General features: G+C 42.9%; 1 protein-coding gene across 1 annotated transcript; it reads right to left on the bottom strand.

Annotated features, from left to right (window-relative positions):
• Positions 1-36,051: 36,051 nt before the first annotated feature.
• On the bottom strand, positions 36,052-114,946 carry MINDY2 (MINDY lysine 48 deubiquitinase 2). Its single transcript, XM_056572428.1, has 9 exons — positions 114,172-114,946; positions 99,669-99,726; positions 80,449-80,513; positions 73,527-73,685; positions 62,829-62,931; positions 58,211-58,353; positions 51,384-51,557; positions 39,708-39,887; positions 36,052-37,807 (listed from the first exon to the last, which is right to left on the bottom strand). Exons 1-9 carry the CDS (start codon positions 114,766-114,768, stop codon positions 37,685-37,687), a joined length of 1,602 nt encoding a protein of 533 aa, XP_056428403.1. The 5' UTR covers positions 114,769-114,946; the 3' UTR covers positions 36,052-37,684.
• Positions 114,947-144,179: the final 29,233 nt, after the last annotated feature.

Here is a 144,179-nt window from a genome sequence, read left to right as displayed (position 1 = left end):
ACCACACACTGCACCCTCTGAATATAATACTACCACACACTGTGCCCTCTAAATTTAATACTACCAAACACTGCACCCTCTGAATATAATACTATCACACACTGCACCCACTGAATATAATACTAACACACACTGTGCCCTCTAAATCTAATATTACCACACAGTGCATTCTCTGAATATAACTTGCTGTGCAGTGCACCCTCTGAGTAAAATACCGTAATGTATTGTGGCCCCTAAAAAACGTACCACCCCAGAAATTCCTCATAATATACACTATACTTCTGAAAGGCAAAACACTCTGTGCCTTCACATATAGTAATAATGCCCCATCTTGTGCCCCTACATATAATAATTATGACCCGTCCTGTTCCCCCACATAATAATGCCCTCTGTGCTGTGCCCCTCACATATAATGCTCCTGTCATGTGCCCCACACATTTAATGCCCCCTGTGCTGTGCCCTTCACATATAATGCCCCCATTCTTTGCCCCTCACATATAATGCCTCCCTCATGCGCCCCTCATATATAAAGTCTCCATCATGTGTCCCGCACATATAATGCCCCCATCATGCGACCTGCACATATAATGCCCACTGTGCTGTGCCCCTCACATATAATGTCCCCATCATGCGCCCCTCACATATAATGCCCCCTGTGCTGTGCCCTTCACATATAAAGCCCCATGTCCTGTCCCCTCAGGGGGCATTATATGTGAGGGGCACAGCACAGGGGGCATTATATGTTTGGAGCACATGACAGGAACATTATATGTGAGGGGCACAGCACAGGGGGCATTATATGTGAGGGGCGCATGATGGGGGCATTATATGTGAGGGGCACAGCACAGGGGGCATTATATGTGAGGGGCGCATGATGGGGGCATTATATGTGAGGGGCACAGCACAGGGGGCATTATATGTGAGGGGGCGCATGATGGGGGCATTATATGTGAAGGGCACAGCACAGGGGGCATTATATATGAGGGGCGCATGATGGGGGCATTGTATATGAGGGGCGCATGATGGGGAATTATATGTGAGGGGCACAGCACAGGGGGCATTATAAGTGTGGGGCACAGAACAGGGGGCATTATATCATATAATACCCCCTGTGCTGTGCCCCACACATATAATTTATATGTGTGGCACAACACAGGGGGGCATTATATGTGAGGGGCACAGCACAGGGGGCATTATATGTGAGGGGCACAGGACAGGGGTGCATTATATCATATAATGCCCCCCTGTGCTGTGCCCCACACATATAATGCCCCCTGTGCTGTGCCCCACACATATAATTTATATGTGTGGCACAGCACAGGGGGCATCATGTGAGGGGCACAGCACAGGGGACATTATATGTGAAGGGCACAGGACAGGGGCCCCCCCTCTCATGTGCTCTTCACATATAATGCCCCCTGTGCTTTGCCCTGCAGACCCTCATTAAATATTCCCTTTTCTCTGACCCCCCCTCCTCCTAACAGTGGCGCATATCCCGTTTCCCTAATCCCCTGGACCCTGAGCATACTCTTCAGTACTTACAGTATGCAGGCCGCGGGGACGGGTCCTCCAGGCACCGGCGCGATGATGTGACGTCCCCGCAGCTCACACGCTGTGTACTCACAGCGTGTGTGTAAGGTTAGTGAATGGTGGAGCCAGAGCTTACAGCTTCGGCTCCACCACGCTAGGGAGCGGGGGGGGCAGGGCAATTGCCCCGTTGCCCCCCCCCCCCCCCCCCTGGATCCGCCACTGCCTGTATGTATGTGTCAAAGTGTCTCTTTGTATGTGTGTATATTACCTATTATTATTAGGGAATTATTGGAGGAATGTAAGCACGTAAATGAAAGCACAGTATATAGGGAATTTATGGAAGCACAGTGTATATTTCATTATATTGGAATATTATATTTTTTTATGTATGCTGGCACTGTGTATAGATCCTTAGGGTGAGTTCACATGGGCCTATTTTGCTGCAGATCTGCTGCAGATTTTGCTTCCCATTGACAATGGGAAGAGAAATCTGCTAAAGCAAATCTGCAGCAGATCTGCAGCAGATCTGCAGCAGAAAATACGCACGTGTGAACGCACCCTTAGTGGTGGCACAGTATAGTTAAATAATAGTGGCACAGTATATAGTTCATTAATGGTGGCACTGTATATAGTTCATTAATGGTGGCACAGTATATAGGGAATTAATGGTGACATAGTATATAGGGAATTAATAGATGAATGGTGGCACAGTATATAGTTCATTAATGGTGGCACAGTATATAGAGAATTAATAGATGAATGGTGGCAAAGTATATAGGGAATTAAGGGGGGGGGTAACGTATATAATTAAAGGGAAACTGACAAAAACTGTTCTTGACTCGATTTAAAAAAAAAAACACACCAACTTTTATGGGGGATAGGAATGTCGAGGAGGCCTGGCGGGAGGTCCACTGTGTCCCTGGGCCGCAGCACATCTGCCCATTAAGTCTGGCAGACGTTTTTTAAATTATGAAAATTGCCCTCTTTTTTTACTTGAACCCCTTCCCTTCAAAATGTTTGTGAACGTCCCTGCTGGTAAGTTGGGAGCAGCTGGCTGTCGGTTCCATTGGGGATGGTGAAGAATGCACGAGTACAGATGTGGGCAGGTGGAAATCCCGGCAGCAGTTACCTTTCCTTCCAGTTTAGATCCGACCGCGGCAAGGTAGCGCTACACTGGCGTGAGGACACAGGAGTCGGTGTGGAGTAGTAGTACTTTTTATTAATAGTCATAAAAAGTGACATATAAAAAAGTGTATATATACACATACATGAATACATTACACATTTGAATTTTCGCAGGGTTGGAGGCTGAGTGTGATGTCAGCCTCCAGGGTCTGTTGTACAGGTTCTGTTGGTGAATAGGAGTGTATAGGCTGGATCTATAACATTGTGATTTTTTGCCCATTGAAACCAGTAGTCCCATTGTTGTCTATGGAGACGCAAGTGGGGTAGAAAGCTAAACAGCAAGGTCCTGGTGGTAGTGTGGATGGGAGACCTCGGTATGGGTTTGAGTCCTGGACTGAAATTTATTGTTGTGGTTACAATTTATTTAAGATAGACATATGTGGGTCAATTGATACTTAAGAAAGTGTTTGAATCCTGGGAACAAGGTCAATTGGATTCTATATATGGATAACTAGGTGAATTGGAACAGGAAGGATTGTATACAGTGTAAGCAGCTTTTATAGTATGAATGAAAGGGTTGTAAATTACACTGGTCGCCAGTAGATGGCAGCAAAACATTACACAATAGCAGGAGATGGTAACCTGCATAGAGAAATCAAAGTTGTGAATAGTTCAGAGTTAATAAGAAATATAGTTTTTTGCGATGACTGTGTGTTTGTGTTTATACTGGTGTTACTATTATTATTTTTAATGCTACTTATAACATTAATATCAGAAAATAACAACAATATAATAATAATAGTGTTATTAATAATACCATGGTAGGCTACCAGAAGAAATTATATGGTAGCTTACAAGTAGTTCCTTATTCTTTATTATTTTTTGTTGAAGCTGAAGGTGGTTGGGGGGGGGGGGGGGGGGTGTTGGGACCATTTAATGTTGAAGGGGTGGAGGACATGGGTGTGATTGCGGGGGGGGGGGGGGTATGGGGAGGAGGATGGTTGAGGCCTGAGAGGAGGGTTCATCAGATTAGCTCTGTGGCTTCTTTTGGTCAGGGTTTCGAACCTGTTGGGGATGTGATTGGGAATGTGATCAATAGGGCAGATCGTAGCATATTCACAAATCCCCCCTCAGCCTTTGCCCTACCTCCCATCAACTCAATTCCTCTGCCTACATTACCATTACCATCCCCTGGTTCCCTTTGCACCCAAAGGATCACTCTATCCCAACTATCTGTGCTTACTACCCATGAATCCACCACACCTCCATCAAGCTCTGACCCTCTAATCCTGCTGTCACCTATGGAGGGGGCCTCACAACTAAGAACCAAGGAGGACATCACTATAGACAACTCCAAAGACTTAGGACAAAACTTTGTCCCCTTTCTGAGAGCATGCATCGACAAGAACCAGCAACCACTTGAGAATATGGTGGAGGCCAGCCTGAAACCACATCGGAAAAAGATGGAGCATTTCTTTCTCCCGATAACCCCAAGAAAGAGAAAAACCACAGAAGGGGGAAACAAGGAGGAAGAAAAAAGGGGAAAAAGGAAAGAAAGGAGACTCTAGAAAAACCTGAAAAAGTCAAGGCCACATCATCAAAACCTTCCACGATCTGATGGCCAAGGAATTAAAACAGCTACCGGCTATTGCCAGCAAAACCCAAAAAGAAGGGAAGCTCACAAGATCCTAACAATGTGCCCTTAAAGACCTAAAAGAAAATGAAAATATAGTAATCAGACCCGCGAATAAAGGTGGGGGACTCGTCATCCAGGACTATCAAGACTACCACAAAGAAGCACTGAACATTTTCAACGATCCTGAATACTACTGTAAATTGGACTACAACCCTCTTCCACGACTACAAGAAATATTACAATACATTTTGGACCAGGCACTAAGTCAGAACACCATCAGCAAAAACGAAAAGCGTTTTTTATTCATCAATAACATTCTACTACCACTTACCAAAAGTTCATAAAAATACTACAAACCCACCCGCTCAACCAATCATTTCTGGCATAAACAGCCACACATCTCAAATATCACACTATCTGGACCTCATTCTCCAGGAATATGTCAAACTACTCACCAGCTATTTGAAGAGCCCCGATGACCTGATCATCATTTTTTTTTTCAACTGTAGATTTTTATTAAAGTTTTACAAGTACAAGTACAAGCAACATAGAAATAGAGGCTCAGAACATCACAATATCAAATCAAACATAAGATAACTCAAGCAATAAGTTTAGTTCTAGAAAAAGAGTAAATTAACTCCTGGGACGCTCTATGAGGTCCACTATAAAATCTATCCAAGTTACCAAGAACAACACAACTATATAAAGAAGGACATACAAACACCTACGAAAGATGAGAACACAAGACAGACGGGGGGGGGGGGGGGGGGGGGGAGAGAGGAAGGAGAGAGAAAGGGAAGATGAAAGAAGAAGAAAAGAAAGCAAAGGAGGCTGATGGTCTACAAACCTATCCCAGGGTTCCCATACAGAGAGGAAGAGAGTATTGTTGAGGGAAGCGGTGAGGGACTCGAGAGAACGATCAGATCTACCATAGGGTCCAGAGGAACCTTGGTCCCCACCACAACCTCCACCAGGCGTCTCACCATTACCCAATAGGGAGCAATCAGGGGGCAGGACCAAAATATATAGAATAGCGTTCCCAACCCCACACCACAATGCCAACATTGGGGCGGGATACTGGGATTTAACATATTGAGCAGTGCAGGGGTGTGATACCATCCCATTAACATCTTATATTGTGTTTCCTTGTAAGCAGCCAGGAAGCCCTCTCCCAAATAATTTGCCACTGAGGGAGGGTGATAACGGTATTCAGAGCCTCCTCCCAACGGCTCATGTAACGATGGGCTGGGGCACCACCATCCGGAGGGGCTATGATAATCGAGTAGATATCAGAGAGAAGACCTTTCATCTGTGGCCCCGAACGGCATAGCCACTCAAAAGCCGATGGCAGAGAAACCTCATAGGTCCCCAATTCCGACATCATAAAATGCCTGAGCTGGAGATAATGAAGCCGTTTGGAGGAGGGAAGACCAAAGTGGGAGACTAAATCCTCAAAAGGCAGCAATGTACGAGTGAGGGGGTCGACCAAGTCTGCCCAACAGAAAAGCCCTCTCCCCCCCATTCTCTAACCATAGACCTGATCATAATTTTACGTTCCCTGAAATGGGAAGAAGACTACATATTCATCACATTAGATGTCACTGCACTGTATTCAAACATCAAATACAACATCGGCCTAGACTGCATCAGAAACACCCTCAAAAATGACACCTCAATACCCTCCAATCAAAAAGAGTTCCTTCTCGATTGCCTCTGTACCATTCTCACCAACAACTACTTCAGATATGACGGTGCCTTCTTACGCTAATTTGGTAATGGGAGCCTTTGAAGAAAAATTCATAACAATCAGGACACTGTATAAAGATCATGTGGTTGTCTATCGACGCTACATAGACGACCTCTTCCTGATATGGAAAGGACCCCCACATCTCATCCAACTTTTTGTGGAGAACATCAACCACAATGACTGGAGGATCAAACTTACATCAAATCATTCCAGTGAGAGAATAGAATTCCTCGACCTCGAGATCAACAATGAAAGTGGAGAAATCATTACAGCAACCCATTTCAAGAAAGTAGATTCTAATAGCTACTTGGCATTTGACAGTGGACACTTCAAAAAGTGGCGTATAAATGTCCCATTCAGTCAGTACAAGTGAATTCGGAAAAAAACTGTACCAGGAATGAAACTTTTGAACAACAAGCAAAACCCCTACAGAATAGATTCAAAGCAAAAGGATACCCTGAACCCCTCCTAAAAGAGGCCTATGATAAAACCAAGAGACTCACTTAAGACGATTGCCTCAAACTAAAAGAACCCTAAACCATGCCCACTGATGCAGCAGAAAACATCCTCTTGAACTTCATCACTACATACAACTGTGCACAAAAAGCCATTCGTATAGCACTCAGTAAACACTGGCACATACTACAAGCTGACCCAGTACTGAAACCCATCCTTCGGGACAAACCCAACATAGCCTACAGAAGAGCGCCAACTCTACGAAACATGTTGGCCCCAAGTAAACTGAAGCAACAGAAAAAAAAAAAAAAGAAAAATACCAGTACCCTACCCATAAAAGGAACATAAAAATGCGGAGCACTAAATGTCTATGTTGTAAGAGCATAGTACACAACCAAAAAACCTTCAAAAGCACCACCAATGGTGAATAATTCCCAATCAAAAGCTTCTTCAACTGCATATCCAGCTTCATCTTTTATCTGAACACCTGCAAATGCAAGAAGCAATATGTGGGGAGAATGACACAGGAACTCCATCGTCGCCTTAATAAACATAGGAACAACATCAAAAAGACATTGCTACAAACAGCACCATCCCCAACAGGGTCGAAACCCTGATCAAAAGGGAAATGTTCTGGATCTTTCGTCTCGATACACTACAACCGCAAGGGCTTAATGAAGCCACAGAGCTAATCCGATGTGCCCTCCTCTCAGGCCTCAACCCCCCCCCCCCCCCCGCAATCACACCCATGTCCTCCACCCCTCCCACATTAAATGGTCCCAACACCCTCCAGCCACCTTCAGCTTCAACAAAAAAGAATAAAGAATAAGGAAAATTCCTCCATATATACTACTCAAATTACCCCAATCAACTACTACTTGTAAGCTACCATATCATTTCTTCTGGTAGTCTACCATGGTATTATTACTAACACTATTATTATATTATTGTTATTTTCTGTTACTATTATTTTTAATGCTACTAATAACAACAACAGTATCCACACAAACACAAAGCCATTGCAAAAATAAAAACTATCTTTCTTATTTACTCTCCACCCCGCTTGCTGCAAGATTTCCATAGACCACAATGGGCAAAAAATCACAATGTTAAAGATCTAGCCTATACACTCCTATACACCAAAAGGACCTGTACAACAGACCCTGGACACGTAACACACCAGTCCTGCCAAATTTCAAATGTGTAATGTATTCATGTATGTGTATATATAAGGCTCCTTTCACACCATGAGCATTCATCTGTTATTAAACATCCGTTCTCTGTGTAAAAAAGGATGTATAATAATAGCTGAAATAATGGGCATATTCGTCCGTTAAGACCCGTAATAACATCCCTCATGTACCTGTAGAAAAGAGAAAAAAAGGGAAGAGGCTCAAAAAGGTGCCTAGTGCATTACCCTGTGAGATGAAGGGTTCCCCACAAAAAAGTGAGGTGGGTAAGGGGTCTATTGGATGGCTGCTCACCTGGAATGTATATTATATACGCATGTAACCTCTGTCTGAGGTAGGAAGAGGATTCTGTACAAGCCCGCAGGTCTCAGGATGGATCCAGAGGAAGATCCTGGAGGTAGACTGGGTGTAGTGAGGAAAAAGTGACCTTAGTGCAGGCGCTCGGAAGTCCAGAGAGATTTCAGAGGCAAGTCATGGAAGTGAATTGAGTTCAGGCTTTATTAGTTCATAGCATCAATGACGCATTTCGGGGTGTAACATACCCCTTCTTCAGATTGACAGATAAGATAAAATAATCTGTGAATCTGAAGAAGGGGTATGAACTCAAATCACTTGGCTGTGAAATCTCTCTGGACTTCCGAGCACCTGCGCTAAGGTCACTTTTTCCTCACTACACCCAGCCATCCCTCATGTACGGCGGTTTTAACACCTCTGGCTACAGACTCCCACAGCCAGGACTACTACTACTCCCACCATGGAACAGATTTATTTCCATGATGGGAGTAGTAGTTCCCTGGCTGTGGGAGTCTGCCGGTGGCTGGGGAGGCTACATTAGTGTTTGTACTACAATCTCCATCATGGAACAGAATATGTTCCATGATGGGGGTTGTAGTACAGGGGCTAAGGGATTGATCGTACCAGGTCTCACTTCTGAGACCTGATATAATCAGAAGTTATTAAACAGGGGAGCGGACGGCATGCTGCGCTCCCCTGCAATGTACGATGTGTTTACTGTCATTTTTAAATTCCCCGCTGGGAGCCCTGAATGGCCGGTACTGAGGAGCCAATCAGGGCTCCCGGCAGGGTTCTCAAATAGAAGTGCTGCGGTGAGGAAAGATATATAGAATCGCTTGTGGGTAATATATCTGGCCCCCACAGCGTTTCTACATATCTTCCCCCCCCCCCCCCCCCCGCAGGGCATTTATATAAGTCCCCCCCAGACGTTATTATGTGACAGGTGAATGAACGGAAGAAATAGTGCATGCACTATTTCTCCCGTTACTATCTTCCGTCATAAAATATCGTCCGTTATCAATAACGGGCTATAACGGGTTAAAACGGATAATGTAAAAATCCCATAGACTATAATGGGATTTTCTAACGGCCGTATGGGATTTTATAATGGCAATTTAACGGCTTTTTATTACTGAACAATGAACGGATCTTTCAAACTGATAAATTTTATAGTGTGAAAGCAGCCTAAGATGAAAAAAAAAGGAAAAACGCAGATCAGCTCACCACTTCAATGTGAATACACATCAAGTCCATGGCATACATAGGAGATGGCCGTGTCCCATGTGAACATAAACCATATGGAGAGAAGTGCAGATCCGGCTCCCAGGAAAGATGAATAAAAACTTTAATAAATGTCCATATTAAAAACAAAAAGGCAGCAACATGTCACTGTAAAAAAAAAAAAAGTGAAAAAAAAAAAATGCTGACGTGTTTCGCCCTGGAATATTGGCCCTTAATCATGGCAACAAAATTCATAAAGCAAAACAGTGTTTAAATACCTTGAATGCAGGAGAAGGAATGTACTACACGTGTGTCAAACATTGGGAGGGGAGAACCAAACCACTGGATAGAGTATGACGTGTGTTCCTGTCAATCAAGGTGAAAAACTGTGAACAAAACAGTCTGTCAAGACAAAGCATCATGTAGTCAAGGCAACCCCGTATAATGGAACAAGACCAGCGAGTCCCCTTATCTGACGATATGTATACAGGTACTGCAGAGCGGACAAGCTGAAAGATGAATGTAGCTACACCATAAATGTTATATAGTATATTATGTATGTATAAAATATGTGTAGCAATACATATATATGAAACAAAACAGCATGGAAAAATAGAACCATGATGTATGATGTTACAATAATGCTGTTGTGGAATAAGAAGGAATATATGTTCGTACTGTACATGAAAGTAAACCTTATGGATGCGAGAAAAATGTAAATAAAATTGAGAGTGTATACCTATAAACTGGACAACGATAAAACATCAGAAAGAAAAAAAATGTAAAAAATAGAAAAAATGTATGTGTATATAACAGAGCAGAAACAAGGTTTTAATAGAAATACATAAAGTCATTACGATACTTAAAGGGGTATTCCGGACAAAAACATCTTATCCCCTATCGAAAGGAGAGGGGATAAGATGTCTGATCGCAGGGGGCCCGCCGCTGCAAACCCCCGCAATCTCCCTGCAGCAGCCCACATTCTATGCGCAGCTGCGTCTGCAGTTTCGGAAACCGCTGGGCTTCCAAGACATGGACGTGACGTCATGCCACGCCACGCCCCCTCCATTCATTGTGGGAGGGGGCGTAACGGAAGCAACACCCCCTCCCATAGACATGAATGCAGGGGGTGTGGAATGACATCACGTCCACGTCTTGGAAGCCCGGAGATTTCCGAAACTGCAGACGCAGCTACGCATAAAATGCGGGCTGCTGCAGGGAAATCGCGGGGGGTCCCAGGATCAGACATCTTATTCCCTATCCTTTCGATAGAGGATAAGATGTTTTTTGCGAGCCTGTGCTTTAAGAGCCTGTGTGGCTCTAGTGTCTAAATTCAAAATCCAAAAAGTTACCTGGTGTATAGTACATGGGACCAGTCGCCACCTTTTCTCGGGGGATGCACTTTTTCTATCCCCTGTATAACAATATTGTCACATATAACTGAGTATACCTCTTCAATATGTTTGGACAAAACCTGATGTAGATCAGGAAAGGGTACCTCTGCTATCCCTTAGGTGCTCCGCTATTCTACGTTTCGGCTTTCTTGCGGTGCAGCCTATATACTGAACGTTACATGCGGTGCATGTGGCACATTATAAAACATGAGAGGATTCACAATTAATAAGGGATTTAATTGGATAAGTGTGTCCAGTAACTGTCGAAGTGAAACTATTTGAAACCTTAATGAATCGGCATAGGTTGCATCGTGTTCCCCCGCATCTCTAAATAACTCTTTGGACCTAGCCATGTGTTTGAAGTGTCCACTGAGGAAAAGTCACTGGGAGATAGAAAATTAGCCAGAGAACTAGCCCTTTTGGCTACACATCTGAAACCTGTTTGTAGAATTTTTTGGAAGGGTAGGATCATGATGTAAAACAGGAGAGTGTTCGATGAGGATGTCACGTATTTGATTAAAGTTGACACTATAGGGGAGTGGAAAACATAAGATGTTGTTGGCTGTTGTTACTCTTAGTTGTGTGATTTCTTGGGCTGTGGATAAGATAATCTGCCCAATCTTTGAAGTCAACTATGGATTTGTCTCTTTTCAAAACTCCTCGGGCTCTGTAATAGCCGTGTATGTATGTTATGACTCACTTTCGTATATGACACTGTATTCAAAACAGGCCCTTTTGGCCCTAATAAACTCCCCGATGGGGAGGTTTTTAGTAGTATGAATGAGATGACAGCTATGTGCGTGTAAAATATAATTTCCAGCCGTCAGTTTGCAAAAAAATTTTGTTTCAATTGTACCTGTTGTGACATTACCCATAAGTGTCAAATTCAGAAAATCAATACAATTGGATGTAATTTAGCATTTGACATTGGATAAATCTGTTCTGTGGAAATAATAGTGTCCTCATAGAGCTTGAAAGTTAACATGTTCCTGAAAGCTGAAATATAACAGTAATTTGTCAGAGCCAACTTAATTTAGGAGATGAGGAGAATCATTGTCAATTGTATCCTGTCCGGACTGTGTATTGTCCTCTGTTCTAGAAAAAAAAAGTACTTATTTACAGTCAGTGTTCTGCCAAACACTTGTTCACGTCTCTAATAGTCTGGTATAGATCAAACTTAGAGTTTGGTACAAAACTAAGGCCTCTAGCTAATACAGATAACTGATCAGATGTGAGAATAGTAGCAGATAGATTAAGAACTGACGTGTGTGCACTGTTCACACTTGACTCTTTTTCGGATGCAGTGACGTGTTGCAAAGTGATAGCTATCTCCTTTGATTTCCGGTACGTACTCCTTCGATGTGTACGACCGGTGTATTGAAGAAAACTGATCCCTGTCGAGAAATGTGTCCTAGCAGCTGATGATAAATGATGAGTCAGCAAAGCCACTGATTGGATGAGACGTGCACACCAGCCCCATATTATTGATATTTGGGGGGGCGGGGGTAGGGTGTGCAGCCATGTTCTGCTCAGTATATGGCGCCAGCTCCCTGGACACATTTCACTACACCCAGATCTTGCTCTTACAGCGGAATATAGCAAACTGTATCATTGCTATGAGAGTGGAGAGATCGGGGCAGAGAAGCGGAGAACAGGGATGTAGAAAACTATGTCCCCGCTGCTGCAGCTCGCTCTCGCCATTGCTGTAAAACTGTGAACCCAATTCCCACGGCTCTAATCAGCCTGGGGGATGTAGAAATGTGTGTCCACACTGCTGGCTCTCTCCATCCCCGATCCCTGCAGCGGTGGTTGTAGGAATATGTCTCCCCTAGTGCAGATGCAGGGGAGACTGCTATTCATCACCGCTCTCCCCTGCCTCTGATTACTGCTTCTTCAAATCAGTGTACCTGTGCCTCACTGTTTCCCCAGATTTTCTACATCCTTGAGGCAGGGGAGAGCGGTGATCGCTCTCCCCTGCCTCTGCGTGGGGGGACACAATCATGGGGAAGCAGTGAGGCATCGGTACAGAAGAAGCAGAAGCATTGAAGAAGCAGTAATCAGAGGCAGGGGAGAGCGGTGATGGATAGCGGTCTCCCCTGCCTCTGCACTAGGACACACATTCCTACATCTTCGCCGCAGGGATCGGGATGGAGAGATCCAGCAGCGGCGACACACATTTTTACATCCCCAGGCTGATAAAAGTTGTGGGGATTGGGTTCACATCTTTGTAGCAGCAGCAGCAGCAGCAGGGACAGTTTTCAACATCCCTGTTCTCCACTTCTGTCCCGATCTCTCTGCTCTCATAGAGAGGATACAGTTTGCTTTATCCTGTTGTGAGAGCACGGAGATCGGGGTGTAGTGAAATGTATCCAGGGAGCTGGTGCCAAATACTGAGCTGAGCGAGGCTGCACTACACCGGCTTTGTGCTTCCTCGGTTTCCTTTTGGATAATTTTTTTCTTTTTTACATTTTTGTAGGTCTGAAAAGGGACTGATTAATTTTTTAAATTGAGCTGATGCAGTATTGCTGTAATCATCATCCAAAATATCGGTGCAATTGTCAGTGGTTTCTGCCTCGGACAAGCTGAAAGTTACATTTTTACTTGTAAGCTGGTCAGAGCTATTTCCATAATTGTTTTTTAGTATTGATTTAGGTTTGTAAATTTTTCGTTGTCAAGCATACATTTGGTTTGTTGTATAGTCCCTTAGGTCCCTATCGAATTTAGATTATTTTGTTGCTGTTATGATTTCCTCTAACTGATTAAGTTGTTCTTCCATTTTAGTTTGTAGTGCAGTAAGTTCTGAGGTGTCCGTATATTTTTGTATCGACTCCGTTAGGGAATTAATGCTTGTTTCAAGTTCCTCCATCTATTCCTGTTCCATTTCAATAATTGTCATAAGCTCAAATGAGAATTTATTTAAGGCAGGTTTGTGAAGATTTCATTATAAACAGTGGTGGCTTTTTTTTCGTATTCTAAGGCCTTTTATGATCATTAATTTATACACTGCTCAAAAAAACTAAAGGGAACACTAAGATAACATCCTAGATCTGAATGAATGAACTAATCGTATAAAAAAAAGAATTATTTTGTCTTTACATAGTTGAATGTGTTGACAACAAAAGCACACAAAAATGATCAATGGAAATCAAATGTATCAACCCATGGAGGTCTAGATATGGAGTCACATTAAAAATCAAAGTGAAAAACCCCACTACAGGCTGATCCAACTTTGATTTAATGTCCTTAAAACAAGTAAAAATGAGGCTCAGTAGTGTGTGTGGCCTCCACGTGCCCGTATGACCTCCCTACAATGCCTGGGCATGTTCCTGATGAGGTGGCGGATGGTCTCCTGAGGATTGTCCTACCAGACCTGGACAAAAGCATCCGCCAACTCCTGGGCAGTCTGTGGAGCAATGTGGCAATGTTGGTGGAGCGAGACATGATGTCCCAGATGTGCTCAATCGGATTCAGGTTTGGGGAACGGGCGGGCCACCCCATAGCATCAATGCCTTCCTCTTACAGGAACTGCTGACACACTCCAGCCACATGCATTGTCTTGTATTAGGAGGAACCCAGTGCAAACCGCAACAGCATATGGTCTCACAAAGGGTCTGAGGATCTTATCTCGGTACCTAATGGCAGTGAGGTTACCTCTGGCAAGCACATGGAGGGCTGTGCGGCCCCCCCAAAGAAATGCTACCCCACACCATTACTGACCCACCACCAAACCGGTCATGAGGGAGGATGTTGCAGGCAGCAGAAAGTTCTCCATGTTATATCCAGACTCTGTCATGTCTTTCACATGTGCCCAGTATGAACCTGCTTTAATCTGTGAATAGCACAGGGCGCCAGTGGCGAATTTGCCATTCTTGATGCTCTCTGGCAAATGCCAAATGTCCTGCACGGTGTTGGGCTGTAAGCACAACCCCCACCTGTGGACGTGCGGTCCTCATGCCACCCTCATGGAGTCTGTTTCTGACCGTTTGAGTGGACACATTTGTGGCCTGTTGGAGGTCAATTTGCAGGGCTCTGGCAGTGCTCCTACTTGCACAAAGGTGGAGGTAGCGGTCCTACAGCCTCCTCCACGTCTCCTGATGTACTGGCCTGTCTCCTGGTAGCGCCTCCATACTCTGGACACTATGCTGACAGACACAGCAAACCTTCTTGCCACAGCTTGCAGTGATGTGCCATCCTGGATGAGCTGCACTACCTGAGCCACTTGTGTGGTTTGTAGACTCCGTCTCATGCTACTACTAGAGTTAAAGCACCACCAGCATTCAAAAGTGACCAACACATCAGCCAGGAAGCAGAGGAACTGAGAAGTGGTCTGTTGTCTCCACCAGCAGTGTCTTGCTAATTGCCTATAATTTCCACCTGTTGTCTGTTCCATTTCCACAACAGCATGTGAAATTGATTGTCAATCAGTGTTGCTTCCTGAGTGGACTGTGTGATTTCACAGAAGTGTGATTGACTTGGAGTTACATTGTGTTGTTTAAGTATTCCCTTTATTTTTTTTGAGCAGTGTATATTCTGACAGGGTGGTAGCGTCCCACCATACTTTCAGTTGCTGTATTTTGAGTTTTTCCATTTCTTTCATGATATGCTCGCTGATCTTGTTCCATTATACAGGGTTGCCTTGACTACATGATGCTTTGTCTTGACAGCACGCTTTGTTCAGTTTTTCACCTTGATTGACAGGAACACACCATACAGTATCCGGTGGTTTGGTTCTCCCCTCCCAATGTTTGACACATGTAGTAGATTACTTCTCCTGCATTCAAGGTATTTAAACACTGTTTTGCTTTATGTATCATTGCCATGATTACGGGCCAATATTTCAGCCTGAAACACGTCAGTTTTTTCCCCACTTTTTTTACAGTGACATGTTGCTGCCTTTTTGTTTTTAATATGGACATTTATTAAAGTTTTTATACATCTTTACTGGGACCCGGACTTGCACTTCTCTCCATTTGGATTATATATAAGATGCTTTACCTATACACTGTAACCTGGACCTGAGGAAGGAGGGAGCACCTCCGAAACACAAAGTCCACCCCTATATGTCACATTTTATGACTATTAATAAAAAGTACTACTACTCTACACCCAACTCCTGTGTCCTCACGCCGGAGTAGCGCTACCTTGCCGCTGTCAGATCTTCACTGGAAGGAAAGGAAATCCCTGCCGGGATTTTCACCTGCCCATATCTGTACTCCTGCTTAACCCCTTAAGGCCAATTTTCACTGTAGGACTCGGCCATTTTTTGCACATCTGACCACTGTCACTTTAAACATTAATAACTGGGATGCTTTTACCTTTCATTCTGATTCTGAGATTGTTTTTTCGTGACATATTCTACTTTATGTTAGTGGTAAACTTTTGTCAATACTTGCATCATTTCTTGGTGAAAAATTCCAAAATTTTATGAAAAAATTTTAAATTTTGCTGTTTTACTTTGAAGCTCTCTGCTTATAAGGAAAATGAATATTCCAAATCAATTATATATTGATTCACATATACAATATGTCTACTTTATGTTTCCATCATAAAGTTGACATGTTTTTACTTTTGGAAGACATCAGAGGGCTTCAAAGTATAGTAGCAATTTTTCAATTTTTCACAAAATTTTCAAAATCAAACTTTTTCAGGGAGCAGTTCTGTTTTGAAGTGGGTTAGAACGGTCTTCATATTAGAAATACCCCACAAATGACCCCATTATAAAAACTGCACCCCTCAAAGTATTCAAAATTACATTCAAAAGGTTTGTTAACCTTTTAGGTGTTTCACAGGAATAGCAGAAAATTGAAGGAGAAAATTCAAAATCTTCATTTTTTACACTGGCATGTTCTTGTAGATCCAGTTATTGAATTTTTACAAGGGGTAAAAGGAGAGAAATGTGTAAACCAATTTCTCTCGAGTAAGAAAATACCTCATATGTGTATGTCAAGTGTTCGGCAGGTGCAATAGAGGGCTCAGAAGGGAAGGAGCGACAGTGGGATTTTGGAGAGTGAGTTTTTCTGAAATGGTTTTTGGGGGGCATGTCATATTTAGGAAGCCAGAACAGCAAAAAAACAAACAAAAAAAAAAAAAACACATGGCATACTATTTTGGAAACTACACCCCTCAAGGCACATAACAAGGGGTCCAGTGAGCCTTAACACCCCACAGGTGCTTGACGACTTTTCATTAAAGTTAGATGTGTAAATTATTATTTTTTTCCACTAAAATGCTAGTTTTCCCTCAAATTTTAATTTTTTACAAGGGGTAATAGGACAAAATGCCCCCCAAAATGTGTAACCCCATCTCTTCTGAGTATGGAAATACCCCATGTTAGGACGTAAAATGCTTTGCGGGCAAACTACAATGCTCCGAAGAGAAGGAGTCACATTTGGCTTTTGAAAAGCAAATTTTGCTGAAATGGTTTTTGGTGGGCATGTCCCATTTAGGAAGCCACTATGGTGCCAGGACAGCAAAAAAAAAAAACCCACATGGCATACTATTTTGGAAACTAAACCCCTCAAGGCACGTAACAAGGGTTCCAGTGAGTCTAAACACCCCACAGGTGTTTGACGACTTTTCGTTAAAGTTGGATGTGTAAATGATTTTTTTTTCACTAAAATGCTAGTTTTTCCTCAAATTTTTTTTTTACAAGGGGTAAAAGGACAAAATGCCCCCCAAAATGTGTAACCCCATCTCTTCTGAGTATGGAAATACCCCATGTGTGGACGTCAAGTTCTCTGCTGGCGCACTACAATGCTCAGAAGAGGGAGTGCCATTGAGCTTTTGGGGAAAAAAATTGTTTGGAATGGAATTCAGGGGCCATGTGCGTTTACAAAGCCCCCCGTGGTGCCAGAAGAGTGGACCCCCCCCCCATATGTGACCCCATTTTGGAAACTACACCCCTCACAGAATTTAATAAGGGGTGCAGTGAGTATTTACACCGATTTATACAGATCTTTGGAACAGTGGGCTGTGCAAATGAAAAATTCAATTTTTAATTTTCATGGACCACTGTTCTAAAAATCTGTCAGACCCCTGTGGGGCGTAAATGCTCACTGTACCTCTTATTACATTACATGAGGGGTGTAGTTTCCAAAATGGGGTCACATGTGGGTAGTTCTTTTTTTGCGTTTATGTCAGAACCGCTGTAAAATCAGCCACCCCTGTGCAAATCACCAATTTAGGCCTCAAATGTATATAGTGCCCTCTCACTCCTGAGCCTTGTGCACCCGCAGAGCATTTTACGCCCACATCTAGGGTATTTCAGTACTCAGGAGAAATTGCGTTACAAATTTTGGGGGTCTTTTTTTCCAACACCAGCATGTTACCAGCAACACCAGCATGTTAGTGTAAAAAAATAAAAAAAAAAATTACACTAACAAGTTGGTGTAGCCCCCAACTTTTCCTTTTCATAAGGGGTAAAAGGAGATAAAGCCCCCCAAAATTTGTAGTGCAATTTCTCCTGAGTACGGAAATACCCCATATGTGGCACTAAACTGTTTCCTTGAAATACGACAGGGCTCCGAAGTGAGAGAGCTCCATGCACGGATGGTGCGGCCCGCACCGGGTGACACCATCCTGATGGGGTGACACCAGGTACGCCCCCGGTCCTCAGTTGCGCTGACTCCGTACTAGCAGCAGCCCCCCCCCCCGTCCTCACTTGCGCTGTCTCTGTACTAGCACCCCCACCCCCTGTCATCACTTGCGCTGTCTCCGTACTAGTAGGACCATCCCCCCCCGTCACCTGCACAGTGAACCGGCCTGCGCCCCTAAGTCTTCTGTTGCGCCGGCCCAACGTGCCTCCGCAGGGCCGCGCAGGAGGACGTGACGTCACTCGCAGAGCGCCCAGAGAGAAGGAGTGCTGCGCTGGATGGGTGAGTGTGTGTCTGTCTCACTCTCTGTTTGTGTGTGTCTGTCTGTGTGTGTGACTGTCTGTGTGTGTGTCTCTCTGTCTGTGAGTGTGTGTCTGTGTGTGACTGTCTGTGTGTGACTGCGTGTGTGTGTCTCTCTGTGAGTGTGTCTCTCTGACTGTGTGTCTCTCTCTGACTGTGTGTGTGTCTCTCTCTCTATCTATCTGTGTGTCTCTGTGTTGTGTGTGTATGTGTTTTTTTCTGTGTGGGGGGAGGGGTTGTTTGAACCAGCGAACTAATGTGGGGAGACTTTGACCTATTGTGGGGAACATGCAAGGGAACCTGCGGCCTAATGGGGGAAACTACTACCAAATGTGGGGAATCTATGCTACCTAATGTGGGGAAACTGCTACCTAATGTTGGAAAACTGCCACCTAATGTGCGAAAGCTGCTACATAATGTGGGAAAACTGCTACCTAATGTGGAGAATCTGTGCTACCTAATGTGGGGAAACTGCTACCTAATGTGTGGAATCTGTGCTACCTAATGTGGGGAATCTGTGCTACCTAATGTGGGGAAATTACTACCTAATGTGGAGGAACTGGTACCAAATGTGGGGAATCTATGCTACCTAATGTGGGGAAACTGCTACCTACCTAATGTGGGGGAACTGCTGCCTACCTAATGCTCCCCCCCCTGGAGCTGTATATTTTAATGGTGAAAACTTCTTTAACACTTTCCTATTCTGTGGCAACTAGTATATCTGATTATTATACTGGAATTTCTCACAATGTGCTACACCAGTGGTGTCTGTCACAACAGGCTAAAAACTTACTTGGGGGGGGGGGGGGGTATGGGGGTGACACCATTTTCTACCGCACCGGGTGACACCAACCCTAGCAACGCCACTGCATTTGAGGACTAAATTAGGGATCGCATAGGGGTGGACATAGGGGTATTCTACGCCAGTGATTCCCAAACTGGGTGCCTCCAGCTGTTGCTAAATTTCCAGCATGCCTGGACAGTCAGTGGCTGTCCGGAAATGCTGGGAGTTGTTGTTTTGGAACAGCTGAAGGCTCCGTTTTGGAAACACTGCCGTACAATAAGTTTTTCATTTTTATTGGGGGGGGGGGGGGGGCAGTGTAAGGGGTGTATATGTAGTGTTATACCCTTTATTATGTGTTAGTGTAGTGTTTTTAGGGTACATTCGCACTGGCGTGTTACGGTGAGTTTCCCGCTGGGAGTTTGCGCTGCGGCGAAAAACTTGCTGCAGCCCAAATTTGAAGCAGGAAACTTACTGTAAACCTGCCTGTGTGAACGTACCCTGGGGCAAACCTCCAGCTGTTTCAAAACTACAACTCCCAGCATGTACTGACAGACCGTGCAAGCTGGAGGCACACTGGTTGGAAAACCTTCAGTTAAGTTCTCTTACCTAACTCAGTATTTTCCAACCAGTGTGTCTCCAGCTGTTGCAAAATTACAACTCCCAGCATGTACTGATCGCCGAAGGGAATGCTGGGAAATTAAGTTATGCAATAGCTGGAGATACGCAACTACAACTCCCAGCATGCCTAGACAGCCGTTTGGGCATGCTGAGATTTGCAGTTTTGCAACATCTGGAGGACTACAGTTTTAGAGAACACTGCAAAGTGATCTCCAATCTGTGGTCCTCCACCTGTGGCAAAACTACGAATCCCAGCATGCCCAGACAGCAAACAGCTGTCTGGGCATGCTGGGAGTTGTAGAGTGGCAACATCTGGAGGGCTACAGTTAGATACCACTGTATAGTGGTCTCAAACTGTACCCACCAGATGTTGCTAGGCAACTCACCAGCTTCCGTACGAACCAGCCGCACGACATCGCCGCCTGCAACCTCCGTCGCCTGCCTGGATGGGTAAGTGGATCTTTGGAGCCGGTCCCCATCGTTTCCCCGTCCTGCCCCGCTTATTGTGGGTGTGCAGGACGGGGAAAACAAAAGTTAACCCTCCCACCCCCGATCTGCTATTGGCCGTTGCTTCTGGCGACCAATAGCAGGGATAGGAGGGGTGGCACACCTGCCACTTCACTCCTATCCCTTCAGGGGGATCGTAGGTGTCTTAGACAACCGCGATCAGCCTTATATTTCGGGTAACCATAGTCCCGTAATGACCCGTAATCGCGCAAATCGCAAGTGTGAATTCACTTGCGATGTGCCGCGATCGTCTACATGGAGGGGGGGGGGGGTCTGATGACCCCTGGGCGTTTGCACGGGATGCCTGCTGAATGATTTCAGCAGGCATCCCAGTCCGATCCCCGCCCAATGAGCGGCAGGGGGCCGGAATTCTCCATGACGTACGTGTACCTCAGGGGTCCTTAAGTATCAGGGTGTCATGACATATGCGTACGTCAAGGGTCCTTAAGAGGTTAAGGGATCAAAGACGTTTTCGTTTTATAACCGATGAAAAGTGACTTGTAAATTTTTATCAAATTTTATGGAATTTAAATAATTTCAAAACATAAAAGCCAGATAAGAAGTACTGAATGGAAGGTAACTCTTGTCACTACATTCTCATGGCATAAAGGACATTGCCAAAAGTATTATGTCACTAACACAGCACACTCCTTATGCGTGTTACAGCAAGGCAAAGTGTTCTACACCCCTATTGAGGCTCTCTGTAGGCCAGAAATAACAGATTTCCAAAAATTCGCTCATCTCTAGTGTGCACACCTGGTTGTGGGGGATTTTCTGCCATTCTTCTCTGCAGATCCTCTCAAGCCCTTTAAGGCTATGTTCACATGGCAGAATTTTTGCATGGAATTCCGCATGAATTTATAGCCAATATACTTCGATGGGATTCTGCTGTCCCATTTACACAACAGAATTTCCACTGAAGTTAACCCCTTAAGGACATAGCCCATTTTGACCTTAAGGACACAGCCATTTTTTTGCAAATTTGACCACCTTCACTTTATACATTAATAACTCTGGGATGGTTTTACTTATGAATTTGATTGAGAGATTATTTTTTGTGACATTCTACTTTAAGATAGTGGTACATTTTTGTGGATACTTGCATAATTCTTGAAAAATTCTAAATAAAATAAATGCAAAATATTCACATTTTTCATGAATTTTTTGCAACTCTCTGCTTGTAAGGAAAATAGACATACCAAATAAATTATATATTGATTAACATAAACAATATGTCTACTTTATGTCTGCATCATAAAGTTGACGTGTTTTTACTTTTTGAACACATTAGAGGGCTTCAAAGTAATCTCATGACATAGCCATTTAGCCCCAAGACAAGCGCAGATCCTTCCTAAGCATGTCCATTACTGCCTGCCAGTTACATACTAAAATCACCTTATGGTGGATAACCCCTTTAATTTCATCTCAGTACTTTAGAAGAGACGTTTAGGTTCTATTTTGCAAAAACAAGGCGGCTTCCATGTGTCTTTTATTGTAGAGAGGCTTCTTTCTGGCCACTCAGCCAAAATGTTTTAGCTATATCCATGAAGAAGAAAAAACATTTGAAACTTTCAGCTTATCATTCAAACACATGCCTTAGCCATTGAGTAGCAGTGTGCCGTAATTGGGCTCCTGCATTAGAAAGAAAACTCGGGCTGGAGCTCAATGCATCACATTGATGCTCAGACCATTACCGGCAGAGGTGGCACAATGTTGTAGGTGGGGATTAGCTGAGCTGCAGTGTGATGCGTCAACCACTGCCAACGAGGAAGAAGACTACATCGGAGGACAGGAACAGCGATACCAGGGCACCAAGGGAGTGGTGATAGGTAAGTCAAGGTTTTTGTTTTATATGCCGGCAGCTTGTGGGTATTTTTTTTTTTGCATATACTTTGTTGCTATTGTAACATGCTGTGGGAAATCCACAGTATATTGACTAAGGGTACAGTATATACTCTAGGGGTACAGTCACACGTACACAGATTTGATGCACAGATTGGATGCGCAGGATTTTCTGCTGCAGATTTCAATGTAAACTAAATGACTGAGCACAGCTTCTAATCTGCAGTTACAAATCCTGCGCATCAAATCTGTGCAGGATCCTGTATGTGTGAACATACCCTAAGGGAAAATTTCAATCTACGGATCATTCTGTAGATATGTCATAAATGTCTGATAGCTGTGGGTCCCAGAGGTAAGACCTCTAACCAACCAATTTGTGGATGTGCCGTATTTGTCCAAGAAGTGAATGTCTGAAGTTTAGCGTTCGTTTAAAGGGGTTATCCAGGAAAAAACATATCTATCTATCTATCTATCAACTGGCTCCAGAAAGTTAAAACAGATTTGTAAATTACTTCTATTAAAAAATCTTAATCCTTTCAGTACTTATGAGCTTCTGAAGTTAAGGTTGTTCTTTTCTGTCTAAGTGCTCTCTGATGACGCGTGTCTGGGAACCGCCCAGTTTAGAAGAGGCTTGCTATGGGGATTTGCTTCTAAACTGGGCGGTTCCCGAGACATGTGTCATCAGGGAGCACTTAGAAAGAGAAGAACAACCTTAACTTCAGAAGCTCATAAGTACTGAAGGGATTAAGATTTTTTAACAGAAGTAATTTACAAATCTGTTTATCTTTCTGGAGCCAGTTGATATATATAAATAAAAATAAAAAAAGTTTTTTCCTGGATAACTCCTTTAATTTCAATAGTTCCATATTTTGCCTAACATAAGCACTATGGGTAGTATTCATCAAGAGTGGTGTAGGTGAATGTCTTTTTATCCCATTAATTCATGTGGTGGAAATTGTGCACCTGCACCAGAATTATTAAATGGTGTAGGGCATGTGATAAATATGGTGCTGATCACATTTCTGACTTCAGAAATTCACTTTGTATGGTGAATCCTCTGCGACTTTTCGTGCAACAATATGTTCGTCTTTTTAATAATGCTGTTTGTAAGCCAAGTGAGGGCTGGTGTAGATTTGCGCATAAGTTAGCGCAGTTGCTACAAAAGATGTCCGACTTTTCAGTTTGTCGCACCAAATTCCTTACCACTGCATGATATCAACTGAAACAATGGCTTCTTTCATGTTCTTTTTGAAAAACCTTCCAAAGCAAATGAAAAGTCTCGTAAACAGCGACAAATTTACACCACAAAACCAGGGTAAAACCAATGATAACTTCCCCCCCAATGGTTTTAAACTATAGTCTGTCATAATGCTAATTTAGGGTTCTTTATTGTTTAAATTTAGTGTACCACAACACAATCAATGGTTTTTGTAGTGCTTTATTTTAAATTATTTAGGATATATCAATTCTTAAGTGTTTAGAGTTGACATGTTTACTTGTAACTTTATGTTTTGCACTATTATCTCACATTACTCTTCAAAGCTGTAGAACTGATCCCATCAACACACATACACAAATAACTGATCACAGATAAACATGTATATACACATACACACTATAAAAAAAACTAAATCAGAACACATTAGAGGTACAGTAATAGGAAGGATGTGGAAAAGAAAATAAGACAAAAGAATATCTATAGACAAAAAATGTTCTACACTGAGTCAGGAAGATTTGTACCTTTGTTGTAAATTTAAATGGGCACTGTCAGATTCAAAAACTTTTTATATATTGTACATCTTAGCAAAACATTAACCTTTCTAATTTACTTCATAAGAAAATGTTATTTACTTTTTATAGAAACCATGGCTTTGTCCAAGCTGAAGCACAGGCATGGACAAAGTCCAGTCAGTGAGGGTGGGCTAGCACTCCTCTGTGCTCTCTCCTGTCTGATAGTACTCCTCTGTGCTCTCTCCTGTCTGATAGTACTCCTCTGTGCTCTCTCCTGTCTGATAGCACTCCTCTGTGCTCTCTCCTGTCTGATAGCACTCCTCTGTGCTCTCTCCTGTCTGATAGCACTCCTCTGTGCTCTCTCCTGTCTGATAGGACTCCTCTGTGCTCTCTCCTGTCTGATAGGACTCCTCTGTGCTCTCTCCTGTCCTATCAGACACAGAGGAGTGCTAGCCCACCCTCACTTACTGGACTTTTTCCATACTTGTGCTTCAGCTTGGACAAAGCCATGATTTTATAAGCCATGATTTCTATAAAAAGTAAAAAAAATGTTTTTATGAAGTACGGTATATTAAAATTGGGTGTTACTAGTGGGGTACCACAGGGGTCAGTCTTGGGTCCTGTCCTATTTAATATATTAATTAATGACCTTGCAGAGGGGTTGAATAGTAAAGTAGCAATCTTTGCAGATGACACTAAACTCTGTAAAGCGGTAAACACATTAGAGGACAGTGCACTGTTACAAATGGATCTGGATAGGTTGAAGGTTTGGACTGGGAAGTGGCAGATGAGGTTCAACACTGATAAATGTAAGGTAATGCACATGGGGAAGAAAAATCCGGGCTGGGATTATGTATTAAATGGGAGAACACTTGGGACCACTGACATGGAAAAGGACTTAGGAGTCTTAATTAACAGTAAGTTTAGCTGTAGTGACCAGTGTCAGGCAGCTGCTGCCAAGGCTAATAAAATAATGGGGAGCATCAATAGGGGCATAGATGCCCACGACAAGGAAATAATTCTACCGCTGTACAAATCACTAGTCAGACCACACATGGAATACTGTGTACAGTACTGGGCACCAATGTACAAGAAAGATATAGTGGAGCTGGAGAGGGTTCAAAGACGGGCAACCAGAGTAATACGGGGAATGGGAGGACTACAGTACCCAGAAAGATTATCAGAATTAGGGTTATTTAGTTTAGAAAAAAGAAGGCTTAGGGGAGACCTAATAACTATGTATAAATATATCAGGGGACAATACAGAGATCTCTCCCATGATCTATTTATACCCAGGACTGTATCAATAAGAAGGGAGCATCCTCTACGTCTAGAGCAAAGAAGATTTCTACTCCAGCACAGACAGGGGTTCTTTACTGTAAGAGCAGTGAGACTGGAATTCTCTCCCGGAAGAGGTGGTCATGGTCAACTCTGTAATAGAGTTCAAAAAGGGGTCTGGATGCATTTTTGGAGAGTAATAACATTACTGGTTATGTATACTAGATTTATAGGGACAGAAGGCTGATCCAGGGATTTATTCTGACTGCCATATTTGAAGTCGGGAAGGAATTTTTACCTCTAGTATGAGGTTTTTTTTTGCCTTCCTCTGGATCAACTCAACTCAATAGGGACTTATTAGGGTTATAGGTTGAACTTGATGGACTCTGGTCTTTTTTCAACCTTATGAACTATGTTACTAGAAAAGTCAATGTTTTGCCAAGATGTACAATATATAAAAAAAAGTTTTTGTATGACAGTGCCCATTTAACTTTAAGATACTAATCCTTCAATAAAAATGGTGATCAGATTCAGAATGTTCTATCAGTTCCCCATCTTGAACTGCCATTAGATCATCAAATGAGAAACTTCTTCCAATAAAATATCATGCCCAGTTTTGACTTTTGTTTTGTCAGCATATGTCTCCATGGTATACACAAAAAAATGATTCCAAGTACTGGAAATTAAAGTTCTTGCACAAATTTTAGCATTCCGGCCTAAGTATCAATAAGACTCATCGTATTATGTAAGGAATAACGTTCTCTCACACACAATTCAGATACTTTCAGTAATGACCTTAAAAAAAAAAACTCTCCAGAACTTGTGCCACCAAGAGGAGGAAAAATAACAGTATCAATACCAGAATACCAAGGAATACATTTTTGTTGCCTAAATAAATAAATAGGTTAGTGGCACGCTTGTTTCTAGATAAGGTCCAAAGTTACTGGTAAGACACCACTTTATCAGCAAGAACATTAATTATTTCTGATATTTTAACCCCTTAAGGAGCACGTGTTTTTCCGTTTTTGCCCTTTCGTTTTTTCCTCCTCACTTTTTTTATTTTTTATTTAACTGTAATTTTTATTAAAGATTTTCACAAAAGAAAACAGGAGTCCACTAAGACTTAGGCAAATCAGAGTCCGGGGTGCAGCCCAGCACAATTACAATAGGGGTAAGTAACAATCCAAAATAGAGAGCAGGACAAATAAAACTTCCTCCTCACCTTTTAAAAATCATTACCCTGGGGGGGGGGGGGCGTGGCCTGCAGCCGATGGAGTAGGACGCACAAGCCCGGAGCTCCGCTTCACTGCTGGACTTAAGAGTGGTTAAAGACCCTGCTAACGGCCCACACCGCAAAGCACTATGAATAAATAAATAAATAAATAAATAAAGCACTGGACAGTGAGCCTGAGCTCACCCTGAGCACTCCGGTACCAGATACAACCCACCTGACCCTCGTGCTTGGTGACACCAGACCTCACTGCCTGCTGCCGCAGGACCCTGGGAGGTGCTGAGGCCCAAGTGCACGCTGGTCTCCTACACGTAGGGAACAGTGAGTAACACAGCCGAGACATCGGTGGCGGGGTAGTGTTCGGGAGCCCCGACCACGACTATACAACAGAAAGTACCCTCTGAAAGCTATAGTGGGTCCCTGGCCTGGGTCTCTACAGGAGGCCGCCATATTAATCAGTAACCAGGGAGCGCGGGAAGACGAGCGTGCGCACATACTGCACGGCCGGGGGAATGGGAGATTCCCCTGCTGCTTCTGAGCAGCCATATAACACCAGCAATACCTACTTGTAACCTGCCGACCCCAGGGTGGAACGCAGCGGGAGGGCTCCCGGACCCCTGCAGGGAGAAGGAAAGCCTTGAAGACTGTGTGTGAGGTGGGCCATAGCAATCTCCTCTATTCCCCTGTGGATCCTTACAGAAGGGATTATAACATAATATAGAGCTGTGGAGCTTTCATCTAGAGAATACATACCACCCCATTCTTGAGGAGAATATTAGAGAGGCAGCTGTCATTGCAAGAGTCACTTGTGGTATCCCCATTAACAGATAATCATCTGCCTCACAACAAGTTCACAGTACCTGGTGCTGCTCATAACTGCTGCCTGCCTCAGACATCACTGTAATCACTATACTGCATCATCACTTTCATATTGGACTGAATATAAAAGCACTTGCCTCCAGGGACTGTATTGCTTGTCCTCAGGTTGAACTAGCTGTGGCTCTCATTGGGGACTATTGAACTTCTATATCCTCCTGGCTGATAGATCCCATTTAGGAGTTAACATTCTATTCTGAAGACTTATCCTTGCTTGAGCTACCATACAGTGTTCCAAGACTGCCATCTGCTGCCTTATAGAGACATTGCATCCTTGCTTGAGCTACCATACAGTGTTCCAAGACTGCCATCTGCTGCCTTATAGAGACATTGCATCCTTGCTTGAGCTACCATACAGTGTCCCAAGATTGCCGCCTGCTGCCCTATAGAGACATTGCGTCCTTGCTTAAGCTACCATACAGTGTCCCAAGACTGCCACTTGCTGCCTTATAGAGACATTACATCATAAATAACTGTCTTGTTTCACACTTGGTTAACTACTAAAATAAACCTCCTGTTCTACTTGCTATTACATGGGGGGACAGGATAAAAAAAAAACAAAAGTCAAATTACCACACGAGAGGTTCAAGATCAAGATCAACTTCCATTTCCTCCTTTACTCAGAAAAACTCTCCTACTATAAACAACTCGCAGGACATTTCACACAGTGTTCCATCATCACCAACTAGAAATTCTAAACCAACAGCGTCCTATCCTAGATTCTCACACAATAAACTGTCAGCTCATAACCGTGTCATGGCTCCCACTCAGAAGACGGCTGATACTAACAGTGATATGGAGGAACTGTCTCCTTTTGAACTTCCACAATCTTCCAGTGACGACCACCCTAAAGACAAAAGAAATCCAAAGACATCTTCCTACTATAGAGGACTTTAAAAGCTTGCTATCTGATATGAAAAATTAGATGAAAAATACATTAAAATCTGAAATTGCCACAGTTTGTCAAGACATAAGAGAAGTGAACCAGAGAGTTGACTCACTGGAATCCGACCATGATCACACACGTCAGTGTATATCGTCTCTTCAAACAACAGTATCGGCTCAACATAACACTCTATGCGATTACCAGAGACATTTAGAGGACTTAGACAACCGTGGCAGACGGCATAATATAAGAATTAGAGGCCTGCCAGAGGCGACCCAAGAAGAAGACCTGAAAGTAACGCTGGAGGCAATATTCAATATGGTCCTAAGAGCCCCATCAATGAATAAAATTAAAATGGATCGTGCTCATAGGGCGCTTAAACCAAAGGGATCAACTTCATACCCCAGAGACGTAATATGCTGCATCACTGATTATGAAACTAAAGAGCTGATAATGTACAAAGCTAGAAACATGAGATCCATTGACTTTGACGGTGCCATAATCCAGCTGATGCCTGATTTGTCTTGGCTAACCCTCCAGAAGAGACACCAGTTGAAACCTCTACTACAAACTTTGAAGGATCACAACATAATTTATCGCTGGGGCTTCCCATTTAGCCTCTCCGCTAGGCTCAACAGGAAAACTGCAATGCTCAGATCTTCGCAGGACTTGCAGTCGTTCTGCGACATATTGGGAATTCCTGTTCCGAAAATGTCTAACTGGGAGCTGTTACCTCCCCCTCCCTCTCCCTCTCCTCCACCGGTCTGGTCAAGGGTCTCGCCTAGAAGAAGGAGAAACCAACAACCTCACACATCAGATCGCAGTGATCCTAACTCACACAACATGCCAGGATGAATGATTACTGTGTTGTATATGTTGTGCTATCATATTATTACAATGCTTAGTAGGGCATAGCAGGGCCTGATCTACTGATATTTGTTTAATAGTTTATTTTAGACCGATAGTATAATATAGAAGTGTCTATTAACGTTTCCAGATTTTTTGACTATTTTTGGGGTACAATGTTCCCTCTTCTACATGTTTAAATTCCAGCGGGGAGTGTGACTGAACGGTTAATATCTGTTGGCTTGTAACCTCTCCCCCCTATACTAGAGAGTCCTTTTTCCTCCTTTATCTGGGGAGCGGATTTTTACCTTGGACTCTTGTTACGTCCTACAAGGGTTATCATCCCTGATTGGATCAAATTTAGTGACTAATTGATGTTTATTTGTTACTTCATGTTCTGTCTCTTAACTATTCTTTTTGTTTTCTCTCGCCCACATGGTTCTCAATACCCACGGAGCTTCGATACTGTGTCCCGACTTTGGAACACCTACTTATCTCATCTCCACCTTCGCAAAAACAACATCAGAAGTAAGGGGCAGCATTATGTACTTCCCTGTTATACTCTGGATACTGGTAGGACCTGTCTTTATTGCACACACACACTACTTATGATCTGTCATGGCGCGTCTGATCTCATTTAATGTTAAAGGGCTGGACACTGATGTCAAACGCAGATTGTTGCTCAAGGAGCTGCGTATGCGGAAAATAGACATCGCGTTCATCCAAGAGACCCACCATGACAGCTCTGGGTCCTTTAAATTTGCACAGCGATTCTTCCCCGAGGTTTATATGGCGAATCAGGATCGGAGGAGGGGAGGAGTAGCGATCCTTATTTCCCGTACATGCCCCTTCCAGGTAACTTCTACATGCATTGATTCGGGGGGTAGATATATTATACTAACTGGTAAACTGGCCAATGTCCCTGTAACTTTATGTAACATATATGCCCCTAATAACTCTCAAATTACTTTCCTCAAGAGGATATTCACTAAACTAGCGAAATTACTTCCTACCACTCTACTGATAGGGGGGGATTTCAACTTGCCATTTTCTACATCAGTAGATAGAACCTCGGTTACCCATCCTAGTCCCTCCCCATCGGCTCAACGCCTTTCGTCCCAATTTAGACAGCTGATCAGAAAGTACCATTTGTTTGATTTGTGGAGAATCTCAAACCAAAACAGTAGGGAATATACATTTTATTCAAATCCTCACACAACCCATTCAAGAATGGATATGTTCTTTGGCAATCTCCCTGGTCTTAGGTGGACCAAAACATCCACGATACACCCTATTACGTGGTCAGATCACGCATCTGTGACGGAGACACTGTCACTGGAGACTGAATGAATCACTCTTGACGCACCTGTGACGGAGACACTGTCACTGGAGACTGAATGAATCACTCTTGAAAAAAGATATATATAGGGAGGACCTGGGAGCATGCCTTAAATAATTTTTTGATTATAATTTGGGTTCGGTGTCATCATTCTCCACTCTTTGGGAAGCCCATAAAACAGTCTTCAGGGGTCATTGCATAAAGCTAGCGTCTCAAATAAAAAAGAACAATCTTCGACGTTTCGATGAGCTTAGGCTTAGACTTAAAAATTTAGAATCTAAAATGATATCTCGTCCTAACCTTGCAACTTTAAAACGCATCACTTCTATACGCACTCAACTAAGGGATCTGGCTATAGGTCACGCGGAAAAGTTGATTTCCTACTCAAGACATAGGTACTATGCAGATGCGAACAAACCCATCTCTTTACTGGCCTCTTAACTCACAAGCATCTAAAACAAACCCTTTTGCGATTAAAATGAGTAATGGATCCTTAACGTACGACCCGACCAAAATAGCAGAAACATTTCAAGACTATTACTCTAAATTATATAATTTGCCTTCCTCACATTTCCTGAGCGACACAGAAAAATTAAACCAAATAAATACTTACCTTACTTCTTGCAACCTACCTAAAGTAGATGGACATGAGCTTGAGTCATTGAATGCTCAAATAACATTGGAAGAACTCCAAGACACTTTAAAATCCCTCCCCAACGGGAAATCCCCAGGTCCTGATGGCCTGTCATATATATACTATAAAACGTTCGCCGACCTGCTTAATCCCCACCTCCTTTCTTTGTTCAACCCATTCTTATCCGGTTCTCCCATTCCACCCAATGTTAAATTTGTATATAACGGTATTACCCAAGCCTAAAAAGGACCCTACAGAGTGCGCCAGTTATAGGCCTCTCTCTTTATTGAACGCAGATTTAAAAATATTTACGAAGATCTTGGCAAATAGGCTGAGTGAGGTCCTTCCTGGTCTCATACATAAGGACCAAGTAGGGTTTGTTAGATTTAGACAGGCCGGGGACAGCACACGGAGAAATATCAGCCTAATAGATGCACTTAATAAAACAAACTTCTGGTCTGATATTGGGCCTTGACGCTGAAAAAGCTTTCGACAGATCGGATTGGACATTCCTTCTGTCTGTCTTGAGAATAAGTGGTATTGGTGGACCTTACTTCACAGCTGTCTCCACTCTATATACATCGCCGTCAGCTCAAATAAGACTGCCTCACTCTACATCCCCTAAATTGATGATCTCTAACGGGACCAGACAGGGATGCCCTCTATCACCCCTCTTATTTATCCTTAGTATCGAACCATTATCTAGGTATATTCGCTCCAATCCTGACATTCAAGGCATAAAAATTGAGGACAGGGAATTAAAAGTTTCATTATTTGCAGACGATGTCCTTCTAACCATTACAAACCCACATACACCCCTACCAAATCTGCACTCCACTCTAGCCTTATATAATAAACTATCCAGTTATAAAATAAATGCTGGTAAGACAGAGGCCTTGCCTATAAACATTCCTGATTCTCTTCTACAAAACCTGAAATCTAACTACCCGTATAAATGGCAGGAAGTGGCTTTAAAATATTTAGGGGTTAGGATAACCCCCACATATGGACTACTATGTAAACATAATATCCCCTATATTACACAAGAGACTAAGTCCCTACTGGATAAATGGTCTTCACTCCCGCTTTCCTTTATGGGTCGGATCAATGCGTTAAAAATGACTCTTACCGAAGCTAGTCTATATTTTCGAAACCCTCCCTATTCCCATCTCTAAGGGGTCAGTAAAAAAATCCAAATGTATATGTTGAAATTCATTTGGGGCGGCAAGGGCCATAGAATCCCAGTGTCAGATTTCACTTCCCGTAAAAATTTCGGAGGCCTGGCTTTTCCAGACATATACAATTATTACTTGGCAGCTAACCTTCGTAGACTCCCCTCGTGGACGTCCTTCCTAGCTTTCAGCAAATGGGTAGAAATCGAGAAAATATGGCTTAAACCAATACACTCTTCCTCTTTAATTTGGAATAATACGCCACCTATAATTCCTAACAATCTATTGGGTCCTATAAAACTTACTCTCTCTATTTGGAGTAGAGTCGCCACTCAATTTCCATTGAAATCACAGACTTCGTTACTCACCCCTTTGCTATTTAACCCCCAAATTCAGTATAGTCATGACATAGACACCATCACTCCTTGGATTAATGCAAAAATATTCCATCTGGCTGACGTAATGGACCCATTGAGGAGAGTTCCTGCACAATTTTCGGACTTGCAAAATAGATACAATATACCCAATTCATCCCGCTCCTTTTAGCAAAACATATTAAATAGCCTATCGCTACACTCAGATATGGGAACCCTTCCCCCTCCGACTACGTTCGAACACATATGTAAGAATAATACCTCAGTATCAGATATTTACAACCTACTGATGACACCTAGAGATGTAAATTCTAAATTTCATCTAAACATGTCGAAATGGGAGGCTTACTTGGGCAAATCGCTTGATTATAATCAATGGCGTTCTGTGTGGTGGAATGCTTCTAAGTCTTTGTCCTGTATCGCACACAGAGAATGCCAATATAAACTGTTGATGCATTGGTATCAGACTCCGGATAAATTAAATCGTTTTTTTCCCAATTTATCTCCTTTATGCTGGAGATGTAACAATGACACGGGTACACTCACTCATATATTCTGGGAATGCAGGAAACTTCGCCATTTTTGGCTGGAAGTTAAATCTCTTCTAAAGCAATTAACTGGAGTAGAGATACCTTTATCTCCTGAAACGTACTTGCTTAATCTTCCTCCTGATAAATTCCCTAAAAGCAAACTTAGGATAATGTTATTAACTCTGACAGCCTCTAAATGCTTAATTGCACATAATTGGAAAACTACAATGGCACCATCTCTCAACTTGCTACTAGAAAAGTTGCGTATGATCCGGGGAATGGAATATCTTACTGCTACTGTGGAAAATAAATTACCTGCTTTCTATAAAATTTCGTCTCCGTGGGATACATTTGAAGTTGACCGACTCCAACAATAGCCCTCATGCCAGGGGGAAGCCATGTGGGTGAGAGTTGTGAACCATCTGCCTCTAAGTGTCTGCTCTAAATCTCTTTTCCTTTCTTTTCTGCTTACCTCTTCTTTCTTTTCCTTTTTTGTTCTTTCTCTTATCCAATTTATGATTTTATGTTATGTATTTAATTTTCAATGTTCTCCTAAACATATTATCGTATTTACTTACCTTCATTGTAGCCTTAGGGTAACTAATTTGTAATCGGACAGAGCTATTACCTCATAGAAAATGTTCTTTACTTGCTAGTAGATGTCTTCACGCACTGACCTAGCATCTGATACCGAGTTAAAGAAAATGATATGAAGCTATTTTCACTGGAGATTTCTATTATTCGCAACCTTGTTTGCTTACTATATATGTTCCTATTTTTTCCATTCCTGTAAAAATCTTGAAAAACTGAAAATAAACAGTTATTTAAAAAAAAAAAAAAATAATCATTACCCTTTCAATTTTGCACCTAAAAATCCATATGATGGCTTATTTTTTTCGCCACCAATTCTACTTTGCAGTGACATCAGTCATTTTTCCCAAAAATCTACGGTGAAACTAAAAAAAAAAATAATAATAATTATACGATGAAATTGAAGAAAAAAAAGCAATTTTGTAACTTTTGGGGCTTCCGTTTCTACGCAGTACATTTTTCGGTAAAAATGACACCTCATCTTTATTCTGTAGGTCCATACGAATAAAATGATACTCTACTTATATAGGTTTGATTTTGTCGTAACTACATGCAGAAAAATGTATACGTTTAAAATTGTCAACTTCTGACCCCTATATCTTTTTTATTTTACTGCATTGTGATCTGAAGTTTATAGCGGTACCATTTTTGTATTGATCAGACATTTTGATCGCTTTTTATTCATTTTTTCATGTTATAAAAAGTGACCAAAAATACGTTATTGACCGTGCGGTTCAATTAATGATATATTTTTACAGTTCGGACATTTATGCACGCGGCGATACCACATATGTTTATATTTATTTTTATTTACATTTTTTTCTTCTATGGGAAAAGGGTGGTGATTTGGACTTTTATTAGGGAAAGGGTTAAATGATCTTTATTAACTTATTACACTTTTTTTTTGCAGTGTTATAGCTCTCATAGGGGTCTATAACACTGCACACACTGATCTTATACACTGTTCACTGCAAAGCCATAGCTTTGCATTGATCAGTGTTATCGGCGGTCAATTGCTTAAGCCTGCATCTCAGGCTTGGAGCAATCAATCGCCGAAGGGACACGCCGGAGGAAAGTAAGAGTACCTCCACTTGTGTGCCAGCTGATCGGGACACCGCATTTTCACTGCGGTGGTCCCGATCAGCCCCATTGAGCACTTTCGTTTTTAGACTTTCACTTTCGTTTCAACTTTGAATGCCGTGTCTAAAGTGTTTATAGCGTGCGGCACCGCGAGTCCCGGCTTCAGTTACATGCCGGGACCTACCCGATATGACACGGGGTCACCGCGTGACCCCGCGTTATATCGCGGGAGCCGGCCAAAGACGTAAATATACGTCCTTGGTCGTTAAGGGGTTTAAAGGGTCTATGCACCTTTGCTATACAACAAATAATTAAAATGTAAGATCATCTCTGTATAATCTGTATAAACTATTTTCAAGAGCTGCTTTATCTGAGCATGGTGGGTGTTTACTGAAGCAGCATACTCCAAACCATTTTTCTCTAGCCGTATGCGCCTGTTTCACTCCATCCTTCCACACACCTGGTGGCGCAAGCTGTGAATGAACCTTTAAGGATCTGTGTCTGTGTGTGTCAACATCTCTAACCTATTTTGCCTACTAATGCATCCCAAGTACTCAGAAAAATTATACAAAGAAGAGGACAGATGGAAGGGAATAGTACAACACTGTAGGATTGACCTACAGATTTGTCTGTAGACCGTACAGTGATCCCTCAAGTAACAACAACTTAAGGCTACAATATTTTCAACACACAATGGTCTTTCCTAGACCACATGGCATCATACAATGTCACAGACAATCAGGACTTACGGCACACGTGAATGGCTGGAAGATCTGACCAATGACTATGGGCATTTCACTGGTAAATACCTCTACTCAAGTTCACGCACTGCCTGGCTATTTTATAGCACCTCTTTACAGTATAGTACTGAACAGCTTTTTCTGTGCCAGGGTGAGAAGCTCCTTTGGACAGCAGGTGTGGGCAGCTCCATTTTATTTTTCTGGTTAATTTCATTTACATTGAAAGATTTCCAGCAGTTCTTTCTGACTTTTATATGTATGGACTTGCATTATCAGTAATATGTCAGTTATCTACTTATTATTATGTTGTTCCAAAGTCTCAAGATACAGTATTTCCAACTTACAATGGTTGTCTTGGAACCAATTATTATTGTCACTAAGGGGACCACTGTAAACCCGGCGCTGCAGCTGCATTAACCTTTTGACCATAAGTCTACATAGAATCTACATACACAAAGCAGTAGGAAGTTCCTTTAAACAAGACTATTTGCTTCATTTTTTATTTTGGACACATTAGAACAAAGAATAAATTATTTCAGAGCTGGACATCGCCTTCACAGCATTCACAACATTTAGTATGCAACCAGTAAACTTTTAGCTCTGTACATACAGAGAGTCAGTATATAACAGATTACACCAGTTGTCTGATATGAATCGGAAAAGTCAAATTATTATTATTTTTTTTTTAAGTAAGACATACGTCAGGTTTAGGCTGCCTCATTTACATCTCTTATTATAGGTCTATACTTTAACAATTCGGACAAGTTGCTCATATAATAGGAAAATGCAATACACGCTTTTTACTGTGTATTTTGTCAAATACAGAAGTATACACTGATAAAAGAAAAAACTAAAGTGCTCCTCCACCTCAACTTGCTGGTTGTCTGCAGTTTTCTTTTAGGCTAGGTTCAAGTGATGCAACTTCATTGTGGCCAACACACTGCTGCCACAACATGTGAACCCAGCTTTCAGATGAAAATGAAAATAACCCAAAATAACAAATTGAAGAACATGTAAAGTTTCTTGGGTCATAACTTTATGTTATGTTAAATTTAGAGATTAGTATTGGGAAGCAAACGATATTTACAACAAGATACAAGCTTTAACATTATATGCATATCTTGCGAGTAACAAAAAGAAAAAAAAATAGTTCATGGGTTATTATAAAAAGACGCAAATGGACATGAATAAATCACAGACTGATTGTCAATCCTAGGGCCATAAAACATTGAGAGATCGACAAACAGAATGGTCAGAAATATCGCTCTCTGGTCACTCATACACACAACCAGTTTTAAGATTAAGAAACCCAATAAAGTACCTACCTTTTATTTTTTGAGATGGGCAAAAGGCCAGTCAGCCTGCCCACAGACAGTGCTTGTAACAGTCTAATTTTATTGGTTTAGAAGGTATTTTCCTAAGTTCTTAGACTGGACAAAACACAAACTAATTCATCTGTACAACCGTGTCACCACATACAGAATATATACATGAAAAAAGTCATACTGGTCCTAAATATTAAAAAAAGTGTATTTTGTCACAAAATCTTCAAACCTGATATTTTTAGGCTCAAATCCCAGGTTATGACACAGTGAAGGAGTAAATAGACCCCTTTACATACACTGGATAGAGTCTATGTAGCAAGGAGTATAAATAGGATTTGGACCGACCAGATACTGCAACGTGACAGCACAGGTGGTGAAAATAAGGGCTGAACTGAAAAGAGCAAAGCATGCTGGGACATTATACTTCATCTAGCTTTCCCTTACTCCCATGCCCTTTATAATACAGTATATCTCTCCAAGTCTAAGACTTACCTGACAGAAGGTAACCACTTATTTGCTTCTTGTGGTCAGAATGGTCTGCAATATTTTATGGCTAAATATCATGAAAGAAGCAATGACTTATTTAAGAAGATGTAATGATGCACTTGTTCAAAAATATTGGACAAGGGTACATGATATTATCACACAACTCCAAATGACAAGAGAATCTAAAACATGTCTGTAACAAATCCCCTTTTCCAAACTGAAACACAGCTCGGGGGGTTTTCAGGCACAGATGGCTTAAAACCGGTGTCTCCTTTTCTCTTCACTATAACATGCCTCCTCATGGATTCAGAAAAGGACATTTATTTCCGTTATAAAAGTATGCAAGAATTCTTGTCCTTTTCCTTATCTTTGGGTTCTTTCCTCTTCTTCTCACTGCTCCCTGGTGGTCGTCCACTGGAAGGACTGGCTACTGCCTGAGGGGGTTGTCCTGGCTGTAAGTAAATCAGAAAATGTATGAAATTATTAGAAATACCACAGAGTAAATGTAGATACATGGAGTAGATTAATGTATAAAAAGTTATCTATATATTTATACAGAACAAATGCCACAGGCAGTTTGAAGAGCAAACAGAACTTCAAATGAAGACATGAAAATGCTCCAAGCCCCTGCTGCACAGTGATGTCTGGCCGGCATCTCTTCCCCTGCACAAGAGAGCTCCACTCTGCAGAGGCTCAGCACAGAGATGAAGGCGCTGCCATGAAGATGCCGGGTGGCTTGGGAATAGCCCTATGCACAAAGCTCCACATTTGCATATACAGAAGACGGTAGACACAAATCGAGGAGTGATAAGTATAATCTTCATGTGTGTCAACCGCACTACAAACCTGTACCAACAGGGTAGGTAGTGCAAATGATACTGATACATATTCCCTTTAAACGGTCATCAAACTTACTTTTTGTTATTTAATAAAATGAATACAATCTCCAATGTATTTCATGTGTAAAAAATAATTTCTATATTTTTTCGGACGTGAAATTCCGGCCACTAGGGGTCTCCTTTGCAGTCCTTTCCACATTCAGTGTCTCCTCACGTTCATGATTTGGTCTCCTGCTTGCCTGGCAGGAGACCAAAATCTGGAAATGCAGCGGGATATCGGCTCTGTACAGCTCTCGCTTTTTGTCAATCAAGCAGGCGAGTGACAGGTCTGCTCTGATCTCCCTCATCTTTGTGTTACGTGCAGAGGAGGGGATTAAGAAGCTGCCTGCCTCCTCTATACTGCGCTTCCGAGTGCAAGCACGGCATAGAAGAGGGAGGGTGAAAGTTGTCCCTAGCAGGGCTTCAGATGACGTCGTGCCTGCTGTGGAATGCCCCCTCAGAACACTGGAGCTCACTAAGTGTAAGCTGGAGACTGAGGAGGAAAAAAAGGGTAAAAAAAAGGGGGCAAAATATAAATTAATGAGGCAGGTGAGGGTGGGTGGTAGAACAGGAAGGGGGGGTGGGGAGAAAAAGTTAAACAGGTTTGTATAAAAAAAAATATAATAATAATAATAGCAGGAACTCTTTAACCCCTTAAAGACATATGCAAGTTTGCGCTGACCTTTAAATTTCCCATTTGAGGGCATATTTTTCTAGGACTAACTGTCCTTTGTAATAACCCTTTCATTTAATTTGTGATGTTTTTTTATATTCGGTACAATCGACCTGTTTTCTGTATTCCTCAGATAGGTACCATTACTAAAATACCCAATTTGTATATTTTCTTTACCGTTGAACTTTTTAAAAAATGTAAAACTTTAAAATAAAAATGTATTGGTAATTTGCCATTTTGCTATAATGTTTTTACTCTTCTGTCAATTAAGCTGTAGGGAGGCTCATTTTTGTGCCATCATTTGCTTTATTGGTACCATTTTGCCATGAAAATAACTTTTTTAGATCTTTTTAACTTTTTTAGATCTTCTTAGCCAGAGAATTGCTCGAGACTACTGAGATCAGGATATGTATCTGTCTCAAGCAAGCCTTTGGGACTTCCGGCAAATCTGTATCCTGATCTCTGTCTGGGACTATGAAGTTGCTGGAAGATTTAAAGTGTACCCGTTTGCAAAAAGTAGTTTTTGCCAGAGAATTTAAAGAAGCTTAACACCCCCTCCCAAAGAAAAGGCTTAAAAAAAAATAAAAAAAATAAAAAAAAGCAGCATGTGTGATTCCGACCTAATTTTTTTCCCCCAAGGAATTCGGCACTCAGATCTAACCAAAGATGCAACAGTAGACAGTCACAAACCCCATTACTACTTGTTTTTTACTGTATTATTGCACTTCTTTATTATCTCTGCACCTTCCTCATCATCAGATAATATATCATCTATGGATGAAAATGGGACTGCTATATTACCAGCTGAGGGGCAGAGGCTGCTGCCTGCTCTTGTTCCTGGTAATACTGCGAGGCTCTCCTGTCCTCTTCTTCCTGAAGTTTTTTAGCCAATTCTAGATCACTGATGCCTTCTGGTATCTGTTCCCAGTCAATGTCTTGGTTCTGCTGCTCTTGCTGTAGTGATAAAGCCATCAGATAGTCCTAGAAAAGAAAGCCGCTCATCAACACAAAAATGACACTGTAAACATTTAGGGGGAGATACATCAAAACTTGCACAGAGGAAAAGTTGACCAGTTGCCCATAGCAACCAATCCACTCACTTCTTTCATTTTTTTAAAGGCCTTTGAAAAATTAAAGAAGTAATCTGATTGGTTGCTATGGGCAACTGGTCAACTTTTCATCTGCACAGGTTTTGATGAATTTCCCTCTTAGTGTCCAAAATGCATAGTGACGTTGGCACCTTCTATCACAGTATTTACCCTGTCCCTCCATCATCCTACTGGTGCAGTAAAGATGACAGTGTCCAATGTAAAACTGGAGATATTTATTGGTGATATAGGTTCTAACGTATGTTAGGGGTGCACCAGGTATATACTGTTTAAAGCAGCATAACACTATAACTCCAGCTATCATTATCCCATTTGCTTTAATCCTTGCGCAAATTACCCATTATAGTTGTGCAGGTGTACTATACCAACACACAATAATCTTATATCCAAGAAAATTATTGCTCTGCTACTTTTCCCTGTTGTCCCAGACACAATACATAGGAAGCATCCCCTGCTTCAGCAAAATTCTGATATCAAATAGAAGTTACCAAGGGCGTTTAATCTGCAATATGCTCTTAAGCTTTACTGCTTTATTTATTCTGTAAAAAACGCTGATGCACCCGGTACCAGCAGCCGCCTCTTACCTGCCTGCATTGTCTCTGCATTAAGATGGAACATTTATTGCTTGTTGCACTTACTGACCTGACTATGCCACATTATAACAAAAAGATATGGTTTCTGGTTTCCTGAGGATCAATGACATTTTAAGCAATTGCAGCACAAAAACAAAGACAAATCTGAATGAAATTCAATGAGTTCAAAGATCACTATTTTGTCTACATTTTAGCTTAAAACAAGACTCGAAGATAGTTTTGGGAGAAGCTAGCAAAAGTTAAATGAATCTCTCATACCCTTCATGTTGTTTTCTTTAAAACTTCAATTTTACTTTAACCCCATAACAGCCCATTTGCCCCAATTTTAACTTGAGCATTTTCGTTCTTTCCTCCTCGCCTTTTAAGAGGCATAAGTCTTATTTTTCCATCCACAGAGCCATATGAGGACTTTTTGCTTTATCAATTGGACTTTGTAATGACACCTTTCATTTTACCATAAAATGTACAGCGCAACAAAAACATTTTTTTGAGGAACAAAATTTTTTAAAAAAATGCAATTACACAACTTCGGGTTTTGTTTTCACGCTGTGCACTTTAAAATGGTAAGTTCTCTGTGACGTGTTCTCTGTATTCTGTGGGGGATTACAAAAAACAATACTCCTGTTAACACACTTTTCCATTATTGTGCTGCTTTTAATCCCTTAAAGGAAATCTGTCACCAGTGTCACATGCACTAACCTGACGGTACCAACAGGTAGTGCAGGTGACACTGATGACAATGGTACTCACCTTGTCCCGATCCGTGGCGGGGATCTCCTGTAATCTCCTCTGGTACCCGCTTAATGACGTAACCGCCGCTGCCAGGGACCCTGCAGAAAGCAGCACCAGATTGGGAGGAGCTTAGTGACGTCACCGCTGCTGCTCTCTGCTGGGTACCGGATCCTGGGAACAGCAGAGGTTACGTCATTAAGCTCCGCCCGTGCCCCAAGCCGGTGCCCGGAGAGAAAATACCGGAGAAGATTACAGGAGATCCCCCCCCACGGACCAGGACATGGTAGGTACCATTGCCATCAGTGTCATCTGCACTACCTAATGGTACAGAAAGGTTAGTGCAGGTGACACTGGTGACAGATTTCCTTTAAGGATATAGCCCCCTTTGGCCTTGAGGACACAGGTAATTTTCATTTTTTTTCCTCCTCACCTTCTAAGAGCCATAACTCTTTTTTCCCCATCTACAGACCAGGGGTGTGGAAATTTTATAAAAAATTACTTGTCCATGGGACTAAAATGGAGCAAAATCTACTTGTCCCTCATGACGATCCACTTGTCCGGGCCAATTTTCGCTTTTACGCTCTAATGTTTTCCTCCTCGCCCTATAATAGCCATAACTACCTACTATAAGGATACCTTTTAATTTTTCAATAACATATTCTGTGAACCAAAATATATATATATATATATATATATATATATATATATATATATATATATATATATATATATATATATATACTATTGAAATAGTAAAAGATAATTTTGCAGATTTGGTGGTTTTCTTTTCTACGCCATTTACCTTGTGGTTGAGATAACATGTTAGGTTTATACTTTAGGCTGCCTGATTACAGCAATACCAGATTTGTATCATTTACGTCATGTTTTACTAATTCTAGACTTTTTCTAATTTTTTTAATTGCCATTTTTTAACCCCTGTAGCTTTATTTTTTTTCCACATACCAGGCTGTATGAGGGCTCATTTTTTTTTAGCCATAATCTGTTTTTTGTATCGGTACCATTTTGGTATTGATCTGACTTTTTAATCGCTTTTTAACTTTTTTTTCTGGGATATTATAAAAATTGCAATTCTGTGGTTTGGTATTTTTTTTACATTTACCGTACAGGATACATAATGTTATATTTTAATAGGTTGTACAATTACGCACAAAGCGATACCAAATATGTTTATTTTTTTTATGTTTACGTGTTTTTATATAGGAAAAGGGGGTGATTTGAACTTTTAACATGCAAGGGGTTAAAGGAGAACTACGGGATTGAACATTTTATCCCCTATCCTAAGGATAGGGGATAAGTTTCAGATCGCGGGGGTCCGACCGCTGGGGCCCCCCACGATCTCCCGTACGGGGCCCCGGCTCTCTGCATACAGAGCGCGTGTCAACCACCACACGAGGCGGCGGCTGACACGCACCCTCCATTTACTGCTATGGGAGAGCCGAAGTGCTGCCTTCGGCAATTTCCGGCTCTCCCTTAGCAGTGTATGGAGGGGGCGTGTCATCCGCTGCTTAGTACGGTGGTCAACACGCCCTCTCTAACCAGAGAGCCGTGGCCCCGTACGGGAGATCGCGGGGGGGGGGCCCAGAGGTCGGACCCCCCGCGATCTGAAACTTATCCCCTATCCTTAAGATGGGGGATACATTTTTCAATCCCATAGTTCTCCTTTAATGCAGCGGTCTTCAAACTGTGGCCCTTCAGATGTTGCAAAACTACAACTCCCAGCATGCTCGGACAGCCAACGGCTGTCCTGGCATGCTGGGAATTGTAGTTTTGTAATATCTGGAGGGCCACAGTTTGAAGACCACTGGGTTAATGTGTGTCCTTCAAACTTTTATTAAAACTTTTTTTTACACTTTATTACACTTATATGAGGAATCATTAGATTACTCATACAGATTAATAGAGTTCTATTGAACTCTATTAATTTGTGTGCTCTGTGATCCATTGATAGAGCCTGGTCCAGCCAGGCTCTATCAATGACAGAGCGGGACAGCAGGGAAGCAGAGGTAAGCCCTCCGGCTACCTCTATAGTGGATCTCCCCCCGCGATCGTGCTGCAGGGGGGCGATCCACCCCACTAGCCCATCAGGGAGCATTCACATCTCCCTTTAGACGCCGCTGTCAACTTTGACAGCGGCAATCTAAAGGGTTAATAGCCAGCCGCGGCGATCGCCGCATGCTGGCTATTAGCGGGGCCCCCCGGCTACTGAGAACAGCCGGGGGCTGCAGAGTATGGAGCGGGCAGGAATCCCGAGCCCGCTCCATACAGACTGCAGAGCGCCGCAAGCATCTCCCCGTGCAGACGCGCCTCCTCCCCTCAGCTCTCCGAAGCTACAGCTGGGGGGAGTGAAGGCAGGGGACGCAGGTCTGCACGGGGAGCAAGAAGCCACGCCCCCTCACCCCCCCCCCGCAGATCTGCAGAGCAGGGGAGAGAAGACAAATACACAGCTTCTCATCTCCCCTGCTCTGCTTTGGAGGACACAGCCGGGGGGCTGCAGAGTATGGAGCGGGCTGGAGTAGGGTGCCCGCTCCATACAGTCTGCAGAGTGCCGCCGCGCTTGTCAGGTCCGGCCCTGCTTGCCCGAAGCCGGGCTAAGGGCCGGACAAATTCACCTGCCCGGCGCCCAAAACTGCTTGTCCCGGGTGTCGGACGATAGGAATTCCACATCCCTGACAGACCCATGAGGGATTGTTTTTTTTGTGCGACCAATTGTTCTTTGTAATGACACCTTTTATTTTACCATAAAATCTATGACGCAACCTAAACATTATTATTAATGAATTCATAAGAAACCCACAATTTTGCAACTTGTGGGGTTTTTGTTTTTACGCAGTGCACTTTATGGTAAAATTGACATGTTCTGTGGGTCAATTACGACTAAAATAATACCTGCCTTACCATGCTTTTCTATTCTTGTACTACAAAAAAATAAAAATAAATTTTACAAAATTTGCATGTTTAAAATTGCCCTATCCTTATTTCCGGGATGTGATTTGACCGAAAATCTGTAATTTTGAACTAGGGTATCTTTTTTACGTTTATGCCATTCACCGCACAGAATTCTAAACATATTTTATGCAGCGATACAGAGTATGTTGTTTTTTTTAAACTTTTTTTGGGGAAAATAGGCTTTTCCACTTTAATACTTTTTAACACATCTGATGGGTTAATGGCAGACATCAGCTAATAGCAGCCACGCCTCCCGGTCTAGGATGCAAGTGCAGCTCCTGCACTCACTTCAAAGCCTCATGGGGACTCACGGTATCCTTAGGGTTAATTGCAAGCATCCACCATTAGAAGTAATGTCACAGCCATGATCACACTGCGCGTGGTCCGATGAGTGTCACCAAAGCTCTGCAACTGTTTAAGAGGTCATGACCAGTATTGATCATGGTATTCAAAAGGTTAATCGCAGGCTTCAGCTTAAATCGCTGACGTCCACCATTTGCAGTAAGGACCCACCGTCTATGAAGTGAGTGCGGATCCAGATTTTGCCAAAAGAATAAATAAAATAAATACGTTCCAGTGCTTATTTCTGCAGAAATTCAGTCTGAAATAAGTGCTAATTCCAGGCAACGCTGATTTTGCAAGAAAATTCCTCACTGGATTTTTTGTAGTGTGCATACTAACGAAACTCAATAAGGTGATCACGACTGAAGAGGATAATATAATATTACAGAGGGACCTGGGAAAGCTGGAGGCTAAGGCTAGGTTCCCACAGCCGTTTGCACATCCAACCGGTAAATGTCAGATTGATTATTTTTTTGAGCCGATCGGATCTTGAAGCAGATTAGATGCAAGCGGCTACTACTGGGACCCGACAGATCCCATTCCCTTGCATTGGGTCCGTTGGTGACCTGGTAATTTTACAGGAATTTTTTTCTCAGCTGAACTCCTGTCCTTCTTGCTGGATTGCCGACGGAACTCCGACGGCAATGTGAACAAGGTCTTAGGCAGAAAAATAGTAAATTAAGTATAATGTGGATAAATGTAAGCCTATGCACTTAGGCTGTAAAAACACTTAACATTGGCAACAATTGCTTTTTTTTGCCTGTGTCCACATCCCATGCCATTTCATAAATGCAGCGTACTGTTAACGCGCGACTTTAACAAGTGCGCTCCACATTAGCTCTGTAAGCCCGTCGCGGCTGTCTGCGCCTTGTCCCGGCTGATGTGGCTGTTGCAAAAAACCAAGCAACATTCGCAAAAGTTGCAGGTCATGAATTAATGCGTGAACTGTGCACCTAGGAAATCATGTCCACATAACGTCCACAAAATTTGTCAGGTGAAGAAAACCATATACGCCAGCAAACATTGCAAATATTGAGGCCAATTTGGGCATTGAAAAATGACCCCCAAAATGTACAATATCGTGCCAAATAAAATACTAGGTTAAACTGCTACCAAAAAGGACTTGGGGGAATTGGTGGACAGTAGACACAACTTTAGTGACCAGTGAAGGCAGCGGCTGCCAAGGCTAATAAAAAGGATGTATCAAGAGAGGCATAGAGATTTGTGACCAGAGCATAGTTTTAATTATATATAAATCACTGGTCAGACCACATATTAAGTAATTTGTCCAATTTGGGGTAACCATATATAAGGACATGGCTGACCTCAAGAGGGTGCATAGGCGAGCATTCAAGGTAAGAGAATAGGTGGTTTACAGCACCAAGAAAGGTTATCGAGCTATGGGTTATTTAGTTAAGAGAAAAGACGTCTTAGGGGCGATCTGATCGCAATGTACAAATATATGAATGGACAGTACAGAGATCTTTCTAGAAATCTTTTTATACCTAGGCTGGAAACTATGACAAGGGGGCATCCTCTATGTCAGGGGTCTCAAACTTAAATTATCTGGAGGCCATTGAAGGTAGCAGCTGGGTGAGGATGGGCCGCATGCGCCCCTTACATATAATGCCCCCATCATCCACCAGCAAACCCCCCCCCCATTCCCCCGTGTGGTAATAGCATGAGCTGACGGATGATGGGGGGTGCTACTTCTGGGGGTTTCCCACATTAGGTAGAGAGCAGGTTTCCCACATTAGATAGGCAGCAGGTTCCCCACATTAGGTAGTAGCAGGCTCCCCACATTAGGTAGAAGCAGGCTCCCCACATTAGGTAGAAGCAGGCTCCCCACATTAGGTAGAAGCAGGTTCCCCACATTAGGTAGAAGCAGGTTCCCCACATTAGGTAGAAGCAGGTTCCCCACATTAGGTAGAAGCAGGTTCCCCACATTAGGTAGAAGCAGGTTCCCCACATTAGGTAGAAGCAGGTTCCCCACATTAGGTAGAAGCAGGTTCCCCACATTAGGTAGAAGCAGGTTCCCCACATTAGGCAGAAGCAGGTTCCCCACATTAGGCAGAAGCAGGTTCCCCACATTAGGCAGAAGCAGGTTCCCCACATTAGGTAGTAGCAGGTTCCCCACATTAGGTGGTAGCAGGTTCCCCACATTAGATAGTAGAAGGTTCCCTACATTAGGTAGAAGCAGGTTCCCCACATTAGGTAGCATTGTCGTCGCACCCCCCCCCCCCCCCAACAAACTTCCGTTCCAGGAGTTTGAGACCCCTGCTCTATGTCTAGAGGAAAGAAGGTTTCCCCATCATCACAGGCAGAGATTCTTTACTGTAAGAGCAGTGAGACTATGGAACTCTCTGCCACATGATGTTTTGATAGATGACAAACAAATTCAAGGGGGGCCTGGATGGCTTATTGAATATTACAAGTTACTGATACCAGGGATTAATTCTGGTCGCCACATTTGGAGTCAGGAAAGAATTTCTCCCCCTTGTTTTGTGTCAACTGGCATTTGCCTCATAAAGGTTTTTTCCTTGTATTCCTTTAGATCAACAAAGTAGGATAATAGGTTGAACTTAATTGCCTCGTGTTTTTGTCTTGTGTCAATTTATAGGGTTGAAGAAAAAAACACACAAGTATAATAAACACCATTTACCATTCTTCACATCACAGTTTTTTTTTTTTGTCTGTTCCCATGTTTAGGACTGAGGTGGAGATTTTTTTTAAACCTGTGTAGAAGAAGAGTGGTGCAGTTGCCCACGGGAACCAGATAGCTTCTTTTATTCTTAAAATGCCTCTGAAAAAATAAAATCAGCAATCTGATTGGTTGCTTTGGGCAACTAAATGCACCACTATTCCTCAACACAGGTTTTGGAAATGGACCAGCTGCATGACAGATATCAATGGTGCCAGAATGACTGCACAAAAAAATGCATAGCATTTCGAGCATTTTGCAGGACAAATATTGTGGCATTTTGTGCTACCTTATCCTTGATTTTTGATGGAAACTCATATGCAGATGTGGAAAAATCCTAACAAACTGGTGAGAGGGACAGAGGGCCCTGCCGATGATGCCTTACAATCTATTTCATGTTCTAAGTGGGAACCAACAACAGAATACATGGTAGTTGAAGGTCTGTTAAGAATAATTTTAGATGGGACCCGCTCCCATGCCTCTTCAAGTTTTCCAATTGTCTTTAGAAATGTAGGAAAGCAACATTGGTGGAACCCTGGATCTAAAAAAAAAAAAAAGTGAGAAAGGTAGCGGGAAACCTGGGCACTGCTGGTGTATTCTGAATTAAAGATCTGTAGGACGCAGTAGATGGAGGTACGGGGTGTAACGGGGGTGCAGCAATGGCTGTGGCAAAGTCCAAGTATGAAACCAGTGAAAGGGAAAACAAAGCCAGTGCACTCACCCGGTCTGCAGAACTTCTTTATTTCAAGGTACAGCAGTGTGCATACTAAAAAAGGTTCTGGATAAAGTCCCCGTGTAAACAGTGCAGAGCAGAATGTGGGCAGGGACGTTCACCGGAGAACAACGGTGCAGTTTCCTATCGGCGTGAATCGGCACCGTTGTGCTCCGGTGAACGTCCCTGCCCACATTCTGCTCTGCACTGTTTACACGGGGACTTTATCCAGAACCTTTTTGAGTATGCACACTGCTGTACCTTGAAATAAAGAAGTTCTGCAGACCAGGTGAGTGCACTGGTTTTCCCTTTCACTGGTTTCATACTTGAACCCTGGATCTCAATGACCTGGACTTAGAGGGAGAAAGAAATAAAATAATCATATCTATTTTTTCTTTTAATATAAAATTGTGTCCTCTACCCTAGAACTGTTGTTTGCCCATTTCACAGAAGAGAGATAAACATAACCAAATACTAATGCTTTATGGAATGGAATGGAAGTAGAAATTGAGGCTGTCATCAATTCAGCACATTAGAGATGCTAACAGTTATACTTCACTAAACTCTGGAGTTTCCGCGCCAGGCTGCAAACACGAAAACAAATAATTATAGGGTGCCAAAGTCATCAGCAGTTGTCGCAGAGCTGATAAATAATGTATTAAAATCTCATGAGTTTTGCGGGAACACAAGGCAGTAATATGACAACAGTGCTCATTCACTGCTCATCAGGAGGATTCTTGTGCTAATGGCAAAAATCAAATAGAATTTACAACATGATTCTCAGAATAAAAAGATAATAAAGAGCCCTGTTGTGAATCTGTTAAAACTCTTTGATTAAACAGGAGGCCTTGCCAGAGATTGAACTCCCACAGAGGGTATCATAACTATGCTACATCAGATTAACTCTTTCACTACAATTACCATTGATTTACCAGCAGAGATTCAATTTAACTTTTGCACAAAGGAAGTTTACCATGCCTTACGCAAAATTTACTACGAGTGGCATTTCTCAGGTCAGTCTAACTAAAGGAGATTGTGATTTAGGGCACAGACCTTTTAATAAAATTGGGCACATTTTGTACGAAAGGATGCCATATTTCTTAGACAGGTGTTGGCAAGCCCCACTGATTTCAGCAGCAACGGACGACCTCTAAGTATATAAGGGTCTTCAGAGTCCCTGATAGATGAAGTGAAGGCGGAAAAAGGACTGGGCATGCTAAGTTTCCACTACCATATTATTTTGTTCTTTGGTAGATAAGACAACACCAGGAGCCTGGTAGCACTTTACCCACACCTTTACCACCCGCTGACACCCCCCCACCAACCCACACCCCCCCGCCCCAAACAACCCCCCTCCATTACTTACAACAGGTCGAGCCAAGCACTCATGTATAGGAAAAATTGAGAGAGAGGTGTCAGTGAACAACTATCTTAAAGGGGTACTCCGCCCCTAGACATCTTATCCTCTATCCAAAGGAAAGGAGAGAAGATGTCTGATCGTGGGAGTCCCTCCCACCCCCCCCCCCCCCCACAATCTCCCTACTGCAACCGGCATTCGTTTAGAGCATCGAGTGCAGCGCCGGAGGCTTGTGACGTTGCGGCCGCGCCCCGCTCATGACATCACGGCCACAGCCCCTCAATGTAAGTCTATGGGAGGGGCGTGAGGGCTGTCACACACCCTCCCATAGATTTGCATTTAGGGGGGCATGGGCAAAACGTCACCAGAGGGGCGTGACCGAGACATCATGAGCCTCTGCCCCGCATCACCAGTCATCTAGCACAGAGCGAAGTTCGCTCCATGCACTGGATGTCTGGGGTGCCACAGCCGAGATTGCAGGGAATAAGATGTCTAGGGGTGGAGAACCCCTTTAAAGAAGATATCCCATGCAGCAAAGAAGAAAAAAAATACCTAGCCATTCCATAGTATATTCACCTACCACCTCTCTGACATGTTTGTGATATTTTTTCCGGCCCCCATTCACCGGCTATTCAGCTCATAAATTCCAGTTACTTCCTGGTTATGGTGGCTATGCCTGGGATCTCAAAGACTACATTTCCCTGCATGCACTGCTCACATTTCCTGCTCTCAGCTGCCTGAGCAGAGAGCTTGTTACCACCCCTAACTTATGTTAGTCACTCCCACAGCTCTGCTAGCTCACTCCCGCATAACGCTGAGCTCCAATCATAGCCCTATACAGCAGGGTGGCCACGAGGAAACAAAATGTAATCTCAGTGCTCAGAGAGAGGGACCCTGGAGTTGAAGCTGCAGTTTTACACTGTAAAATCACTCCCTCCCCCTCCTCCTCTCAATGAAACAGCTTTACACTGGCACAATCACCTCCCCCCTCCTCTGCCCTGCACTCCTCTCTCCCCAGTGCTCAGTGTGACAACTCTACTCTCCCTCCCCTCCATTCTCAGTGTGACAGCCCTACGCTGGCAGCTCCCTCCCCTCCCCTCCCCCCTCTCCTCCGTTATCAGTGTAAAAACATTAGCAAGGAGAGGGGAGAGAACTATGATCTGAATCAGCCGGCATATAGGCAGTGCTGCTCAGCCAATCACTGCAGAACAGAGGGAGGACAGTGTGAATATTCATCAGATGGGAGGGGCTAAGGCCGAGCTCAGGGAGCTCTCTGCAGCACAGGGGTTTTCTGGGTAATTGTCACGTCACGGCCCCTGGATGCTGCCGATATAGGGGGTCGAAAGTCATGAAAACCTGGAACAGCTGAATTTCCTGTCAGACAGAAGAATGCAGATAAAGCTGGTTTCTAAGCAGCATTGGTAATGGAAGTGATTTACAAACCTATATAACTTTACCTTCTGCACTAAAAGCTGAACAATTGTTTACTGTGAGACTTGTCCTTTAAGTGTATTCTTATCTTAAAAGTCATATGATCAAATTGAAGCCTGTTATGAGAAGAAGTGGACAGAGCCGTCAGCGTATCACCGGCTGCAGCGATGTCCCGCCTCCTCGGCCGGTGATAGGCTGAGCGCACAATCATGTAAGGAGCCGGCTGGCGGAGGACGGGGGGGGGGTATGCTGGGGAGCAGTGCCCGCAGTTCACATATGATTAGTTCCCTGATGTGGGTACAGCGCTGCGGCTGATGATTCATTCATTCGAATGATTGGTATTGCGTTATAGGAAAAGCTCATATCGTACAGAATAAAAAAAAAACGGTATTCGGTATGAACTGGTATATCGTCCAGCACTAAACCATTTTATTCATCCATTTTCATCCTCCTTAAACAGAAGGCCAAAACACACACACTTGTCTATTGACAATAATAAGGAGAATCTATTGTCTGCACATCTTCCAGCATACCTGATCAATCTGGTCTTGCTGTCCCTGATACACAGTTTCTGGGTCAGATGGTGGTCTTAGGTGGAAATCAGAGTCACAAAAGTTACTGTCTCCATCCACATTATGTAAACTTTCCCAGACAATGTTTTCTTCTGTGAGAAATCCCTGGTCCGTAACAAGCAAGTACAGCAGTCCCTAAATGAAAAAAAATGGTAGGTTTTATACATTTATGAAAAATAGTGAGTGAGTGAATAAGCAGGAACCTGGGGAGAGGGACTGTGTCTCTCAGGGAATTGAGTTGCGGAGTAATCTGATGATCCAGAGAGAGGATATAAGTAAGCATACCTTATATGGTATGCCAAAGCTGTACTCACTTCCCTAGTGAGGGTGGGAACTTAAGCTAATTGCAATGGTTATATAAGCTGGATGAATACCAATAAACTTTATAAGTATGTTCCCACTGACCATGTGTGTCTGTGTGATTAACTTACTATGCATGCACTTAATCTGATAATGAAAATAATGAATTTGGTCACGAGTTAGATATTTATTAGGTCACTGATAAAATCCATATCATTGACAGTTTGTTTTCTAATACATAAGTTAGGATATGTTAGAATGCAAAAAGCATAAAAATCATACCATAATTCCATTCCAGTCACTCTGTAGTATACTCACAATTTGCCCAGTATTTTAACACCTATTAAATACTTTTCAGTAGTCCTTCTATTGTCAGGGTAGTAGTAATAAGGTTTTGGTGTGCTGTACCTCTCACTAGTTAGCTGTAGATTTTACTTCCCTGGAGACTGCTTTGTATAATCTCCCAGTGGACATTAGTGTATAATCTTCTCTTTAGTGAACAGCGGCTTCTAGGAGCCTTCTCCATATATCTATATTAGTGCTTTGATTACTTCCAGGGTTTTTCGATCGCTCGGCAAGTGGATCTAGGAAGAAAACAGGCTTTCACACATCCGAAAGCTGGTTTCTTTAGCTTAATATAAAGTCTGTGGCATATACAGTGAAAGCATTCAGTCTGAAGATAGGGGAGGATCATTAAATGCATATCGGGGTGACATGCTTCACTCTTTCAGCAGCTGACATCTATACAAAGTATATACGCTTGTATAAATGTTTTCTGCTGAAGGAGCAGAACATATAGCTACAAAACTAGCATATAGCTACAAAACTAGCATATAGCTCCTCCCCTATATCCAGACCCAGTGTTTTCACGATATATGCCAAGAAACCGCTGAGTCCTGGAAGTTGTCATCCAAGCCAGGGTCCAGACACATGGAGTCAGCCCAGGAAACAGTTCCTCACTGAAAAAGAGAATCTACCCTAGTTGCCACCGGGAGCCAATACAGTGCAATCTACAGGAAAATAAAACACAGCGCACCAAACCTTATACATACTACTACTACTGGAAAGAATCATTTAGTTGTAAAAAAAATAAAATAATAAATGCCGGACATATCGTGAGCATACTACAAGACACTATTTGGACTAAGAATTTTATATACTTAAAGGGATTATCCCCTGCCAGACCATAGTGGACATGCTTAGGAAGGATCTGTGCTCGTCTTGGAGCTTTTGTGAGATTACCATACCGCTATGGCTATCTTTTTGTGAACTGGATATTTCCTGTTGGAGTTCATTCTCTCAAACTACACATCCCATAGTTGTTAGTTTATAAGTGTGAGGTCACTTTCCTCCCTCCCACACATCAGCCACCCCACCAATTGAAACACAAATGAGTTGCATTCCATTCAAAAGACCAGTGTTTTCTAACCAGGGTGTCTACTGCTGTTGCAAAATTCTCTCTCTCCCACCCAGCGGTCGCTCCACCCATTGAAGCAGAACAGGCTTCCTTTGCACACCTGACTAGTGATGTCATGTCTTGGCCACACGGCAACCTGGGGAAACCCGAGACCTGAGTAATTTTGTATGCTGTTAAAAATAAATATTGGGGTGTAAATCACAGAAGAATTGCAAGACCATCCATCAAAACACAGGTACAGACACTATATTGTGAACTACACTAACTTTACAGCCCCTGTGGCATATTCAAATAAAAAAAATTCCTGGAATAACCCTTTAACATTCTAACAAATCCTAATGTATCTGTTATAAAACTAACTGACAATAATACTGACCTGAAGACCTCCTCTAAGGATGATCTCTTTTATACTAATAAATCCAAATATAGAGAAGAACGGAGCACTCACCCGGACAGCAGTAAATCAGTGGATACTTCTTTATTTCATAAATTCATGCAATGACAGGAACAGCAGGAGAGCAGGGAAGGCAGACAGGATGGTATGCGGGGGATTAGCAGTCACACGGGGCGACGGTCTGTATCGCGCGGTTGCGCTTCGTCAGGCCCTCTGGTGTGTGACATATCCAGACCGGTGAGCTTAAATAACATGTCAACAGTAACCATGGTGCACATCAACAAACAAAAGGTAACACCTTTGATGCAATCATTCATCGGAGAATTTTTAAAGGCAAAAACCGCTTGTCCTATATTTAACCATTTGTGCAGGGTAACCTCGGGCAATAAATCTATTTTCCATTTCATCGGCCTGACCTTGGTAAATTTCGGCCATATTATTAATACGTTTAATCCTCTGTAACTGGCTAAAACGGGATGCTATCTTTAGTCTGTGGGGGCTGGAACAATTTTACAGCATTTACAACTAGGAAAAGAAAAAAACCTATACTAAAATTAACAGTGACCCCACTAAAGATTATAGATGGTCTGAGGACCCTACTTAGAAAATTTACTGAAAAGAACATCATTAGCACACAGACAGACAAAAAAAATTTACCAAAAAATCTCTGCAAACCAGAATGTTATATGTTACCAAAAATCCACAAGAAACAAGGTCCCCCACCAGGTAGACCCATTATGGCTGGAATTGGATCCCCCACTGAATTCCTTTCCAAGTATGTTGAATGGCTGGTGTCTCCCTTATTGAAGTTTATTCCTACATACCTGCGAGACACGGGTGATTTAATTACAGCTTTGGAAGACTTTCATTGGCAACCAGAATACAAGCTTGCCTCTATAGACGTCGAGAGCCTGTACACCTGCATCCCTCATGATGCGGGTGTACAGGCTATTACAAAGTTTCCGGAGTGCACCAATAAGTCCCGGGAAAGTATTGATTTTATAGCTAGAGTCCATTAAGTTCATACTCACCAACAACAGTTTCAGGTTTGGCCAGCAGTGGTATACACAATGAAATGGTACCATTATGGGCACACCCATTTCGTGTTCATATGCAAATATTTTTTTAGGCATTTTCGAAAGGAATTTAGTTTTTTCGCCACTTAATCAGTGAGCCACATTAAGTTTTTTTTAAGGTACATGGACGATATTTTTGTAGTGTGGGACATCACAAACTCTATTCCAAGAATTCATTACACATCTGAATGATACAAATAATGTTAACTTCAAATTTACTTCAGAGTTTGGCAATCAGAGTCTATAATTCTTGGATGTGAAAATAGAGGTAGTAGGAGGAGGTTTATGTACTTCAGGATTTTGAAAACCTATTGCGAAAAATGCTGTCCTACACTATAAATCCCCCCCCCCTGCAGACTAATGATCGCATCCCTTTTAGCCAGTTACTGGGGTTTAAACGTATTAATAATACAGACAAAATTTACCAAGGTCAGGCCGATGAAATGGAAAAAAGATTTATTGCCCGAGGTTACCCTGCACAAATGGTTAGGAATGCCTAAGCTAAAGTAGACGCTATTCCTCGTAGCCATTTGCTTAAAAACCCTCCTAAGCAGAAAAATATAGGACGAGCGTTTTTTGCCTTTAAAAATTCTCCGATGATTGCATCAAAAAGTCTGTTATAAAACTGGTTCATTATCCAACAAGATTCAGAGTTAGCCTCAATTTCAGATTTACCTCCTATGATTACATATAAGAAAAATAAAACTATAAAGGGATAGAGGAAAAAAAGTCATGAAAGAAAAGAAGAACAACTGGCTTTCAGATACTAGACCTCTAAGTAATCACTCTTGCGGTTCCTGATCCTTTTGCAGATTTAATATGAAAGCTAAAATATTCAAATTAGGTAGCTATACCGTGCATGTAAAACAATGCATTACGTGCAGGTCTGATTATGTAGTATATAGTATGGTTTGTTCCTGCAGTTTTTATTATGTAGGAAAGACCATACGCCCCTTGTTCCATAGAATAAGGGAACATTTCCGCTCTTTGAAGACAGGAATCGGATCTGCACGATTTATAGCCCATATGGGTGTAGTTCATAATAATGATACTAATGCAATCCATTTCGCTGCCCTTCAAAGAGTGGAAAATGCTACCCCTGGAAGAGACAAGCATAAAGTGTTGCTGCTAAAAGAGGCACGCTGGATCCTCCGGCTGGAGGCAAACGGTCCTCTGGGTCTAAATGAATGTCAAGAATTTTCTTCTTTTCTATAAATACCTGCTTTTTCAGTTAGGGCTGTCTTCTGCCGAGGATTGGTTTTAGCTTCTATGTACACTTTCCAACAAGGTGTTCCTTTTTTGTTTGTTGATGTTCACCATGGTTACTGTTCACGTGTTACTTAAGCTCACCGGTCAGGATACGTCACACGTCAGGGGGCCTGAATAAGCCCAACCGTGCGATACCGACCGTCGCCCTGTGTGTTTGCTAACCTCCCGCATACCATCCTGTCTGCCTTCCCTGCTCTCCTGCTGTTCCTGTCATTGCATGAATTTATGAAATAAAGAAGTATCCACTGATTTACTGCTGTCCGTTTTTCTCTATATTTGGATTTATTACTGAACTGCATTCCTACGTGTAGCACCATCCTAATATGTGAAATACTAGAAGTGCAACCAAACAACGTTGATATCGGATCCTATATTGCTGGATTGTACGGCTGTGCCAGGATTTTCTCTGCTTCTGTGAGTGATCTTTTATACTAATAATGACAACTGGAGATAGTTAACTGACTGAACATGCAATTCACTTTGCACGGACCACCAATTATTGTTGTCTGGACTCTTTACAGGAATTTAGTATGTTTTTTTTGGTTTACATACCTCTACTTGAAATAGTATGAACTAGTAACAGTGAATGATTTCATTGTGTTTAGTCAGCATGGACTCATAGGTATATTTCATGATTTTTTACACTGTAATATAATACAACGGCAGTCTTCTATAGTGTTTCACATTTTATCATATGTTCAGTATTATAAAAGAAACTTCTTTTAACTACCAGTTATAATGTATGTCAGGGTGAGTATTAGGAGCCAAGGTATTGAAATCTTACCGTTTATTCTTCATTGCCCATAAAAGGTAGAAGTGGTTACCCCATATGCTCCTACCAACATTAGGTTAAGCCTTCACTGAATTCTTAGCAAATTTCCATTCTACTTGTAGGTTATTCTCAACATGTTACTGTGCATTTCACTCATTGTGTTGAGAATTTTCTGAAATGATGTGCCATATTGAGTCTTAGTTGAATGAGAGCTATGCTCTTCAAACATGGTTAATAGTTGTAGTTGTTTGTAAAGAATGAAACATGCATTTGAACATTATGTGGAAACGATTTTGCGTACAAAAAAAATGTAATGCACAAAATGCCAAGGAAGGCTGAGGGTTATACTTCAAAGCAATGGAAATGTAGAGCCATTAAAACAGGCCACTAATAAGTGCACTTCTATCCCCTCTTGTTGCCTTTTTGAACATTTATCTTCCATGCTGTGCATTTTGCTGTTTATGTGATAATTTGATAGAAAGATCCTAGGAGGTATTTTGGCAGAGCCTTTTCAGCATTTCGCTCTACAGCAATAATTCAGAGGCTCAATTATAGCTTAGAAAAACAGCCTATAATTCACTATTTGTAGGGTCTACTCAGCAGAAATATGTTCATTTAAGTAGGTCGTTTGAAGCACAAAACATATCTTACAGTATTAAAACCAGACTGCGGAAGTTCACAGTCCATGGACAATGGCAATTCTCTGCCCATGACAATGAGCACACTGATATAATAACAGTACAATATCTCGATTAAATTAGGCAACTCCGCTCTCCAATTAATTCTGGCTCAGAAGCCGTGAAAATTTCCCCTCTCTTTATCCAATGAAAAATTAATATTATTTTAATGACAATCAACAGGGATCCTGAGATTCTCTCAGCTCAGGCTTTTTATGTGATCAGCTAATTATAGAGCTATTCATTTATCACCAAGGAGAAGAGAGAATAATGGCAAAGAGCTTTTCTAGTCCAAAAGATCACTCCACCAGATAATTGTATTACGCTGAAAAACATGCGAGTCAGTCATACCATGCATGGCTTAAAGGAACTGTTCATCAGAAACAACCCCTTTCAAACACAGGTCACTGGCACCCCTAGCTGGAGGCAACTGATTTTGCCGGGAAAGCCATGTCAGCTAGTAATTTCCATTGCAGCCCAATGAATGGTTGTCCGTGAAATAGAAGGGCATACGGACAGTGGATAACTTCATGAGAAAAACTCTGTTTTTACATGTGCCATTTATGCCAAAAGTCGCTGTAAGGCTATGTTCACACAACAGACTTTCTGAACGGCATTCTGCATGTAAATTCTGCAGAAATTATTTGCCCATTCACTTCAATGGAATTCCTGCAGCAGAAATTCTGCAGTGTGAATGGGACAGCGGAATCCCATTGAAGTGTATTGGCTAAAAATTCATGCAGAATTTTCATGCGGAATTCAATGAAGAAAATCAGGTGTGTGAACAGAGCCTAAAAATAGCGTAAAGAGAAAACCAGCAAAGCAAAGTTTCACATAAAAAAAGGTTCTACCAAAGCCCATTCCATGTGCAAAAAAAACCCACCTTATATTTGGTCATGGTGCTAAAATGATTGTTCCTGAAGAATACACATAGCTCTCCTTCCTGTAGGGTTGAGGTCAGCTCACTAAGCCCATGGTAAGTCAGCTGTGTGGCTGTGCCATTTAAAAACTGTTCGGCTACAAAGCCTGTAAGAGATTACAACAATGTAAAAGTCAGTTCATGGCAGGCACAACAGACTAATACACACTACTCCGATAACCAGAACAAAGTCATAGGTGTAGAGAAGTATCACTAACATGTCTTGAGAGGTTTTTCCAGCCTTCTAACAAAGGATCTAGTTCGCTCAGGGATCCTGCCTGGTACTAGTTTGTTGCTACTCTACTCTTATCCAATTGTCAAAGAGGAGAGTTTTTACTGCCTTTATTTGTAAAACAGTGTTAATCAATGCTTTACACACAATCTTACAACTCAACCGTGTGGAGATACTTATTTAGTACCTACATGTAACCCCACGTGTGCATCCTATGTTCCTCCTGCACCTCACATTAAGGTGTATTCGCACATATCAGTTGGGGTGCATCTAAAATATGGTAGCTGGCCCGAAGTTTTACAGGTGAAACATGTTTATTTACTTTTCTCCTGTAAAAATATATGGGCAATAGTCACATCACAGAATCTATACAGAAAAATCTATGTGATTGCCTACCTTTCATGGAACATTGCCCAGGTCCCTAACCACCCCGCTCTACAGCTGCCAAAGCTTAGATGCCATGGCCAGATTGTTCAACAACCAATAAATGAATGGTTTTCGGGTAAGCAATTGTTTCTTTGATACAGAAATACACTTTTTAGTACGTAGTGGCTATAAAAAAATTTCAGTGTGGTCAATGTTTTAATTCTGTCCATAGACAGGTAGCCAGTAAATGCTGTGAGATCTTAGCACATACTGGGTACGTGCTTTTAAACAAATATTTATAAAGGGGGTGTTATCCAGGGACCAGGAGGATGGCCACACCAGAGCACCTCCATGAGTGTGCCAAAAGAGATAATTTACATAAAATTTTTGTCCATAAAAGGAGCAACATATAAATAAACTGAAAAGACCATTGTAGTCTGTCTGTCACCCGCGCTAGGGTTGGGTCACACACAGATACGGTTGCGCTGCCGGCAGTCACAAAAAGATGGCAGAGCAAGCTCCCTGTAGCTCTGAGTTCGCTTGCAGCAGCAGACTTCCCACAGGCAGACATGAGGTGACACACAGAGCTACCTTGTCACAGCAGAGCGCTCGCTCCGCAGTCCCTCTGTGACGTCCTGTAGCGCATGTGTAGCATCAAATACTGTGCAGAGGTGCCGTGAGTGACCCTACCCTTAAAATTCAAACATGTCTTTTAGACAATGACAGTCTCTCATTTTTAAAATTTTACCAGACAGATGTTTGCAATTGTTGAAATTGTCCAGTTTCATTGACTTTAGTCTAGTAAAAATGAGCAGCTTAGGGATTAGACATCTCCATAGTTCTGGCATTAGAGCAGTGCAAGGGCTGTACATATAGAGCAATCCTTCTGTTTCCTTACCATGACATACTACTACAACAATTCAGAGGAATGACCCTCTCTTGCTATGACACAAAAGTATGTTGTGGGGTGTTAAGGGGTTAACTAGTAGTCAGAAGTAATAACAGGAATGGCTGTCCACCAATTGTCACTGTATCTAAGAGCAGACATTATATCAGCATAAGGCTACTTTCACACTGCCGTTGGTTCCAGTTTTTTTCCCCCTGACTTTAACAGCCGTTTTCATAACGGGGAGCAACGGGTAACAACGGGTCCCAGCAGCTCCCATTTACTATTATGGGGCTGCCGGCACCAGTTATGAATAACGGGAGAAAAAGACGGCACATGCAGTAATTTTTTTCCCGTTATTCTGCCCGGCTCTCCCAGCGGCCGTCACACTGCCGGGCACTAACGGCAGTGTAAAAGGGGTCTAACAGCAATTCAGGAGCTGCAGACGACCTGAACTATGGTGCACTAACACAAAGCCCTTCCTCTTTTACACCCCATAGAATGCAGGTTACTACACAAGGTTTTGGCCACAAAGAAATGGTGTTCATATATTTTTTGTCAATGTTTCAACTTTAGTGTTGTTTCACAACAAAATGTACATGTACAAGGCAGGCGGGGCTACCATAAGGAATTTATGGGCCCATACTGTGAGGGTATCAGGCCCCCACCACCCACTATTACAAATGATCTTTCTTGTTCTACATGGCACTTTGTGCTTTTAACAGTTGCCCTTCTTCCATTTAGTCAGCAAAGTGCTTCAGAATATTTTGTTGCAATATAAATATTATTATTATACCTACCTAGTATTATAGTTATTACTATTAATATAATTTTTAAGTCCTAAAAGTCTGAAGGCTGGGTTGTGACTGCTGGGGCTCCACTGTTCCTGAAAGCAGGAAAAACCCCATAAAGAGTGCATACTATTGGCTCTTCATATATGAAAAGTAACCATGCGCGTTCAGACACTTCCTTGCCAAAACCCTAGCTCTCAGGACCAGTGGTACTTCTAAGGGGCTGGACACCATTCAGGATTCATAACATATCCAGAGGATGTCTGAGGGATATTATCAAGGGATAAAGGATACATAAATAGGGGTGGAGGCACAATCCATCATGGGTCAAGTTCTCTATTAATGAAAGGGAAATCTACCAGAGACCAAGGGCTTTCTGTTGGTTAGGAGGCTCGATGTAACAGGAAAAGGCCTCTGGAGGGAAGATGGCCAAATGTATCTTTAGGGAAATTAAGGGCAAAATATACATGCATTTGTGCCTATAAAATATATATACAAGCATATGTTCACACACACTTGTGCCTTCACACATGCTGAAATAGAAGCAACACAATATTTGTCAACCCGCGAATGGGTTGAAACGATATTCTGCAAACCCCAACTGTTACTAGGCAACTTGTTTTACATTTTTTGTTAGTACATGGTATACGTTGTATAATAAAGTTATTTATAAACCCATCCACCTCCTTCAGGCAATTTTGTGTAAAAAAACTTATTTAAAGCAAAAACTGCATGAAAATTCAGCTATTCAAATGCTTATAAGCAGACCTTTTATAGTTGGAATTCTTCTATTGTTATAAATTTGATACCTGTTGATATGATTTGAACAACTTGTAGGGCAAAGGAATGTGAAGTGATGGGCGGAGATGGATATCAGCACCTGGAGTAATCGGCTTCCATTCTGTCATAAAGCCGCATACAGCAATGTCTGTAAGCATGGTGAGGAGCTAACAGATTCTGTTTATATCTGTCGTAAAGTCATAAAAGCAGCCCCTGAAGCTTTCTACACAATAGACTGCACAACTGTAATGGACACTGGGACAAATGACATTCAGAAAGTTTGTCAACCCTTTAGGCGATTCACAGAAACAGCAGCAAAGTGCTGGAATAGTGGGCCATGAAAATTTATTAAAATTTTACACTGAAAAATTTGCAGTTACACCAATATTTTATTTTCACAAGGGGCAAAAGAAAAAGCCCCACACAATATGTAACCCAATTTCTTCCAAGTATGGAAATACCCCATAGGTGGATGTAAAATGTTGTGTGGGTGTACGGCAGGGGTCAGATAGGAAGAAGAGACATTGGGATTTGGCTGAAATGGACTTTGTGGGCCACGTCGCATCTATAAAGCCTCTATGGTGACAGAACTGTGGAAACTGCCCAGTATGACCCCATTTTGGAAAATACACCCCTAAAAGGAATGTAACAAATGGTGCAGTGAGCATTTAGACCCCACAGGTGTTTAAAAGATTTTTTGAAACAGTTGGCTGTGAATAAGGATAATACATTTAAAGGGGTAATCCAGGAATTTTATTTATTTGACTATGTTACAGGGGCTGTAAAGTTAGTGTAGTTCATAATATAGTGATCTGCGTGAACCTTCAATGTATTAACCATCTATGGTTCTGACAGAGATGAGCACAGAACTCAATTACTGTCTGTCCCATAGACAGTAAATGATGCGGTAAGTTTTAATTTGGCCCTTCATGCACTGCTCTTGTTTTTTAAAACAGTTGTCTGAGCTCTGAGTAATTTAGAGCCAAGTTAACACCCTGGGTTTTTCTCATGTTCTTCAAACTCCTGCTGAAGCTTTTGTGCAGTGAGGCAGGGCACATTATCCTGCTCTAAGAGGCCCCTGCTGTCAGGGCAGCTGCAATGAAGGGGTGTTTGTGACCTGCAACAATGGCAGGTGGTACCTTTTGAAGTAGAATACACACCAATGCCAGAACATTGCCAAGGGCACAACCTTGCTTTCATTAGTTTGCTTCTTCACGTTGTGCATCTTGGTGCCATCTATTTGCTTGGTGGGTGCCTAGGTCATACACGCATCTCCCCCTGACTATAAGATCGTCATCACAAAATGGAAGGATTGGCAGTCTTTTATTTAATGTGTGTGGCCAGCTAGCAAACCTAGTCATATCCAGAGCACTATACCAACTTAATGTTTTTTTAATGTAATGTTCAACTACTATAGCTTGGTTGTATCTGGATGTTTTCTTCTCCGCATAAATTAAGAGGACAGACGAAAGGTAAGTTCCCACTGACATATGATCTAGCAATAATAAGCAAAAGTCACTCACCCACCTTCACTAACTAGCTCACTGTTCTCTGATTGCTTGCATGAAATAATCTTCTCCACCAGCTGGTTGTAGCTGCAGTTACCCACAGCCGTCACAACCTCTGCAATCTGGGAGATGAAATACAACAAGAAATCATAATGAGAAAATTGCTAAAGCTGCATGAAAAGAGCAAGGATGGGATTTATGTTCACAGATAAACTTTGAAGTGACATTAAATAAAAAAAATTAAATAAAAATAAAAAAGGCGGCAAAGAAAACAGGAAAAATATGCGGCGTTTCAAAGCATCTACACACACTGACTTATTTGATGAATTCAGAATGCTGGGAAGTGGAGGACACCGTATGAACTGGCAACCGCTGAGCCCAACCTTTACAGGAGACTCACCATTCTACACTCAATTCGAAGGGGCTGGTCTGGTGCCACAAAATTCTATGCTGAGCTTTGCTTTTTACATGCAGGTAACCTCAGCTCAGCCAATGCCTGGTCACGGCAGGTCATCACTACTGCCAGTGACTGGCTAAGAAGGCATTTTGTAGGTGTAGAAATGAAAGTAGGAAGCAGAGAACGGGCACCATAGTAATGGATGGGGGAAGACGCGTGCAGGATAATATTACTATTATTTAGATATTCTTTTAATTGACTACGCTAGGGCCATACTGAGAATGCCTTATTTCCGGAAAATATCCTTAAACCTTCTCTGATTAGATCTCTGCTGTGTTATTGATACCAGTAAAGTGGTGCCCAGCAGTTATGTATAATGGCAGAAAAGCTGAGAGAAACAGGGTATGTGCTTAGCAAAGATAACACTTGTACATTACAAAGTTCTATAACTTTAAACATGTGCAGCTATATAAAATGTCATTTCATTTGTCTGGAGTTCTCGGTAATACTGCACTATGGAGCGCTTGATTTTTCTCTATAGCTTTGTGTTGATGATACATCAGAGATACTGATAATGGCAAATATCTCCCTGGACCACCGGGTGTAAGTGAGAAGTCAAATGTTTTGCTCAGGCCCCCCCCACTGATATCTAAAACAAACTGAGTAGCTAAATGCTTCTCTTTGTCTCACTTTATAAAATGGGCTCTACAGACAATATAAAACCCATCTCCTGCAGCAAGGAGATATAGGCAGAGAAGTGATTGGCCAACGTCTGAGCACCAGATCCTGACCAATTATAACACTTGACATGTCAAATGTGTAAATGACAGTGACACTTTAAACAAGTCTTGACTTAAAGGGTACCTCTCATCAAATAAACTTTTGATATATTTTAGATTAATGAATGTTGAATAACTTTCCAATAGCATGTTAATGAAAAATATGCTTCTTTCTATTGTATTTTTCCCGATCAGTCCTGTCAGCAAGCATTTCTGACTCATGCTGAAGTCCTAAACACTCAGAGCTGCCAGCCTGCTTTGTTCACAGCCAAACAGGCTGTGAACAAAGCAGGCTAGCAGCTCTGAATGTTCTCCTTTGTGAACAAAGCAGACTGGCAGCTCGTAGTGTTTAGGACTCCAGCATGAGTCTGAAATGCTTGCTGCCAGGACTGGTAGGGAGACCCCTAGTGGTCATTTCTTCAAAGTGGAAAATTAAATAGAAAGAAGCATATTTTTTAATAACATGCAATTGTAAAGTTATTCTGCATACATTAATCTATAATATATCAAAAGTTTTTTTGATGAGAGGTACCCTTTAAAACAACTTAAAAATGACTTAAAAGGTCTTGAGAATGAAGGGAGTTAGATCCTTACAGTTGGTAGAAACTTAGATTATCTGTATAGTAATATTTTTTTATATTGTAACATGTGCAATAAATGAAAGAGGTTAAGCTTGTACCACATCTATGTCGGAGCTCCTTCACAGACTACCGTTTGTATAAGAAAAAACTGAGCAGGAAAGAATTAATATCAACGGGCCTCATTGACTTAAAGGGGTACTCCAATGCTAGACATTGTATCCCCTTTGAAAAGGAAAGGGGATAAGATGTCTGATTGTGGGGGGCCTCCGTAATCACTGGCCCAGCACCCTGGTGTCCTGAACTTTTATGTTTAGAGGGCCAGCAATGCTAAGCTTTGGAGCGGCGTTGTAGTCACATCCCACCATTCAAGTCTATGGGAGAGACTATACAGAGATATATGAAGGGGGTGTGTCGGCCACAGCTTCAGGCTGTAGTGGCTAGTAATTTGGCACAGAATGGTGATCACTCTGTACATGCAGATTACTGGGGCGCAATGCCTGGAGGTCGTGGGGGTCCAACCAATGGGGTGGAGTAACCCTTTAAAGGGGTTTGTCTGGATTTCGTCTGTTTATTCACAGGATTTGAGTGGCAGAAAAAAAAATACTGCTTGCAGTATTTTTTGTTTTCTCCACTCATGTTCCCCTATTTCAATGGATTCAGTCAACAGAACTGCCTGAACAGAGCTCTGAGTAATTTCATGTAAATCTTATCTGTTTCTTCTAATTATGTCATTGGTTGTGACTATAATTTTGTTGTCCATATCTCACAATCAAATGATCTTCAGCTTTAATAAACTATGCCAACTGACTGTCTGTCTAAATGTTTTTGAATTATTAAAATGCTAGTTTATTAGATTTTATTTATTTATTTTATTTTATTTTTATTTAGCAGATTCAGGGTTCAAGGAGGACTAGAGAGACAACCAGACTGTGGCCCAGAATTATCAAACTGTGTGAGAGAAAAAGTGGAGTGATTTTCCCACAGCAACCAATCACAGCTCAGCTTTCACTTTACCAGAGCTCATTGGCTGAGCTGTGATTGGTTGCTGTGGAAAATGACTCCAATTTTTCTCTCACAGTTTGATAAATCTGGGCCTATATCTGTAGGTTGTTGTGGCAGCCATGCTTGAGAAGAAGCAACAGGAAGTGAAGCCATATTGGTTGTGACATATGAATTTCTCATAATTGTGTTCAATCAATGACAAGGAGAAAGCTTTTACTGAATGGAACTGAAAAATCCCACCAGCTTCAAAAAATATTTACCAAATTGTATATATCTGTAATGTTAGGGTTAGGCTGGGTTCACACTACGGTTTGTCATTACGGTTCGCGTATACGGCTGGGAGGAGGGGTGGGTGGGGGGCTTAATCGCAGCACCCGCACTCAGCCGTATAGGGAACCGTAGTTAATGTATGTCTATGAGCCGGCCGGAGTGAACCGCAGCCTCCGGTCAGCTGCTTTTTCGTCCGTATGCGGTTTCCCGACCGCAGGCAAAAACGTGGTCGACCACGTTTTTGTCTGCGGTCGAGAAACAATAAGTTTCAATAAGTTCTGCTGCTATATTCTGTGAATTGCGCACTGATGACGGGCCCCGGCAGCTTAACTTGCATATTCATTGTCTGTGATTCCACATCCTAGTGACTGAGTCGCTGGTCACGTGACTGAGTCGCTGGTCCGTCTGCGCTCATGTGACCGGCGACTCCACAATGAAAATGCAAACTGAGCCATGGGGTCAGCCGCCAGCGAACAATTCACTGAATATAGCAGCAGATCTTCGGTGGGCAATATCTACGTATTGTAGTCAGTGACCCCTCATCACTGAGGGGTGTGGGTAAACAGGCTGACTGTTTTCCTTTAAAGCAAGAGATAACTGCTTTATCTGGCTGAATGATATGCCAAGATCTTCCATTTTGCCTCCATAGTAGTACTGTGGTTCTATATTATATATATATATATATATATATATATATATATATATATATATATATATATACACACACACACACACACACACACACACACACACACACACACACACACACAGTAGAGACCAAAAGTTTGGACACACCTTCTCATTCAGAGTTTTCTTTATTTTCATGACTATGAAAATTGTAGATTCACATTGAAGGCATTAAAACTATGAATTAACACATGTGGAATTATATACCGTATTTATCGGCGTATAACACGCACTTTTTAGGCTAAAATTTTTAGCCTAAAATCTGTGTGCGTGTTTTACGCCGATACACCCCCAGGAAAGGCAGGGGGAGAGAGGCCGTCGCTGCCCGCTTCTCTCCCCCTGCCTTTCCTGGGGTCTAGAGCGCTGCTGTCGGCCCTTTTCACCCCCTGGTTATCGGCGCCGGCACCGATAGTCAGGGGGACAGAACGGGCAGCGGCGCCGATAACCAGGGGGTGAAAAGGGCCGACAGCAGCGCTCTAGCCAGGGAGAGAGAAGCGGCGCCGACAGCCCCCCCGGGAGACCCATCATTTCAGGGATAGACAGCAGTACCTGCAATATGTCACACTACTTGGACCTTATATTGCAGACATACGTCCAAAATCTCGACAGTTATCTAAAAGACTCCGACCAACTCATTTCACTACTCAAACCCATAGCATGGGTGGACGACATGATCTTGGTAACAATGGACGTAACGGCGTTATATACCAATATACGCCATGACATTGGTGTACAGTGCACTAGGTATTTCCTAGAAAGAGACCCTGATGTCCCCACAGAACAAGTCACATTCTTAACAACCTGTCTGGAAACAGTCCTCAAGAACAACTTCTTCCAATACGATGGGCAAACATTCCATCAAATACGTGGCACCGCCATGGGCACAAGGGTAGCCCCTGCCTTCGCCAATTTATTCATGGGGCGTTTCGAGGATACTTTCATCACCAGCAACCCCCTGTTCACCAAACACTCCAGACTATATAAAAGGTACATAGACGACCTTTTTATCCTATGGCAAGGTCCGATGGAAGAAATAAACCAATTGGTGACCGAGATCAACAACAACGACTGGGGGATCACCCTCACCCCAAATTTCTCCGCAAAAAAGACCTGGAAATTACCCACAAAGAAGGAGCCATCATAACATCCACGTTCTTCAAAACAGTGGACTCAAATAGTTATATTTCCTTCCACAGTGGCCATTTCAAAAAATGGAGGGAGAATACACCCTTCGGACAATACAAAATGGTCAGAAAAAATTGCACCGAGGATACGACCTTCGTGACACAGGCAAAAACCCTGGAAAAACGCTTCCTAGCTAAAGGGTATCCAAAAACACTTATCCAAAATGCCTACTCCAGGACCAAGACATTAAGCCAAGAGGAATGCATGGGCAAAAAAACAAACTCACTGAAACAACAAAAAGAAATGAGCGACACAAAGAAGAACCTCTACCGTTGTAATTTCATCACAACATACTCAGCCGGCCAACAGTCTGTAAAGAACATCCTACAGAAACATTGGCACATTCTACAGTCCGATCCCTATCTGAAAGATATCATCCCAACCAAACCCAGGATCACATTCCGTCGAGCTCCCACCCTGAAAGGAATGCTCGCCCCAAGTAAACTACAAAGACATTCCCTCAAACAAGAACAAGAATACCAAAAAAAGAAAGGTTCTTTCAGGTGCAACAAACCAAGGTGTCTATGTTGTCTTACCATTTGCCATGATAAAACCCACTTTTCCAGTACCAGCACTGGACAATCTTTTCCCATAAAGAAGCATCTTACATGCCAATCCAATTACATTGTGTACCTAATCCAATGTGAATGTATGAAGCAATACGTGGGCAGGACCACACAACCCCTACATATTAGACTGAACCAACATCGGGCCAACATAAGGAAAGGCTACCAATTACACGGATTATCGCGTCACTGCAGCCGACATCACCCTGGAAGTACCAACCCAATTACAATTACACCTATTGATCAAGTACCGGGACATCTCACCAATAGATTTGAAGCACTAGTCAGAAAAGAGATGTTTTGGATCTACAGCCTGAACTCGTTACAGCCTCAGGGCTTGAATGAATTAACAGAATTAATACATTAATCCCCCCAGCACATCTCTCCTCCCCGTCTCGGACACCATATACGGGTTCGCACCATACCCCAATTCACTAGGTCCACGCTCACTCAACTACCACACCTTGGCCTTGAATACGCCGAACCTCATTACCGATTTAGATACACAAACCTTCCCACTGCCGACCCGCACACTTACTCCGGACGTCTGCACCACAAACACTTAATGTGTTTTACCGATGTGCACCCATTCTACATATGACACCAATATGTCCCATCCACGCCCCCCCACTGCCTTGCCTCCGCAATTACGTGGGACCTTAATAAATGACAATGGCAAAACGGAAACATTATCGTACATATGTCCTGCTTCATATCCCGAAAAAGTAGCAGGTTCAATACGGCCAATATCCTCCCTTACCTGTGTACTGCTCCGCTGACAAACGGCCGTCTGCGCATGCGCGGCGGTGGTCCGCGGACAGGGGGACTGCAGCGCCTACAAGGCACCTCCACAGCCCCTCCCACGCCGAACCGAGAACCTGCCAACCGCAGCGGCATACGATGATAACCACCAGAAACCCCAACGATACACGGAGTACCAGCACGCATCCATGACCGGACGGCACGAAGCGCAAGCATCGGACAGAGTGACTCTCAACCACGGCAAAACTCACAATCACCTTTCCCCCCTTCTATTGACTTAAATATCAATGACATTTTGAGCATTTGCAAACAGTATTTCAACACTGCTATTTTTATTTTTTTTTTACCTTTCCCATTGCCCCTCCCTGACAAGCACACCTGACTGTGACGTCACCCAACCAGCCCACTTTCGCGGTCTTTTTGTGCATATAAAAAGCATTATGTTACCTGTCTCTGTACCCATGACCTGAGGAAGAGGGGCGATCCCTCGAAACGCGTTGTCTGTCCTTTATGAAGAAATAAAGACTGAACTCTTTACCACACCTGTAGTCTTTCACCTTATTGACCACCTGGACGGATCCTGCGAGCGCCAGATGAGTATCTGATTTTCTATTCTGTGACCTCTGCCATGGGCACAGAACGCGCATCTTGACAAAACCGCCTCGACTATCTCGAGAAACGGAAGGATACAGGCTGCCGCGGATCGCACTATTTCGATACCAAGCCCACAACGGTGTCGCGCTCGCAGCGCGACACAATAAGGTGAGCAATTTCCCACCCCCATTTTTCTCGTCCCCACGAGGTAACGGCACAGGGTGCGCTGGTCTTTTGTTCCCTTTTTCTCCTCCCTTTCTAAAGCCCTATATATATATATATATATATATATATATATATATATATATATACACACACATACACACAGTACAGACCAAAAGTTTGGACACACCTTCTCATTCAGAGTTTTCTTTATTTTCATGACTATGAAAATTGTAGATTCACATTGAAGGCATTAAAACTATGAATTAACACATGTGGAATTATATACCGTATTTATCGGCGTATAACACGCACTTTTTAGGCTAAAATTTTTTGCCTAAAGTCTGTGTGCGTGTTATACGCAGATACACCCCCAGGAAAGGCAGGGGGAGAGAGGCCGTCGCTGCCTGCTTCTCTCCCCCTGCCTTTCCTGGGGTCTAGAGCGCTGCTGTCGGCCCTTTTCACCCCCTGGTTATCGGCGCCGCTGCCCGTTCTGTCCCCCTGACTATCGGTGCCGGCGCCGATAGCCAGGGGGAGAGAAGGGGCAGCGGCACCCATTGCCGGCGCCGCTGCCCCGTTGCCTCCCCCCATCCCCGGTGGCATAATTACCTGAGTCGGGTCCGCGCTGCTCCAGGCCTCCGTCGTGCGTCCCCGGCGTCATTGCTATGCGCTGAACGGCGCGGCGCATGACGTCAGAGCGCCGCGCCGTGCATAGCAACGACGCTGGGGACGCACGACGGAGGCCTGGAGCAGCGCGGACCCGACTCAGGTAATTATGCCACCGGGGATGGGGGGAGGCAACGGGGCAGCGGCGCCGGCAATGGGTGCACCTGCCCCTTCTCTCCCCCTGGCTGTCGGCGCCGGCACCGATAGTCAGGGGGACAGAACGGGCAGCGGCGCCGATAACCAGGGGGTGAAAAGGGCCGACAGCAGCGCTCTAGACCCCAGGAAAGGCAGGGGGAGAGAAGCGGGCAGCGACGGCCTCTCTCCCCCTGCCTTTCCTGGGGGTATATCGGGGTATACACTCGCACACATGCACCCTCATTTTATCATGGATATTTGGGTAAAAAACTTTTTTTACCCAAATATCCTTGGTAAAATGAGGGTGCGTGTTATAGGCCGGTGCGTGGTATACCCCGATAAATACGGTACATAACAAAAAAGTGTGAAACAACTGAAAATATGTCATATTCTAGGTTCTTATAAGTAGCCACCTTTTGCTTTGATTACTGCTTTGCACACTCTTGGCAATCTCTTGTTGAGCTTCAAGAGGTAGTCACCTGAAATGGTTTTCACTTCACAGGTGTGCTGGTGTGGAGGAGGAGGTGTGATGGTGTGGGGGTGCTTTGCTGGTGACACTGTTGGGGATTTATTCAAAATTGAAGGCATACTGAACCAGCATGGCTACCACAGCATCTTGCAGCGGCATGCTATTCCATCCGGTTTGCGTTTAGTTGGACCATCATTTATTTTTCAACAAGACAATGACCCCAAACACATCTCCAGGCTATGTAAGGACTATTTGACCAAGAAGGAGAGTGATGGGGTGCTGCGCCAGATGACCTGGCCTCCACAGTCACCAGATCTCTGCCTCTCCCATAGAGATACATGGAGGGGGCATGTCTCCCACGGAGTCACGCTGCAGCCAACACGACTCCTGCACGGGGAGAGTCGCGGCAGAGGCGGGACTCTTACAAAGTTGGACCCCAGCAATCAGAAACTTACCACTATCCTGCAGATAGGGGATACGTTGTATTAGGCAGCAGTACTCCTTTAAGTTTAAAAAAAATACTTGTTCCCTGTGCATCTTTTGTAAATTCCATTCCGTGTCTTATGGAGTATTTTCGCATAGTTCATAGATTTGTGATATCACTTGCACGTGACTATCTGTGTATAAATTTTGGTTTTATTCTATGCATGACATGCCATGACTAAGGAGCTATTCTGATCCGAAATACGTCAGTGGTCACTTTACATGCAACATTTGCGCCACTTTATTAGGTACACTTTGCTAGAGCAGAGTTGGACCCCCTTTTGCCTTCATTCTTTTGTAGCATACTTTCTACAAGGCAATGGAAACATTCCTCAGAAATGTTGTCCATATGTACCATATGGCATCACACAGTTGCTGCAGACACATCCATGAGGATAATCTCCCATTCCACCAAATCCCAAAGGTGCTTTATTGGATTGAGATTCGGTGACTGTGGAGGTCATTGGACTACAGTGAACTCATTGTTATCTCACAGTTTGAGATAATACAAGCTTTAAAGGGGTACTCCGCCCCTAGACATGTTATCCCCTATCCAAAGGGGGATCTCAGGGCCAACGCTGCAGCGTTCATGAACACAGCCTTGGGCTTCTGTTTGTGACATCACGCCCCCCCCATTTATGTCTATGGGAGGGGGCATGCCGGCTAGTACACAGCTGTCACGCCACCTCCCATAGACTTGAATGGAGGGAGCGTGGCGTGTCATCACGAACAGGCACTAGGCTTCTGTGTTCATGAACGTCGTAGTGCCGGCCCAGAGATCACGGGGTGTCCCAGCGGGCAGACCCCTCAGAATTAGACATGTTATCCCCTATGCTTTGGATAGGAGATAGCATGTCTAGAGGCGGAGTACCCCTTTAAGACATGGTGCATTATCCTCCTGGAAGTAGCCATCAGAAGATGGCTACAATGTGGTCAAAAAGGGGTGGACATGGTTCACAACAATACTTAGGTAGGTTGACGTGTTTAAACCATGCTCAATTGGTACTAAGGGGCCTGAAAATTACCCCCCCCTACACCATTACACTAACTCCACCCTGTACTGTTTATACAAGGCTGGATGGATCCATGCTTTCATGTTGGGTATGTCAAATTCTGACCCTGCCATCTGAATGTCTGGGTATTTAAGACCATTCTCTGAAACCGTAGAGATGGAGGTGCAGGACGACCTTATCCGACCTTATCCCACACTCTCCCCCACCCTCTGCGGCCCCCAGGGGGATCGAGAGGAAAAAAAAACATATATTATTCACCAGTATTAATAGCTAGAACCTAAAAAATGTAGGCCTCAGCAAGCTGTCTTAACCATGTCTACATGCCTAAATGAATTAAGCTGCTGCCATGTGATAAGTGGATTAGCTATCTGTGTTGACAAGCAATTGATGTACCTAACAGTGGCCAATCAGTCAATGTGGTCAAATACACCTGATAAGTGTTTTTACTGCCCTCCTCCTTCCCTTTTAAATGTAATATTAAAAACTCTGATAACCCCTTTAATCCCACCTTATTAGAGAGGTAGCAGTCTAGAATTATAAGGGTAAAATTATTTTACTTTAGGGGCAGTTCACACAGAGAATTTCTGCCTGGACAAATTCTGGGTTGAGATTCTGAGCGCAGCAGGTGCTGCCGGAGCTATGACAGTGCAGACATGCACCATCCTCATTTACAGCAACGCAGTCGGTGCTGAAGTCTTCTGAAAAAATTTGCATGTTTATTCTTTTAACAGAAATTCAGCAGCAGAATATCTGCTGTGGGATTCCATAGAATGCAGTAAGAAGTTACCGCAAAGTGGATTGCACCTGGAATTTCCAAGCAAAAATTTTCAGTGTAAATATAACCTTAGGTTGGCGATTAGACACCTGGCTCACAATTACTTGTTTAGCTATCCACGAGAGGCAAACACTAAGGGAAATACAAAGATGTACAATTATAAATAAAAATTAAATGATATTATATATTACCTCTGGATCCACTAGCCATCCATGGTATAATGGAATATCGAGAAGATCAAATACAATACATTCTGGTGTATACTCGAAGACTCTTACTCCAGTGAACTTCACATTGACATCTAGGCCAGTCTGTAACTTGTGTAGGATTGCCATGGCATCACTCATATTCTGTAATACAGAAACAGGGTTGGTTTGTTTTCTTTTTGTACTTTTTATTACATTTCCTAGAGTGTATGATATTGCCCTTTTGTGTTACACGGCAAAAATGACCCTTAATGTGTTAGGGAGTAAGCCAAAAAATTTGTCAGCCACAGTATGTACAGCTCTGTTCTATACACTAACCCACATAAAAAATGGCTCATAATAAAAAGATAATGAATTTAGCGCACAGTTAAAGATGTCTCTAGAACAGCTCATTGGAAAAGTAGTTAGAGGGAAAATAAAAATCAAAGGTCCAGAAAGAACTGTTGAATGTAAATTTGTATTGGGCTCTGTAGTTAAATATAGAAGCGTTGTTCTGTCTTCTTTATTTAGTCCAGCAGTACATCAGTGTTCTAACCTATTCATGTGGAAAAATTAGGTTAATGTGCTCTTTTTATAGGTACTCCTCCTCCGGTGGTGTAATACAAGTCAGCTACTATACAAACAGCCTAAGCAGCACAGAACAAGACACGCATCAATGCATGGACAGGGACTACAGTAGCTGCAACTACAGGACTGAAGGATTTATACAACGTAACATGGATTCGAAAATCTGGGCTCAACCATTTAACCCTTCACTGGTGGTCTTTTAGAAGAGAGAGGATCCCCAACCATGTTTCATGTTACCTTCTTCACTGAGCTGTAAAGAACTGTATCTTACGGCCACTATATCCATAGATATATACATATCTGACCACCTCCACACAGGAGAACATGCAGTTGACACCTTGCCTAGACCCACTGCATAGTCTACTTGGCGTCAAAGGAGGAAAGGATGGCACTTCGCAGTGTGGATACACATAATGCGTTTAAAGAAACATACACATAATAAAATGGTGCTAATAGAGAGTACGTACAACAGGTACAGAGATCGGAAAAAAATGTATATATAATACAATCATCTCAAATACTTCGACTGTGAAATATCAATCATTAAACACACTTAGGTCACTTCTTTCGTTCATTCTCAGTGGACCAAGTACTTGGGTTCTGCATAGTTTGACCAACAGTGTATGCCACACTGTTGGTCAAACTATGCAGAACCCAAGTACTTGGTCCACCGGGAATGAACGAAAGAAGTGACCTAAGTGTGTTTAATGATTGATATTTCACAGCCTGCGCTGCTTTCCCCAGCTAATCGGACGGAGTTGATGTTTAGTACGAACAAGCTTGTTGCCAGGTCAGAAGAGACAAAAAATTACTACTGAGGCTCATTTTAGCAGATAACAACAGAACTAGAGTCATTCTGATACAGTGAATGGTTACCATGTATAGAGTAGTCCCTCAAGTTACAGGACTTTCTTGGATCATTGGATCTTGAATCCACATTTAACATCAAATGCTATGAACAGCCTGATTTTGTTGGACAAAAATAAGCCAGCCAGTTAGCATCAGCACTGGTAAAATGCCTGTATTACTTAAGTGCATGCACTGCCTTCTAGTTAAAGCAGTATGGGTTTATATGTTTTGAACTGTTCTTTATCTATATAATGTCTTTTATCCACACAGACATTGATTTCAATGGGATTCTGTTGCACTGTGCACTAGGTGTACTTACTGCGGCAGATGTTTCTGCTGTGGAAATCCCGATTCCGGAGTTAGCAGAAAGAATAGACATCGCTATTCTTTCTGAAAAGTCTGCACGGAAATGCAATGCCTATGAGACAGCACATTTACGAGTCCTAACGCCGGCATGTACTGCCGGTGCTCCGCTGTCTGTGGAATGTCCACAGGGAAATTTTCTGTACTAACATTTCATCGGCTGAACATAGCTTAAAGGGGTACTCCGGTGAAAACCTTTTTTCTTCTAAATCAACTGGTGCCAGAAAGTTAAACATATTTGTAAATTACTTCTATTAAAAAATCTTAATCCTTCCAGTACTTATTAGCTGCTGAATGCTACAGAGGTAATTCCTTTCTTTTTGGAACACTGAGGACATCACGACCACAGTGCTCTCTGCTGACATCTCTGTCCATTTTAGCAACCGTGCATAGCAGATGTATGCTAAGGGCAGCATGGTGGCTCAGTGGTTAGCACTGCTGCCTTGCAGTGCTGGGGCCTTGGGTTCAAATCCCACTAAGGACAACAATAAATAAAGAGTTATCATTATTATTATTATTATAATGACGTCAGCAAAGAGCACTGTGCTTGTGATGTCATCAGAGAGAATTCCAAAAAGAAAATAATTTCCTCTGTAGTATTCAGCAGCTAATAAGTACAGGAAGGATTAAGATTTTTTAATAGAAGTAATTTACAAATCTGTTTAACTTTCTGGCACCAGTTGATTTAAAAAAAAAAAAAGGTTTTCACCGGAGTACCCCTTTAAGTGTCTAGTTATGACCATAACAACCAATCACAGCTCTGCTTTTACTTTACCATAGATCACCAAAGAAATGAAAGCTGAGCTGTGATTGGTTGTTATGGGCAAATTCAGACAGTTTTGGTTTCAGACAGATAAACTTGGGCCATGGTGTGCATAGTACAACACTTTAGAAGCTACTGCCCTCAACACAGAAAGGGATATACATCTTTCAGCAGCTGTTCCTGACTTTTATATGCAAGATGTTATCGGAATTAGTTATAGGACAGGGTTACACAGGGCACATCCGCAGTTTATTTCACGTTGCAGATGTGTGCCGCCGGCAGTCACCGAGGGACTGCAGAACAAGCTCCAGGCTGCAGCGGGGTAGCTCTGTGTCTGCTTGTAGCAGTGGATTTTCCATTGGCAGTCACACAGAGCTACCTGGCCACAGCCGGTAGCTCGTTCTGCAGTCCCTCTGTGGCTGCTAGAAATGCATCCACAGTGTGAAATATGCTGTGGATGCGCTCCGAGTGACCCTGCCCATAAATTTTTAATCCTCAAAATGCAATCTTAAACACCACCAATAAGACAGAAGTTACTATGATTACTGACTGAATAAATAAGTTAACCGGGCATTGGGGGAGATTTATTAAAACATGTGCAGAGAAAAGGTTGTCGATAGCAACTAATCAGAATGCTTCTATTATTTTTCAGAGGCCATTTTAAAAGCGAAAGAAGCGATCTGAGTGATTGCTCTGAGCAACTGCTCGACTTTTCACCTGCACAGGTTTTATGTTAAGGTTAGAAAAAATGGGTATCCAAGCAGATCAGAAAACATTAGTTAATGAATAAATTATAGGTTGTTACTTTACAGATGAAGAGAGAAAAGTACTTTAAGGGTACGTTCACACGTCCGCAGATTTGATGCGCAGGATTTTCTGCTGCAGATTTCAATGTAAACTAAATGACTGAGCACAGCTTCTAATCTGCAGTTACAAATCCTGCAGATTCTGTACGAGTGAACGTACCCTAATACGATCTGAGATGACCTGCAATACAAAGCTGTGTTCCCACAAAGATTTTTTTCTATTATTTCAGTCATTTTTGAGCTACAAAAAATTCCCAAAAAGCAGCTTTAGGGTAGGGTCATACGTGTCATATTTTGCTGTGTATTTTCTGCAGCTGATTTAGCTACCAACTGACTTCAATTGGTAGGAAAATACACAGCAGCAAATATGCAGCAAAACACCACGTGTGACACCCTACCCTTAAAAATAATAAATAAAACCAGAATTCTGGCATTTGGTGCTTATCTCTGTTTAAGATAATGTTTAAAATGATTCACATTTTCATTTGGGAGGGGGGGGGGGGTTTGTATGTTGAAAACTTTTGCTGCAGTTGTTAATGTTAGCACCATTTACGGGCACTGTCTACAGACTAAACCTAAACTTCTGCCCATATATCTCCCGAATGAAAATGACTAGAGATGAGCGAACTTACAGTAAATTCGATTCGTCACGAACTTCTCGGCTCGGCAGTTGATGACTTTTCCTGTATAAATTAGTTCAGCTTTCGGGTGCTCCGGTGGGCTGGAGACTCTTTCCTAGAACTGTATCCACCTTTTCCAGCCCACCGGAGCACCTGAAGGCTGAACTAATTTACGCAGGATAAGTCATCAACTGCCGAGCCGAGAAGTTCGTGTCGAATCGAATTTACTTTAAGTTCGCTCATCTCTAAAAATGACCATAAATGAAAGGGACATGCTCCTGTACAGAAGTGGTTGAAATGCGATTTAAAAAAAATGATTATATATTTGTGTGTGTGTATATAATGTGTAGACTTTAAAAGCCGGGCGGCCGGAGGGACTTTATAGCTTAATATCTTCACCATACCTGGGGGCACAAATCCCCCGTGGATGGTGAGGATAATTATTTTAGCATATTTAACACATTGCCAAGCGTTATATATGCTAAAATATACTGATTGGTTCCCTTTAAAGAAAGAAAACAAAACCTATATTAGTTTGGTAGGGCCACTTGTTTTAATGCTGTTCACACACTATAACCAAGTAGATTGGTTTCAGTGTGGGTGAACAGCCTGTCAACTTCACTTTAATAGTATTGCCCTACAGAATAAAGTTAATGGGTAATTTATACTGTATAGTGCAATGCGTGGAACCAAAATCCCACACAATTGCATTTTTTGCCCCACAAATAACTGCTTCTCTGGTTTTGCCATAGATTCTTAGGCATAGAAAGCGGTGTCATTATAAAATAAATTGGTCATGCACAAGTTATGGCTTTCAAAGGAAACACAGGACACACTAGAGAATCTGCGCACAGCAAATATCAAAAGCAAGAAGTGCAGATCACAGGAGAATATTGCAACTAATCAATGTTTAGACCAGTGGTTTTCAACCTGCGGACCTCCAGATGTTGCAAAAGGAGAGAGAATGAAAGAGAATGAAAGAGAAAGAGAAAGAGAGAGAGAGAGAGAGAGAGAGAGAGACAGATTGAGAATAAAAGAAAAACAACAATATCATCTTAATCCTATTTAGGGATTAGTCAAGTGTAAAAGTCAATGATGCCTCAAAATACAAATCCAATATTTGGATTTAAATGGAATGTGTCAAAAATTACCTATTGTTTACATCATGTTTCTCTGTATTTAGAATAACCAAGTGATATTTTCAGAATTTAGCACCAATTTTTTGCTTTAGCTGTGCCACATTTGCTTAAAGGAGTACTCTGAGGCAAAACTATTAAACACCATTATAAAGCTTTCCCAAAGATATATAAGATTGTCAATTACCTCACTAGCGTTTCATGCAGGAATCCATGTTTTTTCGGCGAAACCGGAAGTGCAGCCTCTCATAGTGAGTTATGACTTTCGTTCAACACTCACTGTCTGCCCGCGGCCATCTTTAAAACGAAACGTCATATCTCTAAGTTCACTCCCCGCCGAATGCCAGCCCCCACTATTGCGGTGCGGTCACCCCCATATCTGAATATGCATAACCCACCTCGTTTCCCCAGCAGTGATTCGCTGCGTGTAGCAAGCGCCTCTCATTCGTTCCTCCTATCACTGTTCGAGCGGCGTGCCAACCAGCTCCAGGGAACGCTGCTTCTCCGGCACAAAAGCTACAGCTATGTGAGCTGTTAGCTACTTTTGTGCGCCAGCTACAGCGATTAGGAGGAGCTGATTGGAGGAGGCAGAGTGGGAGGAGATGGCGTAGTGGCAGGGGGTGGGTAAAGCAACAAGGGGAGGCAGCAAGGGGCGTTATACATTATAATTTCAGGGGTGGAGAACAGGAGTAAGGGAGGTCTTGCGAGCGGAGGAAGTGTAGTAAGCATGATGGGAAAACGTCATTCCTGACGTCACGGCCATGCTTACAGTACCCAGAAGTAAGCGAAGTTACCGGGGAGAATTACAGGAGAACGGCTGGACCGATTTGGGCGACCAGGACCTTTAATGAAAGGTATTCCAGGACACTTCTTTTTTAAAGGAAAACGGTCAGATATTTTCTCCCGCACTATCCACAGGTACTGGTGTAGTGGATAGTGCGGGAGACGCTGATTAAAATGAGCCCTACCTTAACCGGATCCGCCCGGCAGTTTGCCCGCAATTGTAGTTTTATTCTATGTATACATCTTGTTGTAACTGGCACGGGCGGGGCTTCTGCACTGATGTCAGCGCCGCTTATGAATAATCATCCCCCCTCCCTCCAGTTCTCTCTCTCTCTTTGCCGCTCCTAACTGCCAAATAAAGTTAGAAGTATGAAGTATTTGAAACTGACATCACTCCGTTTGATTTACTTTGGTGTATACATTCTGATAACGAATTAGAACGGGGGTCAGATATTTACTAGGTGACTGATAAAATCCATATCAAACATAATGCTCAGAACGTCGGGTATCTGCTCTGAGATGCCAGGGGTGTCCCGATCAGACATCTTATCCCCTGTGGTATGGATGATTAAAATGTCTTTATTAAAATGTTCCATCTATATTTATCTCCATGTTCCAAAACACTACACATAACAGGATTTCAGTATTAAAGGGGTATTCCAGGTGCTGTTTACGAAACAACCCAGGGGCCGGGGAACCTATCCTCGCCCTTTAGCTTGCTCCCAATCTAATATGCCTGGTAGCAGTGTCCCAATAATATCCCCATACGCTGAGTTACTGGCCTCAGCAGTCATGTACAGAGGCATTGCCAGAACGTCCAATAAAATAAGTGCAATATGGTCAGAAGACCTTGGCGGCCTTGTCGGTGAACCAGAACACATTGGTGACCACACAGAAGAGAAATGAGGGAGATCTGATCTGCTACAAATAACCATTATAAATAACAATTATAACTAATCATTATCGATCAGGTTGAGCGCAAGCACACTGCTATCCAAGAGATAAAATATGAGCCATTACCTGCTCGTAATTCAGTCGCTGAGCCTCAGAAATCTCTTTTGGCTTTGCTTCTAAAATGTAGTCTCCTAGGAAAAGAGGGAAAAAATGCTTTAGTTATGAAGCATATACAAAAGTGACTTCTACACAAAAATGGTACATATGAAAACATCAGGGTGCAAAAAAAAAAAATAAAATAAAAAAAAAAAAGAGCCTGACACAGCTGTGGATGGAAAAATAAAGAATTTATCAGTATTGATGTGATTGTACCGAACCACAGAATAAAGTTAGTACAAAAGAACAACTTGTATTGCAAAAAATAAGTTCTCATATGTTTCTGGAGATGGAATAATAAAAAATGTTACACTTCTTCTGTGAGGAAGAAAATAAACATAAGCGAATAAACTAAATTCACCAGGTTAAGGGAAAGGTCGGGGGTTAAACACAGCCAGTTGCCCCACAGATGACATCGGATAGCTGACTGTATCAGCAGAGGTAGGCATTGCTTAACCGGAACTCACATATATCAGCGTGTGCCAATAGCAGGTTAATGGGCAGCCAAACAGAAAGAAAATTGTAGGGGGTTTGGCACAAAGTCCTTTTACAGGTGATAATTTGTGGTAAAACATATGAAATGCATGCCCTGCAGTGTGAAACATTCACACCCCCTGACTGTATAGTCACGCCCATCACTTGATATTTACTCCCATTATTACAATTCAGTTCACACCCATCTGAACCCAAAAAAAAAATTATTTTTAGTGATTTAGTGAGGAAATTTTTATGAAAACCAGAATTTTGCTAATTTTGGAGGGTTTCGTTTTCACACTGTACATGTTACGGTATAAATTACATGTTTTCTGTGGGTCAATAGGATTAAAATGTTACCCATCTTTACATACTATTCTATTATTGTACTGCTTTTAAAAAAAGAAACTTTTTGTACAAAATCAGTATTTAAAATCGCCCTATTTTGACCACCTAAAACTTTTTAATTTTCCGTGTACGGGGAAGAATGAGGGCTCATTTTTTGCGCCATGATCTTTACTTTTTATCGATACCACATTTGCGCATATGAAACTTTGAAATAACTATATTATATATATTGTGACAAAAAAAAAGCAATGAAAAAAAAATAAAAAGACGCAATTGGGGACTTTAAAAAAAAAATTACGTTTATTCCTGTTCACCGTATGGATCATTAACGTTCTATTTTAATAGTTCGGACATTTGCGCACGCGGCAATACCAAATATGTTTATAAATAATTTTTTTTTATGCTTTTTGAGGGAAAAATGGGGAAAAGGGGCCAATTTAAATTTTTTGAGGGAGGGGATTTTTCACTTTTTGTTAACTATTTTTTTTTTTTTTTTTTATGTCCCCATAGTGATGGTGAAGCTATGCAGGTGGCACGCCAAGTCCCCTCTGTGGGCACGTGGCCATAGTTCGCCATCAGCCCATTCGGGACATCCCTGTGTCCTGAAAGATCTTTTCGGAACACAAGGAGGTCCCGGTTACCTTTCTGCGGCCCCACGTTAACTTTAAAATCGCAGGGGCCACCGGGAGGTAGCGCACGTAGGGACGTCACTGACCTCCCGTGTGTGCGCCAATAGCAACAGCAGAGCGGAGGAGGACGACGCGCGCGCATGGTAAGTTACCTGCATGTCATCTTCAGTGTTCCGACCACAGCTCCTCCGGCCCCAGGACCCAGCATTGTAACCCCCTGACCGGAGAAGCGGTGGACGGAGCATTGAAGTGGGGCAGTACAAAGGCATACAGCCTCCAGCCATACACTATAAATGGCTGAAGGCTGTAGGTCTGTGGGGGAGCTATACTGCACCTAATGTGGGGGAGCTATACTGCACCTAATGTGGGGGAGCTATACTGCACCTAATGTGGGGGAGCTATACTGCACCTAATGTGGGGGAGCTATACTGCACCTAATGTGGGGGAGCTATACTGCACCTAATGTGGGGGAGCTATACTGCCAATCTAATGTGGGGGGAACTGTGCTGCCAACCTAATGTGGGGGAACTATAAACTATTAAAAAAAAAAAAATAAGTTTGGATAATTGAACTCTGTTCTTCTTTTAAAACAAAAGATGTTAGTTATGGCAACTGTATGAGTTGTTTTTTCTAAACTTAAACCTCAGTATTCTGATTTAATTGCTGTGCTGGCACTTTGAGGGAAAAAAAAAAAGTCGTCGTGCATTACGGTTTGGGCACTCGGGCTCAAAAAGGTTTGCCATCACTGATCTATAGCAATCACTTGATTGCTAATACTGTTCAGTGCCATGTATAGGACATAGCACTGATCAGTGTTATCGGCTATCTTCTGCTCTGATCGGACGGAGGCAGGACGGACGGAGGCAGGTGAGGGGACCTCCGTCTGCCATTATAGATGAACGGATCCCCACGGCAGCGCTGCGGGCGATCCAATCATCCATTTAAATGTGCGAATTGCCGCAGATGTTGTGATCTGTATTGATCACAGCATCTGAGGGGTTAATGGTGGACATCCGCGCGATAGCGGATGTAGGCCGCTACTGGCAGGTCCCCGGCTGCTGGTAGCAGCCGGGACCTGCAGTGCAAGACGCAGGCACCGCTTCGATGTTCACGGTCATGTAAAGGACATAAATGTACGTCCTGGTGCATTAAGTGCCTCCGTACTAGGACGTACATTTACATCTGTGGTCGTTAAGGGGTTAAGCTATGTAATGTCAGTAAAATAAAAAAAAATGTATTAGTTGGCTACAGGTTCTCTTTAAGTGAATGCACCCATTTTAGTAAGACTTGATAAAAGAAACATCAAACTTTCTATTTGCTTGCGTTTGATGCATAATTCATTGCTTCTTTGGCTTATTTTCTTATCATTTGCTAGCTTTTCAAAAAGTGGAAAAGTGAAACATGATAACTTTTCTTTTACATTTTCTCGGGGATGTGAGGTGACCAAAAAAAGAAAAAACAAACTGACATTTATTTTGTTTTATGCCATTCACCGAACAGGATGAAACATTTTATATTTTAACAGTTCAGATAATTCCACACAAACCAAATACTTTACCCCCCCCCCCCCACTTGTATAAGCAACCAAGCTGTAGACGCAGTTTCATAATGGCAGCCATGAATGCTTACAGAAGGCCTTGGGCTGTCAGGACAACTGATTGGCAGCCCACAATTACATTGCGGTGGTGCTGGGTGTGTCCCCCTGAACCACCATCATACCCCCCACTATATATGAGAAATAAACAGCCTTAATACAAGACCTGTGTCTTATCTCTGAATTTCCCAACAGGGTATAGGAAAACAGGTTTTCTTAATACAAACACAAAAATAGCACAAAAATAGCTAATGAAGATTTAGCAATGCAATCACGCCGGAGGGAGAAATTTTATACGGCCCAAAAACGGCAACCATGGACAGGCCTTAAAGGGGTTATCCAGCGGAAAGGGTTGTTTGTTTTGCTCAACATTCCAGTAGCTACTTTTGAGACAGGCTCGTGCAGGCAGTGATGGTATTTAAGTAGAAACAATTTCAAGTCCAGATCACAATTATGGGTGAATAGCAAGCACTAGTGGCCTCGTTCCCCGGTATATGCGAGAGGCACATCTGGACTTGTCACTGCTTGAAGTCTGCCATCTCTTTGTGTAGTCACGCAGCAAGCAGTCAGCTGTTTAAAACCATTAGCAGGGGATGGCAATGCTACACTGTGCCTGGCTTCACTTCTTGCTCCCTAAAAAGGTTTACACAAATGGCATCTTATAAATGGAGGGGGGGGGGGTAGAGCACCTTTGATGTTATGGCTGATCGGTGCATTGACTTCCTAACTAGTGGATTTGGCACATAAATGACATGGTTGCACTGTACAGGTGAGGAATATGCAACATCAAAATTAGGAGGTAGGTAAAAGCCCAGACATATCATTACAATGATGAAATCTACGCAAAAAGGATGGTTAGCACTGTAAGACTTTTTTTTCTTTTAATTATTGGGTGGGTGGCCTATTAAATCTAAATGTTCTCTTGATGTTAAGAATTCTCAAATGAGTTATGAAATGAACACAAAATGAATATGAAGCTGAAATCACCCCTCCCCCCCAACCAAAAGCTATGCTGTGTAAATAGTCACCCCATAAACAAAAAAGGGATATATTATATATATATATATATATATATATATATATATATATATAAAACACAGGGTGAGCCGCACGTCAAAAAATATAGTAAAATGGGTGCACGCAGCAGAAAGTCCCAGGTCCCGGGTCCACAATGCTAGAAAAAATGATGTGCTGCAGCACACAAAAGTAGTGATAAGTGGTTTATTCCATTCCAATCGCTACATTTCAGCCGCCCCTGGGGCCTTTTCAAGCACTTGGGCGGCTGAAACGTAGCGATTGGAACGGAATAAACCACTTGTCACTACTTTTGTGTGCTGCAGCAAATCTGTTTTTCTATATTATATATATATATATATAGAATTCTTAATAAATTATACATTTATGAGTACAGCTGTCAAAGTACAGGCATTGTACACCGGCCTACCTACATGCTATGGGCTGTCAGCAAATAGGGAAATAATATGAGTCAAACATTTGTCTTCGCTGATATCATTTCAAATGATAAAATCAAGTTTTTGTTCAGTGTATAAAGGGTCAAGGAGCTCATTCCTGCCTTCCCCACCATCATTGGCTCAAATACAGTAATAAGCCCTGTTCCCAGATCACGTGCCTCATTCTTAATAATAGTGTTCCACACACAGGGGTGTCATAAAGCCATGCCCCTGAGCAGAGCCTGTCACTGTGCAGGCTACATCTGTATACATGGCTCTGTGCCCTGCCTCTGGCACTTACTCCTGTGGAAAACTTTTTTTTTTTTTTTTTTTATCAACTGGTGCCAGAAAGTTAAACAGATTTGTAAATTACTTCTATTAAAAGATCTTAATCCTTCCAGTACTTATTAGCTTCTGAATATTACAGAAGGAATGATTTTCTTTTTGGAACACAGAGCTCTCTGCTGACATCACGAGCACAGTGCTCTCTGCTGACATCTCTGTCCCTTTTAGGAACTGTCCAGAGCATATGTTTGCTATGGGGATTTTCTCCTACTCTGGACAGTTTTTAAAATGGACAGCAGAGAGCTCTGTGTTCCAAAAAGAAAATAATTTGCTCTGTAGTATCCAGCAGCTAATAAGTACTGGAAGGATTAAAGATGTAGTCCAGTGCTGAAAAATGGGGGCCCCCCGCGATCTCCTGTGCGGGGCCCCGGCTCGCTGGCTAGATAGCGGGTGTCGACCACCGTATGAAGCAGCGGCCGGCACACCCCCTTAATACATCGCTATGGTAGAGCCGGAGATTGACGAAGGCTGCACTCCTGCTGTGCCATAGAGTTGTATTGAGGGGGCGTGTCAGCTGCCGCTTCGTGCGGTGGTCAACATGCCCCCTTCCAGCGGGCGGGCCCCAGGAGATCGCGGGGGGCCCCATCGGTCGGACCCCCCCACGATCTGAAACTTATCCCCGATCCTTAGGATAGGGGATAAGTTTTTCAGCACTGGATATCTCCTTTAACATTTATAATAGAAGCAATTTACAAATCTGTTTAACTTTATGGCACCAGTTGATTTAATTAAAAAAAAAAAAGTTTTCCCCCGGTGTACCCCTTTAAGCCCAGGAGAGAACCCTAAATGTATCACTTATGAAAAGGCAGAGACAACAGTAGGATTCATATTATTCACCCATTAGTTGTCAGCAAAAGGTCTGAGGCTCATAGCATTACATGGGCTGACAGATTGTTCAAATTAGAAAAAAAAATGATGTACACTGAACAGAACTTATAGAATTACTACAAGAAGGGTTTATTTTTTTATATCAACAGTTAAAACAATATATAATAAAAAGCTAAACAATGAACAATGCATCATAAATCCCACTGACAACTTGTCGCAATACTGGAATACTGTACAAGAGATCTACAGCATTAGGCTATTATTCCACTGAGGTTTTTGCACTGCGTTTTTTTAAGCTTAAAAACGCCAGAAAAACTGCCACTGTTTTTCCCTGCGTTTTTGTGTTTTTTTCTGGCGTTTGTGTGAAATTTGCCTTTTTTTGGCCCCTTTGGAGTTTTCTTTAGTTTTTTTGGGGTATAAAAAAAAAAAAAAAAAAAAAGGAAGGATGCAGTAGGGATGGAAAAAAATGTATTTAACGAAATGTTTATTTATTTTAAACAAAATTTTTAATAATTTTGAATAAGGTGTGTGTCTCCCTTTATTTTTTTCCCTTAACATTTTTTAGGTAGTACTACTACTCCCAGCATGGAACAGACTGTTCCATGATGGGAGTATTAGTACCTGTACTAAGACATATCGCCCCGGGTGCCCCCGCTGCGATTGTCCATAATATAGCAGAGATGCGGAGCGGCCCTATACAGCGCTCAAATCTCTGCACTATACTCCGGCCAGTGATGTGAATAGAAAATCACTCATTCATATTTCCCGCCCAGAGTGGTGATTGGCCGGATGGTTGCAGCCAATTACCACTCTCAGAAGGAAATATGAATGAGTGATGTTCTATTCACATTACCACATGGCCAGAGTACAGAGCAGAGATGAGAGCGCTGTGTAGAGCCACTCCGAATCTCTGCAATAGATAGGACGATCGCAGCAGGTGTCAGGAGTGACTTCCGCTGTGATCTGTCCTTAACTGCAGGTACTACTACTCCCATCATGGAGCACACTCTGCTCCATGCTGGGAGATGTAGTACCTGCATTAATAGACAGATCGCAGCGAGTGTAACTTCTGACACCTGTTGCGATCTGTCTATTAATGCAGGTACTACAGCTCCCAGCATATAGCAGAGTGTGCTCCATGTTGGGAGCAGTAGTTCCTGCAGTTAAGGAAAGATCACAGCAGATGTCACTCCTGACACTCGATGTGATCCTCCAGTATAATGTATAGATGCGGGTGGCCGCTCTTCTATGGTCCCCTGCACTGACTTATATACTCACCTATTCATATTTCCCACAGAGTTGTGATTGGCTGGAACCATCTGGCCAATCACAACTCTCTGTGGGAAATATGAATAAGTGTATATATATATATATATACGGCAGTGCAGGGGACCATAGAAGAGTGGACGGCTGCATCTATAAATTATACAGGAGGATCGCAACAGAGACGGGACGATCTGTCAATTACATGTACATGTATTACTACTCCCATCATGGAACAGTGTGTTCCATGCTGGGAGCAGTAGTACTAGCTAAAAGATTTTGATAAAAAAGTTAAAAACGTACACTACATTTTTATTATTGTCGGCTACATTTTTATTGCCCTACCTGACCACATAAATTGTTCCCTGTTTAAAAAATGTCATTATAAAAAAAGATAGATTTTGTTAAATACTATTTTTTCCATCACTACTGTATCTTTTTGATAATTTTTTTAATGGTACCCTATGAAATTTTTACAAAAAAAAAATAAAAAGTATCTTCGTCACTTATTTGGATCCCTAAAGTCCAAAAAAGAATAAAAACCGCAAAAGTTAAAACCAACAGTGTTTTTCTTGGCGTTTTTGCTCTCCCATAGACTTCTATGGGAGGAAATGCCACGATTTCTGTGCAAAAAAAACCACCAAACTAGGTTTTGTTGGGCGTTTTGAAAAAAAAAAGCCTCCGAGGCCAAAATTGCTGAAAAACGACAAAAAGATAAAAAATAAATAATTTTTTTTTAAAAAGGCCAAACTGAAAAAAGCCAAGTGGTAGTTTGCAGTTTACTGTTGACTTGCAGCTAACATCTGGATGCGGTGTTTTTTCGCTGAAAAAACGCTGTGCGGGAGAATTGACGTTTTTTACGGCGTTTTTGCAAAAAATATCCTCAGTGGAATTCCGGCCTTAAGGCTGTAGGCAAAATATTAGCGACAATTTCCCTTTGTCTAAAGGGTAAAATAATCCCGCTGTTCCAGACAGGTCTTGATATCCTAACATACTTTATTTTTGTCTGTTTATGTCGCACAAGGACATAATAGTACCTCCACCACCACAGCCTGTTTCAAGCTATTTAAAGCTCTATTTTGTGCTTTACCCACCCAAAAGTATTTTGTGGTGGCACAATGTTTAGAAGATACCAATTATCAAACCATGCCTTACAATCAGACTATAAATACAAAACTTCTAAATAACCTTTCATTTCAGCAGGCAGCCACTTAAAAAACTGAATGCTGAAGGAAAGCTGCATGCAGGTCACTCACTAAAGCAGATCCGAGATTTGTCTTAGTACTTACCCCTCGCTCTATGGGTATGTTCACACAGCGGAATGTCAGTGCGGAATATTCTGCACAGATGTTCCGCTGCAGCAGAGTCTCATTGATTGCAATGGGATTCTGCTGCACTGTGCACACTGTGGAATTTCCATGGCAGATGTTTCTGGGAATCAAATCCCCGATTGCAACATACGGAGAAGGAATAGACAGGTCTTTTGCTCAGAAATGCATTGCAGTCTATGAGACTGCCCATTTCCAAGCGGTCCTAGCATGTGCGGAATATTCGCCCATGTTTTCCGGACGGATATTCCGTACATTTTTCCTAGCGTGTTAAAGGGTACTCCAGGGGAAAACTTTTTTTTTTTTTTTAGATCAACTGGCACCAGAAAGTTAAACAGATTTGTAAATTACTTCTATTAAAAAATCTTAATCCTTCCAATAATTATCAGCTGCTGAAGTTGAGTTGTTGTTTTCTGTCTGGCAACAGTGCTCTCTGTTGACATCTCTGCTGGTCTCGGGATTTGCTACTAAACTGGGCGGTTCCAGAGACACGTGTCATCGGAGAGCACTTGGACAGAAAAGAACAACTCAACTTCCGCAGCTCATAAGTACTGAAAGGATTAATATTTTTTAATAGAAGTAATTTACAAATCTGTTTAACTTTCTGGAGCCAGTTGATTATATATATATATATATATATATAAATAAAGTTTTTACCTGGATAACCCCTTTAACACACATGGTTGCAGACAGATCCTCAGCTGAAAATTGGGAGTTACAAGGATCTAGCAAAATGAATGGTCACTTTCTGATTTTTTTACTGTTTTACCAAACATGCTGCACCAGATGTGCTTAGCATCTGCTTACAGTAATAAGCAGAACACACAACATGAACTTGATCTATGAGCACTAGAGATGAGCGAACTTACAGTAAATTCGATTCGTCACGAACTTCTCGGCTCGGCAGTTGAATTTTTATCCTGCATAAATGAGTTCAGCTTTCAGGTGCTCCCGTGGGCTGGAAAAGGTGGATACAGTCCTAGAAGAGAGTCTCCAGCCCACCGGGGCACCTGAAAGCTGAACTCATTTATGCAGGATAAATAATCAACTGCCGAGCCGAGAAGTTCGTGACGAATCGAATTTACTGTAAGTTCGCTCATCTCTAACGAGCACCCTAAAGGATTTGGTCACATGTGGCAGCTCAGTGGTCTCAAACTTTGGCCCTCCAGATGTTGCAAAACTTCAACTCCCAGCATGCCCGGACATGCTGGGAGTTGAAGTTTTGCAACGTCTGGAGGGCTACAGTTTGAGACCACTGTGGTACCTAATACATTTTCTGCGAGCATGCCATACATTAAAAATGAGGTTTGTAATCCATGAACATGTTGTTAAAACCCTGTACATATGTATGAAATAGATTTTTTGTCACAAGATTGTCTTCAATAATGGTGACCCGGTGGTTAGCCCTTTTGCAGCGCTGGAGTCCTAGGTCCCACCAAGGGCAATATATGAAAGGAGTTCGTATGCTCCCTCCATGTTTGCATGGGTTTCATTCTAGTACTTCAGTTTGCTTTCACATTGCAAAAATATACAAAAGGATTATGAGCCCCAATAGGGACAAGGAGTAATTTAATTGGTGACAACCTCTGTATAACACTGTGGAATACATTGGCACTATATGAATAAAGGAATGAATGTACCCTAAAGGCGGCCTTACACACATTAGGCAATGTCCTCAGAGCATCTAAGGCTCAGTTTCAATCATTTAAAGTAACAGTAACATTTTTCTTATCAAGATAAGTGACCTTGGAAGAATACGGTAGGTCCTATTATATGTCAATAAAGTCTACTGGTCACAGCCACCAATGCTAGAATACAGATGGGAAAAAGCATAGTACACTAGTAGGAATGTATAGAGAGAGCAGTCATTAAAGGCCTGGAAGCTGCAGGTTCCGCCTCCCAAGTATACTACAGTTTTAGGTCCGGTGTGCGGTGGACCTCACACCGGTCACAAAACCAGATATGGGGCAAAAATGAGCCGACCGGAGTCACTGTTTGACTCTGGTCGGCTCATTAAAGTGAATGGGTTTCGGCGCCAAATGTGGTGCCGAAACCACAAGTGAATGGGTTTTGGCGCCACATTTTTTCCAAAAGCTGAGCAGCGGAGTACCCCTTTAAGGCTGCATTCCCATCACTGTTGCAGCCTATGGCTGCAACAGTGATGGGAATGCAGCCTTAAAGGGGTACTCCGTAGCTCAGCGTTTGGAACAAACTGTCCTGAGCACTGGAGCCGCTGCCAGGAGCTAGTGACGTCATAGCCCCGCTGTGATGAGGGGGCGGGGCTATGACGTCACAAGCTCCCGGCGCTGGCTGCAGCGTTTGAAACAAACTGAGCAGCGGAGTACCCCTTTATTCATATTGTCCCAGCATCCCGCTGCCTGTTTCGGTTTCATGCTGCTCGTGGTTTGTGCAGCATGAAACAGGTGATTGTTTCCCTTTAAATCAGTGCGAGTCAGAACAGAGGCAGGTTCCCTTTAAATTTAAAATAAATAAAAAAAAAAACATTGTTTTGTCCATAACTAAAGCTATCCCTACAAAGTGGCTTCACATAGGTTAAAAAGGTTTTCCAGTATCAGTAAAGCGAAACGGACAGCTGGTTCACCCAGACTAAACCCAATTCACAGGGTTATAGTGCGGGTAAACCAGATTAAAATCATGTATTACCTACTAGGATCATTGCTGCCTTTCTAGATATATACAATGTATTAGCCTCTATTGCTAATATGTTAATAGTCGGCTTTGCGCAATGGAGACGGGAGTTGGCATACCCAGGATCTTTGCCATCTTACCCTCTGCTGCCATATGCTTGTTCACCTAATAACTATAGAGGAGACCACCTTCACCCACGTAAATGCAAAGTGGGTGGGAATATCAGTATTGCAGCAGAGGGGAAGTAAGCAGGAATGCTAAGTACGCCATTGCGCAAAGCCAGCGATTAACATTGTATATCCTGTGAGCTGCGGCACTGATCTGGTCAGTTCACCCTCATTATTACCCTGTGTATTGGGCTAATAGTGGGTGAACCAGCTGTCAGTTTCCCTTTAGAAAGGTGAAGGCTGATCTAAGGGTAAGGGCATAAATATTAGATCTTGGGTCCCAACTCTCGGCACCATGCCCATCATATTTTTTAAGCGCTTCATCCCCTTTAATGTTCACACTGCTCTGTAGTTTTAGTAGCGCCTCTAATAGGTACTATAGGTAATTTTTACTAACTGGAATGGGACATAAGCTATAGCAAAGGGTAATACCAGGCATAGCTGCTTTTAAATTATTTCCTACTTTCAGTGAGTAAGAAAAACGTTGGAGGTCACTGAAAGCTGTCAGTTCTGTGGTGTGCTGGAGCTGACCACATGAAAAGACATTTATGATGCCAATCAAATGAGCAAGAGCAGTTTATTCACATCTGTAATCAAAACCTAAAAGCACAAACTAAAATGTGGCCCTCCGAACAAAAGCAAACGTGTCTTTAAACATTCACTGAAAAGTATCTCTCTCTCTCTCTATTATATACATATACACATATATATATATATACATACATACACACACACACACACACACACACACACACACACACATATATATATATATAAGAGATTACATGTTGGCCACCCAACATGCACTTGAAGTACTGCAGTCTTAGACACTTATCCCCTATCTGAGGGGATAAGTGTCTGATCGCTGGGACCCCCCGGCATCTCCCGTAAGGGGAGCCGACATTGCCACGCCTCTACGCTGGGACCCCGTACAGGAGATCATGAGGGGTCCCAGCATTTAGACCCCCCTGCGATCAGATAGGATAGGGGATAAGCGTCTAGGGCTGCATATCCCCTTTAATATGTTATTGCCTTATCTCTAGTATGAGACACATCCAATATAGCATAATTCCATGGTAAGTAAAATCCTATTAATGCTCCAGTCACATCACATTTCATCACTCAGTGACCAGCATACATCTAAATATCTAAATTTCTGGCAACATACATATGACATAGCCTTAGACTGTGATAGATAGAGCGTAGTAACTAGCGACATATACATTTTGTTTGCAGAACACAAGAGTTTCAAACTTTGTGCTACAATCCTATTACAGCAATAGAATCAGATACAGTGGAGCAGCCATTCCAATTGTTGTTTTTAACTCCTTAACGACAATGGACGTAAATGTACGTCATGGTGATGTAGTACTTAACGCACCATGACGTACATTTATGCGCCGCCATGATCGCGAGCACCGGAGTGGTGCTCGCGTCATGCCTGGCAGGTCCTGGCTGCTGTCAGCAGCCAGGGACTCACCGGTAATGGCTGACATCGGCGATCGCGATGATGTCCGCCATTAACCCTTCAGTTGCCGTGATCAATACAGATCACGGCGTTTGCGGCAGTGCGGTACTTTGAATGGATGATCGGGTCGCCCGCAGCGCTGCCGCGGGGATCCGATCATCCAGCATGGCGGCCCTTCACCTGGCTCCGGCCGTCTCCCGGGGTCTTCTGCTCTGGTCTGAGATCGAGCAGTCCAGAGCAGAAGATCACCAATGATCAGTGCTATGTCCTATCCATAGCACTGAACAGTATTAGCAATCAACTGATTGCCATGAATAGTCCCCTATGGGGACATAAAAAGTGTAAAAAAAATTTTAAAAAAAGGAAAAAAAATGTAAATAAAAAAGGAAAAAAAATTAGAAAAATCCCCTCCCCCAATAAAAAGTAAAACGTCCGTTTTTCCCAAATTAACACACATATTTGGTATCGCCGTGTGTGTAAAAGTCTGAACTACTAAAATATATTGTTAATTATCCCATACGGTGAACGGCGTAAACGTAAAAAAAAAAAAAATTTTAAAGTCTAAAATTGCAGCTTTTTTGTCACATTTTATTTCCAAAAAAATTTATTAAAAAATGTATAAAAAGTAAAACCTAAGCAAATCAGTGGTACTGATAAAAACTACAGATCATGGCACAAAAAATGAGCCCTCATACCGCCTCATATACGGAAAAATAAGAAAGTTATAGGTGGTCAAAATAGGGCAATTTCAAACATTCAAATTTTGTTAAAATGGTTTGATATTTTTTTTTATCTGATATCAGCATTAAGTAAAAAAAAAAAAAAAAAAAGAAAATTACACTTAATGGAATGCGAAGCCTGCAAGTTGAGTGAGCTAGTAAATAGCATTGAGCACTTAAACCTACACGAATTCACAAGGAGAAGCAGCACAGACAAAATGTCAAAATTTAGCTTCATTCATCCAATGTAGAAAGGACAGCAACATTTTGGCTCCTCAATGATATTTTAAGCTTTAATTCTGTTTGGATTCTACAATTTATTATGTGGATCACTGAAAAGTATGCTTTAAGCATCATACAAAAATAAAACTAAGAATGCCTCTTGGAGATACAGTCGGTATAAAAAGTCTACACACCACTGTCAAAATGCCAGGTTCTTGTTATGTTAAAGGGGTACTCTACCGCTAGACAAAGGATAGAGTATAAGATGTCTGATTGTGGGGGGTCTGGGACCCCCCCGCGATCTCCGTGCAGCACCTGGTTTTCTGAACATTATGTTCAGAATGCTTGGTGCGGGTGGCCGTGACTTCATGCCCCCTCGTGACTTCACACTACTGGCATGGCACATCTTGATGTGGTAATATTTGCCCACTCCTCTTTGCAAACGCACTCCAAATCTGCCAGATCTGCACAGCCCTCTTCAGATAACCGCACAGATGTTCTATTGGATTAAGGTCTGGAAATTGGCGGGCCATTCCAAAACGTTAGTCTTCAGGTGAAGCCATGCCTTTTTGGATTTGGATGTGTGCTTTGGGTCGCTGTCGTGCTAAAAGGTGAACTTCCTCTTCAAGCTTTCTAACCGGCACCTAAAGGTTTTGTGCCACAATTGCCTAAAATTTGGAACTGTTTATAATTCCTTTCAAATTAACTAAGACCCTAGGTTCAGTTGAAGAAAAACAGCCCCAAAGAATGATACTTTTACCACCAAGCATCAATGTAGGTATGATGTTCTTTGGGTGTTGAGGAGCGTTGTTTTTGAGCCAAACATACCTTTTAGAATTATGGCCAGTTTTAGTTTTCACAGCAGCATCTAAACCGCTATAAACCACATCAATGGTGTTCAGTGGAAACAATTGTGTGAACAACGTAATATGGCCCAAAGGTGGGGTAAGGCACCAAAACCAACTACATAACAAAATTGTGCCCTGACCCCATACCTGTAAAACTTAACCTTGATATAAATTAACCACAGTGTGTAAAGAACACAGATTAAAATCACAGCTCCTGTGCACTACCAGTAGCCCCAAAATGGTGACTCCTCCAAGTAAGATTATAGTGAGACCAATCCACACAAAAGGGTGCACACTGAAAGTACACCGCATAGCTTAGTGCTGACCAGGCTACTATATTTAGATACTCAGTAACTCTGATTATATATAATTATAGTGAGAGCAACAGAGATGGTAGAAGTCTTTGATAGGTAGATGGAACCAAATTATATATAGCGAAGATAAGTACCACTTAGGGATTTCACTGATGTTACCGCATGGGAACCACAAAATCCAATTGATACATCAATTATTTTATACCATAGTGCAATTTGTGAACACCTGCAGTGTGTGCTGCCACTTTGTTATATTCTTAGAGAAAACCCTAGTAAGTCTCACTGGAGCCACTAACTAAAATAGTGTACAACTGCAACCTCCTACATGTTTCGCCACTATGTGTGGCTTTATCAAGGAAGACATTAGCAGACTGAGGACTAATAAGTAAGGTATCAGGTGGATACTAAGTAAGTTAGTCAGGGGCTCATAAGAAGGCCCTTCTGTTTGTGACATCACTCATACCATCAAACCAATCATGTTCCACACTGGCACTCAATAGTGATGTCAAACAAATAAACATCCTGATCAGATCCATTAATCCCAAATGCTCCTATTCTAATAGGGAACCCGGTCTGCCGTTCTACTCTCTGATCCTGTCCCATACTGCGCACGCACAGCAGGGACCAATCCCGAATAGGACGCATGCGACTGGAAAACTCAGCGCATGACATCTGACTTAGACTACAAGGAGTTCTTATTAGGTTCAAGCAGTTGTATAGGGCTACATGCTCAGCAATCCTGCATATAGAGGATACTCTTCTCTGATGCTATATAAGACACTGTATAAAAATATAATCTAGTTTGGAAAAGAATACAGTATATAACAGAAATAATATCAAGGTATGGTAAGTGTAAGTGTATGGTGCATAATCTGATGTTTTTATTGGTACCATTGGCATTGATTGGCCTTTTCCTTAAATAAAATAAAACAAAACTTATGTATATACATTAGATTTTTTATTAGGTAAATTTAGGAATCGTATCACAGTGTATGAGACTTCTATATTATTACTCCTGAGTAACCAATTTTTACTGTCCCTTAATGTTATCATTCTGTCACAACACTGGCGTTATTACCATCAATAGTAATCATGCTCTATATTACTAATTACAGCACAAAATGAGCTCCCATACAGCTTTATAGACAGAAAACTAAGATTTTCTTTTTTTTTTTTTCTCTTCACAAATTCACCTCACAAATTTGTTTTACAGTACATTTTATGGTAAAATAAAATATGTAATTACAAAGTACAATTATATATGAAACATTGAAAGAGTGTTGGCTCTTCAATGCTCCAAACAGTGTAAATCCAAAGACTCTGTTAGGGGTTATCCAGGAATCAAAAAACAGAGCTAATTTCTTTCAAAAACAGCTCCATTTCTGTGTTGTTTTACAACTTGGCTCCATTCACTTCAATGGAACTGAGATGCAGAACCAAACCCAACCTGGAGACAGAATGGGAGACTTTTTTTTTTAATAGAAATTAGCTCTGCTTTTCTATTCCTGGATAACCCCCTTTAACTTAGTAATCCTGTCCTTTCTGCGTTCACATGTTTAGACATGCTAAACTTCAATCAAGACATGAAAATTTATGGGAATGGAGAAATATATCTCTAACAATGTATACAACAATAATGTAAAGCAACAAGTGTCTTTCTCTAAAAACAAGGGAGGGAATTTATCAGTGTGTGCTCTGTGGATGCTTTTGAGCACTGTTTTTAGTTGCGGGGAATTTGACGCCCTATGTATGATAAATTAAAAGCAACCCACAAAAGACGTGGGAAAATGACTCTGTATTTATCGGTGTATAACACGCACTTTTAAAACTTAAATTCAAGGCAAAAAGCCTGCCTGCGTGTTCTACGCGGATAAATCTTTTTGTCACTGATTTAAAGTGGCCGCAGCAGCGTCTGCTTGTTAAGGATTAGCAGCCTGGCCGCGGCCACTTTAAATCAGTGACCAGCGCGCAGCTCCCGCTTTGTTTTGTTTTTTTCCCCTCCCTTTCCCCCCTGCTTTTTATTGTATTGTTTTTTTTTTATCTTCCTTACCTAGCCGCGCTCGGCAGGCCAGGTCCGGTGTCGGGTCTTGCAGGCTGTGGTCAGTGAAGCAGGATGAGTGACGCTGCACAGCATCAGGGACGTCACTCATCATTCGCTGCAGCCGCCGCTGGTCAGTGTGGTCGCAGCAACCGCAGCCATTAGAATGTTAACAGCGGCAGCACCATTGAATGAGTGACATCCCTGATTGTGCAGCGGAGCAATCAGGGATGTCACTCATTCAATGGTGCTGCCGCTGTGACTATTCTAATGGCTGCGGTCACACTGACCAGAGGCGGCTGCAGCGAATGATGAGTGACGTCCCTGATGCTGTGCAGCGTCACTCATCCTGCTTCACTGACCACAGCCCGCAAAACCCGACACCGGACCTGGACTGCCGAACGCAGCTAGGTAAGGAAGATGGGGAAAAAATATATATATCAAAAACAGGGGGGGAAAGGGCATGAGGAGAAGGAGGGCATGATGAGCAGGGGCATGATGAGACAGTGGGGGAATGATTGATAAGACAGTGGGGGAATGATTGATAAGACAGTGGGGGAATGATTGATAAGACAGTGGGGGAATGATTGATAAGACAGTGGGGGAATGATTGATAAGACAGTGGGGGAATGATTGATAAGACAGTGGGGGAATGATTGATAAGACAGTGGGGGAATGATTGATAAGACAGTGGGGGAATGATTGATAAGACAGTGGGGGAATGATTGATAAGACAGTGGGGGAATGATTGATAAGACAGTGGGGGAATGATTGATAAGACAGTGGGGGAATGATTGATAAGACAGTGGGGGAATGATTGATAAGACAGTGGGGGAATGATTGATAAGACAGTGGGGGAATGATTGATAAGACAGTGGGGGAATGATTGATAAGACAGTGGGGGAATGATTGATAAGACAGTGGGGGAATGATTGATAAGACAGTGGGGGAATGATTGATAAGACAGTGGGGGAATGATTGATAAGACAGTGGGGGAATGATAAGACAGTGGGGGAATGATAAGACAGTGGGGGAATGATAAGACAGTGGGGGAATGATAAGACAGTGGGGGAATGATAAGACAGTGGGGGAATGATGAGAGGGTAAGGGGTGGGGGATGGGTGTAAATGTGGCACAGGGGCTGATAAAAGGGGAGGAATGATGTGGCACTGGAGGGGGGACCAAACTGAAGTTCAGGCAAAATCAAAGTTAGAGGGATTTAGTCTGTCATTTATCTTATATGTATTTTTATTTTTTTTTACTTAAATTTCTTAAGTTTCTTACTTTACTTAAATTAAAATGGGGGTGCATGTTATACACCAGTGCGTGTTAAACGCCGCTAAATACGGTAACTACACCCATCCTCAGTCACTTCTGTTCATTGCATCAGCTTCTGTCTTGTCCTCCTAGGGCTTTTGTCAGTGATACATTTCAGGTAACTGGCAATTTTTGTTAGCTTAATAGCTAAAGATTAGCAGCATTTTAAGCCATTTTACTTTATTAAGAATTAATAAATTAATTTATTTACATTACAAAAACTAGAAAAAAAAAACAGTTCAGGTAAAGAAGGGTCTGTGAAATAGAAAAGTTTGAAGTGTGGTCCTTGGGTGGTGTACCTTTGCTCAAAAATTATGCCTCATGCACAATTTGAAAAAAAAAAATTATAAAAAGAAAAAAAAAGCAGATTTTTTTAAAAAGTCGCAGTCAATGAATTATAAACCCCTATAATTCATTGACTGCGACTTTTAAGGTGATTTTAGTACGTACCTGGCAGCCAGTAATGGACATGCTTAGGAAGGATCTGCGCTTGTCTTGGGGCTAAATGGCTATATTGTGAGATTACCATAAAACTATGGCTAGCTTTTTGTGAACTGGTATTTCCTGTTTGAGTGTTCCTTTTTTTCCTACAAATCCCATTATTCCATTTTCATCCCTCCCACACATCAGCCACCCCACCCATTGAAACATAAATGAGCTGCATCCATTCAAAAGACCTGTGGTTTTCAATCAGGGTGCCTACAGCTGTTGCATTAGTTGCAGATTGATCTCTCTCCCACCAAGCGATCACTCCACCCATTGAAGCAGACAGGCTCCCTGTCATCAGCTGACTAGTGAGTCAGGTTTCGGCCACATTGCAAGCTGGGAAAAATCTGAGAACATTTTGTATGCTGGTAAAAATAAATATTGGGGTGAAAATCACAGAAGAATTGTGAGAAAACCGTCACACACGGGTACAGACACTATATTATGAACTACACTAACTTTACAGCCCTTGTAGCATAGTCAAATAAAAAAAATTTCCTAGAATACCCCTTTAATGTCCACTGCACCCCCAAAAGAAGAAAAAAATAAATAGATTACTACAAATAGACACAAACTGTGAAAGTGTGGTTGTTAAAAAGTCTCTAAAAAAAAAATCATCAAAAATGCAACTTGGGACTTTTCACAACACAAAAAGATGATGTCTAAACTCAATGATAAATTCCCCCCAAGATTTCCACTTACCCAGATACTCCATGAGCTGCTCCACAGTGATGATCTCGATCATGGGAGGTAACTTCACCTGTAAAGAGAGAAGGAATCCGTATCAACTTTTTATCTATTCAAAATGAAATCACGTTGACACCTGTATTGACATGCTCCAGCTTTACATGAGCTTCAAGTTTTTTGGGCCGTTTTACTTGACGTTGACTTTCAGCTTTACTTCAGCCAAAAGGTTGCCTGCCTCAAGAGTATTATTATTACAAAATCCAAGTCAAAGAAACCTTTATAAGGGGCCTTACTAAAGCTGCCCTGCTCACTGGTTATACAGTGCCAGTGGGCACAGGTGGTGTCAGTGGTATGACACATTTGGTGCATTGTCATTTCAACTCTGATAACCCAAAAAATTGATTGCAATGCAGGTATGAACAAAGCCTTAGAGAATTTACATTTTTCAGCACATTATTCTCCCGGCTCACACTAGTACCATCATATTAAGGGTACGGTCCCACATACTGCTTACGCAGCGTATTTCAAGCTGCGCAAAATCGTCTGCAGCAGCGCAAAATACATTGGCCCTGATTTACTTATAAAGTCAGGTTGAATGTGTCCGTTGTTTTCTAACCCGATTTTTTACTTCCCTAGTTATTTATGAATGTGTCGCATTTCAATGTCGCATGTGCATTTTTTTGTCGCACGAGCGTAATAATGTAGCAGTTTCGGCAGCCTAGGGGTTACATTTTAACCTCAGTCACGCGCGGGAGTTTGTGAGGCGACTTGGTTGTCCATTAGTGATGAAATCTTCGTGACGAAATCCAGATTAATTTGGAACAGAACTTTGCAGCTGACAATGCTTTTGAGGCAACAGCTCACCAATCAATTTTTTGGACGTCATTAAATAGTTTGTTTGATATTTCAGAAATTTGTGAATGTGACAAAGTTGTAAATGTAGTTTAATTAACTTCAAAATGTTAATTTGCAATTACATTTTGAAGGCATTGTTATTTTAATTTACAGTAAAAAATGTGAAAACAGCATAAATTTGGTTCTGTCTTCTATATAAGAGCCTACATTGTGGAGAAAAAAAAAATATATATATATATCCTACTGCTGCAAGCTGTAGGGAAAATAGACACTGAAAAAACAATTTTTCGGGTCAGAAAACTTGTTAAATCATGGGGAAAAGACCATTTTGTCGGGTTACGCCGCTTTTTCGGGTTTATGGAAAGCAGAGTCGGGTTATTCACGAAAAACTGTCGCAGACCGTCGCACACTGGATGCGACATGTCGCAGACAAACATGCGCCACAAAAACCCAAGAAAAGCAGTCGGGTTAACAATAGTAAATGAGGGCCACTGTATTCTCAGATGATCATACACACAGGGCTAGCCGGCGGCAGCCCTGCATTTTCAGTGAAGACCTATATAAAAACACGTAAACATAATAAAAATAAACATTTAGTATAGCTGCGTGCGTAATTGTACGAACTATTAAAATATAACATTATGTATCCCGTACGGTAAAGGATGTAAATGTAAAGAAAATATTAAACCACAGAATTGCAATTTTTATAATATCCCAGAAAAAAATAGTTAAAAAGCGATTAAACAGTCACATCAATACCAAAATGGTACAGATACAAAAAAACAGATTATGGCATATAAAAAAAGCTACAGGCGGGGTCAAAACATGGCAATTAACCCCTTGGGGATGGAGGGTTTTTGCACTCTCTTTTTTTCCTCCTTGCCTTTTAAAAACCATAACTCTTTCAATTTTGCACCTAAAAATCCATATGATGGCTTTTTTTTTTGCGCCACCAATTCTTTGTAATGACATCAGTCATTTTACACAAAAATATATGGAGAAATCTACTTATTACATTTTTCGGTAAAAATTACACCTTCTCTTTATTCTGTAGGTCCATACGATTAAAATGATACCCTACTTATATAGGTTGGATTTTGTCGCACTTCTGGAAAAAATCATAACTACATGCAGGAAAATGTATACGTTTAAAATTGTCCTCTTCTGACCCCTATAACTTTTTCTTTTTAAGCTTAAAGGGGTACTCCACCCCTAGACATCTTGTCCCCTATCCTTTGGATAGGGATTTAGATGTCAGATTGCCGGGGTCCCACTGCTGGGGACCCCCGGGATCGCCGCTGCGGCACCGCGTTCTCATTACTGCACAGAGCGAGTTTGCTCTGTGCGTAATGACGGGCCATACAGGGGACGGAGCAGCGTGAAGTCATGGCTCCGCCCCTTGTGACATCACAGCCTGCCCCTCAATACAAGTCTATGGGAGGGGGCGTGGCGTCACGCCCCATGCCATAGACTTGCATTAAGGGGGCAGACCGTGATGTCACGAGGGGCGGAGCCATGATCTTTTACAATGATCAATGGTTTCTCATAGGAAACCACTGATCAATGATTCTGCCACTTGACTGCTCTGGATATCAGGCACTGAGCAGTCATTTGGCGATCGGACAACAAGGAGGAAGGTAGGGGACCCTCCTCCTATCCTACAGCTGTTCAGGATGCTGCGATTTCACCACGGCGATCCCGTACAGCCGCCTGAGCTAACCGGCATTAGTGTACTTTCACTTTAGACGCGGCGTTCAACTTTGAATGCCGAGTCTAAAGGGTTAATAGCACGTGGCACCGCCATCAGTGCCATGCGCTATTAGCCACGGGTCCTGGCCGTTGTTAGAGACCCAGGCCCAACCAGCTATGATGCGTGGCCCCGCATTATAGAAAGGGAGTGGGCGGAGGGCGTACAGGTCCCCAACAGGTTAAAAAAAATTGAAAAAGTTCACAATTTTTTCAAAGTTAGTAAAACATGACGGAAACTATACAAGTCTGGTATTGCTGTAATCAGGCCGGCCTAAAGTATCAAAATAACATGTTAGCGTCACCACAATGCAAATGGTGTAGAAAAGAAAACCATCAAATTTGCTAAATTATCTTTTACTATTTCAATTTTACTTCACCCATTATATATTTTTGGTTTGGAGAATGTTATGGAAAAATGTTAAGGTATCATTATAGTAGGTAGTTATGGCTATTATAGGGCGAGGAGGAAAAAACAGGAGTGTAAAAGCGAAAATTGGTCCGGACAAGTGGATCGTCATGAGGGACAAGTAGATTTTTTTTTTAAATTAAATTTCCACACCCCTGCAGGGGCCCAATTTCATATCAATGACTTTGGAATGGGATGTCCACATACCTTTGATCATAAAGCATACATACAAATAAATAAATATGTAGTCAATGTAGTCACTGGTATTAGAACTAGAGATGAGCGAACTTACAGTAAATTCGATTCGTCACAAACGGGGGGGGGGGGGGGGGGTTTGGGGTATTTATCAATTTTGCCTGTTGACCGTTTCTTTTTACCCTTTTTTTTTTTCACTTTGGTTTTCGTGGACATGCACCAAATTTATCATTTGGTGCAAGTTGTTAGTAATTTTGGCTCAAATGTTGAAATCAGCTGTTCACAGCACCTTTTATACAGAGCTTACCGCCACAGAGGACGCGTATTTTACCCTGTGGAGCAGCCATTTCGGAGTCCCTCCTGCAGTATGTCAGCAAGCGACATGAGGTATTTTCTTTTGTGGCGTATATATCTCATGTGAAATGGATTTTATTTTCAACTTGGGTAGTTTTTATATTTTTTTTTGGTTACTTTAGTGCAGTGGTCTTCAACCTGCGGACCTCCAGATGTTGCAAAACTACAATTCCCAGCATGCCCAGACAGCCGTTGGCTGTCTGGGCATGCTGGGAGTTGTAGTTTTGCAACATCTGGAGGTCCGCAGGTTGGAGACCACTGCTTTAGTGCTTACCTTTCCTGAACCTGTGTGGCCATGTTCAATGCTGGCTCAACGGAGGGTGAAGGTTCCTCAGAGACAACTATGTCGCAGGATAGTATTGTGCAGCCCCGGATGCGTCGCTGCTTTCACAAAAATTTTTTTTTTTTTATGTATTTTGACTCCTTTACATTTTCTGATATTGCTAAGTGTGTTTTCTATGTGCAAAATTTCTTGGCGGGGATTTGCGCCAAAAAAACGTGATTTGCACAAAAATTGCGCCAAAGATCGATTGCCGCAAATGATGAATGACTGACTAAAGTTAAAATCACACACAGGACCGTGTGATTTTGAGAAAGTTCTAAGAATGACAGTGGAGAAGATGCACCAAACTTTGGCGCAAAAAGACACTGCGCCAAAGTTACGTTAAAAAAGACACATAAATCCTTTGATAAATACCCCCCATAGTATTAAAGGCGTTTCCAGGATTAGAAGCAACAATTTTCCAATCTTGGACAACCCCTTGAAGAATCTACTTAAAGGAAATAATGAACAAAACCACGTACAGTTGTCACATGGTTGCCACAGTAACTGTATCATGCGTTTCGTACATATTAATGTCAGACCTAGCAGGAGAAGACAATAACAGTGACACTTTAATTATAACAGTATTACACTAACCCCAGGAAAGTATGTTCAATGCACACAGTCATGTAATCTGATGAGTAATTTCATGTGTTTAACGCTACTGCTAGATTCATAAAGGAGCCACTACATTTTACAATACAGCATATGTATAGAACATGCTATAACTAGAGATGAGCGAATTTACAGTAAATTCGATTCGTCACGAACTTCTCGGCTCGGCAGTTGATGACTTATCCTGCATAAATTAGTTCAGCTTTCCGGTGCTCCGGAAAAGGTGGATACAGTCCTGGGAAAGAGTCTCCTAGGACTGTATCCACCTTTTCCAGCCCACGGGAACACCTGAAAGCTGAACTAATTTATGCAGGATAAGTCATCAACTGCCGAGGCGAGAAGTTAGTGACGAATCGAATTTACTGTAAATTCGCTCATCTCTAGCTATAACCTAATGTTTGACCTCTGGAATGCCCGCCAATAAGGAGAACAAAGGGAGGAGGTTCCTTCAGCTTATTCCATGCACACAGTGGTCCTTTTGGCCACCGGCTGTACATGAATTGCCACACAGCATCAATTGTGAAATTTGGTTGTGTGATATGTCCTAATAGTAAGTGCACACAGGCAAAAAAGTGACTTTATGAACTCTGCACCGATTTCCAAGTCAAATATTGCACATTTACTCCTAAAAAATCCTTTTTATTTCATTAAGAGTTCTGGTACTACATGGAAAAAGAAGTGAAATGACACTTTTTTCCACATGGGATTGCCCTGAAATCAATGGGATCTTCATGACAAACCTCACCATGCTGACTGCAGTTCATAGAGAAGGAAGGCATAACAGTGCACCTTCTTGTCAATATGTACATACCCAACAGAAGAAGTCCTGTCAGACAGAAACTCTCTGTATGAAGGTGATGGCAAGGAGTTATTAATGGAATATTCCTTTCAAGGAGTTTCTGGCAAAAGAAAATTTGTGTATGGTGTCAAAAAGTATAATAAAAGTAACTTACTAATACAGTGGTCCCTCAACATACGATGTTAATTCTTTCCAAATGAACCATCGTTAGTTGAAACCATGATATGTTGAGGGATCCGTGTAATGTAAAGTATAGTAAGTTTATACTCACCTGGCCCTGCCGCTCCGGACCGTCACCGCTGCCCTGGATGTCGTCCTCCATCGCCGTCGCCGCGTCCCCGGGGTGTCCCCGCCGCTCCGGACAGTCTCTGTGGCCGGGATCGTTGCTGCGCACAACGTTCCTATTGGATGACGGGACAGCGTGCGCGGCGACGTGATGATGACGAAGGAGTGCGCCGGCGATGCAGGGGATCCCGAAGAGGATGGTTCGGAACGTTGGGGACAAGTAAGTGATCATCACCGGACCACACGGGGCACCTTAAACGGCTATCCGGTGACAGCTGAAGCAGTCTGCGCTGCCGGGTAGCCATTTATGCGATGGCCCCGACATACAAAAGTATCGCATGTTGATGCTGCCTTCAACATGCGATGGCCTCTGAGAGGCCATCGTATGTTGAAATTATCGTATGTCGGGGCCATCGCAGGTCAGGGGTTCACTGTACAATGTAATTATCCATACTGCACAGATCTTCCATATCAGCTGTGCTTTCTCCCTTGTAAGGGTGCGTTCACACAGCCGTTTCCGCCCCCCCCCCCGTTTAGGTTCCGTTGTTGCAGCTTGTAAACGGATTACAAACGGTTGTACAATACATCCATTTTCACCCATCTGCGCTCATTGCAGGTTTTTTTGAAAGGAGAAAAGACTGTGCATGCAGTATTTTCTCCCCAGTTACAAAAACGGAAGGAAAAAACGGATACAGTAAATTTAACATTGAAGTCTATGGGAAACGGATGAGCCTTTAATGTCATCCGTTTGCATCCGTTATTAACTGAACAATAATAGAGTCCGTTATTATTTTTGACAGGAGAAGAACGGGACAGGTCTAGACGGCCATGTGAATGCAGCCTAAGCTGTGACGTCTCGTCACCAGCTTTGAATACAGAGAACTCCCATCAGCATGGGACGAGACCAGTGACGCAAAGGGAGTAGCTGGTATTCCCGTTTAGTAAATTTTTTACTTGTTAGAAAAGGCAGCAGGAAGGCGTTTTCTGTTACAGAAGTTTATGACAGAACGGGGCTCCCTGCTGCCCTATTGAGCAGGAATGCCAGCTGACAAAAGGGAAGGGAGCTCTGTGCATTCAGAGCTTACATGGGAGAGAGCTGCAAAGCTGGTTCAGGCTGCTGGGTCCCCCAGACTGCCAGACTGTTTCTGTGGTGGAACGGAGCCAGCATGGGGGATACAGCATGGCATCAGAAAAGACTGCGGACGCAATAGATATGAAGCCCACCCATCCTGCCGGTAGGGAGGGGCAGGATGGGCTCATGGTGGGCAGTGGCGGGGTAAGCTACGCTGCCGTGTGCTCGGGGGGGATGGTTCCCTGAGTGCTGTGGGCATTACCGGCACTGCGGGGCACTGTTCGGGTGTCGGTGGAGGAGAGTGGTAGGTCTGTGTGCTCGGGGGGCGGTCCTCCAAGTACTGTGTATTCTGTGGGCGCTGCGGGGCACTCCTCTGTGAGGGGGGGGGTAAGTGTCCAGGCGCCGGCATCATCCACAGAGCTTTCCGAGAGCAGAATGGGGAGGTGGTCTGGTCCCTCACGACACCCGGGCAGGACAATAACCGTAGGAATGTGGTCTGTCCGATTTGGAGGGGCGAGGATGCGTGCCCACCTCGCGCTAAAGTGGTTGAGCTTCTCCTTCAGATGGAATTCAGGGCGAGTGACATCTTTGCCCTGATTCACCCCTACGGTTGGTCTGAGTTTGACGTCAGTTTCGTTCGGCCAGAGGGTCTTGAACTCTTCTGGTCAAACTATGAAGTGGCGAAGAACGAGCCCGGCTGGCGGGATTTCACCATAAAGGCGATTTCCCGTCACAACTCAAGAAAGTGACCGTTTTGACCCGTAATGAGTTGCTTTCTTGTCATGACATCATGACCTGGCTCGGACGGTATGGGGATGTGACGGACATGCCCATGAAAAACTTTGATGAGCACTGGATCTAGTCTGGGGCCTGGACATTTTCCGTCAAACTCAGCGTTCCTTGGACGTGATAGGATCCAGGTCTTTTACCAGGGGCAACCTAAGGTCTGTCACAGGTGTGGCAGCCCCAGCCACTTTAGCGCAGCCTGTATTGTGCAGGTCTGCGCTTTGTGTGGTGGGGTGGGTCATCTGGGCGCATCCTGTCGGCAGATCCGGTGCCACCTGTGTGGTGACCTCGGACACCCTTTCAGCCGTTGTCCTAGCGCCATCCCCCGTGCAGCGGCCACTCCAGCTGGGGAGAGCTGTGAAGTTGCCTCGGCTGGGGAGGGTATGAGCAGGGATGGGGGCGCAACAGGGCTAGTGAGGAGGAAAAAGGGCCCCACCAAACTAAGGTGGGAGGAAAATCGTAGAAGGAGTAGGGAGCTGGAGAGGTGGCGGGGGTAGCTTCAGTCCCTGCTCCTGAAGCTGGCCCTGTAACTGCTGAAGCCTTGGAGGAGAATGTGCTGGATGAGGAGATCAGGAGACTTCACAGAGAGGAAGGCAATATAAGGCCAACCCTTCTGATTCCTCCCACTATGAAAGTGTGGATGAGGAGAGTTGGGTGAGGCCCAAAAAGAAAGTTAAGGGCAAAAGGAAAGGGAGAAAGAAGAGGTCAGAGCCCTCTGAAGCTCCTGGTACTACGGGCCAGGTCCAAAGCGGAAGCCTGGCTGCCCCCCCTCTGATTGACCTATCAAACCGGTACCTTGTCCTCGATACCATCTCCTCCCCCTCCTTGGAGGGGGAAGGTGAGGGAAGGGTGCCTCAGGAGAAAGAGCCTCTGGGGGGAACTGGGCCCCGTCCTGTCGAGGCACCTTCCTCGGAGGGCAGGGCTAGATCGGGGCCGGACAGAGACGGGGACCTTATGGACCAATCGAAGTCGAAAAAAAGATGTAAGAGTGGTCCTGCCCTCTCGTCGTCTTCAGGGGATGAGGGGGCTAAAAAGAAGGGGGAAAAGAAACAAAGGGTGAGGCCATCTAATTCAATCACCCTCTATGGCGGCACTCACTCCATTGACGCTGGCATCTATTAATTGTGCCATTATAAAGTCCGATACAGCTAGATTTGCAGCCTTTGATTTTCTTGGTCGCGTTGAAGCCAACATTTTCTTTTTACAAGAGACCAGGTTGTCAGATCTAGCCTCTCTGGTAAAAGCCAGAAGAGAGTGGAGGCGTGGTCCCTCCCACTGGGCTCTTGCGGCTGAGCCGTATAGTGGGGTGGCGGTCCTTTTTACCGCTCCTGTTGAATGCCGACGGGTTATTGAATTAGAAATGGGGAGGTGCCTGATCTTAGATGTCTTCATGAAGGGACAAGAGCTCCGGCTCATTAACATCTACGCCCCGCAAACTAAGCGGGGCCGTAAAGAACTCTTTATGAGGATTAAGCCCTTCCTTTTTACGAGTCAGCAGGTGATCTTTGGAGGGGACTTCAATAATCTCACGAAGTCCCAAGATAGGAGAGGCTCCAATGGTCCGCTGACTTGCGATAGTGTGGCACTGATTAGAATAGCTAGAGAAGCTCGCCTAGAGGACGCCAACATCCGGAGCCCCTCGGGCCACGCGGGTTTCACCTATTATCAAGGTAGTCGCAGGTCTAGGATAGGTTTTATTTAAAGGAGGAAGCCGTCTCTTCCGCAGTGTCTGTGGTTGAGGTGGAGTTCTCTGATCACTGTATGATTTTGTTTTCCCTGAATGTTTCAGAGACCCCCCCCCGGATGGGTAAAGGTTATTGGAAGCTGAATTAGTCACCCTCCAGGAGGAAGCGGAGGTAAGACAGTCCTTTGAGGATTTTCTTCAGAGTCAGGTACCTTTACTGGACCTATGTAGTAATAAGCTGGAGTGGTGGGAGATATTCAAGAAGCGGGTTGCGGGGTTCTTCTGCCGGCTCTTGAGCCTCAGGTCCCTGAACAGGTACCGCTTGTATCAGGGTCTGAGGAGGAAACTCAAGCTTCTCGTTTCGACTGGAGGTAGCCGGAAGGATATCTCCAGAGTGAAATCTTTCTGATGAGGTGTCAGTACGATAGGCACGCATCTTTGGTTTTTGAGAGGGATTTCGGGAAGTACCGCTCGCCCGACCCTTACAGAAACTGTAAGATGTCAGTGAGTAGTAAAGTCATTTCAGGACTGATTGATAGTACAGGATCTCTGAATCGGTCCAGATCAGGGATCTTGGAGGTTGTCAGATCCTTCTACTCACACCTCTTGGGGAGGAAGGATCTAGATCGAGACAAGAAGTCTGTTTTCCTGGCTGAAACCATTCCTGAGCCAGGGGTAGACCCCTCTCTTGGCGTTTTGGCAGAAGAGATCAGGGAAGAGGAAGTGAGACTGGCGATCGAGGGGCTTGCCCCTAAGAAGTCGCCAGGTCCGGATGGCTTAACATTAGAGTGGTACAGGACCTTTAACCCCTTAAGGACCAAGGACGTACCGGTACGTCTTTGGTCCTGCTCTTCTGATATAACGCGGTTACACAGTAACCCCGCGTCATATCATGGCGGGCCCGGCGTCATAGTGAAGCCGGGACCCGCCTCTAATAGCGCGCAGCGCCGATCGCGGCGCCGCGCGCCATTAACCCTTTAGCTGCGCGCTCAGAGCTGAGCCGCGCGGCTAAAAGTGAAAGCGAAAGTTCCCGGCTAGCTCAGTCGGGCTGTTCGGGATAGCCGCGGCTAATCGTGGCATCCCGAACAGCTGACAGGACAGCGGGAGGGCCCCTTCCTGCCTCCTCGCTGTCCGATCGCCGAATGACTGCTCAGTGCCTGAGATCCAGGCATGAGCAGTCATGCGGCAGAATCGTTGATCACTGGTTTCTTATGAGAAACCAGTGATCAATGATGAAGATCAGTGTGTGCAGTGTTATAGGCCCCTATGGGACCTATAACACTGCAAAAAAAAAGTGGAAAAAAAAAGTGAATAAAGATCATTTAACTCCTCCCCTATTAAAAGTTTGAATCACCCCCCTTTTCCAATAAAAAAAAAAAAAATGTAAGTGTAAATAAAAATAAACATATATGGTATCACCGCGTGCGGAAATGTCCGAATTATAAAAATATATCATTAATTAAACCGCTCGGTCAATGGCGTGCGCGCAAAAAAATTCCAAAGTCCAAAATAATGCATTTTTGGTCACTTTTTATATCATTTAAAAATGAATAAAAAGTCCTATCAATGCAAAAATGGTACCGTTAAAAACTTCAGATCACAAAAAATGAGCCCTCATACCGCCCCATACACGGAAAAATAAAAAAGTTATAGGGGTCAGAAGATGACAATTTTAAACGTATTAATTTTCCTGCATGTAGTTATGATTTTTTCCAGAAGTCCGACAAAATCAAACCTATATAAGTAGGGTATCATTTTAATCGTATGGACCTACAGAATAAATATCAGGTGTCATTTTTACCGAAAAATGTACTACGTAGAAACGGAAGCCCCCAAAAGTTACAAAACAGCGGTTTTTTTTTTCAATTTTGTCGCACTATGATTTTTTTTTCCGTTTCACCATAGATTTTTGGGCAAAATGACTGACGTCATTACAAAGTAGAATTGGTGGCGCAAAAAATAAGCTATCATATGGATTTTTAGGTGCAAAATTGAAAGAGTTATGATTTTTTAAAGGCAAGGAGCAAAAAAACAAAAATGCAAAAACGGAAAATCCCCCGGTCCTTAAAGGAGTAGTCCAGTGGTGATTCAGTGGTGAGCAACTTATCCCCTATCCTAAGGATAGGGGATAAGTTGCAGATCGCGGGGGGTCCGACCCCTGGGGCCCCCCGCGATCTCATGTACGGAGCCCCGACAGCTCGGCGGCCGACACGCCCCCTCAATACATCTCTATGGCAGAGCCGGAGATTGCCGAAGGCAGCGCTTCGGCTCTGCCATAGAGTTGTATTGAGGGGGCGTGTCGGCCGCCGCCTCGTGCGGGGGTCGACACCCGCTATCTCGGCGGAGAGCCGGGGCCCTGTACAGAGAGATCGCAGGGGGCCCCAGCGGTCGGACCCCCCGCGATCTCAAACTTATCCCCTATCCTTAGGATAGGGGATAAGTTTTTCACCACTGGACTACCCCTTTAAGGGGTTAAAGGAGTCTAAAGCTCCCCTCTTGACTCAAGTATTCAATGAGTGTCTCTCCTCGGGCACTCTGCCGAAGTCAATGAGGAGGTCAGCCCTGATTCTTCTCTCAAAAGGGTAAAGATCCCAGCCGTATTGAGAATTGGAGGCCCATAGCTCTTCTCAATACGGACAGGAAGCTTCTGGCCAAGATACTGTTTAATCGGCTGGTGAAGTTGGCACACCGGCTCCTTTCGGAGGCCCAGCACTGCACTGTTCCAGGCCGAAGCACGTTAAGTGCTGTCCTTAGTGTCAGGGAGGCAGTGGAGCGGAGTAGTGCAGGTCTCTGGAAGGGGTACTTGCTGTCCTTGGATCAGGCCAAAGCATTTGATTGGGTGAACCACGACTACCTCTGGTCCATCCTCCTGAGATATGGCTTACCGAGTACTTTTGTTAATTGGCTTAAGATCTTGTATGCAGGGGCAGAGAGTTTCCCGCTGGTGAACGGGTGGTCTGGCCGCTCTTTTGAGGTGGGGTCCGGAGTCCGTCAGGGTTGTCCTTTGAGCCCGCTCTTATATGTGTTCGCGATCGATCCCTTCCTTAGGAGGGTGAGTCGCGGACCATTGGCGGGAGTCGGGATGAGTCTGGCAGAGCCGGCTGTCATCCAGAGAGTGGCGGCGTACTATTTTCGACGATGAGAGAGGCGGTCGATGTGGTGATGTTGGAGGTGGACCGCTACTCGGAGGCGTCCGGGTCTAAGATCAAATCGGGATAAGCAAGAAAGTCTCTGGCTGGGAGGGGGAGATAGGGGATAAGATGTTTAAGCGCTGGAGTACCCCTTTAAAAGCCGAAGCAAGTGCTCTCTATCACCTAAAGTGCAAGAAAAAGTGCAAGCGTGTCACACTAAAAAAACGTGCACAAAAGGATGCAGCCCTTCTCCAACAGGAGAGAGGCCCCCAACAAATCTACCCTTCACCTTCGGGCCAAAAGACACCTGCAAGGATCCAGGTTCGATGCCCCTTATCGCCGAAGCTACTAAGGGGCCACAAATGCACCTGGCTTCAACCTAGTTGTTAACCAAGGTATCAGCCGAGGAGCCGTATACTGATGGACAATGTTCCATCTCATGCTGCAAAGAATACCTCTGCATCAATGGTTGCTATGGGGTTAAAAGGAGAGAAAGTCATGATGTGGCCTCCATCCTCCCCTAACCTCAATCCTATAGAGAACCTTTGGAGCATCCTCAAGCAAAAGATCTATAAGGGTGGGAGGCAGTTTACATCCAAACAGCAGCTCTGGGAGGCTATTCTGACATCTCATAAACAAATTCAAGCAGAAACTGTCCAAAAAACTCACAAGTTCACTGGAGGCAAAACTAGTGAAGCTGCTATCAAATAAGGGGTCCTATGTTCAAATGTAACGTGACCTGTTAAAATGCTTAAAAAGTTAAAATGTTAAAAGTTTGATTGAAATAGCTTTGGATTTCTGTAAATATGCTGCAAACACAAGAAATGACAATTTTCTGTTCTTTACAACCTATAAAATGTTTTGATACTTATTGTGTAATAATTTGGAACAGCGCATTGTAAGTTTATGTTTAAAAAAATCCTGTTATCATTAGGAGGTTTGTTCAATAAAATTTGAATTGTACTCTTAATAGTTGATAACATGAGAATTATGCTGACTGTTATTTACATCAATTATTTAGGTAAATGAGAAAAATATAATTTGCATAATAATTTGGAACAGGGTGTATTGTGAGTGGACTGTGCCATGTCATCTCGTGGGTATACATCAGTACTGAATGTTATAAACTATGGGCACAGCAAGGCAGAGGGTACCCAATCACAGAGCATTGCCCGGTGTAATAGTTGTAACTTCATTCTGTAATAGAGTAAACACGTAGGGAGGGCAGCTTTCATATGACTATGGTCACACTTTAAATTGGCACTGTCAGATTAAAAACTTTTTACATGTTGTACATCTTTGCAAAACATTAACCTTTCTAATATACTGTGTAAGAATTGTTTTCCTTTTTATAGGTATCATTAAAAAAATAAAAAATAAAAACAACACACCACTAGGGGTCCCCAGACCATCCATAACACAATCATGTATGTCTGCAGCATCATCTTTGTCCGAGCTGAAGCACAGGATGGGACAAAGTCCAGTAAGCAAAGGTGAGACTAGCACTCCTCTGTGCTCACTCCTGTCCTATCAGACTGCAACAGAGAGGGGGGGTTACAGAGCAGACTCCTGTGATTGGATGAAGAGAACCAGCATTCAGGGAGGAGGACAAGTCATGCAGAGTGAGGACACACCCCTCCTAAACAAAGATTGACAAAACAAGTGAGCAACTGAAAGTAGGTATTTGTGAGAAATATAGGCGCTAGATACATAAAAATGATATGTATGTAACCAGAATTAGGTACTGAGTAACATAACTTTTTGTTGTGGGATATGACAGGTACGATCTAAGGCTGGGTTCACACAACTGTGTAGAGGAAAAGTGGTGCAGTTGCCCATAGCAACCAGCTTTCATTTTTAAACAGCTTCTAAAAGTTGGAATCTGATGGTTGCTATGGGCAACTGCTTGCTTGTTCTGCTACAAAAATAAAAAAGTTTCATAAATCCCCCTAAATAGTATTTTGCTACCAAATCTAGTGGATCTGACACAACTAGAATGGAAAGACATGGACCTGTTTGAGATTATGCCAGGGTTCAAACCAGTGTGGCTCCAGCTGTTGCAAAACTACAACTCCGAACATGCCCAGACAGACGTTGGCTGTCCGGGCATGCTGGGAGTTGTAGTTTTGCAGCATCTGGAGGCCCCCGGGTTGGGAAGCACAGCTTTACAGAGTACTGGGGAAAGCTCTTGGGGTCGCGTCAATGTAAGAGATGCCCAGTAGGCAGAACACGTGTAGGATGCCATCCTATACAGCCCAGATGTACCTTCCATGCCAGGAGCAGCACGTTCATGATGGCCAGCAGTGGGCACGGCCCGTTCTCGTTCTGGGTGACTATGGGGGTGTTCTGTTCCTTCCACCGGATCCACTTGATGTGATAGACGGACTGTCCGGGGAACCTGTCCCTGGCCGCCTGCGCCTCCTTGGCATCGTCGTCTTCCTCCGCCCCGGTGAGCCTCTCCTCTGCCCCCTCGCTGATCAGCTCGGAGCTGGGGCACGAGATCAGGTTGGAGAAGGACTCCAGGGAGTCCAGGCTCTGGGAGCCTCCAGGGATGCTGTGCCCGCTACTGCTGGGCTCCTCCGGAGTGAGCGCTGCGGGCACGGCTAAGGTGTGGGCAGCCAGTCCTGTGTCCGCACTGTCTGCTCCAGCGGGTGACAGCTCCGAGGCCTGGGCCTCCTCCTGCCCTCCCGCCCGTCCGCTACCGGGAGCCGGTGCTGCTGCCTGCCGGGCGCTGTCATCCCCGGGACACACAAGCTTTGGGTTACACTCCACATCTGTCCTCACGGGCTCCGAGGCCGCAGCTCCAGGGCTCTGCACCAGTACACTCCCGCTGGAGGCCGCCCCTGTGCCCAGGCTCTCCATCACCGGGAGCCGCCTCCTGTTTACCGGGACCGCAGCGGCACTTCAGCAGCTGACCCAACCGCCATGACAGCCCCGCCCCTACTGACGTCACGTCACAGCTGTGAGCCTAGCTCCGGATGTGTACGGGAGGCTGAGTCCGTGTGTTCACGTCTTCCCGATATCAATAAAGTTTTGTGAGGGAGCATCCCTGTGTATGTACTAGGGACGGGGTGGAGAAGCCTGGGCTGGAGTCATATGATGATGGTGATTGGTGATGATGATGGTGATTGATGATGATGGTGATTGATGATGATGATTGGTGATGATGATTGATGATGGTTATGATGATGATTGATGGTGATTGGCGATGATGATTGATGATGATTTGTGATGATGATTGGCGATGGTGATTGGTGGTGGTGGTGATGATTGATGATGGTGATGAGGATGATTAATGATGATGGTGATATTGATGATGGTGGTGATGATGATTGATGGTGATATTGATGATGGTGATGATGATGATTGATGATGGTGATATTGATGGTGATGATGGTGATATTGATGATGGTGGTGGTGATGATTGTGATTGGCAATGGTGATTGGTGGTGGTGGTGATGACTGATGGTGATGTTGATGATGATGATGATTGATGATGGTGGTGGTGATGATTGATGGTGATATTGATATTGATGATGGTGATGATAATGATTGATGATGATGGTTGATGGTGATGATGATGATTGATGATGGTGATGATGATTGATGGTGATATTGATGATGGTGATGAGGATGATTGATGGTGATGGTGATATTGATGATGGTTACATAGTTACATAGTTAGTATGGTTGAAAAAAGACATACGTCCATCAAGTCCAACCAGGGAATTTAAGGGAAGGGTGTAAGGGGATAAGGGGAAGGGATGTAGTTTTATAATTCTGCATAAGCATTAATGTTATTTTGTTCCAGGAATGTATCTAACCCTGCTTTAAAGCTGTTAATTGTTCCTGCTGTGACCAGTTCCTGAGGTAGACCGTTCCATAAATTCACAGTCCTCACGGTAAAGAAGGCGTGCCGCCCCTTTAGACTAAACCTTTTCTTCTCCAGACGGAGGGAGTGCACCCTCGTCCTTTGGGGGGGGTTTAACCTGGAACAGTTTTTCTCCATATTTTTTGTATGGGCCATTTATATACTTATATACATTTATCATATCCCCCCTTAAACGTCTCTTCTCAAGACTAAACAATTGTAACTCCTTTAATCGCTCCTCATAGCTAAGATGTTCCATGCCCCATATTAGTTTAGTCGCGTGTCTCTGCACCCTTTCCAACTCCGCAGTGTCCCTTTTATGGACAGGTGCCCAAAACTGTACAGCATATTCCAGGTGAGGCCGTACCAATGCTTTATAAAGGGGGAGTATTATGTCCCTGTCCCTTGAGTCCATGCCTCTTTTTATACATGACAATATCCTGCCGGCTTTGGAAGCAGCAGCCTGACATTGCATGCTATTCTGTAGTCTGTGATCTACAAGTACACCCAGATCCTTCTCTACCAGTGACTCTGCCAGTTTAATCCCCCCTAAGACATACGATGCATGCAGGTTATTAGTACCCAGATGCATAACTTTACATTTATCCACATTGAACCTCATTTGCCAAGTGGATGCCCAGACACTTAGTCTATCCAAGTCATCTTGTAACTTATGCACATCCTCTATAGACTGTACCGTGCTACAAAGCTTGGTGATGATGATTGATGGTGATGATGATGATGGTGATGATGATTGATGGTGATATTGATGATGGTGATGATTGATGGTGATATTGATGATGGTGATGATGATGATTGATGGTGATGATGATGATTGATGTTGTGATATTGATGATGGTGGTGATGATGATTGATGGTGATGATTGATGATGGTGGTGATGATGATTGATGGTGATGGTGATATTGATGATGATTGATGGTGATATTGATGATGATGATTGATGATGGTGGTGATGATGATGATTGACGATGGTGATGAGGATGATTAATGGTGATGGTGATATTGATGATGGTGGTGATGATTGATGGTGATATTGATGATGGTGATGATGATGATTGATGGTGATATTGATGATGGTGATGATGATGATTGATGATGGTGATATTGATGATGGAGGTGGTGATGATTGTGATTGGCAGTGGTGATTGGTGGTGATGATTGATGGTGATATTGATGATGATGATTGATGATGGTGGTGGTGATGATTGATGGTGATATTGATATTGATGATGGTGATTGATGATGATTGATGATGATGATTGATGGTGATGATGATGATGGTGATGATGATTGATGGTGATATTGATGATGGTGATGAGGATGATTGATGGTGATGGTGATATTGATGATGGTGATGATGATTAGTGTTGCTCGCGAATATTCGCAATGCGAATATTATTCGCGAATATCGCATATTCGCGAATTTCGCGAATATAGCGCTATATATTCGTAATTACGAATATTCGTTTTTTGTTTTTTTTCACAGTACACATCACAGTGATCACCCCTCTCTGCTTCCAGCTTGTGTGGTGTAAAGAAGGCTGTAATACCACTGTATGAGACTGGCGTGCGAAAATTCGCATATGCGAAAATTAGCATATGTTAATTTCCGCATATGCGAATTTTCACATATGTTAATTTTCGCATGCGCGTATTTTCGCATTTTCGCATATGCGAAAATAAAACGAGAATATAACGAATATGCGAATATTCGCGAATATATGACGAATATTCGTCCATATATTCGCGAATATTCGCGAATTCGAATATGGCCTATGCCGCTCAACACTAATGATGATGATTAATGGTGATGATGATGATTGATGATGTGATATTGATGATGGTGGTGATGATGATTGATGGTGATGATGATGATTGATGATGGTGGTGATGATGATTGATGGTGATATTGATGATGATGATGATTGATGATGGTGGTGATGATGATTGATGATGGTGATGATGATTGATGGTGATGATTGATGATGGTGGTGATGATGATTGATGGTGATATTGATGATGATTGAGGATGGTGGTGATGATGATTGATGGTGATGATGATGATTGATGATGGTGGTGATGATGATTGATGGTGATGATGATGATTGATGATGGTGGTGATGATGATTGATGGTGATATTGATGATGATTGATGGTGATATTGATGATGATTGATGATGGTGGTGATGATAATTGATGGTGATGATGATTGATGGTGATGATTGATGATGGTGGTGATGATGATTGATGGTGATGATGATGATTGATGATGGTGATGATGATGATTGATGGTGATATTGATGATGGTGGTGATGATGATTGATGGTGATATTGATGATGATTGATGGTGATATTGATGATGATGATTGATGATGGTGGTGATGATGATTGATGATGGTGATGATGATGATTGATGGTGATATTGATGATGGTGGTGATGATGGTGATATCGATGATGGTGGTGATGATGATTGATGGTGATGGTGATGATGGTGATATTGATGATGGTGATGATGATGGTGGTGATGATGATTGATGGTGATGATGGTGATATTGATGATGGTGATGATGATGGTGGTGATGATGATTGATGGTGATGATGATGATTGATAATGGTGGTGATGATGATTGATGGTGATATTGATGATGGTGGTGATGATGATGGTGATGATGATGATGGTGGTGATGATGATGATGATGATTGATGATGGTGATTGATGATGGTGATATTGATGATGGTGATGATGATGATTGATGATGATGATTGATGGTGATATTGATGATGATGATTGATGATGATGGTGATATTGATGATGGTGATGATGATGATGATGATGATTGATGATGATGGTGATATTGATGATGGTGATGATGATTGATGATGATGATTGATGATGATGGTGATATTGATGATGGTGATATTGATGATGGCGATGATGATGATTGGTGATGATGGTGATATTGATGATGATGATTGATGGTGATGATGATGATGGTGATATTGATGATGGTGATTGATGGTGATGATGATGATGGTGATATTGATGATGGTGATGATGATGATTGATGATGGTGATATTGATGATGGTGATGATGATGATTGATGATGGTGATATTGATGATGGTGATGATGATGATGATTGATGATGGTGATATTGATGATGATGATGATTGATGATGGTGATATTGATGATGGTGATATTGATGATGATGATGATTGATGATGGTGATGATGATGATGATTGATGATGGTGATATTGATGATGGTGATGATGATTGATGATGGTGATATTGATGATGGTGATGATGATGATGATGATGATGATTGATGATGATGGTGATATTGATGATGGTGATGATTGATGATGATGATGATTAATGATGGTGATATTGATGACGGTGATGATGGTGAATATATGCACATATCATATATTTCACAAGAAACTGTTATTTCCTTTTTATAGAAATCATGGCTTATCACTGCACTGTGTCCAGGCCTGTGCTTCAGCTTGGATAAAGCCAGGATTTCTATAAAAAGGAAATACAATTCTTATGAAGTATATTAGAAAGGTTACTATTTGCCAAGATGTACGACATATAAAAAGTTTCTGAATCTGACAGTGCACATTTAAGAAAAAAACTAATGGGGGAGATTTATGAAAACCTGTGTAGTGGAAGAGTGGCGCAGTTTCCCATAACAACATCAATGCATCTGGCACAGGGTATATTGAAATCTAAAGGGTACCTGTCAACTTCCACAAAAATATAGGGGGAGATTTATCAAAATCTGTGGAGAAAAAAAGTTGCCCAGTTGCCCATAGCAACCAATCAGATCGCTTCTTTCATTTTTCATAGGCCTTGTTAAGAATGTGAGAAGGAACCTGATTGGTTGCTATGGGCAACACAGCAGCTTTGACTCTCCACAGGTTTTGATAAATCTCCCCCATAATCTCTTACTCAGTACCAAATCCTGACCATGTACATTTCATTGTTATGCCTCTATCACCTATATTTATTATTAAAAATATCCCTCTTTTCATTAGCTCCCAGTTAGAAATCCTCTCACAGGGAGGGGGGTGTCCCTTCCTTGTGGTGGTGGGAAGTGACTGATGCTCATGCAGTCATCTTGGGGTATGTTCACATTGAGGAACTGGAGAGGAATTTCCACGAGTAATTCTGCTCGCTTTTTCCTCTCCAATTCATTCAGCAGTGAAATCCCCATAGAGTTGTGCAGAATTTCTGCCCCTCAGTTCACACTGAGGAATTTCCTCATGCAGAATTCTGACGAGGAAGTATGTTCCGCTTGAAGAAAGAACATGTTCCGCGTGGAATTGGTGCAGAATTTCCACATGAAAAAAAAATATTTTTATGAATAGAAATACTTGATACTCCTCCTCCGCATGAAACCTGAATTTCCGCACAGAATTCCACACAATTCTGCACAAAATCTCTGAGTTCTTGTGGAAAAGTAACAATATTTTGAGGCAGAAAATTTCTGGTTGATTTCCGCCCCAATTCCTCAGTGTAAACATACCCTTATGCTGCTGCAGGACTGATAAGTACCAAAGTAAGTATGGGGACCCCTAGTGGTGGGATTTTCAGGAGCCGTTTTCTTTATTAAATATTCAAAAATGTTTAAACAACTATGTTACAAAAGGTCTTTCATTTTTATTAGTAACAACATATAAAAAGTTTTTGGATCTGAAAGTGCCCATTTAACCCCTCAAGGACCACGGGTGTACGGGTACATACCTGAAATCATTCAGCACCATTTAGCATCATGTTTCCCAAATAGTGTGCCATGTGGGGCTTTTTTGCTGATCTGGCACCATAGGGAAAAACAATTTTAGCAAAATTTGCTTTCAAAAAGCCAAATGTGGCTCCTTCTCTTCTTAGTATTTTAGTGCACCCGCAGAGCACTTTATGTCCACACATGGGGTATTTCCATACTCTGAAGAAATGGGGTTACAAATTTTGGGGAGCAGTTTATTCTATTACCTCTTGTAAAATGGTAAATTTTGGGGGGAAAACTGCATTTTAGTGAAAAAAAAAATCATTTACACATCCGACTTTATCGAAAAGTTGTCAAACACCTGCGGGGTGTTAAGGCTCACTGTACCCCTTGTTATGTGCCATGAGGGGTGTAGTTTCCAAAATAGTATGCCATGTGTTGTTTTTTTTTTTTTTTTTTTTTTTGCTGTTCTGGCACCATAGGGGCTTCCTAAATGCGACATGCCCCCCACAAACCATTTCAGCAAAATTCACTCCCCAAAATCCCATTGTCACCCCTTCCCTTCTGAGCCCTCTATTGCACCCACAGAGCTCTTTACGTTCACATATGAGGTATTTCTTTACTCAAGAGAAATGGGGTTACACATTTTAAGGGTCTTTTTCTCCTTTTACCCCTTGTAAAAACTCAAAAACTGGGTCTACAAGAACATGCGAGTGTAAAAAATTTAGATTTTTAATTTTCTCCTTAATTTTGCTGCTATTCCTGTGAAACACCAAAATGGTTAACAAACTTTCTGAATGTCATTTTGAATACTTTGAGGGGTGCAGTTTTTATAATGGGGTAATTTATGGGGTATTTCTAATATGAAGACCCTTCAAATCCACTTCAAAACTGAACTGGTCCCTGAAAAATTCTGATTTTGAAAATGTTGTGAAAAATTGGAAAATTGCTGCTGAACTTTGAAGCCCTCTGGTGTCTTCCAAAAGTAAAAACATGTCAACTTTGTGATGCAAACATAAAGTAGACATATTGTATATGTGAATCAATATATAATTTATTTGGAATGTCTATTTTCCTTACAAGCAGAGAGCTTCAAAGTTAGAAAAATGCAAAATTTTTATATTTTTCATAAAATTTTGGAATTTTTCACCAAGAAATGATGCAAGTATCGACAAAAATGTACCATTACGTTAAAGTAGAATATGTCCCGAAAAAAACTGTCTTGGAATTAAATTCATAAGTAAAAGCATCCCAGAGTTCTTAATGCTTAAACTGACAGTGGTCAGATGTGCAAAAAATGCTCTAGTTCTTAAGATGAAATAATGCCCCACATGTGACCCCATTTTGTAAACTAAACCCCTCACAGAATTTAATAAGGGGTACAGTGAGCATTTATACCCCACTGGTGTCTGACAGATTTTTTGAGCAGTGGTCCGTGAAAATGAAAAATACAATTTTTCATTTGCACAGCCCACTGTTCCAAAGATCTGTCAAACACCAGTGAGGTGTAAATGCTCACTGCACCCCTTATTAAATTCTGTGAGGGGTGTAGTTTCTAAAATGGGGTCACATGTGGGGGGATGCACTGTTCTGGCACCACGGGGGGCTTTGTAAACACACATGGTCCCCGACTTCTATTCCAACCAAATTCTCTTTCCAAAAGCTCAATGGCGCACCTTCTCTTCTGAGCATTGTAGTTCGCCCGCAGAGCACTTTACATCCACATATGAGGTATTGCCTCACTTAGAAGAAAATAAGTTACAAATTTTGGGAGTCTTTTTCTCCTATTACCCCTTGTGAAAATGAAAAATTTGGGGTAACACCAGCATTTTAGTGAAAAAAATAAAAATTTTCCTTTTTTACATCCAACTTTAGCAGACATTTGTCAAACACCTGTGGGGTGTAAAGGCTCACTGTACCCCTTGTTATGTTCCTTGAGGGGTGTAGTTTCCAAAATAGTATGACATGTGTTTTTTTTTTTTTTTACTGTTCTGGCCAAATGTGACTTCTTCTCTTCTGAGCATTGTAGTGCCCCCGCAGTGCACTTGATGTCCACACATGGGGTATTTTCATACTCAGAGAGAAGGGGTTACACATTTTGGGGGCATTTTCTCCTATTACCCCTTGTAAAAATGTAAAATTTGGGGGGAAACCAGCATTTTAGTGAAAAGAAAAATTCATTTACACTTCTGAAAAGTCATCAAACACCTGTTGAGGCTCACTGTACCCCTTGTTACGTTCCTTGAGGGGTGTAGTTTCCAAAATAGTATGCCATGTTGTTGTTTTTTTGCTGTTCCGGCACCATAGGGACTTCCTAAATGTGACATGCCCCCCCAAAAACTATTTCAGAAAAACTCACTCTCCAAAATCGCATTGTCGCTCCTTCCCTTCTGCGCCCACCGAACACTTTACATACACATGAGGTATGAGGTGTAAAAAATGAAGATTTTTCATTTTCTCCTTTACATTGCTACTATTCCTGTGAAACACCTAAAGGGTTAAAAAAAACTTTCTGAATGTCATTTTGAATACTTTGAGGGGTGCAGTTTTTATAATGGGGTCATTTATGGGGTATTTTAACCCCTTAAGGACCAAGCCCATTTTAACCTTAAAGGGGTATTCCGCCCCTAGACATCTTATCCCCTATCCAAAGGATAGGGGATAAGATGTCAGATCGCCGCGGTCCCGCTGCTGGGGACCCCCGGGATCCCCGCTGCGGCACCGCGCTATCATTACAGCACAGAGCGAGTTCGCTCTGTGCGTAATGACGGGCTATACGGGGGACGGAGCAGCGTGACGTCATGGCGCCGCCCCTCGTGACATCACAGCCCGTCCCCTTAATGCAAGTCTATGGGAGGGGGCGTGACGACCGCCACGCCCCCTCCCTAGACTTGTATTGAAAGGGGCGGGCCGTGACATCACGAGGGGCGGAGCCGTGACGTAACGATGCTCCGGCCCCTGTACCGCCCATCATTACGTGCAGAGCGAACTCGCTCTGTGCTGTAATGATAGCGCGGTGCCACAGCGGGGATCCCAGGGGTCCCCAGCAGCGGGACCGCGGCGATCTGACATCTTATCCCCTACCCTTTGGATAGGGGATAAGATGTCTAGGGGCGGAATACCCCTTTAAGGACCATTCCAATTCTATTTTAGCATTTTCGTTTTTTCCTCCTCGCCTTCTAAAACCCATAACTCTTTTATATTTCCATCTACAGACCCATATAAGGGCTTGTTTTTTGTGTGACCAATTGTACTTTGTAATGAAACCTCTCATTTTACCATAAAATGTACGGCGAACCCCCCAAATTTTTTTTTTAGGGAGGAAATTGAAATGAAAACCACAATTTTGCACATTTTGGAGGGTTTTGTTTTCACACTGTACACTTTTCGGTAAAAATGACATGTGTTCTTTATTCTGTGGGTCAATACGATTAAAATGATACCCATGGCTAGATACTTTTATATTTTTGTACCGCTTAAATAAAATCTAAAACTTTTTGTACAAAATCAGTAATTGCCCTATTTTGACCACCTATAACTTTTTCATTTTTCCATATATAGGTCGGTATGAGGGCTAATTTTTTGTGCCGTCATCTGTACTTTTTATCGATACCACATTTGCATATATAAAACTTTTAGATACTTATTTATAAAAAATTTTTTTTTTTTTTTTTACGTTTACGCCATTCACCATACGGGATCATTAACATTATATTTTGATAGATCGGACATTTATGCATGCAGCGATACCAAATATGTTTATGAAAATAAATTTACGCTTTTTGGAGGTAAAATGGGTAAAACTGACAATTTTCATTTTTATTGGGGGAGGGGATTTTCCCTATGGGAGCTATAACATTGCAAAAAGAAAAAGTGGGAAAAAAAGTGAATAAAGATCATATATGGGAACTATTCATATAATGATGCCCTGAAAGCCAAAGGGGGCTCCTCTCCTTCTTGGTCCTACCAGTCGATCAGGCAACCAGATATGGCCTAAGTAGGGGTACTGCCCAGCCCGGGATGTACACGGTGATAAAATATGGGCGCATTTCCTCCATTTCAAAAGCGACTTACCAAAATGATGTCCCACAAAAAGAATTTGTGGAAAAAAAGCTAATTGCTATTTTTTCCACTGACTTTGAAATAATTCTAGCCACACAATAAGGGCTCAACATACTCACTTTTGCCCTAGGTGAATACTTTAGGGGGTGTAGTTTCGTAAATGGGGTCACTTCTGGGGGTGCAGTATTGTTCTGACAGCTAGAATGCTTTGCAAGATGAAGTGCGGCCTATAATTTGTATAATGATATCCTGAAAGCCAAATGGTGCTCCTCTCTTTTGGGTCCCACCATGTGGCCATGCAACCAAATATGGTCTAAGTGGGGGTATTACCGAAAACGGGACGAACAGCGTAATAAAATATGGGGCGCATTTTCTACTTTTCAGATGCAATGTACAAAAAATATGTCCCACAAATGATGCATTTGTGGAAAAAAAAAGAAAATTTTAATTTTTCCACTGACTTTGTATCCCTTCCAGCCACACAAAAAGGACTCAAAGTACTCACTTTTGGTCTAGATGAATACTTTAGGGGGTGTAGTTTCCAAAATGGGGTCACTTGTGGGGGTTCTGTATGGTTCTGGCAGCTAAAACCCTTTGCAGGCATGAAGTGCGGTCTATAATCCATTTGGCCTAAAATGATGCCCTGAAAGCCAAATGGCGCTCCTCTCCTTCTGGGTCCTACCACACGGCCAAGGAACCAAATATGGCCTAAGTTGTGGGTATTTCCAAACACGGGCCGAGCAGCTTAATAAAATATAGGGTGCATTTCTTGCAATATCAGAAGTTATGTACAAAAAATATGCCCCACAAATGATGCATTCGTGAAAAAATGCAAACTTCTAATTTTTAACACTGACTGTAATAATTCCTGCCCAAAAAAAATGGGTGTTAAAATACTCACTGTACCCCCTAGCGAATACCTTGAGGGGTCTAATTTTTAAAATGTTAAAATGGGGTCATTTGGGGGGGGGGGGGGGGTCATTTGTTCTACCACCTTCAAATTTCTGCAAACCTTGCATAGCACATTAAAAAAAATATGTACTTTTCAAATTTTTAAATTTTTAAAAATTTCAAGTTAAATTGTTAGGCTTCTAATTAATTTAAAATGTTAATTAAAAACTAAAAAATGCAGTCAAAATAAAGTAGACATCTGAAAGTATAAGTTTCATAAACAATTTGGTCAGTATGTATAAATATATGCAAACAGTGTTAAAATAGAAAATATCGTAATTTTTTTTATTTCATGATTTTTTGCATTGTAAAAAAAAATTCAAATGATATCGGCTTACTGTTACTATGTACATGAAGGACAACTTGTGACAAAAAACAATGTCAGAATTATTGTTATTGGCAAAACGTTACCAGAGTTATTCTCTAATAAAGACAGACATCAGGGGCGTACAGGTTTATTTATATTGGTCCTTAAGGGGTTTAGATGAAAATGGGCTGGGTCTTTAACCCCTTAAGGACTCAGGGTTTTTCCGTTTTTGCACTTTCGTTTTTTCCTCCTTCGTTTTAAAAATCATAACCCTCTCAATTTTGCACCTAAAAATAAATATTATGGCTTATTTTTTGCATCACCAATTCTACTTTCCAGTGAAATTAGTCATTTTACCAAAAAATGCACGGCGAAACGGAAAAAAAAAATCATTGTGCGACAAAATCGAAGAAAAAACACCATTTTGTAACTTTTGGGGACTTCCGTTTTTACGCAGTGCATATTTCAGTAAAAATGACACCTTATCATTATTCTGTAGGTCCACATGGTTAAAATGAAACCCTACTTATGTAGGTTTGATTTTGTCGTACTTCTGGAAAAAATCATAACTACTTGCAGGAAAATTTATATGTTTAAAAATGTCATCTTCTGACCCCTATAACTTTTTTATTTTTCCACATACAGGGCGGTATGAGGGCTCATTTTTTGCGCTGTAATCTGATGTTTTTAACGGTACAATTTTTGTTTCGATCGGACTTTTTGATCACTTTTTATTCATTTTTTAATGGTATAAAAAGTGACCAAAATACGCTTTTTTGTACTTTGGAATTTTTTTGCACGTACGCCATTGACCGTGCGGTTTAATTAATGATATATTTGTATAGTTTGGACATTTATGCACGCGGCAATACCACATATGTTTATTTTTTTATTTATTTACACTGTTTTATATTTTTTATGGGAAAAGACCTTTATTAACACTTTTTTTTTACTTTTTTTTTTTTGCAGTGTTATAGGTCCCATAGGGACCTATAACACTGCACACACTGATCTCTCATGCTGATCACTGGTGTGTATTAACACGCCTGTGATCAGTGTTATCGGCGCTTGACTGCTCCTGCCTGGATCTCAGGCACGGAGCAGTCATTCGTCGATCGGACACCGAGGAGGCAGGTAAGGGCCCTCCCGGTGTCCTGTAAGCTGTTCGGGACGCCGCGATTTCACCGCGGCGGTCCCGAACAGCCTGACTGACTAGCCGGGATACTTTCACTTTCGCTTTAGAAGCGGCGGTCAGCTTTGACCGCAGCTTCTAAAGGGTTAATACCGCACATTGCAGTGATCGGCGATGTGTGGTATTAGCCGCGGGTCCCGGCCGTTGATGAGCGCCGTGACCGACGCGATGTGATGCGGGGTTCTGCGTCGTTAAGGGGTTAAAGGGGTACTCTGGTGAAAATTTTTTTTTTTTTTTTAAATCAACTGGTGCCAGAAAGTTAAACAGATTTGTAAATGACTTCTATTAAAAAAAATCTTAATTCTTCCAGTACTTATTAGCTGCTGAATACTACAGAGGAAATTATTTTCGGAACACCGTGCTCTCTGCTGACATTATGACCACAGTGCTCTCTGCTGACATCTCTGTCCATTTTAGGAACTGTCCAGAGCAGCATCTGTTTGCTATGGGGATTTTCTCCTACTCTGGACAGTTCTTAAAATGGACATTGATGTCAGCAGAGAGCACTGTGCTCGTGATGTCAGCAGAGAGCTCTGTGTTCCAAAAAGAAAATAATTTCCTCTGTAGTATTCAGCAGCTAATAAGTACTGGATTAAGATTTTTTAATAGAAGTAATTTACAAATCTGTTTTACTTTCTGGCACCAGTTGATAAAAAAAAATAATAATAATTCCACCGGAGTACCCTATGTTCACACAGGGAAATGTCTGCACTGAAAATCTTTGTGCGGACATTCTGCTGACAGCAGAGTGCTGGCAGAATATGCTGACGCTAGGACCCCTCGGAAAAACGTCTCATAAATGGCAATGCATGTGTATACTTTCTGCGGACAACGGAATTTGAATTTCCGCACCAGATGTCTTCATTTGCTTCATTCTGCTATGTGAACAGCGCAGCAGAATCTTATTGAAATCAATGGGACTCTGCTGCTGTGGAATCTCCATGCGGAATTCCAATGCAGAATTCTGCACTGTAATTCCCTTGGGGGAGATTTATCAAAACCTGTCCAGAGGAAAAGTTGCTGAGTTGCCCATAGCAACCAATCAGATCGCTTCTTTCATTTTTGAAAAGGCCTGTGAAAAATGAAAGAAGCGATCTCATTAATTGCTATGGGTAACTCAGCAACTTTTCCTCTGAACAGGTTTTCATAAATCTCCCCCCATTATGGGATATTTATCAATACCAGGTGCAGAGTAAAGGTTGCCCAGTTGCCCATAGCAACCAATCAGATTGCTTCTTTCATTTTTCAAAAGACTTGTTAAAAATGAAAGAAGCAATCTGATTGGTTGCTATGGGCAACAGCACCACTCTTCCTCTACACTGGTTTTGATGAATCTCCCCCATTGTGTGTAAAAAGTGCTGCTCAGTGTCAGAAAGCTTGGTCTCATATGCTGGTCATGGTGCTACCTACACACCTATACATGGCAAACTACAGTTCTTTTGTCCTAATAGCATTCTTTTGTTTTGTTTATGTAGTCACTTTGTGATTATAGACATTTAACCTGGGAAGAAATAATAGTTATGTTTAGTATGCAATCTTCTATCTTGCTCTTTAACCCCTTAAGGACTCAGGGTTTTTCAGTTTTTGCACTTTCGTTTTTTCCTCCTTACCTTTTAAAAATCATAACCCTTTCAATTTTCCACCTAAAAATCCATATTATGGCTTATTTTTTGCATCGCCAATTCTACTTTGCAGTGACATTAGTCATTTTACCCAAAAATGCACGGCGAAACAGAAAAAAAAATCATTGTGCGACAAAATCGAAGAAAAAACACCATTTTGTAACTTTTGGGGACTTCCATTTTTACGCAGTGCATATTTAAGTAAAAATGACACCTTATCATTATTCTGTAGGTCCATACGGTTAAAATGATACCCTACTTATATATGTTTGATTTTGTCGTACTTCTGGAAAAAATCATAACTACATGCAGGAAAATTTATACGTTTAAAAATGTCATCTTCTGACCCCTATAACTTTTTTATTTATCACTTTTTATTAATTTTTTAATGGTATAAAAAGTGACCAAAAATGCGCTTTTTTTGACTTTGGAATTTTTTTGCGCGTACGCCATTGACCGTGCGGTTTAATTAATGATGTGTTTTTATAGTTCGGACATTTACGCACGCGGCGATACCACATATGTTTATTTATTTTTTTACACTGTTTTATTTTTTTTATGGGAAAAGGGGGGTGATTCAAACTTTTATTAGGGAAAGGGTTAAATGACCTTTATTAACACTTTTTTTTAACTTTTTTTTGCAGTGTTATAGGTCCCATAGGGACCTATAACACTGCACACACTGATCTTTTACACAGATCACAGGCGTGTTTTAACACGCCTGTGATCAGTGTTATCGGCGCTTGACTGCTCCTGCCTGGATCTCAGGCATGGAGCAGTCATTCACTGATCGGACACCGAGGAGGCAGGTAAGGGCCCTCCCGGTGTCCTGCAAGCTATTCGGGACGCCACGATTTCACCTCGGCGGTCCCGAACAGCCCGACTGAGCAGCCGGGTCACTTTCACTTTAGAAGCGGCGGTCAGCTTTGACCGCCGCTTCTAAAGGGTTAATACCGCACATCGCCGCGATCGGCGATGTGTGGTATTGGCCGCGGGTCCCGGCCGTTGATGAGCGCCGGGACCGACGCGATATGATGCGGGATTGCGGCGCGATCCCGCTTCATATCGTGGGAGCCGGCGCAGGACGTAAATATACGTCCTGCGTCGTTAAGGGGTTAAAGGAGTACTCTAGTGCAGAGTATTCCTGCTCCGTCCTGCCCGGGCAGCAAAATAAATGAAAATGAACCATCACTCACCTCCCTGGGTTCCCACGGAGCGTCACTACAGCTGATCGGTCCTCCGGTCCATCTCCTTCATACTTCCGGGTGTAACGAAGCGTCACATGGCGCTCAGCCTATCGCCGGCCGCCACGTTGTTCTGCCTCGGCCGGGGATAGGCTGAGCACCATGTGACGCTTCGTTACACCCGGAAGTATGAAGGAGATGGACCGGAGGACTGATCAGCTGTAGAGGCGCTCCGCGGGAACCCAGGGAGGTGAATTTATTTATTTTGCAGCCCGGGCAGGACGGAGCAGGAATACTCTGCACTAGAGTACTCCTTTGATGTTACATGTGGAGGAATATCCTTATATCTATGGGTAGCAGTACCTGGTACATTTGCTATAACTTGAGCTTTATAAGGAGTGGTCCAAAATACCTGTAGACAATTGCAGAAGTCTTATTGAGGCTAAGTTTCTACTGGGCAAAAACACCCAAAAAACACCCAAACTGAAAAAACGAAAAAACGCCATGACCACATGTTAGCAGGAAGTCAATAAGGAAACATAAAACGTTTTGTTGGGTTTAGTGTCTTTTTTCCCTGACCTCGGTCAAATCACAGCATGCTGAGACTATGACTTTTTTTTAAAGCAAAAATGCCATAGTTTTATCATCGTTGGTAAGTAATGATGCATAGTATCACTAATTCCCTCTACAACCGTACAGTATACAGCGCAGTATAGCGAATTGCTGTATACTGTCCTTGCAAAGAACAGGACCTAGCTGTGCCCACAGCTATACAGTCCCAAGTAGAGCTGATGCTGAGCAGAAGATATACATTGAATATCTACTGCCCTGAAAGAATATACAATAAAACAGCGATGTGTATACATCGATGCATTACAGTATGCGCCAGCCCAGCAAGAAAAGAGTTAACTCACGCTGTTGGCCAGCGCTAATTAACTTTTTGTGGGATATCCAGTATATACAGCTATCTATAGTTGGCTGTATATACTGACTGAATACAGTAGCTAAACGTCCACTTACCCCATCCTGGAATCAGCTCCATCCTGGTCTGTGAAGCCCTGCCCCCTAGTGATGACATCATTAGGGGCAGAGCTACAGCCAGGAGCCAGGGTGGAGAGTATGGCTCTGTTCTCATTATCCGTTTTGCATAATGTAAACAGAGCCTTTCTGGCAGTGTGTTCCTAAGCAGAGAGCCTCCAGCTGTTGCTAAACTACAACCCCTATCATTCCCAGACAGCCTTTTAATTTCAATAAAATGGTTAACTAGGGCTTGTTGGGGGTGCTTTTTATAATGTTTTGTTTTTTTTTGTCAAGTGTTGTGTTTTTTCAAACTGAATTTTCCGGTGCATTGCCATAGAATGAGATTTGCCATAGAAGGAGATGCTCCGCCTCCATGACATCCTATTGGCTCACACTTGTCACGTGACATATTTAACCGTCATGCATCGACGCACACAGCAGTCTCAGTTTGGCTATCACAGGGAGAGGATCTCCTCTCCCTGTGATAGCTGAAGCTGCTCGGAGCTGCGTCGAGCTCTCATGGCCTCTGTGGGCCAATTCAGCTGAAGTTGCATGGAGCTCACATGGGCTCTGTGGCCCGATTCAATCAGGTCACAGAAGCTCATACATTTACGCAGCTCATACGGCTCATACATTTACTCTATTGTTACATGTACTGTTTTATAGATCTACAGCGCTATCGGGATCCCTATGCCCGATAGCGCTGTCAGCGTGCCTCCCTAGATCCAGTGTTAGTCCAGTTCTAGCATAGTTAGTGTAGTTGTACACGGGTGTAGTGTAGCTAACTTAGTTATACAGGCAGATAAAGCATAGTTTAGATAGTTTAGCGTGGGGTGTAGCTTAGCTTACTCATAAAGTGAAGGGGCTACAACTCCCAGCATGCCCAGACAGCCAAAGGCTGTCCGTGCAGGATGGAAGTTGTAGTTTTGCAAAAGTAGCAGACGCAGTTACGCTCTGCTACGTTAATGCAGTGTACAGCCTTCTGTATAGATGGCTGGATACGTTGATCACAAAGCCACTTACCCACCTCCGTTTCTGCTCCGTCACTGGACTCCAGGTACTAACCCATTTTTTTGTTGTTTTTCTTCTAGTTTCAGATACGTGAATGCGGAGGAGGATTACATCGGATTCGGTGGACTACGACGATTACCTGCATTATTTTCTTTTATTTTAATAAAATGGTTAACGAGGGCTGTGGGGGAGTGTTTTTCCTAATAAAAATGGTTTAACTTGTGTGTGCTTTTTTTGTTTGTTACAGGCTTTACAGGCTTAGTAGTGGAAGCCGTCTTGTAGACGGAGTCCATTACTAAGTCGGGGCTTAGCGTTAGCCCTAAAAACAGCTAGCGCTAACCCCCAATTATTACCCCGGTACCCAGCTCTACAGGGGAAGAGCCGATACCAACAGGCCCAGAGCGCCAAATATGGCACTCCTGGGCCTAGGCGGTAATAGGTTGGCGTTATTTAGGCTGGGGAGGGCCAGTAACAATTGTGATCCCCGTATCCAGCCATCTATACAGAAGGCTGTACACTACATTAACGTAGCAGAGCGCAACTGCCTCTGCTACTTTTGCAAAACTACAACTTCCATCCTGCACTGACGGCCTTTGGCTGTCTGGGCATGCTGGGAGTTGTAGCCCCTTCACTTTATGACTAAGCTAAGCTACACCCCACGCTAAACTATCTAAGTTATCTAACTTATCTGCCTGTATAAGTTAGCTACACTACACCCATGTACAACTACACTAACTATGCTAGAACTGGACTAACACTACACTATGCTAACTACACTAAGACTACTCTGCGCTAACTACTAGAAAACTACACTAACAATACGCTACGCTAAATACGCTTAAACTGCGCTAATACTAAGCTACGATAAATACACTAAAACTGCCCTAGCACTACACTACACTAAATACGCTAAAACTACGCTGCACCTACTACTCTAAGAATACTCTAACAATACGCTCCGCTAAAACTGCGCTAACACTAAGCTACAGTAAATATGCTAAAACTGCGCTAACACTACACTATGCTAAATTCGCTACAACTGCGCTAACACTAAGCTACGCTAAGAACTGTAAAACTGCGCTAACACTAAGCTACGCTAAGAACTGTAAAACTGCGTTGAAACTACACTAAATACGCTAAAACTACGCTAACACTACACTACGCTAAATACGCTAGCACTAAGCTACGCTAAAACTGTGGTAATACTACGCTATGCTAAATACGCTACAACAGCGCTAACACTATGCTACGCTAAAAACTGTAAAACTGCGCTAACACTGCACTACGCTAAATATGCTAAAACTACGCTAACACTAAGCTACACTAAAACTGCGCTAACACTACGCTATGATAAATAAGCTACAACAGCGCTAAAACTACGCTAAAAACTGTGAAATTCCGCTAACACTACACTACGCTAAAAGTGCACTAACATTGAGCTAACACTACACTAACTTCTTTATACCTGTGTAAAACTACAACTCCCAGCATGCCTGGGCAGCCTTTAGCTGTCTGGGCATGCTGGGAGTTGTGGTTCCTTCGCTGCACTATGAGCTAAACTACAACTCCCAGCATGCCTGGGTAGCCTTTAGCTGTCTGGGAATGCTGGGAGTTGTGGTGCCTAACTTCCTTTCACTATTAATACTAAACTATGCTAACTTACAGGTTCACAGAAGGGGTAAAAACATGTAAAACGTAACGTTTAATCGTGCTATTTAAAACAACAGTATCCCCACTGACATACAAACAACAAGGAGATAGGTCAAGTAGGCCCAGAGGCCACAACTAGCGATGATAGTTGGAGTCAGACAATTCAATGGCCTGAGTAGAGACAATGTGGGGTGAACGGGAAAAGTATAGAGACCAGGTGGGGTGGGGCTAAAACCCTAATACACCCTGACAGGGGAGATGTTGTGCCCACTTGCCCTGCTCATTCAGGGAGCTGTCGGGGCACTCGTCCTTGAAAGCACGACCCCTGCCCCGGTCTATCCCTTGGTCAGCCCCTAGACTAGAACAAGTGTATAGCCCGCCCAATGCGTTTCCTCCAAGTTAATGGGTTCATCAGGGGCTCCAGGGCAAACAAGAAATTTAGTCAATAATGCGTTACCCAATGTAAATAATAATACATAGAGTGCAACAAGAAAACAAGGTGCAAGCAAAATTAATAGGCCAGTAAGGTGCAACAATAATAATAAAGTGCACTAATTAAAACCAACACGTGAACATAGTCCACAGAATTAAACACATTTCCCTTAGAGCATAACCAAGGGACAAGGTGAAAAAAAGTGTGCTGGTTACCCAGAGCAGAGCCCTGCTACTGGGTTTGACTCACGTGACCACAATGGCGGTCGGCGAGATATCGGGAACTGCAGTGGCAGAGTGCGCGGTTATTGCGTCTGTATCCCGTTGGTCACATCAGTGAGCCGGGGATCCTTAAATAGCACTTACCAAACCGGCTGCTTCCACGCTCATTCATGCGCGCGCCACTTCCGGGTGCCGGCGCCACAACTGTGTGCCGGCGTCACTTCCGGGGGCGCGTCTGTGCTTCGGAGCGGAGCGTCCTGCGTTGCTAGGCGATGCTGGTGGGACAGTACGCATGCGCGAATGGCAACATATCTTTCAATGATACAAATGAGTATTACGTGGTTGGTATTGACAGTTTAAACAGGTAGGTATTTACAAAGAAAGTGAGATAACTGAATCAGTAATGATGAAAAACAGACGGACAGCAATAGTTATAGTGTGGTCCCTACGTAGTGGCTGTAAATGGATAAAGAGAAAATGGGGGATAGAAAAATGGGGGACCATCAAAGGGAGGGAACTAGCCGAGGGGACATTGGGGGGATAGAGTTAGACATAGCATGCAAAGCTCAGCTGATCATTGAGACCTTTGGGAGACTGGGTCTGCAGGCGGAAAATCCATTGAGTCTCCTTCTGCAGGATCAGCTTATCCCAGTCACCCCCCCCCCCTTGTGGGGGGTCACACCAGCTCAATCCCCACAAAACTGACCACTTTTGGGTCCCCTCCGTGAGTGTCATGAACATGTCTTGCCAGGGGTTTATCTGCTGAATTAGCGATGTCTCTCAGATGCTCCCCCACCCTCCTCCTCATCTCACGTTTTGTTTTTCCAATGTATTCCAAACCACAAATGTAGTTGGCCTTATAGACCACCCCCTTGCTCTGACAGTTAATAAAGTCTCGAATGGTATATGTATCACCTGTCACAGAACTTGTGAAGGTTTTGGTGACCGAAATGTGAGCACAAGCGATACAACCAGAGCATCTAAAGCAACCCTTGATGTTACGATGTAGCCAGGTGGGAGTCTGACCCGGTCTAACAAAGTGACTATGTACTAGTCTATCTCGCAGATTCCGTCCCCGTCAGAACGAAATCTGGGGACGAGTATCGAGAACCTCCTGGAGGTCCTTGTCCATCAAGAGAACATGCCAGTATATTTCAATTATACTTTTAACATCGGGGGTGCCATTGTCATAAGTGGCCACTATACGGGTGATGACTTTCTCAGGTGGTTTTTGTCTAGGGGTGAGGAGCGTGCTCCGTTCTCTTCCCCTAGCTTCCTGTTACGCTTGTCTCAATACCCAATCCGGGTACCCGCGTTCCCTGAATCTGTGGCGCAGGTCGGCCGCCTGCCTCACATTCTTTTTCTGTGGAGCAATTGCGTCTGATGCGCAAATATTGCCCTTTGGGGATGCCTCTACATACGGACCTAGGATGATGGCTATTCCAACCGAGAAGGGAGTTCGTGGCTGTAGGCTTGCGGTAAATAGTGGTGTCAAGACCCCCTTGGCTATTCTTAGAAACTAGAACATCCAAAAAGGGGATCTAATCAGTGTGGAGTTCAAATGTAAAATGCAATCCTATTTCGTTCTGATTCAGACTAGCCACGAACCCCCTGAATTGGTCTGACGACCCATTCCAGAGAATGAAAATATTGTCTATATAACGGGCCCACAGCCCGACTAGATCCGTGTACCGCGACATAGACTCACCAAAAACCACTGACTCCTCCCACCATCCTAAATAAAGGTTGGCGTAGGTGGGGGCGCAGGGGCTCCCCATCGTGGTCCCGCGCGTTTGATGGTAAATCCGCCTATCGAAGACAAAGTAGTTCCTGGTGAGAGTGTAGCGCAGCAACTCGGAAACCAGCCGGCTGTGGGCCCGAAATTGGTGGCCACTAGTCTGAAGAAAAAATCCCACTGCTCCTATCCCCAAATCATGAGGGATAGAGGTATAAAGGGATTCGACGTCTATGCATGCCAAGAGACACCCCTCCTCAATGGTCAGACCATCAAGTTTCTGCAGCAAATCTGTTGTATCTCTGGTGTAGGAAGGAAGTGCCAATACAAATGGCTTTAAGATTGTGTCAATGTATAAGCCTACGTTCTGAGTGATGTTTCCTAAACCAGAAACTATTGGTCGACCCTTGAGAGGAGAGGTGCCTTTGTGGACCTTTGGCAAAGCATAGTACGTCGCAACCCTGGGGAAGCGGGGTACAAGGAAATCAGCCTCATCATTACTTTGCAAATTAAGACTCTTTGCTCTTTCTACCAGCTGTTTAAGCTCCGAGAGGTATGAATCAGTGGGATTCCTCTCCAGAACCTCATAGCTGGTGGTATCGGCCAAAAGAGTTTGGCACATGTCTCTGTATAGCGACCAGTCCATGACCACAATATTCCCCCCCTTATCGGAGGGCTTGATGGCCAGGGACTGGTCACGTTCCAGAGACTGGAGTGCCAGCATCTCACTATGTCCGAAATTGGCACGAGTGTGATTTTGAACCGTCTCCAATTCCTTGGTGACCAGGCCCAAAAACACTTCTATGCACGAAATGTCCCCAGCCGGGGGCATCTTTGTGCTCTTGTTTTTCAGAGCGGTGAATGGACCATGGCCGCTTGTGACCTCGCTTTCGGTGAGAAGATCTACCAGGGTATCAACACCCTGTAGAACGTCCCTTGGTAATCCTAATTCAAGGGCTCCCCTTCTTTCAGTGTTCATGTGGAATTTGTGCCATTGTAACTTACGCGTAAATAAGTGTAAGTCCTTCACCCAATTAAACTTATTGAAGTTATTGGTAGGGACATAGCCCAGACCCTTACTAAGAATGCACATCTCCGCTGCAGTTAGGGAGTGAGAGGAGAGGTTTATGATTTGAGAGGTTGACGCGCCTAGGTGTTGCGATTGCGGAGGGGGTAGACAGAGTACTGGTTCTGACGCTCTAAAAAAGAACTGTCATTCGTGGCAGGGGGACCACCTCTCCTTCCTCTATAGTTCCCTCTACCTCCCCGTTTGGATTTAATCCTCCCACTGTCAGCTTGTGTCCCGCTACTGTCAGTGAGGACAAGCTGGGAGTTGTAGTTTTGCTAATGCTAGGGGAGATGTGAGCAGACAGCGTACTGAGGGAGGGGGCGGAGACCTGCACAGTGAGGCCACGCCCCCTCCATTTGAGAGGAATTCAGACTAGTGAGCTGAATTAAAAGTGTAATATAAAAAAATAAAGGTGCTAGACAAATAAAAATTAGATGTACATGGTCAGGATTAGGTACTGAGTGATATATTTTAAAAAAAAATTGTTGGATCTGATGGGTACGCTTTAATCCTTTGCAGGAGATACGCTTTGACATATGTTTTTGGTAGCTACTTATTTCCCTCTCCCTATGGTGATAAACATGCATGTCACCAAAGGATGGCTTATAGTTATCCAAAAATGGGTATCCCAACTGTTATAAAAAAAATAGGAATCTTCCACACTCCTATACCATTAAATAAGTACTTTATTCAAACAAACTGATAATGCCCTCATAACAATGTGTCTTGGATTTTCACTTAAGGGGTGTTCCGGTTTTAGATCCCCTATCCGAAGGAGCTTAGCCTATCACCAAACGAGGCAGGACATCACTGAGACCAATGATAAGCTGAGCGCAGTATGACTCATCATCCCCCAGAAAGCGATGGAATACAGGAACCGGAGGACGGGGTCACCAATATCGGCGCAACAGGGGAACGTCGGCGCAGTTTGTTTTTTTACTTTTTTGCTGCCCGGGCACAGGGGAAAAATAAAAATTTGCACTACAGTATTCCTTTAATGTAGAGCAAGGGTCGCCCTTTTTAAGACAAATGCCCAAATGGTCCCTGAGCAGGCAGAGCAAGTCTTGGTGATCTGTGACGATGAGTACGGGGCAGAGGACCCTCTTATTAGGGCCGGTGCTCACTTCCCTGAGCAAGGAGGGATCAGGCTGCCTGTAGGAACACCCAAATACTGAACCTGAGTCTGAACTTTGTTTTTCCAACTGGCGTATTCCCAGCATGTTTGAACCCATGATTAAAGGGGTACTCCGGCCCTAAGACATCTTAATCCCTATCCAAAGGATAGGGGATAAGATGTCTGATCGCGGGGGTCCCGACGCTGGGGACCCCCAGTATCTCACATGCAGCACTCACCTCTAGGAACTGCAAGCAGCGCTGCAGCCTCGGAGTCTGCCGGGTCACGACTACAGGGCTGGAGTATCGGGACGTCATGACTCTGCTTACGTGTGACCTCACGCCCCGGCCCTTCAATGCAAGTCTATGGGAGGGGGTGTGACAGCCGTCGTGACGTCACGATACTCCGGCCCCGTAGTCGCGACACTTTTTCACTGCCTTCTGGCAGAGTGCCCAGTCCACAGAGTGTAAGGAGATGAGGAGTGATGTATAGCATTACCACTCACCTCCCCGGCAGTATAGTATACAGGGGGGCATAGTGTACCCATGTATACTATACTGGAGCCGGGAATCCTGTCACCAGACTGACAGGACTCACTGCTCCTATAGCCCCTTTGGGCGGTATACAGAATATATAGCTATCTATAGATAGCTGTATATAGTGTATACAGAACAGGAGGTCCACTTACCTCCCTCGTTTCTGTCACCGCCGGTAGGTGTAGCTCCGCCCCTAGTGATGACGTCATTAGGGGGCGGAGCTACAGACGGGATTCAGGCTAATCTGAAGCTCTGTTCACATTGTCCGTTTTTGATAATGGGAACAGACCCTTCTGCCAGTGTCTACCCAGACAGGGAGGCTCCAGCTGTTGCTAAACTACAACTCCCAGCATGCCCAGACAGCCAAAGGCTGTCAGGGCATGCTGGGAGTTGTAGTTTTGCACCAATTGGAGGCTCACTGTTTAGGTAGACATTGCATTATGGGCGCTCTCCCCTGCAGAGAGCGCAAAAAATGTCCTAACCCATTTTTTTTGTGTATTTTTTTTTCTTCTCGTTTCAGATCCGTGTATGCAGAGGATTACGACGGATGAACTTGATTTTTTAAATTTTAATAAAATAGTTAACGAGGGCTGTGGGGGAGTGTTTTTAAAATAAAACAATTTTTCCAATGTATTGTGTCTTTTTTTATTGAATATTCAGGCTTAGTAATGGAGGCTGTCTAATAGATGGAATCCATTACTAAGCCGGGGCTTAGCGTTAGCCCCATAAACAGCTGGCGCTAACCCCCAATTATTACCCCGGTACCCACCGCCACAGGGGTGCCGGGAAGAGCGGGTACCAACAGGCCCGGAGTGTCAAAAATGGTGCTCCTGGGCCTAGGCGGTAACAGGTTGGCATTATTTAGGCTGGGGAGGGCCAGTAACAATGGTCCTCGCCCACCCTGGTAACATCAGGCTGTTGCTGCTTTGTTGGTATCTGGCTGATACTGAATGTACAGGGAACCCTATGCGTTTTTTTTTTCATTAATACAAAAAAAAAAACGCATAGGGTTCCCCCTATTTTCAGTATCAGCCAGATACCAACCAAGCAGCAACAGCGTGACGTTACCAGGGTGGGCGAGGACCATTGTTACTGGCCCTCCCCAGCCTAAATAATGCCAGCCTGTTACCGTCTAGGCCCAGGAGCGCCATTTTTGACGCTCCGGGCCTGTTGGTACCGGCTCTTCCCGGCACCCCTGTGGTGGTGGGTACCAGGGTAATAATTGGGGGTTAGCGCCAGCTGTTTTTGGGGCTAACACTAAGCCCTGACTTAGTAATGGATTCCGTCTATTAGACAGCCTCCATAACTAAGCCTGAATATTCAATAAAAAAGGAAACACAACACATTGGAAAAATTATTTTATTTTAAAAAACACTCCCCCACAGCCCTTGTTAATCATTTTATTAAAATATAAAAAATCAAGTTCATCCGTCGTAATCCTTCGAATCCGTCGTAATCCTCTGCATACACGGATCTGAAATGAGAAGAAAGAAAAAAAAAACACAAAAAAATGGGTTAGGACATTTTTTGCGCTCTCTGCAATGTCTACCTAAACAGTGAGCCTCCAATTGGTGCAAAACTACAACTCCCAGCATGCCCAGACAGCCTTTGGCTGTCTGGGCATGCTGGGAGTTGTAGTTTAGCAACAGCTGGAGTCTCCCTGTTTGGGTAGACACTGGCAGAAAGTTCTGTTTACATTATCCAATAAGGACAATGTTAACAGAGCCTTATACCCTTGCCAGCCTGGATCGTGTCTGTAGCTCCGCCCCCTGACGTCATCAATGGGGGCGGCGCTACACGGACATGCGGGGACTGGACGGAGGTAAGGGGACTTCTCCATCTTCTGTATATACTATATACAGATATCTATAGATAGCTGTGTATAGTGTATACCGCCCAAAGGGTTAACCTACACTGTCCAGCAGTGTAAGTTAACTCTTTCCTTGCCGGGCTGGCTTAGCGCGCAGCTCAGCAAGGGGTTAAGTGAGCCAGCAACGTTTATACTGTATACACATTGCAGGTTTACTGTAAGTTCTTGCTGGGCAGTAGGTATACGATGTATATCTTACTGCTCAGGATCAGCTGATCTCCCGGCTCTGTAGCCTTGAGAACAGCTGATCCCGAAAGTCACTTCAGGAGGATCGCAGCGGGTGTCCGGAGGAGTGACATCCGCTGTGATCTGTCCCTTACTGCAGGTACTACTGCTCCCAACATGGAGCACACGCTGCTGGGAGCAGTAGTACCTGCATTAGTAGACAGATCGCAGCGGGTGTCACTCCTCATGACACCCGCTGTGATGCTCCGGTTTAATGTATAGATACGGATGGCTGCTCTTCTATGGTCCCCTGCACTGCCAATCACAGCTCTCTGCGGGAAATATGAATAGGTGTATATAAACGGCAGTGCAGGGGACCATAGAGGAGCGGCCGCATCTATACATTATACAGGATCGTAACGGACCCCGGCGATCTGTCAATTAGTACAGGTAACTACTACTCCTATCATGGAACAGTGTGTTCCATGCTGGGAATAGTAGTACTACCTAAAAAATAAAAAAATAAATAAAAAGTGAAACGCACACACACACTACATTTTTATTATTGTCGGCTACATTTTTAGTGCCCTACCCGCGCACATAAATTGATCCCTGTTTAAAAATGTATTAAAATTTTGTTATAAAAAAGATACATTTCATTAAATACAATTTTTTCCATCACTACTGTATCTTTTTTATTATTATTTTTTAATGGTACCCTACTACACTTAAATAAAAAAGGTATCTCCAACACTTTTTGGGATCGCTTAAGTCCAAAAGAGAATAAAAACCGCCTGAAAAAACGCCAAATTTAAAACCCACATGGCATTTTTCTTGGCGTTTTTTCACTCCCATAGACTTCTATGGGAGATAAACGCCAAGATTCTCCCGAAAAAACACCAAAGTCTCGACAAGAGGTCGTTTTTTAAAAACTGTCAAGGAGCCCAAAAACGCAAAAAGGATTAAAAAAACGTCAAACTGAAAAACACCAAGTGGATTTGGCATTTTGCAGTTTACTATTGACTTGCAGCTAACATCTGGCCACAGCGTTTTTTTCACACAAAAAAAAAACACGTGGCAGAATGGGCGTTTTTGTAAAAAAAAAAAAAACAAGTGGAAACCTAGCCATAAAGTGCTTTTATTGATAATAATAATAATAATAATAATATATGGCTGAATAACAATAATCCAGCCATATTTTATAAATAGGTTACATACAGGAGAGTGAACCAGTAACTAGCTAGTCTCCGAATGTCTAAAGTGTATAGAGAGTAGAGGGGAGATGATCAAATATGAAGCTTTCGATATCTCCAAAACCCAGAGGTCTCAAAAGGGGCAAAGTGGTAGCAGTGGATGCCAATTAGGGAATGTTATCGGCCTGCTTGAAGAGATGTGTCTTTAGGGTATGTTTAAAACTATGGATGTTGTGGTTGAGTCTGAGGGATCGAGGGATCGCATTCGGATCATAGAAGATGCTAGTGTGAGATCATTAGCAGATCGGAGAGAACATTGCAGCTGGTAGACAGTGATGAGAGAGGAGATGTAGGGAAGTGAAGCATTGTGGAGAACTTTGTGTGTGAGACTGAGGATTTTGTACTGTATTCTGGACTGAATGGGTAACCAGTGTAGTGACAGGGGGAGGCATTGGTGTAATGGCTGAAGAGGATAATGAGTCTGGCTGCGGCATTGAGGATGGACTGGAGAGGAGAGTTTAGAGAAGGGAAGGCCTATCAGTAAAGAGCTACAATAGTCAAGGCGCACTAGCGTGCATAGTGCACTACTGTATATTGTACTGATACTGTACTACTGCTCCTAACGGGGCTAAGCTGTCCCATTGGCTATACAACAGCGGGTACATCTCAGGCTGGGCAGGAGGTATACATTGTATACCTCCTGCCCAGCAGGGAACAAACAGTAAAGCAGAGATCTCTAAACAATCACTGTTTTACTGTAACCCCTTGCTGAGCTGAGCGCTCTGCAGTTAACTGCTTAGGGTGTACAAAGTATATAGACAGCTATATAGATGGTTGCATACAGTGAACAGACATCCACTTACCACCCTTGTTTCTGGTCCAGTATGTCCCTATTGTTACGCCGAGCGCTCCGGGTCCCTGCTCCTCCCCGGAGCGCTCGTGGCGTTCTCCTCTCTGCAGCTCCCCGGTCAGACCCGCTGACCGGGAGCGCTGCACTGTCACTGCCGGCGGGGATGCAATCCGCGTAGCGGGACGTGCCCGCCCGCGGGTCGCACCCCAATCTACTCACCTGTCCCGTTCGCCGGCTGTCACGTCTCGGCGCGCGCGGCCCCGCACTCTAGGGCGCGCGCGTACCGGCTCTCTGTGATTTAAAGGGCCAGTGCGCCATTGATTGGTGCCTGGCCCAATCAGTACCTGCACCTGTGCCTTCCCTATATAAACCCACTTCCCCTTCCTGTCCTTGCCGTATCTTGTTGCCTAGTGCCTAGTGAAAGCGTTTTTGTGTGTGTCCATTTCCAGTGTTCCAGACCTTCTGCCGTTGCCCTTGACTACGAACCTTTGCCGCCTCCCCTGACCTTCTGCTACGTCTGACCTCGCCTCTGTCTAGTCCTCCTGTACCTCGCCAGTCTCAGCAGTCAGTGAGGTTGAGCCGCTACCGATGGACACGACCTGGTTGCTACCGCCGCAGCAAGACCATCCCGCTTTGCGGCGGGCTCTGGTGAAAACCAGTAGCACCTTAGAACCGGTCCTCCGGTACGGTCCACGCCAATCCCTCACTGACACAGAGGATCCACCACCAGCCTGCCGAATCCTGACACCTATATTGCCCGGCATCCAGTGATAATGTAAGTAGAAGCAGGACTACAAAGGAAGATGGACAGGAACAGCCTTTGGCTGTCTGGGAATGCTAGGTGTTGTAGTTTGGCAACACCTGAAGGCTTACTATTTATAAAACACTTAATGCACTTTGGGGGCACTTAAAATGTACAAATAATTTTTTTGTGTTTTTCTTTTCGTGTTGTAGATACATGAATTCAGATGACTACTCAGATTTGATGGACTACAACAATGATCAGCATTTTGTTTTTAATAAAATGGTTAAAGGGGTATTCCAGGCCAAAACTTTTTTTATATATCAACTGGCTCCGGAAAGTTAAACAGATTTGTAAATTATTTCTATTAAAAAATCTTAATCCTTCCAATAGTTATTAGCTTCTGAAGTTGAGTTGTTGTTTTCTGTCTAACTGCTCTCTGATGACTCACGTCCCGGGAGCTGTGCAGTTCCTATGGGGATATTCTCCCATCATGCACAGCTCCCGGGACGTGACATCATCATTGAGCAGTTAGACAGAAAACTTCAGAAACTAATAACTATTGGAAGGATTAAGATTTTTTAATAGAAGTAATTTACAAATCTGTTTAATTTTCCGGAGCCAGTTGATAAATATAAAAAAAGGTTTTGCCTGGAATACCCCTTTAATGAGGGTTGTGGGGGAGTGTTTTTTGTAATAAAAAAAATATTTTAAACGTTTT

Source organism: Hyla sarda, chromosome 4 (assembly GCF_029499605.1).
Source record: "Hyla sarda isolate aHylSar1 chromosome 4, aHylSar1.hap1, whole genome shotgun sequence".
In the NCBI taxonomy this organism is placed as follows: Eukaryota; Metazoa; Chordata; class Amphibia; order Anura; family Hylidae; genus Hyla; species Hyla sarda.
The sequence above is the reverse complement of the archived record's forward strand: the minus strand, read 5'-3'. Positions and strand labels throughout refer to the sequence as shown.

Coding starts and splice junctions, on each gene's coding strand:
- MINDY2 (XM_056572428.1), bottom strand. CDS start 114,768: ATGGAGAGCCTGGGCACAGGGGCGGCCTCCAGCGGGAGTGTACTGGTG. Junction 73,686..80,448: donor AGCGACTGAATTACGAGCAG/GTAATGGCTCAT, acceptor TCTGTATTACAG/AATATGAGTGATGCCATGGC. Junction 58,354..62,828: donor CAGTGAGCTAGTTAGTGAAG/GTGGGTGAGTGA, acceptor AATCTCTTACAG/GCTTTGTAGCCGAACAGTTT.